The sequence below is a fragment of the Castor canadensis genome, chromosome 6 (genome assembly GCF_047511655.1).
Source record: "Castor canadensis chromosome 6, mCasCan1.hap1v2, whole genome shotgun sequence".
Classification (NCBI taxonomy): Eukaryota; Metazoa; Chordata; class Mammalia; order Rodentia; family Castoridae; genus Castor; species Castor canadensis.
The window spans coordinates 109,217,739-109,361,917 of NC_133391.1; the positions used below are offsets into that span (position 1 = coordinate 109,217,739).

The 144,179-nt window shown below is 35.1% G+C and overlaps 1 protein-coding gene across 3 annotated transcripts; it reads left to right on the forward strand.

Annotated features, from left to right (window-relative positions):
* Positions 1 to 30,556: 30,556 nt before the first annotated feature.
* On the forward strand, positions 30,557 to 100,529 carry Hapln1 (hyaluronan and proteoglycan link protein 1). 3 transcript variants are annotated; one of them, XM_020167075.2, is made up of 5 exons: positions 30,557 to 30,810; positions 70,663 to 70,788; positions 90,077 to 90,448; positions 94,704 to 95,006; positions 96,997 to 100,529. In XM_020167075.2, exons 2-5 carry the CDS (start codon positions 70,689 to 70,691, stop codon positions 97,284 to 97,286), a joined length of 1,065 nt encoding a protein of 354 aa, XP_020022664.1. In that variant the 5' UTR covers positions 30,557 to 30,810; positions 70,663 to 70,688; the 3' UTR covers positions 97,287 to 100,529. The 3 variants fall into 3 exon arrangements, with proteins under 3 accessions (XP_020022664.1, XP_073933248.1, XP_020022665.1); XM_074077147.1 differs by lacking the exon at positions 30,557 to 30,810 and adding an exon at positions 69,886 to 70,078; XM_020167076.2 differs by lacking the exon at positions 30,557 to 30,810 and having other exon boundaries at positions 70,493 to 70,788.
* The last annotated feature ends 43,650 nt before the right edge of the window (positions 100,530 to 144,179 follow it).

The following is a 144,179-nucleotide window of genomic DNA, read 5'->3' on the forward strand; positions in this document are numbered from 1 at the left end:
CTAAAAGTTCCAAGTTCATGCAAATAGCAAGTCAAAGGTCCAAAAGAGCTGAGGAGCTAGAGGGAAGAAAGTAGGAAGAACATAAATATAACAAACACAGGGAAGATGTTGATGGCCACTGAAGTCACCCTTTGTTTTAGTGTGAAAACTGAGAGACAACCTACAGAATGGGAGAAAATATTTGTAAACTGTACATGTAACAAAGGGTTAATGTCAAGATTATATAAAGAACTCCAGAACTTAGTAATGAATAAATAATTAATTAATCTGATGAAAAGTTGGGCAATAGACTAAATAGATGTTTCTCAAAAGAAGACATACAAATGGCCAACTTGTATGTGAGAAAATGTTCAACACAACTAGTCATCAGGAAATGCAAATCAATACCATGAGTGATTTAGAATCATTGCTATTAAAAAAATGAAAGAAACAAATGTTGATGAGGATGTGGAGAAAGAGAACATTTACACACTGTTAGTGGGACTGTAAACTATTTCAACTACCATGGATAATAGTATAGTGGTTCCTCAAAAAATTAGAAATAGGGCTGATGGAGTGGCAAGTGGTACATCACCTTCTTATCAAGCATGAGACCCTGAGTTCAAAGCCCAGTACCATTAAAAAAATTAGAAATAGAAATACTATATTATTTGGGGATCCAATCACTGGGTATATACCCAAAGAAAATCAAATAAATATGTCTAAAAGACACCTGTACTCCCACATTTACTGCAGCACTAGCTCACAATAGCCAAAAAATGGTTAACAATTTAAGTATCCATCACATGATGAATGGACAAAAGAAAATGTGGTACCCATATATGGTGGAATACCACTTACTCATAAAAAAGAACCAGTGAAACCCTGTCATTTGTAACATGAATGAACAGGAAATCATGAAGTGAAATAAGCCAGGCACAGAAAGACAAATAGCACATGATCTCACTCAGAGGCAGAATGTAAACAGTTGATCACATTGATACTAAGAGTAGAATGGTAAGAATGGTGATTACCTGGGGCTGTACAGAGCAACAGGAAAGGAGGAATGGGGAAAGTCTGATCAATGTGTACTAAGTTACAGTTAGATAAGAGAAATAAGTTGTGGTGTTTAATTTTATGGCAGGGTGACTATAGATAACAATAAAGTACTATATATTTCAAAAAAATTAGAAGAAAGGATTTTTCACCACAAAGAATTGCCAAATGGTTAGGGAGGTAGACATGTTTTCCTTGATTTGAATTTTACACAATGTGAACATGTATTTAAAGATGGCATAATAGCCCATAAATATGTAATGAAAATAAAGAAATTTAAAAATATGTATATATAAAAAGAAAGGGATGAAGAAAGGGAAGAGAGAAAGAGGGAGAAGGAAGGAAGGAAAAAAAGGAAGGGAGGAAGGGAGGAAGGAGAGAGAGAAAGAAAGAGAAAGAGAGAGAGATGAGGGATATTACTGGAGTGTTTTCTTTTTCTTGTATTGTCACCACCTTTGTCAGTTTAGGGCTCTGCGATTCTTACATTTAATTTACTTACCCTCATAAAGGCTCAATCCAAATAGTGTTACATTAGGATGTCAACAAATGAATTTGGAGGAGACACAGTTCAGTCCATACCAACATATAATTTAGATGTCTAACATTTTAAATCAATGTCACTACAATATCCCTTCTGTCAATTAACCTACACTGGTTTAGCTCAATTACTCAAAAGAAGAACAATTTACTGGCACCTTGAAAGATTAAATTCCTAATTCCTAACTTTCTCTTTTTCAGGTAAAACCAAATTAATCATAACTCTAACCCATTATTTTGCCTATATCTTAACAAAGTGTTTCTCAAGGGACTGTGAGATGGACACAGAAAGGAGCAGAAGCAAGGATAGCAGCTCAAAGATGGCTCCTGGTAATTAAATTGGAAATCTCATGGGAGGCTTCCAAAAATATCCATGTCTTTGTCAGACTATTCCCTCCAACTTTCCAGAAAGTTGCTTTTGGTTATCTGGGTACTATTTTTAAATTCTCCTAGATTTCTTCCAGAGCTTTCTTTTCTCTTCAAGAAATCACACAACAAATATTTTCCTGCCAGACCTATTGGCTGTCAGAGCATCAGCTTCCACTTCCCCATGAATATCAAGCACAGTTATTTAGAGATTTCTAGCTATTGAGCCAAAAACCTACTTATTCTCCAAGTCTCTGAAGCAAATTATTTTGCAAAAGAGAAAATGTTAAAAACATGGATCACATGGTATCTGATATAGTAATGCTATTAAAGTGTTAAAACACTTCTTAAAATATCTTTATTTTATCTGTGGTTATTGATAGTTCTCCACTTCTAATATAATCTTTCTTTGTTACTTTTCAAAGTCATTCATATTCATTTCTAGGAGAACAATTTGAATGAAAAGTCTATTGGCCATATAAACAGAATAAAATTATAATGATTCATGAAAAGCAACAAAAAATATGTCCATATGGACATATGGAAGTTGACTGAAGCTTGCAGGAGAAACTTGTACTGTTCAATATAATAAATTACAAAGTCAACTTTGATGAGATATTGAGGACAAATATAACAGCACATATATAAACTTAATGGAGCTGAATGATATTCGTTCTTAAGAACAATTTATTAAAGTTTGAGGAACTCTGATGGCTGGTTATTTAACTGTTGATAACTTGAAATTAACTGGTATAGAAGTATTTTCTACCTTAGAAATCAGAAAATTCCACAAATCAGCACATTTTTCTGAAGAAATCCTCTGGGTAGGCAAATTACAAAAAGTTACCAGCGTACATGCCAAAGCTACAGGGGTTGGACTTGATAGCACAGCCTGAACAACCATACTCAACAGACCAGTCATGGTGGGACTAGAACCAGGTTGAAATTGTTCGTCTTTGCAACTACTCGGACTGCTCTCTGTGTAGCTTTTATCTTTGAAGACTTGGTTTACGCATTACCTTACCTTACCAGACTGGGCCAGTGCTATTTCCCAAAACATCCTTGAATTCTTCTGTGCTAATACCAATGTAAAACTTTTACCTTTAAAAAAAGTCCTGCAAGTTCAAAGATAGAAATCAAATCACACAGACCTAGCATAATGTCTCCTACAGAGTAGGTATTTAACAAATATTTGTTTAGGTATGTATCCCTTGAAAACCCAAGACAGATGATGATAGTGTTTGCTTCTTTGTTAAACATTTCTAAAGAGAAGAAGAAAACTAATGGTGGAGAAACTTTAGTAGCATGCAGTCTAATCCACTTGACAGATTCAGTAAAGAGCCCCTTTTTAATTAGGCAAGTATAAACGTAGCATTTTGAATTATTAATGCACACTGCCTCTCATTTAGCCTAAGCATATGTTTAGGTAGATTCTTAAAAATAAACTCCTTCAACTTAACTCCATTTTATGAAGTTGTATGCTTTAGGATATTATTTGTAAGTATTATGAAAGATACTAACTAACTAGCTAACAGTGAGGTTTTTTACCATCTATATTTACAAAGTAAATGTAGAGTCTCTGACAATTTTTTTCTTAACTATAAAAAATGCCATCATTATAATTGGTGTGATGTTACTGCAATCACGATAACAATAATCTGCATATTAAGTGCTTAGGTTTGTAATTTAGAAGATAATACTCAATAAATGAAATATTTGAAAGAGTTATTTTCATTTATTGTTCCAAAAAGCTATGTGTTAAGAATTCCTAATAATAGCTTACTCTAAAAACTCAAGATCTACCAGAGTCTATAAAGCCAGGCATGTGTACAACCTAAGACTGTTCTGACATTTTCATAGCGTTTTCAGTTTTTGTAAGCAGTCATTTAAGTCAAAAGGTAATAAACCATAAAAGCTGTGCTGTGGTGGCAGTAGTTTCATAAAACTGCCTCAACAGTGAAATTAGTAATATATTGCACTGTTTGAGAACATGTCTTTTTCAGATGTTATCTAAATGCAACTTTCAAAACCCTAGGGAAAAAGACATTACATTTTAATTTTACAGGTGAACTACAGAAGCTTCGGGATACATTAATTGAAATTCCTGAGTACTTGTTTGTTCAACATGCTAGCCAGCGATTACCTAAACTTAATTTTTTAAACTTATTTTAGTTCCTCATAAGCTGAGGGAAGAAACAATGAGAAAATATCTAAAAGAATGATCAATAGAGTATTAGGAAAGATGAGAAGCATCATACTTGCCCAGTAATGGGTCAGAGTTTATATAAATTATGGCACAGCTACATAATGAACTATACTGTGCATTCAGACAAATGCTACAAAATATATTTATCATATTTTACAAAGGAATGTAGAGGTTTTATTGCTCAGTTTAAAAGGCCTATTTAAAAATACAAATATTATGAACCTTGAAGGATAAAAGCATAGTAATCTACCTAACAAAAATGGGGCAAATTTGGTAGTTAGTAAGTGGAAAAATCCGTGTGCATTAGCAGTATTTATTTACTGGGTACTGTCTAAAGTCAGTTTTCTGAATGTCATTATTAAAAAGAAACTTAATTTTTATTTTAGAAACTGTGGTAGAAAATTTTGCATGAATAAACTGCATAAAATTCCTTTTATTAATCCCTCCCTGAAATAATGCTTGTTTTTGTTCTCAAAAAAATGTTTTGTGGTTGCTGGGGACTGAATTCAGGTCCTCATGTTTATTAAAACAGCGCTCTAAGACTTGAGCATGTCCTGAATCCTTTTTGCTTTTTAGTTAGTTTACAGAATGCAGCCTCACAGCGACTTTGCCCACACTGACTTCAAACTCTGATTCTCCTGTCCCCCCTCCAAGTAAGTGGGATTACAAGCTTGTACCTGGTAACATGCCTACTCTGTACCCAAACTGCTTAAAATTGTGTTTTGTTCTGATGTTTTTAATTCAAACCAAAATAACGTTGTACTCATACCCTGATATATTAGCCTTGCTAAAGCAGCATAAAGCAATTCAGACCAAAAAATGTAAAAATTAAATAAATTGATTGCAATCAGATGAACAAACAGAGCTTCAAAGTGGGAATGAATGAAGAGGTTAATAAGGAAGAGGGACTTAAAGTCCTGAAAGGTGGACAGTCCGAATACAGAAAGTTTTGAAAACTATTTAATTAAGAGGTGGAGTTCTCAGAAATAGCTCTGATATTTTAGGGACAAAGTGTTTCTGCCTTCCACTAAAGTAAGAAATGCCATGATTCATGGATTGTGCTCTGGTTCAGGATAGAGGGGGAAAAAAATCTTCAGAATACCAATGAGAGAGCATAGAGAAAAAGGGAAAACAAATCTAGGAAATAAGCACATTAATACATGGAAACAAAACCCCATATCATTTCCAATTCAAGGATAAATGAATAAAACAGCTCTACTAAAGCTAAGCATTAATGCCAATCTGTAGGGAGGACTATAAATGGAAAGGTAAATTGAGGTTAGATTATAGAAAGCACTGAAAGCTAAGGAGAGTAGCAGACTTTAACAAGTATGAATAATCACTGCTGATTTCTAAGCTAGAGTTTAGAAAGATTTAAATGGTGTAAAATGAAATAGAAGTACAAAAGGAGTAGAAAAACAGTCAGTCTTAACAACCCACTACATTCCATGCACAGTGCTCAGTAATTTCTCACTTACTATTTACAACAAACCCTTGAAGTATATGTTATAATTTTCATTTTACAGATGAGAAAATTGGGCTTCATATATTTTAAGTAATATTCCTTCTCAAGGTGGAAAAAATGGAGAACATTAAGAAAGAGTTGAGAAGCCAGGACACTGGAAAGGTAGAGCAAAAACTTCCAAAAATCCAACCCTTCATAAAATCAATGGAGACACTGTCAAAAATGGTCAAAATCAACTTTTCCAGAACTCTGGAAATTAAGGAAAGTTTGCAAGAATTTGAGGAGTGTTATTAAAAATGCCTAAACTTTGGTAAAGAGAGCAAGCTATTTTGGTTATCTGGCATGACACATGCCCATTGCAACTTCCCCAAATGTACAGTAGCCATGAAAACCAGCAGCACTGTAACCATGGCAAATGTAAACCAGCAGCCTGGCAGGAACTGGGAGAAGCAGACTGGATTTAGAGTCCCATAAAAGTCCCATCTCTACAGAACTGTGGCTATTTTTCATGTCTACTAATTCCCTGGAAAATCTCCATTCACGAGGTTTGTCATTACTCAATTTGACTCAAGACTCCCTCAATAGGAAAATCTCTATCCACAGAGTTTTTGTAAAAATAATTAACCACAATTACTAACAGTTTAACTGCATGAAGTGAAAGTAGTCATTGGGGAAAAAAGCAGAGGCAGGCTAAGAAACTTAAAAGGGAATATCTGGGTAAATAGATATCTATCAGGGACTCTGAAGTCTTCTAAGATGTTCCTGGAGTTCTAGAAGGTTATGCAGGGATGGATGCATATGCAGGAATGGTACATAAATGTCCTTATCTCTCACCTCTGAATGACCTCTAGGCCCTCTACAAGGAGGAAATGAAGACTAATGCTGAATTGTAAACTACAGAAGATGCCCCAATACACAAAAGACTCCTCAGCAAACAGTAGAAACATATAGATTAAATGCAGTTAAGGAAATTCATATATATTAGCTGACTGTTCAGCCAACTTGGCAATGACTTCTATTTGTATATAACAGAGAATACAGGGCAAGTCCAAGAAAGATATTAAACAAACAAGTAAAAACAGCAAACAGCAGCAACAACAATCCTGGAGAGTGCAAGAGGTTCTGATTTGAATGATGCCAAATTATTTAAGTTTGCACTGTCCATTTTTCAACAAAAGTGACAAGAGATAGAAAAGAGTAAGAAAGTATGGTCCACACAGATGGAAAAAGCATTCAGCAGAAACTTCCATAACAAAGCATTGATGCTAAGCTTAACTAAATATAGGCCTTAAATTAGTTACTATAAACATGCATAAAATATAAATGATGTCATATTTAAATAATTTAGAGAAAAGTTGAGAACAAATGTTTCACCAAAATAGAAGGTATGAATAAAGAGCTAATTATTGAAAAAAAACCAAAGAGAAATTCTGGAATTGAAAAATACAATCACTGAAATAAATCTTTACTAGGAAAGCTCAACATTAGATTTGAATTTGAGGAAGGAAACAAATCAGTGATCTTGAGATTAAGTCAATTGAAATTATCTGGTCTGAGAAACAGAAAGCAAAATATTGAAGAAAAATGAGCAGAGTCTCAGAGATCTGTGAGACATCATCTAGCAGAACAACATATTCACAGTATGAGCCCAAAAAGAAAAAGGAGAAGAAAGAAGAAAGTTGAAAGCACAACTGCCAAAATTTTATGGCCGTATTTTACATTGTAAAACAATTTTGATGAGAAATGTTAATCAAAATACCCAAGAAGCATAACAAACTCTATTAGGATAAACTTAAAATGTCCACACATAATAGTCAAACTGCCACAGCCAAAGATAAGGGAACATTGAGAGCAGCAAGAGAGAAAATACTCATATGTATTTTTCAATTTCAGAATTTCTCTTTGGTTGTTTTCAACAATTAGCTCTTTATTCATACCTTCTATTTTGGTGAACCATTTATTCTCAGCCTTTCTTTAAATTATTTAAATATTGGACACCTAAAATAAACTTAACAACTAACTTCTCATTAGAAACCTAGTGATAAGAAAGAAGTGGGATGACATAGTCAAAGTGCTGAAGGAAAAAAACACCAAAATATACTTCAGCCAAGAGTGTCACATCCCATGAAAGTGACAGAGAAATTAATATATTTCTAGATTAAAAAAAACACAGAAAATTGTTACTAACACATGTAGCCTGTGAGAAATAATAAAAGGAAACTTCAGATTTCAATGAAAGTATATCAGATAGTAGTTTGAATTCACATAAAATATAAAAATATCCATAGGTAACTATATGCACATATGCAAATGTAAAGTTGTTTTTGGCACCCTCCTCCTTTGAGATTTGGGAGACGACTATATAAAATAATAGTAATAAAACTAAATTGATAAGCTTACAACATATAAATATGCCATTTGTTCTTTTGTTCTAAAATTTTTATTTATTTTATTTTTTGCTTGCCATGCTGGGGATGCATTTACAAAAGTTCTTACAATATAGCAAATATATCATACTTGTATTCACCGCCTCCATCATTCTCTATGATCCCCCACCTCAATTCCTGAAATCATTTCAAAAGGTCTGATTGTGTACATGTATGCAAATGAATAAATATGCAATGTGTATACCAACCATAGCAAAAATAATCAGAGCAGGAATAGAGCTGTATTGAAGAAACCTTTTTTATACTATTAAAATTAAGTTGGTATTAATCTAAACTACATAGTTTTAAGACGTTAATTTATAAATATCTTGGTAATTACCAAGAAAATAGCTAATGTTCTTTTTTTTCTCTTGCAAAATCATAGAACAGGAGGGCAGAACTGGGGGACCAGTGGGAGAAGGGAAGAGGTGGGGAAAGGGTGCGGAAGGGTGAATGTAGTGCAAATACTGTGTACATGTGTGTAGAAATGGAAAAATGAGGCTTATTGAAACTATTCTAGGAATTGGGGGAGAAGGGATAAAGGAGAATGGTGGAGAGGGTGCATTCAAGTATGATATATTTCATATATTGTAAGAACTTTTGAGAATGCCACAATGTAGCCCCCACACAACAATAAAAAGAGAAGAAAAAAAATTGAGAAACATCTTTAGCACATGTTCGTGTCATACCAAAACTCTATCAACATGTTCCATCTCAACAGGTTCTGCCCGAAGTGGAAGTGAGGGGGGTTGACACCAGTGGTGGGGGAGGTAATGGGGAAAGTGGTAGGAAGGTGCATATGGTGCAAATAACTTATACCCAAGTATGTAAAGGCAAAAATTATACCTGTTGAATCTGTTCCAGGAATTAAGGGGGGGGGGTGAAAGAGAGCAGTGGAGGGGGTGAATTTAAGTAAGATATATTTGATACACTGTGGGAACCTTAGTAAATGCTACAATGTACCCCCATGCAACACAACAACAATAATAGTTTTAAAAAATCTCTGTCAAATCAAAAACTCTACAAGTTTCAGGGTACGGCTTTACATTGTCATAATATAAATTATATTGTAAGACTTTAGATTTAATTTGATTGCTGATGATATAAACTAAATAATGCTCTTCTTGTCTTCTTTGGCTACACAATATTACCAAAGATACACATTTGCTGTTGTCAAAAAATATCATTTAATGTAGGCCATTAATCAACCAACAAAACTTTCAATTTGTAGAAACCTACTCAGCCTTCTAGGAAACTCCAGTCAAGACTCCTCAAACCTCAATCTTTTTTATTTATTTTTTATTATTCATTTATTCACATGTGCATACATTGTCAAACCTCAATCTTGAAACTGCCTTTTTCTGCATTTCTATATTTCAGGGACTTATGTTTGTATCACCATTACTTAGGTAATGCTTTTCCTGCATTTTATACTATCAACTATATGTTGCTATATTTCTTCATCATTTAAGTCACTTGAATGTTTTCTAGTGAAATCAGCTTATACATGGTTTCCTCTCAAGAATTGATGTAACAATAAGGCTATCTTTAAAATCTTAGGTTATGAGAGAATTCCAAGATGGCGGCTAGAGGTAGGAAGCAGAAAGCGAGCCTCCTATAGTGAAATCTTGGAAAGACGCTGGAGACACACTTTGCAGGCATAATCACCAAGAAAAGGCAAAACTTTGACCCCTCCACATCTCCAGCCGGTGCAGAGAATCTCCACTTCACGTTAAATGGAGAACCGAGGAGGGCCCCCGGGGCCGCCAGTGGCCGGCGCCCATACGGCTTGGGAAGACGCCGACCAGGTGAGCTTCGCGGTACCGCGGTACCCCACAGACAAGCCTGGGCCAGAGCAGCATAGCCCCCTGGACAGACTGACCTCCACCCGGGAAAAAAAGAGAAACTGAGTAATAAGCAATAAGAACAGTTAAGACACGCTGGAAAGAGGGTGAGGCACCCTGAGCGCTGAAGATTGGGGGAAGGGAATCCTTCCCGGCACTGTAAATAAACAAGCCAGGCGGGCCGGAGAGGCTCAAGACCTGTGAAAAGAAAATGCAAGAACTCACTGACTCCATCAAAAGACCAAACTTGAGAATCATGGGCATCGAAGAAGGAGAAGAGGTGCAAGCGAAGGGAATGCGTAATATATTCAACAAAATAATAATGGAAAATTTCCCAAATCTAGAGAAAGATATTCCCATACAAATGCAAGAGGCCTCCAGGACACCAAACAGACCAGATCAAAATAGAACTACTCCACGACATATCATCATTAAAACAACAAGTTCAGAAACTAAGCAAAGAATACTGAAGGCTGCAAGAGAGAAAAAACAAGTAACATACAAAGGTAAACCCATCAAAATCACAGCAGACTTCTCAACAGAAACATTAAAAGCAAGAAGAGCGTGGGGTGAGATCTTCCGGGCACTGAATGAAAATAACTTCAACCCGAGGATACTCTACCCAGCAAAGCTATCATTCAAAATAGATGGAGCAATAAAAGTCTTCCATGATAAGCAGAAACTAAAACAATATGTGACCACAAAGCCACCATTACAAAAGATTCTGCAAGGGATCCTGCACACAGAAAGTGACACCCAACTTAACCATGAAAAGGCAGGCAGCACCAAACCACAGGATAAGAAAAAGCAAGACAGTAGAGAGTAACATCAAGTTAGGTACACACAATCAAACCTTCAAACAACTAAGATAACTAAATGGCAGGAATCACCACATACCTATCAGTACTAACACTTAATGTTAATGGACTTAATTCAGCCATCAAAAGACACCGATTGACAAAATGGATTAAAAAAGAAGATCCAACAATTTGTTGCTTACAGGAGACTCATCTCACCGACAGAAATAAGCATATGCTTAGGATGAAAGGCTGGAAGAAGATTTACCAAGCCAATGGCCCCCAAAAACAAGCAGGAGTGGCAATACTTATCTCTGACAAAGTAGACTTCAAACCTACATTGATCAAACAAGATAAAGAAGGACATTCCATACTAATAAAAGGGGAAATAGACCAAAAGGAAATAATAATCATCAATCTGTATGCACCCAATGTCAACGCACCCAATTTCATCAAACATACCCTGAAAGACCTAAAAGCATATATAAACGCCAACACAGTGGTTGTGGGAGACTTTAACACCCCTTTAGACTTTATCTATTATCATCAATAGATAGGTCATCCAAACAAAAACTCAATGAAGAAATCCAAGATCTAAAATATACAATAGATCAAGTGGACCTAGTAGATGTCTACAGAACATTTCATCCAACCTCTACACAATATACATTCTTCTCAGCAGCCCATGGAACCTTCTCCAAAATAGATCATATCCTAGGGCACAAAGCAAGCCTCAGCAAATATAAGAAAATAGAAATAATACCATGCATACTATCTGACCACAATGCAATAAAAGTAGAACTCAACAACAAAAGTAAAGACAAAAAACATGCAAACAGCTGGAAACTAAATAACTCATTACTTAATGAAGAATGGATCATCGATGCAATAAAAGAGGAAATTAAAAAGTTCCTAGAAGTCAATGAAAATGAAAACACAACCTACCGGAACCTATGGGACACAGCTAAGGCAGTCTTGAGAGGAAAGTTTATAGCCATGAGTGCATATATTAAAAAGACTGAAAGATCCCAAATCAATGACCTAATGATACATCTCAAACTCCTAGAAAAACAAGAACAAGCAAATCCCAAAACAAATAGAAGGAGAGAAATAATAAAAATAAGAGCTGAAATCAACGAACTAGAAACCAAAAAAACCAAACAAAGAATTAATGAAACAAAAAGTTGGTTCTTTGAAAAAATAAACAAGATCGATAGACCCCTGGCAAACCTGACTAAAATGAGGAGAGAAAAAACCCAAATTAGTAGAATCAGGAATGCAAAAGGGGAGATAACAACAAACACCATGGAAGTCCAGGAAATCATCAGAGACTACTTTGAGAACCTATATTCAAATAAATTTGAAAATCTAAAAGAAATGGACAGATTTCTAGATACATATGATCATCCAAAACTGAACCAAGAGGAAATTAATCACCTGAATAGACCTATAACACAAAATGAAATTGAAGCAGCAATCAAGAGTCTCCCCAAAAAGAAAAGTCCAGGACCTGATGGATTCTCTGCTGAATTCTATCAGACCTTTAAAGAAGAACTGATACCAACCCTCCTTAAACTGTTCCATGAAATAGAAAGGGAAGGAAAACTGCCTAACACATTTTATGAAGCCAGTATTACACTTATCCCAAAACCAGGCAAAGACACCTCCAAAAAGGAGAACTATAGGCCAATCTCCTTAATGAACTTTGATGCAAAAATCCTCAACAAAATAATGGCAAATCGAATTCAGCAACACATCAAAAAGATTATTCACCATGACCAGGTAGGCTTCATCCCAGGGATGCAGGGGTGGTTCAACATACGAAAATCAATAAACATAATAAACCACATTAACAGAAGCAAAGACAAAAACCACTTGATCATCTCAATAGATGCAGAAAAAGCCTTTGATAAGATCCAACATCATTTCATGATAAAAGCTCTAAGAAAACTAGGAATAGAAGGAAAGTTCCTCAACATTATAAAAGCTATATATGACAAACCTACAGCCAGCATTATACTTAACAGAGAAAAATTAAAACCATTCCCTCTAAAATCAGGAACCAGACAAGGATGCCCACTATCTCCACTCTTATTCAACATAGTACTGGAATGCCTAGCCAGAGCAATTAGGCAAGAAGAAGGAATAAAAGGAATACAAATAGGTAAAGAAACTGTCAAAATATCCCTATTTGCAGACGACATGATCCTATACCTTAAAGACCCAAAAAACTCTACTCAGAAGCTTCTAGACATCATCAATAGCTATAGCAAGGTAGCAGGATATAAAATCAACATAGAAAAATCATTAGCATTTCTATACACTAACAATGAGAAAACTGAAAAAGAATGTATGAAAACAATTCCATTTACAATAGCCTCAAAAAAAATCAAATACCTAGGTGTAAACCTAACAAAAGATGTGAAAGACCTCTACAAGGAAAACTATAAACTTCTGAAGAAAGAGATTGAGGAAGACTATAGAAAGTGGAGAGATCTCCCATGCTCATGGATTGGTAGAATCAACATAGTAAAAATGTCGATACTCCCCAAAGTAATCTACATGTTTAATGCAATTCCCATCAAAATTCCAATGACATTCATTAAAGAGATTGAAAAATCTACTGTGAAATTTATATGGAAACACAAGAGGCCACGAATAGCCAAGGCAATACTCAGTCAAAAGAACAATGCAGGAGGTATCACAATACCTGATTTCAAACTATATTACAAAGCAATAACAATAAAAACAGCATGGTACTGGCACAAAAACAGACATGAAGACCAGTGGAACAGAATAGAGGATCCAGATATGAAGCCACACAACTATGAGCAACTTATCTTTGATAAAGGAGCTAAAAATATACGATGGAGAAATAGCAGCCTCTTCAACAAAAACTGCTGGGAAAACTGGTTAGCAGTCTGCAAAAAACTGAAACTAGATCCATGTATATCACCCTACACCAAGACTAACTCAAAATGGATCAAGGATCTTAATATCAGACCCCAAACTCTTAAGTTGATACAAGAAAGAGTAGGAAATACTCTGGAGTTAGTAGGTATAGGTAAGAAAATTCTCAATGAAACCCCAGCAGCACAGCAACTAAGAGATAGCATAGATAAATGGGACCTCATAAAACTAAAAAGCTTCTGTTCATCAAAAGAAATGGTCTCTAAACTGAAGAGAACACCCACAGAGTGGGAGAAAATATTTGCCAATTATACATCAGACAAAGGACTGATAACCAGAATATACAGGGAACTTAAAAAACTAAATTCTCCCAAAACTAATGAACCAATAAAGAAATGGGCATGTGAACTAAACAGAACTTTCTCAAAAGAAGAAATTCAAATGGCCAGAAAACACATGAAAAAATGCTCACCATCTCTAGCAATAAAGGAAATGCAAATTAAAACAACGCTAAGATTCCACCTCACCCCTGTTAGAATAGCCATCATCAGCAACACCACCAACAACAGGTGTTGGCGAGGATGTGGGGAAAAAGGAACCCTCTTACACTGTTGGTGGGAATGTAGACTAGTACAACCACTCTGGAAAAAAATTTGGAGGCTACTTAAAAAGCTGGACATCGATCTACCATTTGATCCAGCAATACCACTCTTGGGGATATACCCAAAAGACTGTTACTCCAGAGGCACCTGCACATCCATGTTTATTGCAGCACTATTCACAATAGCCAAGTTATGGAAACAGCCAAGATGCCCCAGCACTGACGAATGGATTAAGAAAATGTGGTATCTATACACAATGGAATTTTATGCAGCCATGAAGAAGAACGAAATGTTATCATTCGCTGGTAAATGGATGGAATTGGAGAACAGCATTCTGAGTGAGGTTAGCCTGGCCCAAAAGACCAAAAATCGTATGTTCTCCCTCATATGTGGACATCAGATCAAGGGCAAACACAACAAGGGGATTGGACTATGAGCACATGATAAAAGCGAGAGCACACAAGGAAGGGGTGAGGATAGGTAAGACACCTAAAAAACTAGCTAGCATTTGTTGCCCTTAATGCAGAGAAACTAAAGCAGATACCTTAAAGCAACTGAGGCCAATAGGAAAAGGGGACCAGGAACTAGAGAAAAGGTTAGATCAAAAAGAATTAACCTAGAAGGTAACACCCACGCACAGGAAATCAATGTGAGTCAATGCCCTGTATAGCTATCCTTATCTCAACCAGCAAAACCCCTTGTTCCTTCCTATTATTGCTTATACTCTCTCTACAACAAAATTAGAGATAAGGGCAAAATAGTTTCTGCTGGGTATTGAGGGGGGGAGCGGGAGGGGGTGGAGTGGGTGGTAAGGGAGGGGGTGGGGGCAGGGGGGAGAAATGAACCAAGCCTTGTATGCACATATGAATAATAAAAGAAAAATGAAAAAAAATAAATAAATAAAATAAAATCTTAGGTTATAAATTATGCACAGATTATAGATTATCATTACACATTCCAAACAGATTAATAAAAATTATTTAATTCTTTAATTAAATTATGAATTTTATGGCTTCAATTTTTATCATTCTAAGCTGTTTCTACTTAAACAAACCTCAAGTAGGCTTCCAAAAGAGTTTTAGGAAAACTGATTCAAAGAGAAGCATTGGAAATAAAGTAGTGGCCTGGAGGTGTGGCTCAAGCAGTAAAATGCCTGTCTAGCATGCATGAAGCCCTGAGCTGAAACTCCAGTACCATCAAAAACAAAAAGGTGTGAAGATCAAAGAATAAGTAGACAATTAATAGTTTAATCTAATCTGCACATCCTTAAACAATATTCTGTATGTTTTTACAAAACTACAAAATTACCCAATGTTAATATGTATTTTGAGGAAGTTACATTATATTGTTTATTCCTCAGAGTAAGGATGACATTAGCTAATACTAAGTCTGATACTATATTTGTCTAGGATACCTAAGGAAATATATAAGTAAACATATGAATAGTTTTATAGATGCAGCTGGTTACCCATAATGTAAAAAGCATTCAATATCTGTTATAGAAATTGCAATTATCAATCATGCTAATTAAGATTTCAATTATCCTTCTACATTATAATGTATGGAACTTTATATATGTAAACAACATTAAAAACATAACTGTTTACAAGTGAATTTACTGACATCTGAATAACATACCAAGTATGAAAATAAAAATTTTAATTTGGTTTCCTATTTTCTTGAGAGTTTTATATAATAACTATATCTAATATTTAATAAATCTGAACTATGCTAAGAAAACAGGATTTGTTAATACTGTCATTATTTGAAAGGTAAGAATAGAGCATGAAGGTCATTTACAAAGTTATTTAAATAATGAAAATATTCTGAAGACTCTTAGAAGAAACTGGAAATATTAGAGAGTTAACTTGACTGGACTTTGATGTGGGGACTGAAGCAACAACAGTAAAGAATGATTCCTAGACTTTCTGGTTAAGTGAACAGGTAGATGATGGAGATGCGTATTTAGGACTGATTGCTATACAGACAATAGATAAATAAGACCATAAGAAGCATGGGTAAAGAGAAAAGAGCAACTGGTCAAAGAATGAAACTTGAATAGCCTTACATTTATGGCAGAAGAGGAAAAACCTATAAAACAGACAAAAAAAGCAGTTGTGAGAAATTTATAAGAACAAGGAAAGAATATCAACACAAAATCTAAGCGGATAAATAATTTTTAAAAACACGCAAAAGGTATTAGGATAGGTAAGACACCCAAAAAACTAGATAGCATTTGTTGCCTTTAATGCAGAGAAGCTAAAGCAGATACTTTAAAGCGACTGAGGCCAATAGGAGAAGGGGACCAGGAACTAGAGAAAAGGTTAGTTTGAGAAGAATTAATTTAGAATGTAACACATATGTACAGGAAAGCAATGCAAGTCAACTCCCTGTATAGCTATCCTTATCTCAACTAGCAAAAACCCTTGGTCCTTCCTATTATTGCTTATACTCTCTCTTCAACAAAACTAGAGATAAGGGCAAAATAGTTTCTGCCTGGTAGTGAGGGGGTGGGGGGAGAGGGAGGAGGCAGGGGGTAAGGGAGGGGACAGGGGGAAATGGGGAGAAATGACCCAAACTTTGTATGCACATATGAATAAAATAAAATAAAATAAAAAACATGCAATGTGGGCAATGGTATAAGAAGCTACACATATGGAGTGAATTGTATCTGAACACTAAGATGTTCTTACGTCCTTAATATCCCAAAAGAGAACAAGAGCAAGAACAAGGCAGCAACCTGGTTGCAATAGTTGAAGGAGTTCAGACCAAAAAACAAAAATACAAGAAGGCAATTCAAAAGGTGGATATTTAATATGTCTGCCCAGTATAGCTTGTCTGTTACATAAATTATCTAGCATGTAGTACTTAAAGCTCTCCACAATTATAGTTCAAAGCATTTTTCTAATAACATAGTTAGCATTAGCTTCATGTAAGACATAAACTACTTATTATTCAAATCTCCAAATACATGTCAAGAATTTCTGGATCATCTTTAACTCCAAGAAGATTTCAGCCTGATCAAGTTTGGAGGGCTGCTTCCCTGAGAGGTAACAGCTGACAGTGATTGAACAGTTTATCAAAAAATTATTGGTTATGCTGTCTTAACCAATTAGTTCATTTAACCCTCAGAAAACCAAGCAATCAGGAACCATTATTGTCTATTTTATGGTAGATGAAATTTTAGTTAATAGAGTTTAGATTGCTTGCCTTTAGCTATAACTAGGGAGGGGAATTAACCAGATTTGAATATAGTCACAATCTGTACACTGTGGTTACTCATTCAAGATTGTTCTCTATTATGTACACCATTCATTCAGTTGGGAAATGTTTGATTAAGAAAACAAATTTGCGGTGATGGTCAAATGATACACTGTTTCAGTTATGCAAGAAAAATAACTTCAAAAGACTATAGAGCATGGTGCTATAACTCAGAATATTGTATTGTATACTTAAAATTTGCTAAGAGGGCATATTTCTCATAAAAAATCAGGAATTAACTCAAATTCTTAATGATTCAGGCATCTATCTTAATTCTCATTAGGGAAATAATTCAACTTTAGTACTTTCCTTTCTTCCTTCTTGACTTTGTCTTCTAACCACCCCCATCTCCTTTGCTTTCTGGCTTAATTGAATAGCAGACGGTGATTCCACAGGCCAAGGCACCTCTTCTGATGAGGTCTCATTGCTTTGATGGCCTTTTGGTTGCAAAGCAACTCTCCTTCTTACCCACATGTCTATCCCACACTTCAATGCTCATCAAATTTTGACTCTGTCATCCTATTCATTCCATAATCAAAAAATATAAACAATACTTTGAATGTCTTTGTACCATGGATTTTTCAATGTTTCAGGAATATTTTATTTTTCTTAAACTTTACATGTATATTATAAAAACTAATATTGCTTACATCTTACCTTCCTACTCTTCTTAGGGGAGTACTTTCTGATCCTTACCTGAATGCTTGCAAATCTTTGTAGAGAGTTTTAAACTTTTTATTTCTCAAAATTTCTCCAGGTAAATATCTCTGCATAGTCAACAAAATGAAAGCAAATTTTATGTTATTTACTGATCAAAAGGATATCTTTCATATAACCTCTAATTATAAGTACTTCCCCATAAAAGAGAGAGCATGTCATTTTGCTCCCTGTACCAGAATAAATAAGTTAAAATAAGCCCCCCAAAAGATACTTTTAACAAATAACAACTCCAGTGAGTGGAATTCCAAATACTGTGGCAGGCTGGTGGGAACTATTTTTGGACAGACACACCTCTTGCAGTTCCTCAAATAATACCACTGATGTTACCTCTCTTCCATTTATAAGTAGGATCATCTCAGCTCAAAGTAGTTCCATAATACCATTTCTTATTAATAGATCCAGGACAAGATTCCTGAGAAGGAATGTGCAAATTAGGGTAAGCAAACATAATCATCAATGCTATTCAAACATTCAATTCAGGACACCCTGCACATGAAACTCAATTTTAGTAATGAAGGTTTTGTTCTCTTAATTTTTATAATTTTTACTTTTAAAAGAAAACTTCATTTTAAAAAATTGCCTTATATTTTTCAAGAGTTTATTGCATGCCAAGCACCAAAGACAAAGCAGTGAATAAAATGAATTGAGTTCCTGAGCTAGGGTACTTTAATTTCTACCAAGAAAGACAGGTATCAAACAAGAATGTGCGATGAAGAAGGCCAGGATGCTTAGGAAGTAGATGACAGGGAAACTAACACTGTATTTCTGAAGACTAAAATAGTAGATATCATTTATTACCAAATATATGACAGTTTTCACAGTTTATCATTTGTCCTATGAAAAATCTACAAGAAAACGCATGGGAATAAGAAAAAGCTTAATTAAGGGGCTTTGTGGATTCTTGTTTATCTATAACTGCACTCTTAATTACTAAAATAAGCTAGAAATTGGTAGGTAGTAATCCTATATATTATAAACAGAATTATTTGATACAGTTTGAAATATAATTTTACAGAGATTTAAATTCACAGATAACGTAAGCAAGCTTTTTTAGTGTCTTGACTAATTGAGCGGGTAATTTTTTTAAAAGATATTCCTTAAGTACAAATAAAATCAGCAGTGATTACATCACCTTTTGCCTATGTACAGATAAACACTTCTTAAAAGAAGAAAACCGAACATTTTTTTCCTTAGGAAAACCAGGAAAAATTAATTTGACAAGGTAATTAGAATTCTAAAATGATTGCCTCATTTTAACTTTTCCAAACATAAAAGATTTGCTGGTATAAACCTTTCCTTGAAAGGATATGTGCTCTATTGAGCAGTGAAATGCAAAGACCTCCATAGAACTCAGTGGAGAATGACTTAAAGATATATAAAAACACATACAGGTATACATACACTCATTCCAAGTATTTACATTGTCTGCCATGCATGCAAAGATGAGTACTGCAAACAAGTTCACAATTGATCATGAATATTCTGATACAGGAGCACAAGCTAAATGACCTAAAGCATTAGGAAGAGATTATTTATTTGTCAATTGGCACCATCCAATCTATGATTTGAGGTAAAAATTCACTTTCATTTTGGAATAGAAGTAACAAGCACCTTAAGAGAAAAGGATAGCCATGAGTCTAGAATAATTTTTATTCTTCTATAATATCACCATACAGAAAGATTACAGGCCTTAAAATTAAGTATTTTATTATTTAAGAAGCTTCTTTTTTTTCTAAACCTTGGGGGGGGAGAAGATCTTTGGCAGTCAAAGCTTTGAAGAACCAGTGTGACAAAGTATGCTTCAAGATCAATTATTTTTTTAAAAAGGTGGTGAAGGAAAGAAGTCATTTTCATAGTTAACTTTTAATGTAAAATATGACATGTATATTTTACATTGAGATGAAAATAACATTATCAACCTCAAAATCACTTTAAATAATTCATGATTTTAATAGCAAACTAGGAAATAATACTATCGCGAATAAAAATTAAAAGACTAATTACTGAATATCAGTAGGAGTGAAGCAGTCTGCATGATAGTCCACTAATCAGAAACTAAGCTTTTCTCAATCATTAAGTTACAAAATGCTCTTCACATGTTGGATTATTTTGCCTTAAACCCTGTTTACTACCTCCCTCTCGTTTGCTGAGCTAGCTAGAAGCTAGCAAATTCATTAAAAAATATTTGAACTAAATAACATAAATTAGAAGTTCCCAATTTTGTCCTGAGTCCTGTTTTGATAAGTGGCTGGTACTATAAATGTGCATTTAAGGTGGGCTATCATGGAAGTCTCACTGCTACCTGCTTCCTTATTTAAAATCATTATCATTAGTGTATATTAATTTTATAACGGGATTTCACTGTGATATTTCCTCACATGCATATAACTTCTGTCTTCTTAAATTACCTGGCAGCATTAAAAGTGAAAACTCAATAAAGCAATGTATGCAATCTGTTTTAGTAACATCTTTATTGGTATACAAGGGGTTTTGTTGTGACATTTCCACATATACATGTATTGTAAAACGAATTGGTTCATCTCCTCCATTATTCTCCCTCCTAGCCCATTCCCCTTCTTATGGTGATTTTAACAGTTTCAATGTTCAATATTCATACTAGTATAGAAAGTACATCAATCATATTCACTATCTTTACTTTCTTCCTCTACCTCCCCCTCCCACTTGTGCTCTCTTCTTAACATGAATGGTTTTATATTCGTGTCCTTCATTGTTTAGGTGTCTGCTTGTTGTTCACTGGGAATTTTGCCTTGGTATTTTACCTATAAATATATTCTGCTTAAGTTAGTCTAACTCCCCTCCACTCCTTTTCCTAACCCTTTCCCCTTATCCTGTGTTGGTCAACAGTTTTCATTTTGTTTGTTGTGTCTTATGCCTACATAGACATGGTACATTCATTTTTATTCACTTTCTATCATTCTTTCCTTCTTCCCTTAGTTTCCTCCAACAGTCCTACTTGTGGAAACATGTTCTGTATATATTTATATGTATACATGATAATGCTTGTATTTGTATTGGATCTACCAAATATGAGAGAAAAACATGAGCTTTGTCTCTGAACCTGGCTAATTTCACTTAAGATGATGTTCTCCAGTTCCACCCATTTACCTGAGAATGACAAAATTTTATTCTTCTTTATGGCTGAATAAAATTCCATTGTATATAAATACCACATTTTCTTAATCTCATTCTATTGGTTGTAGGGTATCTGGGCTGTTTCCATGGTTTGGCTATTGTTGATAATGCTGCAATAAGCATGCTTTCATTGTAACCTGACTTATATTCCTTTAGCTATATGCCCAGGAGAGGTACTGCTAGATCATATGGTAGTTCTATTTGTAGTTTTTGAGGAATCTTCATACTGCTTTCCATAATGGCTATACTAATTTGCATTCCCATGTTCCTGACATCTTCACCAACATTTCCTGTTGTTTGTGATCTCCATTATAACAGGAGTGAGGTGGAATCTTTATGTGTTTTGATTTGTATTTCTTTTATGGTCAGGGATGTTAAGCATTTCTTCAGGTGTTTTTTTGGCCATTTGTACTTCTTCCTTTGAAAAACCTCTGTTCAGTCATTTGCCCTTTTCTTCACTGGGTCATTGATTCTTTGAGAGTTTAGTTTTTTGAGCTCCCTGTAAATTCTGATTATTAATCCCTTGTCAGATATACATCTGGCAAAGATTTTCTTCCATTCTGTAGGCTGCTTCTTCAGTCTACTGACCATTTCCTTTGCTGTGCAGAAGCTTTTTAGTCTCATATAGTCCCATTTGTCAATACTTTCTCTTAATTGCTGTGCTGTTGAAGTCCTAATTAAGAAGTTATTGCCTATGCCCATAAATTCTAGTGTATTCCCTACTCTTCCCTGCAATAGTTTCAGGCCTAATAATAAGATCTTTGGTCCATTTTGAATTGATACTTGTACAGGGTAAAAGACAGAAATCCAGTTTCAGTCTTCCACATGCAGAAATCCAGTTTTCTCAGCAACATTTGTTGAAGAGGGTCCTTTCTCCATCATCTGTTTTGGACAACTTTGTCAGAAACAAGGTGGCTGTAACCTACATGAATTTATGTCTGGGGCTTCTACTCTGTTCCATTGGTCTTCATGTCTGTTTTCATTCCAGTACCATGCTGTTTTTATTTCTGTGGCTCCATAGTAGAGTTTGAAGTCAGGTATTGTGATACCTCCAGCATTGCTCTTTATGGTCAGTGTTGCTTCAGCTATTTGTGGTTTTTTGTGCTTTCATATGAAGTTTAGCATTGAATTTTCAGCCTCTGTGAGGAATGTCATTAGAATTTTGATGGGGATTGCACAGAATATATCCATTGCTTTTGGTAGTAATTCTGCTGATCCATGATTATGGGAGATCTTTCCTACTCCTAATGTCTTCTTCAATTTCTTTCTTCAGTGGCAAGCTGAGACTTTAAGAGATTTACCAATTGATGGAAAAGGCTTCTGTACATTATTTTAACAACCATAGTCAATAATAAATACTCAAATTATACTTAGCTAGTAGTCAGAAGTTCAAGAAGTGATAAAACCACAATACCATTGTTTCAAGTTTATTCTTTGCTCTACAAGTATTAAGCTATTATTTTATGGGTCTAGATATACAAGCACAGTGACTATGAAGTTTGAATAAAAAATTCCACTCCTCAGAGAATTATTTAAGAAAGATTCATGCATCATAATGTTGGTAATCAAAAATATTTTAGAGTTTTCAGAGTCCAGTGAATTACTATTCAATCAACTTGTTCCAAAAGTAGTTTCTACTGCTTCAAAACAACTTAATTGAAAGAGGAAAGAATTCCATTATCAGACCAAGTATAGTAAAGCAGTGTAGAGTTTAACATCTAGGGCAAAAAATTAAATACACAGCTCAGGTTTTCTGAACTCAGCTCTCTAGGAATGCTTGTCAAAAAAAAGTTTTTGATAAAGAACAATGACAGAATGGAATAACATTATGGGCATCTGGAAGTAGACTCTCAAGAAGAGGCGGTACATCGGTGAAGGCAACCAAGATGCTTTTCTAAAGAGAAGGGTTTTTTTTTTTATTCATTTATTCACTAAACAGAGAGTTTTAAAGAGGAACAAAATATTCAAAATGAAAATGGAGAGACATGTGGAACATAAAATGTTATCAAGTTGAGTCCTAAGTGTTTCTATGTCTTTGTAGAAGACAAACCTGAAGAATCCAACCCAATAATCACTCTCTAGTTGCTTCCTGCTAATACGCATGCTCTAGTTTTCACATGATTCGATTCAACAAACTTTACTCTTATAAGTATAAGACACTTTGAGGTGGGGTGGGAGGCAGTATTGAAATATTTAAGGATGGATTAGACATGAAAAACAATGTGCTTATTGAGAAAGACAGATATACACCTAATAATGAATTAAACTATTCTAGATTCCATAACAAAGATATGAAGTGATGAATACAGAAGAAAAACTAGTTCTGTAAGAAATAAATCAACATACCTGCATTCTAAGTATTTCAAGATGCAGAAATGGGAGGCTGGGACAATTTGCAGACATAGGAGTATACCGGAGGGACTTTGACACAATCCTTTAACCTCATTAGATGAAGTCTTCATCTACTTATCTGAAAAGTAAAGCATTTAGTTGGAGCATTAATTTTAATTCTAAAAAATTATTCATCTAAGTAGTTTTGGAAAAGAGATAAAGAGAGGGTAGAGTGTGGACATTAATGGGGAAAATGTCATAGAGATCCCCAGATTCTGGAATTACTAACAATTGCAATTATTCCCATGCATGGGTCACTCTGACTCTGTATCATTTCAGTATATTTTCATGTTCCAAAATTACTTGTCATTAGCTTAAAAGAAATACAACAGTAAGCATTTATTTGCACAGTGAGCATTCTAGCTGACTTTCAGTCAGTATTACCGAGAAATTACTGCATTCTCTGCAGTGAGGCTAGCAGTATTTAGGCACAAAAGGAGAAATGCTTCCTCTTTTCTTTTCTTCATTTTCTGATAGTCTTCCTTCCACATTAGCCTTTGTTGCCTTAATTTAGCCACATGATGGAGCAACTAGATTGTGGTTAAGGAAGAATCACAGATTTCTGATTTACAACAGAATCAATTATCTGGGCTAGTCTGTGAAAGGAAGTATTCAAGATAAATTCATGTAAGGCTACTTCCACATGCATTGTTCAAAAGCTCCTTCCAAAATTCTTTTATGACATTAGTGCATAAAATAAACTAAAGTAAGTTTTCTGTTCTGGCCTTAATGCAAAAATTCAAAAATGTATGCATATATGACATAGATGTGTATATATCAATATGGATAGGTACCTTAGCCTTTCTTTCAAAAACTAACAAGTTCTTGCCTAAAACTTGGATTTAAGAAGAAAATTAATTCATATTTATGGAAACATTTGGAAAAATTAGACTGTACACATCAAGTTTTGCATAGACATGTAAAATTTCAAAAACTACCAGATGTTTATTTCAACTAACCTAAATCAAAATTTAGTAAGAGCAAATGTCATTCTCACTATTTATGTTAATATTCTTCTCCAGTCTTCTGGTAGATGGTTCCTAAACTTGGCACTTATTAACTTTTCCCTTTTGAAATTTGTTGTATGGGCTTCTGATGCAGTGTATTACTCTTTCTATCTCTTTGACAACTCTAAAATATTTTCCTTCTCTTGCAAATAATCAGAGCTTGACGATTCAAGTTTTCTTGAGTCCTCTTGCCCTATGCCAACCTTGATGCATTGGCTAATTCACTATATTACCTTAAGAAAGACTAGATGTAAATCATTCCAACTCAATTAGAATTGATAACCTTTCCTTTGAAGGTTACAAGAAAAAAGAGCTGGAAGAAAATACAATGAGGACTATATTTACTTACAATTATGACTGGTTTAAATTGAAGAGAACCATTTAAAGCAAGTTTAAAAATCAAATTCAAGTAGCTGATGTTGTAATTCTAAGATAATAATGGTATTTTGTCATTAACCTCATCCTAGTTTCTTAAGAGCAAAACATTTTTTCTTCATTGATTATCATTTATACTCTCACTCATCAGTCAAGCATGGAAGAAAAACATGTATTATGCTTCTTTTAATTACATGAGATCAGTAATGAAGATAAAATTATTAATCAACCTTTGATGATTGATTACTTATGCCATTGGCTATTAGATGCATAACATTCTGAAGCAGTTTGTTCAATCACTAGCTTTTCTCATTTATATTTATTTTCTATTCCAAATACACAGAATTTCATCTTTATCCTCTATAATAGCAATAAACTTTTTTTAGGGATGAGCCTGGATTCGAAGTAAGGGCTTCAGACTTGCAAAGCAGGCACTCTACTGCTTGAACCACACCTCCAGTCCACTTTGCTCTGGTTATTTTGGAGAGGGAGTTCTCAGGACCTATTTGTCCAGAGTGTCCCCACACTGCAACCCTCCTGATTTCAGCCTCCTAAGTAGCTAGGATTACAGACGTGATCCAGCAGTGCCTGGTTCATAAACATTTTTTATTAAGCTTCTAATAGCAAAACTGTGTACCGTGCAGAAACAGAACATGCAGGTATTAGAACCATCCTCAGAAAGCTAGGGTATACCTGATAAAAGAACTAAATACATGGAAAGACATAAAAATACAAGACAGTTTAAAAGTAACAAGTGGGTGTTCTTGGCTATAATATGAAGTGTGTGGGAGGAAGAAAATTCTTAACATAAGGACAAAATCAACATGAGAAAGAGATTGAATTGATTCTGGGACTCATCACAAGATGAGTAGAATCTAAGTAATAAAGAAATGTATGTCAATTGATTAGAAAAAATGAAAGAAGAGCCTGAGTATTCTGGATAGAAGAAACACACTGAGAGAACAGATGAAAAGATGATGAATGGCCCTGTGAAATCAAAACCAATCCAACCAATGAACATGGACATATTTAGGTCCTTACTTTTCAGAAACTGAGGATATTTATCACTCTGTATGATGTTCATTTGGATGCACTGGCTTCTGGAAGAGCTCTGCTCTTAACATTTGAACAATTTATTGCCTAATTATTTAGTTTGCCCTTTTGAAGAGGCTGTCTGCAGGATACTTTCTAAGAGTGAGCACAAAAAGTAGGCCCTTGGAAAGTCATCTCCCCCATTGCATTAAAAGCAAAATAACCTTTTATTGAATGCTTTGTGACCATTTAGAATATTGAATTTGTATTTTAATCATTGAGTTCAACAGGAATATCGCCAGTGGGAAAGACTTAATTACAAACCATGTCTTTCTCATAGTTATGCCTGCAATCCCAAGAGGTGTTTTAATGAAGTTCTGAGCTCTCAAACAGGAAAGGTCAAATGGCTTTCCTCCCCTGGTACCTCGGAGTGCACATAGCTGCACCTTTATCTCAGCAGATGTTCAACCAGGTATAATATCTGCCTGAGGCAAAAATTCCAGGAAACAAGAGTTCACAAGGAAGCAATTCCCTGGAATTCAGTGAATAATACAGCAACCTGTTTAGGAGTTTGAAGAGGGGATGAATTTAGATAATCTCCACTTGAATATAAATGTGTATTTAATTAGGATTGTACTATGCTAGGACGAATATCATTCTGCTTGAGAATTTACTATTAAAGATTTGCTATTAAAGATTGATAGTATTTTGGGTTGATTTTTCTTAAATGTTGGAAAATGTTCCTGCTATGTTTATACTAGGCACATATTCAAGTTTGAACGAGATGAAAAGCAGTTGAAATTGCCTTTTGTGATAGGTTAAAAAAAAGCTAACTATTCTACTTTATCTGGTTCAATCTAATTACTTAAATTGTCATACACTAAGCAAATGTATCAAAAAAGTTCATTTTATGACACCATTTTGACCTAAGTTTTATTCTTAAAAACAATTTCTGTAGCTAGGTGTGGTGGTGCACACTTGCAATCCCAATATTTAGAAATCTGAGCTAGGAAGATCTTGAGTTTGAGGCCAGCCTAAGCTACACACATGGGGAGACCCTGTCTCAAAAACAAAAGAAAACAATAACAACAAAACCCTTTTGTATTATATCTAACAAGATCTTTTCAAATGTGGTATTCATATATATATATATGTATATATACATATATATATATGTGTGTGTGTGTGTGTGTGTGTGTGTATGTATGTTTAGCTCTAAATTTGTGTCTGCTTTTCTAGAACTGGCACTGGTTTTCAATATTAATTTTTAGGACTTTGCATCTCTACTGTTGGCTAGGTAATTTCAGGTAGACTTTGACATGAATTCTAAGCACATAAATCATTTTAAGTTAATATAAAAGAAAATCTTTGGCTGTTTATGAAACTTAAAAGAGGTAGCTTCCCTGCCTTCTCCAAATTAAAAAAACTAAGCAAATAAAACAAAACAAAGCTCAACATGTAATTGAAAGTGTGAGTTTCCACACAAATTACCAAGGTTAATAATTAGAAGGAAATTTCCAATACCGAAATTTTTTGAAGTAGTTTACCTTGAAAAGATATTTGTATCTTCTAATTTTTCATAGTTTATACCTTCTAAAAATATTGTATTAATATTTTTATAGACCTAATAATTATAGGGGGTTTCATTGTGATTTTCCATACATGCATATAATGTACTTGGATCATAATCACCTCCTCTATTACTTTCTAAGTCATGAAAATAGATCTGTATTTATTTATTTCCTTACTTGCTTTTATTTTTAACCGTGGTTTATTATAATGCCTTTGCCTTAATGCAAAATTCTAATGACCAATCAAAAGTAATGTACATGTATATAAAATTATTTGGCTGCACATTAACTGAACACAAAATCTTTTTTAAAGACACATCTAATTCCAATGTTAATTTTATATAATTAGAAAATCATTTGGGCCCCCAGATGAATAGAAATGCATATGTCAATCAAACTAAGACAAAATAACACTTAAACACACACACTCTAGGCAGGATAAATATTTGTGATTAAAAAGACTGAAAATTTTTTAGGAAAAACTAGTAACTAGGCAACTGGGAACAGGAGATTGGAAATAGAATGAGGAAAGTGTTGATAGGAAGACTCTTCAGCAGAGGTAAGAAGCTGTCCTTATTTCTGGTAGCCTATCTCAATTGTTGGGGTTATACTTAAAATTGAAAAGGAAAAAAACAAAAAACTAGTGTAACTCACTATGGTGTAACTAATTTGCTAAACAGATTGTCTCCTCTGGTTTATAATTTCTGAAGAGAGTGTATTAAATTGTCTTAATGCCCTGCAGGAATAGGTGTATACAGTTGGCCACAAAATGTGGACCCAGAACCATCCATAAGCCAGCTGATCTGATTTGCTGCCCAGACAACCGCTGGCAATTAGTTTTTTAAGCTGAGGAACAAGATCAGTATTTAAACTGTCCTTATACAATTCCATAGCACAACATCACCAACATCACCACATATATGGTGCTTTAAGATAAAAATTGTAGTGTATTTGTTTTTAAGTCTAATTTTGTTATGTTCTTTAAAATACAAACCACCCTGAACATTTTCAAGAAATAGAACAAAACCCCTTGCATAGTTGAAAAGCAGAGGTCTATCTTATTTTGGTTGGCAGTTAATGTGCGGATCTATGTAACAGCTGTCTCACTAGTCACCAAATTAACGACATAAAATTGCAAATCCTTTAGTCTATTCCCTGTGTGGAGAAACAGAATAAAATGAAGAGAAGTGCTGTGCCCAGGTTTTGGAATAAATACCTAGAAAGGTGTTTGAACTGCCTGTTGGAAGATTAATTTTAAATTATTTCACTTCAAATATAACTGTCATCATTTAATGAGCGTTGAGGGTTGTTTGGTTGGGTTTTGACCAACCCGTCTCCTCCAAAAAAAAAGAAGTCTTTCCAAGAGGCACGATCTTATTTACCAAAAACCCAATGGCGAGGGGAAGCCTGGAGCCAAGAAACGGTTAGAAACATCAGAGAAAGGCGGGAAGAGGGCTTCCTCCTCCCAGCCCTTTTTCCATCCCTCTCCTGAGTCCAGGAGGCAGCAGTGACCGCTGCAGATTTGTTTGGCTTTATCTCTAAGACAATAGCGCCGCTCTCTGCCACCTGCAGGACTCAAATCGCGAGCGCGTGCCACCAGTAAGTGCCCAGGAGTCACCACCTGTCCCGTGGGTGCCCCTGCCCCACCGATGTCCCAGGTCACCCCTCTCCCTCTGTCTCACTAGCTCATCTGTCAAGGAATCGTTAGTTCCCTGTCCCTTTACCCAGCGGGCGTCCCACCCCAGTGCCAGCGGTGGTCACAGGGAGTCGAATTCCCGCCTGCGCTCTCTGTTCCGCCCCGGGCCGGCGGGCTGGAGCCTGGAGCAGCGCAGTAAGCAACGTCCCTCCACGCCCCCGCGAATCCCGCCACCTTCCCAGCAGTGGGGACCCTCGAGATTGTGTGCTAGTCTTGGGTCCCCAAGTCAGACTCGCTCCCTCCTCCTGTCTGCTTCAACAACCCTTTGCTTCCTGCGGTGTTTGCTTTTTTTCCTCCTTTTCCTAAGCGCCATCAAAGGTGGCTCTGTTATTGAAATATGAAGCCATTTCCTCTCCAAAACCCTTGGTTACTCAAGGCGGGAATCAATGGACCTATATACTCTCCTCTCGAGTTATAAATAAATGTCTGTTTGTTCAGAAGGTGTTTTCCCGCGTGTCCCAGCATCTTCCTCAGTGATTATTTTAGTGTGTGCATGTGTGTGTCCGTGTGCGAAAGAGAGCGCCTTGTGCCCATCTGGTTTCAATCCTCAATGTGGATCCACAGCCCAACCCCACCCAGCCAGTCTTCCCCTTGCATTCCTCGCTCTATAAATAAATCCAGGTTCTTTAGGCACTGTCATTCAGGGTTACAATAGCAGTTGTTTGTTAATGGAGATTTAATCCAATATAGATACTGAGTACAGTAAACAAGAAAACATGCTCCTGTCGATTTGGCTTAAAGATTAGGAAACATCCAAGTTTAGAATTTTTAGGTGGTGTTGTCCTAATTGTCTGTTAAGGAAGGAAGTCTCTCTTTTTATTTTTATTTTTATTTTTTTTAAAGCGGAGACCTTTAAAAAAAAAAGTGAAAATTGTGCTAAAATGTGTGCCTCACAGGTCAATGCCCCATCCCCCCTGGACAGAAGCAGTAGACAGGGAGCCAGAGATGTGGGGTTTTGCTGCTTTTCCTGCACCCCAGGGCGGGATTGTCGGTGATCTGAGCAGAGGGGAAAGTCATCTAAGAGGCTGCTCTTTTACAAGGTCTGGGCACAGAGCTGCCCCTCCCTCCCTAAAGTTTGCATGAAGTGCACGTTAGGCTGTAATTAGGGAATATGGGAGGAGAACTTTCCTGGTGACGCTTTGCTTTTCTTTTGCTTTTGGTGAGAAAGTACCTCCTTCTTCCCAGGATCAGGACCTCTGCCATCCAGCACCACAAGGAGACATTCTGCGCGCGCAGTTACACACACACACACACACACACACACACACACACACACACGCACACACACACGCGCACACGCACACTAGCCCAGAGACAAACTTAAGGTGAGGAGAAAGAGCCCTAGCTTCACTTGATCTCCAGCTTCCAACTTAAGTGGAACTTGAGAGGATCTGAACTTCTGGATTTCAGGACAAGGTAAAACTTCCATAATATTTTTTTCCTCTTTCAGCCATACATACCTTAGTGCCTTTAAGATTTCAGAAAACAATACACATATTATGTATGTACATATTTTCAAAAATTATTCTTTTCTTCAGGTTTCATTGAACATAACATCTCAACTTTTAAAGGTTCATATTGTCAGATAAAATATCATTACAGTAAACAGGCTCAGTCTAGAAGTGAGGAAAGAATTAACTCTTAGTTTTTCTAGCTTTTGCTAGTTCTATAAATCTGGTAGGCTCAGGGTTCCAATTGGTGACCTACCTTTCCATCTGTATTTCAACAAGCATTTTTATAGCACCTGAGATGAGAAAGGGATAGTATAAGCTGAAGGAAGAGTTGTGGAATAGCAATGTTCATGCTAGATTTATGAGTTTTGTCCTAGGGAATATGTAGTTACGTGAAAAAGAAAGTTACTTTAGGCATAGGTAACCCTACTTAGAGTTACAGTCTTTGAAATGTTACCAGTCTTTAGTCTACGCTTCTCCAGCCAATTTAAAATTAAGACCAGAGAGTTATAATGTATTTCATACATAGAATGATGTTGATGAATAATTTTAATGTGTTAAAAATTTTAAGCCATAGTTGTTAAGATTACTTTTAAAAGTTACTTAAAGGAGTTATTTATGTATTGAAACTATTCACCACTGAAAGCAAACCAGAAATTTTGGGATTAGATTAAGTTGTTTTCCTCCATTGACCATGACTGCTATGTGCAAAATATGATGGTCTGTTATTTTGAAAATAAGTTGTTTTATTTTCATTTATCACTGGAAAAATACACAAAGTGGCCAGTACATTTGGGAATTTTTAGGGTGGAAAGTGTTCCTGTACATGTTCCAGTGTGATGTCATAAAATCAAACATACTTGGCTGGCTTCTTGAAGCTAACGGTTTTTAAGAAATAAAGTCTGTGAATTAATTCCTAAGTGAATGTAATATTTATTTGTTGCAAGTGTAGTTTCTGGTAACCATTTCTATTTGATTATTTCAGGGTCTTAAATTTGCAGTAACTTTATACACATTTCAGTGACTTCAGTATTTTAATGATATCATAAAGTGGGAATATATCATCCCAGTTCTCTCTGGATAACTTCTAATGTTATATTTCTTAATCCTTACATCAGTTCTTAATTTCAGCCCCATTAATTTGTTTGAATGAAATAATTTTTCTTTTTAGTCAATAAAATAGAATGTACCTCAAAGGACTATTGAGCATTTAAACTTTTTCCTTTTCTCACATTATATATCTATTCTTAAATTTTTAATTGTTTCTGCTAAGTGAATGAATTTATATATATATATATATATATCCATATATATTATTTTTGGTGACCTCACCAGTAAATTGGAAATATCTTACAAATAGGAAAAACTATAAAAGATGTAATTTTCCTAGGGCTAATTAAATGAGCAAGAGAAAACCAACAACTTCAAGAGACCACTGGTCCACAGTAGGAATTCACCCAGAGGCCAGTATCCCAAATAGGAGTGCCCAGGGGGCCCGGGCCTTCTATGAGAAACAAGAAAAGGAGAACATCATGTTCTTATAAAGTGAGCCATTTATTTTCAATGAGGTCCTGTCTCTCAGAGGAATGACTGACACTATAATTTAAAAGTACTGAAGAAACTTTCATAGAGAAGAATCAATTCATTATATCCTCAGTGGTTTCACTTCATTTTCCTTCCTCTGGGAGCAAGTAACACATCCAGGATAAATACATTTAGAATATGCAGCAAGTTACTTTATGAGTGGATGGTCTACTAAACAGTCCTGCCTTTTAGTATCTTGGGTGTGAAATAGTACTATTTTCTAAGCAGTTGAAGAAGTCTTTTGTGAATCATAAGATAGCACAGCACTTCATCTTTGTAAAGATGAACAAGAGAAAGTTACAATTCAGAAAGTTACTCACTTCAGAAAATACTACTTTTCACTTCCTTTTGCCCCATACATATTTTATCTTTCAGATTGCATTTTAAAGATTAATAATATCCCACCAATTAAAATTTCTACAAAATTCAAGATAAATTTGAAAACAACTTTTATACAATAGTCTCTGTCACTTCTAATCAATTTTCCCATATTTATTATTTATAGCATTATTACTTAGTCTATATCATTTGTATGTGCTTAACCTGTCGTTTAAAGCTTACAGAATGATGTTGGAGTAAGGAGAGAGAAATGGAGACCTGAATGTACTTGGGATTTTAATCAATAGTGTTTAAGGAGGATTAGAGGAAACAGCTGGTTAAACAAATATTAGGCGTAGAGAGGATGGGGTGGTATAAATTAATAATGCATCTCTTTATTTACACTATGAATGGGAGGGTCTGTGATGGTTAAATGTGTAAAGTATGGTCCCTGTTCGCCACCTAGTGGATGAGTCAAGGAAGACTTTAAAAATTCTGAGACTTATTTGGTTGACATTTTTGAATATTAACTAAAAGTGAGACTTGGGGTAGGTGCTAAAAGCAGCAAATAAAGTAAGTGACTATTATCTAATTTAAAAAGTCAAGCCCTCACTGACAGTTTATTAAATTCCCATTGATTGCATTTGAAATCAATTTACTCTTTATTGGTTAATTTACCATCAACTTTCTGACTCCTTCAGAAAGTTATTCTTTATTCTTCTAATAAAGAATTTGGTTTTTATAGAGGTGTTGTGATGTAGCACAAGGAAAGGTGGGGAGAGGCTGACTATCTTGAAGTGCTCTTTCACAAATGCAAATATATTTCTGAAAAGTTTTTGCTACTGAGTGAATTTAATTGGGTAAATGAATAACTACTAGCTTAAAAGGTTAGCACACAGATACTAGTGCATAATATTGAACATTTTAAATATTTTCATTAAATTGAAAAGGCCTCTTTTAGGTATTTAGGGGTATCTTATAAATATTGCTCTTAAACACTAATAATGAGCATGCAGAAACAACTTCTTCTATACATTTTGTTCATATGCAGTTTTAACACAGGGACCTAACTTTCATGAAATTAACATCAGAGAAAAATCCTAGACAAGAACAATTATATGCAAAACCACTGCTTGAAAGAAGCATTAAGATATCATAGAAGGTTAATTAATCTCTGTGTTGCACTGTTTTGAAACACTTTTCTGTAGGAGATACATGAATTACTACTTCAGTTGGTTTCTTGCAAGATATATTACTCAATGGCAGCAGTGTTCAGCAGATCAGCATTAATCGAGACAAGTTATGAAATTTAGATTAAAAGATAAAATGCCTCAGTAGGGGAAAATGATGAATTTGTTATTTGCTGAGCACTTGAGGTGTAATATACAAATTGAATTAGGCCTGCTGTCATAGAATAAAAAGAGGAGCTTTGTTTTTCTTTGTTTGTTTGGTTTGTTTTGGCACCAAGACCTACACAGTGAAAGAATGACAACTGCTCATTGAGTCCTTTTCCATGAATGCCACAGAATTATAACGTGTTATCAGAGGTGATGACTGGAGTCAACACCATTACTCATGTAAAATAGAACATGTATCTTAATCCTTACTTCCAATAGGCCATTATCCACCAGAAAAAAAAAAAAAACTCTGTTCAAATCTCATCATCCTTGTGATTTAGAATGAAAGAACTACTGAGAGATTGCCTGCCCTGAAAGTAGAAGTCTAGTCTTGGATTGGAAAGTTGGGTTATAAGAAATTTTAATAATTTCAGATGGCATAATGATACTACATGTGAACAAACTATACAGGAGAACCAGCCAAGTTCTCTGAAATGGTCTGATGTAGCTGGGGTCTTGGTTATTTTACTGCATGGCTTTACTCCCTTACAGCGACATGGAAAGAGACTGGGAGAATTAAGATTCTTGGCTATGTTTCTCAAAGAAAGCCAGAATTTGTGTTAATACCAAATATTGCTGGACTATTTTGTGCTTCTATTCATTGTTTTGTAGTTTAATGGGATGATTCCTGAGATGATAAAACAAAAACCTACAGCATAAAAATAACTTAGAACAAGGGTTGATTCTATCTTGTCAGGATAACAGAAAGTTCTCTCTATAAAACCTAAAAATCAAATGCAAATATGAAATTATTGTTACATCCAATTAAATTAAATAATTTAATTTTCACAAAGTTTTATGGACAATATCTTGGTTCATTCTTCATCCATACTATTAATTTCTCTTATATTGACTATTATTTTGAATTTGGGGGAATCGCTTTATTTGAGCATTCATTTGTTCATTCAACTGAAATTTATCAAGCACTGGCTGTTTGCCAGGCATTCTGCTAGTATTATAAATTGGGTCTTGCTCCTCATTTTATACCATGAAAATCCATTCTAAAATAATTAGAAAGACAAAATTGATGATAATGAACTAAAATAGTTCAAAACCCCGAAGTCTACTTACACTTTGGGTAACTGAAACAATCAAAAAGTTCTAGCCTCATAGTTGTAGCATTAAGATAATTTTGACCATACATCTTTAAAAATCATTTCCCTTTATTTACCATCTCCTAGCTAAGGGGATACTAGCTTTGTTTCTTGATTTTGTGGGCACAGATAGGCCTAGGAAGTCAGCTCTGATACTGCAGAACTTCTGAATAGTTAGGGTTCCAATAACATGTCTGCTTAGATGAACCGGAAAAGCAAAAATGCATTTGTACATAGTCATTATCCACTGGTTTGCAACTAAAATTCAGATTGAGCAAGAATGATTTAGTGGTTACCATTTGCACCCTGCAGGCTCCATGCTAGGCATTACATAGTAATTAGCTCAAGGGGTTCACAAGCTAGTAGAGGAGACAGATGGGCACACATCATGAATCACTAGTAAAATTTGCCAAGTAGGTGAAATTTGCCTCCTTCTTCTCCTGGGTCTCTTTCCTTTGCACTTATCCAAACTTTCCAGTCCCCTTTAACTCATAAACTGAGACTTCTGCTCTCCACCCTGCACCCCCAGAGGATCAGATACTTCTCTGGTTTATTGGTTTCTTGATTACACCTAAGTGTGAATGAGTTTTACTCAAGCATTTACATTTCAAGCCTTTTATCTCTTAAAGTAAATGTTTTGTTTTCTGTAAAAAGAATTTAAAACATCTGGAGGCCTTCTCATCCTTACACCAAAGGGTGTAATTAAGGCTAATTTTGTCCTCCATGGTCTTCAATCTCTCAGTTATCCCCACTCCTTATGTGAGGATAGAAGGATTCCCTCAAGGCATGTTTCTAGGAACTCAAAGTACCACCAGTCCTTTTAACCACTGACTCCATTAAGTTGAGCCTGATCAACCTGCCCTTCTACCTCCCCCAGTAATTTAGCCAGACCAATCTCTTTTACCCTGGGGGCATCCAAAGTGTTTCCTGCTGAGTGTTCCTTTTCATTTTGTCATAATCTACACTCGGTATCTTCTCATTTCTTCATTTCAGAGCTTCTATTGTGGCCCCTAACAGGTAGAACATTCACAACTGGCTGTGTGCTACTGTTTTGGACTCCTATGCGACCTCAAATATCCAGGTTTACTAGGAGGAAGGATTGAGAATGCATATATTTGGTCCAAGAACTCCTCAAAGTCATGGATCTGGAATAAGACAAGGATATAGATAGGAGAAGCACAGGAACTAGTTATCAAGTTGAAAATTTAGCTCAAAGACAACATCTTTTAAAGTGTGCAGGTACTTAAGTACAATTGGTTTTAGAGAAATGGTTTTGACGTTCATGATGATTATAGATTTTGTAAAACTTACTTTGCAGAATAAAGAAATGAAAACTGCAAATCTGTTTTTGCTTTGTAAAAGTGGCACTAATCAGACTCATTTGTTTAAACTCTATCTCATTTTATGTTTAATTAAAATGTGGCAAAATAACAATCATGTTTTATTAAATGTTTCAAATTATTTTTATTATACTTTTTTAAATATCCTATTACATTATGTCCCCCTTGTTTTGTGCCCCCATAAGATATGATTCTAATCTTTACACTAAGGATATGCTCACCACTTTTTAAGTTGCTAAGACCAGTGATCCTGATTTGGAGAGATGGTTTCCTTTCCTTTCTTTCCTGTAGCGTAAAAGAGAGGAATCATTAATCTGTCTTATTCACCTAGCTGGAACTTATGAATTCCTGATATTCAACAGGTAATCTATAAATGCTTGCGTGGGGCTTTGGGGTTTTTGGCCTTCTATCCCCATCCCTTTACCTTGTTCATCTGATTACCTCTCAACCCCAGGCCATTCCCTGGCTCTGACTTTGTTTCCTTATCATCCTTCCTATCCATCAATGTTGTTAATTTCATAAACTCTTCTCAGATTTAATGATAGTCATTCTAGTATTAAATTAAAATATAAATAAAATTAATTGATAATTTCAAAGTCTCTAAATTTTAGAGAAGCAATGGACTGGTTATGTAGCTCAGTGTCATAACCCTTTGCTTAGCATCCTTGAGGTCTTGGGTTCTAACCCTATCACTGCAAAAAAAAAAAAAACTCAGCAAAAGGAAGAAAAAATCAATACTGGAGGCAGAGTGCTATTCACAATGGCCAAATTATAGAAACAGCCAAGATGCCCCACTCCTGACAAATGGATTTACTCAGCCATGAAGGAGAATGAAATCTTATTATTTGCAGGTAAATAGATGGAACTGGAGAACATCATTCTGAGCGAGGTTAGCCAGGTTCAGAAGGCCAAAAATCATGTGTTCTCCCTCATATGCAGATTATAGACCTAAAACAAATGCAGTAATATTACTCTTGGGTCACACGCTAAGGGGAGAACACATACAGGAGGAATAGGGAAAGAAGGAAACCCAAAACTTGAAAGTGTTCGATGTGCCCACTGCAGAGGAGCTAACACAGCAAAACGACAGAGGTCATTATAGGAAGGTAACTGGGAAGTAGTGAAGAGGTCAGGTAGAGATGAATCAATTTAGATTGTGATACACATGTGCATGGAAGCAATGCTAGGGATCTCTCTGTATAGTTATCCTTATCTCAACCAGTAAAAATGCTACATCTTTCTTATTATTGCTTATGTCTACTCTTCAACAAAATTGGAGAAAAATGCAGAACAGTTTTTCCCTGGAAGTGAGGGAGGTGGGGGGAAGAGAGAGAGGGCAGGGGGGAGGGGGGAGAAGTGACCCAAACAATGTATGCACATATGAATAAATGAATAAAGAAAAAAAAAGACTGGAGGCAGAACAAGTTCAGACCATTTGAGACAGTGTGGAAACTATCTAGTGAGAATGCACTGATTGGCTGGGGGAGAAAGTCTAGGGCAGTGTGACTGTTTCAAGGGAAGGTGATCACACAAGGAGGGATGATATTGATTAAGACTGGGAATAAAGAAAGAATAAAAGTTCCTGGGAGAAAATGGCACATCTAATTGAGAAAGTACTCATTTAACAGCTAATAATCCATCTGAGGTAAATGACCATATCTTAAACACAAGCACATGGGAGTCGCCAAGGATGAAAATAGAGATTTGTAATTTCAATTGAAAGATTAATTGGAAATATTCTAGGACAGGAGGAAATCTTGCCAGTGAACAAAAATGGGGGAAAATAGTTGACCAAAACATGAAACTTAGGGAAAAAACAGTAAGAATGAGTTTTGCCATTATTTTAACTTCTGTTTTATCAGCTATAAATGTCCACTAACTTGGATAATAGCAATATTTTGTTAATCCTTACATCTTTCAGTCCTAGTCAGTCTCTGCATAAAAAAGATACCAGACATGTTTGTTGAATTAAGTGAAATTAAAATGGCATTTCCCAGCCTTGATGCTCTAATGACAGATTTTCATAATGATAACCTCTAGCAAGACCCCACAATGTCTGGATTGTAGTTATTTATTCAATTTTGTCCAATACTGAGTTAACTTTAAGTATATGTTGCTGCATGTTGTTGTTTAAAAATCAGTAATCAATGTGTGGTGTAGATGGTAATTCACTAGAGTATTTACATATAAATGACTTGCCCACAGAATGCAGACTAGTTTAAATCCATTTACCATTCTTTTCCTAGTTCCTTGATCCTCAGGACTTCTAAACCTTAGGTCATATTTGGAGTTCATAATCCTGGCTTCTCTGGTCTTCTCAGCAAATTTCATTTTCCTCTGGGTCTTTCACCTCCCAATAGGATGGCTAGGTAAAATACAAGGAATAATTTAAAAACTTTGATATAAATATGTCCCCATATTGCATGGGGATATACATATACTAAACAAAAAGTTCTTGTTTATCTGAGGTTCAAACTTAACTTTGTTTTTTTTTTATTGATTAAATCTGTCAAACCAACCTCCTATGGTTTATATACTCTCTCTACAAGAATGAATATAGAATATTTAAACCAGCAAAAACCACCATAAGACAGGGACTAAGGTAGAAAGAAGAAACACAGAGATGAACCAAGTCAAGCTATAATACATATAAACATGGAAGTTGCACAAGAAAACTTCCTGTGTAGCCATCTTAAACAACCAGAAATGTCACTTTCTTTCTTCTTCTTTCCTGAAACAAAATCAAAACAGGAAAGCAGAACAGGTCCTGCCTGGGGGGTTGTTACCGGTGGGAACAGGGAGGAGGTGGAGAAATGGTGAAGGAGGGTGAATACGGTGCAAATACTGTGTACCCATGTATGTAGATGGGAAAATGATATCTGCTGAAACTATTCCTGGAATGGAGGCTGGGTGAGATGAAGGAGAATGGTGGAAGGGGTGAGTTCAAGTATGACATATCTGATACATTTTAAGAACGTGTTCTTATTTATCTGAGGTTCAAACTTAACTTTAAATGACACAATGTATCACCACCCAGCACAACAATAAAAAAGGAAAAAAATAAACAAAACTAGACTATGCCAAACAAGAATTTCTCCATGAGACTTACAAACACTTTTCTTCTAAACACCAATGAATGAAGTTATTAAATTTATTTATTAGGTTATTTATTCTAGTGATGCTTGGGATTGAACCCAGAATCTTGTACATGCTAAGTGGGCTTTCCACCACTAAGCTTCATCCCCAGCCCAGCTAAATTTATTTATACCAATGAGATAAATATATTTTAAAAGGTTGCCAGGATTGGAAGCACAAGTCTATTCCCGGCACTCGGAAATCTCATGCAGGAAGATCGCAAGCCTGAACAACATAGTAAGGCCCCCATCTCAAAAAAAAAAAAAAAAAGAGAGAAAAAAAAGGGAGGAAAAGAGGAAAAAGAAAGATGATGAAAATAAAATTATCTAAGTAAAATATGCAGTTTTATGAAACATTTATAACTATGATCTTATGTACCTTATATATTAATATCAAAGGAATGCCATAACTTTGTACAAGTCGTCATGCTTTCGATTTTTCAATTCAGCAATAATTACTGAGTAAAAATAATTATTTTAAAGAGAAAGAGTCCACACTCATAAAAATGAAATAATATACTACTGGTGTAAACTCTCAAATGTTCTGACTAGAGTATCTGAAGGGGCTTTTCCTTGCTAATCCTTATATTGTAGTTTTGCTGCCACCTTGTGACTAATGGAGGTATTACCCCATATAACTAACCATTAAAAACAAGATTGATCATTTGAAAATATTAAAATTATCAATCATAAATTAATATTTTTTATTTTGTCTCAAAATACCATATATTTAGTACCAATAAAATATTGTCAAGTATAAAATATAAATATTTTCTGAGTGTATGTGTCTGCAAATAATTATATCATTTTTTAGATAATCACTAAATTATGCTATTCAATACTGTATGAATTTATGTTTAGTGGAGAATTTGGTTGTATCTGCATATATATTCAGCATGAAGTTGCCATAAGCTTTGTAAATTTGGCACTTCCAAAATTTAACTCATTACTTTCCTTTGACCAAATATGATTCATATCATCTCTATCCTAAGAGGAAACCCTGTGAGTGAAAGGGGGTGCCTTCCTAATTATCCAGCAAAAAAAGTTACAAAAAAAAAACTCCCCCAAGAAAACTGTTCACTTATATATAAGTTTAAAACTATCATAATCTTAATCATCTAAAAACTAGAAAATTTGGAGTTCTCAACTATTAGCTCATGGTACTAATCTGAAGTTCCATTCCTACTTATTTGTTCCCTTCATCTTTAAGTCTTTCTCCATTGTTCCTCGTGCTCACTAACATTTCCAGTGTCTTTGTCCTATTTTCTGTAAAGGGATGTACCAGACAAAATTCATTTTCATGATGAATCTATCGGTTGAATTCTTCCATATTATTCCAATATACTGGGAACTGTTAAGAAAAAAATCATAACATCCTACAGAATAAGACATTTATACAAATTCATAGAATCAGCTGAATCTCATGTTATGAGGCAGATCTAACATATTCCTTTAAGGTTTATTGCCCTTCAAACTCCCATTACCAGATACCCAAGCCTCCCTGACTTGTACTGAAAATGGAACCCTCTCATTGCCCTAACACCAAAATGAGCCTTGAGACTGCACCCCCACACATTCTCTCCCTTTTTCCTTCTGTGACAATAATCTTCTAATATCTTTTTCCTCTTATGAGTCTAAGAAACATTGATCTCTAAGTCTTGGATTCCATTTCTTCCAGTTTTCTCAGAGAGTTTTCTGTTAATTAGGCTTTTATTTTCTTACATCTTCAATCTCTCCCACTTTGGTTATTTCCTCTTATTGGCATTTAATCATGCTTAAATATTTTGTCCTAAAACTTTCTCTAATCATATATGTATATATATGTACATATATATATGTTATCAATCTTATTCCTTTCCACCACAACCAAATATATTAGTCACTTTCTTTTGCTATAACAAATACTGGAGGCTGGATACCTTATTTAGTTCACAGTTCTAGAGTACAGTGAAAACTTCTGTTCAGCACTGGGGGGGACTTCATGATGGACTGCATGACAATGGCAGAAGAGTATGCAGAAGACATAACATGTTGAGACAGGAAGCCAGACAAAGATTTGGGGACAAACTTGCTGCTCTTTTATAACAACTTGGTTTCATGAGAGCCAATTCTATAATACCAGTATTAATCTCTCTTAGTAGCGAAGCATCAATCACCTAATCATTTTCCTCTAGACCCACTTCTTAAAGGCTCTGCTACCTCCCAACATTACAACATTGGAGATCAAATTTCCAACACATGAATTCTTTAGGAATATACTCAAACCGTAAGTAAACAATAGCACCACAGTTCATCAATCACCTAGATTCACCCCCTACCTCTTCATCCCCATCCACTCCTCAACTCACCTACTGCAATTTCATCCTTAACTACCCCACCAAAATATCAATGTTTTCTTAGTGGCATTTGGTACTGATGATGATGTTTCTTCCATAATAAGCTCTACCTTGGGCTTTGTGACAATGCGTTCTTCTAGAATTCAGCTTCTAAGGAGAAGCCTACCTGCTTCTTGGCTGTCTGTATTCTTAGTGTCTGAAACACTTTGCCCTCACTCTATATAATCCCCTGTGCACTTTCACTGATTCCCATGCATGAGATTACTCTCACCTATGTGGTGATGATTCCCAGAGTTTTATATCTATCTAGACTTTCCTCCTGGTTGTCTAGCCATCTCCACTTGTAACAGTCACAACATCTCAAACTACACAAGTCCCAAATGAACTATTTCCTTTCTCCTGAATTTGAAACTCCCCCCAATTTTATTTCTTTTAATAACTCTACTAAGTTCTCAAATTCAGAAACATGGGAGTCATCCTGTGGAACTATTCCATAAACAGGTCTTCAATATCCACACCCTTTTCTACTACCATTATATAAATTCTACCCCTCATCTCATTCTTCTTAGGTTGAATTCTTCAAACCTTACCCACTGGATATTGTGTCTCCTTTTTCCTTTCTAATTTGCCCTCTCACACTAAAAATAGAGCAGTCTTTCTAACAGGAAAATATGAAATATTTTCCCCCACTTGAATCTCTTTGATGCCTTTCCATTGTTATGAAAATTAGGTCTAAATTATTTAATACAGTTAAATATTTGGTTCTCAGTCTTCTGACTCTAGGTTACCTATCCAGCCTCTTCTAAAGTCAGCCACCATAACCACTAAGAGCTGACATAGCAGCTAAATGACCTAAAATGTTAAGATAATAAAACAATATTTTATTGAGGATTTTTGCAACTAAATTCATTAAAGAAATTGACCTATAATTTCTTGTCCAGTTTTGGGATGAGTGGTCACATATCAGAAAATGAGGGTAGAAGAAGGAAGTTAAGATGATAAATATAGTTGATGTACTTCCTATACAAGAATGAATATAGAATTTTTAAACATATTGAAATCATCATAAGAAGGGGACTAGGATAGAAAGAGGAAAAATAGAAGGAGGAACCAATTCAGGTTAAGGAAAGTTCCTGTATAGCTTTCTTAAACAAATAAAAATATCAGTATTTTCTTTTTTTTTACAAAAACGGAGACCAGGAGAGCAGAACAGATCCTGTCTGGGGTTGGTCCCAGTGGGAGGAGGGAGGATGTGGGGAGAGAGTATCAGAGGGTGAATTGGTGTAAATATTGTGTTCATGTGTATGTAAATGGAAAAATGAGATGTGTTGAAACTATTCCAAGAATAGGGGAGTGGGGATAAATGAGAATGATGGAGGGGGTGAAGGCACCTATGATATAAGAACTTTTGTAAATGTCACAATGTACCCTAGTATGACCATAAAAAAAAGTGTAAAGGGAGAGAAATGACAATGATGAAACAAAATATAGATCAGTAGAAGTTATTAATTATCAGACATAGGTCTTATGTGACTAATATGTTTAAGAAATTAAGTACTAAGATACAGAATTTTAACCAAAAAAACCCTGCAAACAGCAAAAATAAAAAAAGATTCTAGTGAAAATTCTAGAACTAAAAGCAATGTTGTAACCAAAATTAAGAGCTCAATATATGAGATGAATGAAGCTTGGACTCATTGAAGAGATGAGTAGTAAGTCTGAAAAAAATAGCTAGATTGAAACCTGAGACAAAAATGATGACAAATACTTATGATGTGGGGTGTTAAAGAATATGCAGGATGTAGGTGCTAGCATATTGACATTTCAGAAAGAAAAACAGTAAATAGGCCAGAGGAAACCTTTTAGAAATAATGGTTTATGACTGCCCAAAAACTCAGCCTCAAGAACTATAATGCCCAAACAAGAAAAACACCAAACAACAACAAAAAACCCTATACTCAGGTATGGCATATTAAAACTGCTCACAAAAACAAAGAAAGCATAATAAAAACATCCAAAAACAAAAGACTTAGTCCAAAAGTAGCAAAATTAGCTAGTTGGAAATTTTGCTGTTCTTTCTACTTTAGGAAATGCCAGCAGCCAGTGTGTTGGCTTATATCCTGGGTAGCTTTTACCTGCTCAGCCTGCTTTCTCTGACAAAGCAAAGTCTCTAAGCCTAGAGGGACATCAGAGAACTTTGCTCCCTGAAGGCACTTGACTGACACAAGTTTTAGTGATGACTCAGTTCCCTCAACTTGTTTGCCTTTCTTATATAGTCCACTGCCATTCAAGCAAAATTCTAGAAGCAGCTTAAGATATTCATATTCACTTTCATCTAATGTTTAGTTTTATATTTTCATTGCTGGGCTGCCTGGGTGTTTGTTGTGGCATTTCAAGAGTTCTTACAATATATCAAATATATGCTACTTGAATTCACCTCTTCCACCATTCTCATTTATCCCCTGTCTCCCATTCTTGGAACAGTTCAACAGGTCTCATTTTTCCATTTACTTACATGTGTACATAATATTTGCACCATATTCACCCTCCACCGTTTCTCCATGTCTTCCTCCCTCCCACTGGGACCAATCCCCCAGACAGGACCTGTTTTGCCCTCCTGTTCTCTGATTTTGAAAAAAAATGATATTTTTGTTTTCTTTTAAGGTAGCCTCAAGTATGTTTTCTATATTATAAAAATATATAATTTATAATAAATGTTAGAATTATATGATAAATATAATATATTGGATATTTAACAGTGTTGTACCTATTTGGTTAAGTCACTGAAAGGCAGGTCTTGGTGACAAAAATAAAAATTTATCAAAAAGATTTCAGTAACTAAACTCTTTCAAAATAACTGTCTTCTGCTTCCAGACATTCGCAGAGTTCTTCTGTGATTCTGTCCACAATGCCTTCTCTCCAACCAGGATCCCTTACTGCTTTATCCCCCCTACCTGAACCTGGGCTTATGCTCGGATGACTCAGAGCACTTCCTCCAAGCAACCTTGCACTGCATTGCTTACTGGGATTAGTTGTATGTTTCTCAGGACTCTCTTAACTATGCTTCACATGGCACTATAATTAATTATTGAAATGTCTTTCTTCACTAATTTGTAGTAGCCTTGTTATGTTGGTAGATTGTTTTATCCATCCTTGTGGCCTTCAAGCGTTCTAGCTGAAGAGTCAGATTTGATATCATAGAATTCAAAGGACCTAATCTGTTCCAGCATCCCACCTTCTATAGGAATCCCTGTGTAATGAAATGAACAGATTTTTGTTGATCTTCATCAACCGTAGTGGCATAGGGCAATGACTTGTGAGGAAATTCCTCTTGACTTTGTGAACAACTGGCTTCCTTAATTACATCCATTAGTTCTAGTTCTATTATGTGATGTTGCATGGAATATGTCTGTTATCTTCTTCATATTTGTGCAATGTATTTCTAAATGCAAAATGTTATATTGTTATATAAAATTTTGTGTTTTGGTGCACATTGTTCCAAATAAGTCAGGTCATTTAATTTCTTCTGGCTGCCAAGCCACATTCCAATTACTATTATTATTAATTTGATGCCTATGAGTGCAATCTCTAAAATTAAAAGAATTCTCATTATATTCACATCAGTTGAAAGCAAACTTCTTGACTGAAGATTTATAGAAATGAATAAAATAATTTCCTTGTCACTAAAAAGGTCTCCTTTTATTAAACAAATAAGTAGTGCCCCAAAGAAATGGAAAATAAATGTCAATGCATACTTTAAATCTTTTGTTTTGAAAACAAGAGGCATTGATCATTTGTAGTCTTTTATTGCATCTTCATTAAATTACATATTGTTCTGTTTCAAATTAATCATTAGAGAACAGAGTAAGAGGAACATTGTAGTATTATTCAATATCTTCATTCTTATACTGATAGGTCACACCAAAAATTGAAACTCAAGTTTTCTTGGTAGTGCAGTAAGTGCTCAAATGTGAACCAAAGTAATTTGAAGAGTTTAAGATTTCTACATTAAGGGAAAATACCAATTTATTGTAATCAGCATAAATCAAATGTGATCTTAATTTATATGAGTATGCATTGCTGGCAAATATACATTTCCACCTCTCTACATCACTTTTCACCTATACTAGGAAGACAGTATCTTGCTGAGGATGAGAGATGAATAATATTTTACTCTGGCATAATTAATATTGTAGGTTATTCCAATGGAAGTGGCTATTGGCCAGGACCAGTAACAACCACTTCAAACTTACAAGTACAGCAAAGATCCTTGAGGGATGAGACATCTACAATACATGGAATGCCAGACTTTTCATGTTTTTAGAGTCTTGATTTCTATGCAGTCTAGTAATAGATGAATGTACTTTTAAATAACATTCATTTCAGCCTATCAGGAGGTGTTCCAGTACTCTGGAATGTTAGTGTAGAACTGTAGTTTGAATTATGTTATTATTGTTATGTATTATCATTATTATCAATTATTATTTTGGAGCAGGATTGATTTAATATTAAATACATCAGAAATTCGTTCTTTATTTATGCATTTCATTTATGTAACAAAATGTTCTCGGGAATCATAGATCTGAATTTTTGGAGTATGGCTGAACAAGATAGGAAACATGTTTGGATGGTGAAAATATTTCTCATTATATACAGATAAAAAATATCTAAGTTTGCAGCATGTTGACTTTCAAGTATAGATCTCGATATAATTGCATTATAGGTAACACATATGAGCCTTTGATTAAAGAAGATTGCCCAGAAGAACAGCAGCTCTTTACTGATACTATAGGATTTCTGCTAGAAGTAAAACAAAGGCAGCCGGGGCCTTGTTCATTTTCAGTCTAAACTCTATGTCTTATTAAAAACAAACAGAAAAGTGTCATTCAGAGCAAGTAGTCCCTATGCAGATTGCTCTAATAATAGTACAGTCACTATAGAAGTTTAATGAAAGATTTGGTAATATTGTATGAAAATAATTGCCTTTAATAGTTTATTGGTGTCAAAATACACTGCATTAAAAATTTTCATTCATTTAGCTACTTCAAGGTTTTCAATACTTCTTTATATGTTCTTTGAATGACAATATACTTTTTAACAACTCAGAATTTTTTATCACTTGTCAATAATTTACACACAAAAGTGAATTTTATTTTTTCTATTATACTACATAGTAATTGAAAACATTTAATACATGTTTTTTAAAATTTGAAATATCACAAATTTAATGATACTAACAATCCATTTCCACTTAATCAAAGGATGCTTCTCTTTAAATAGAACTGAAAATAAGATACTATGTTAGAAAAACTTAAGAAAACCTCTTCCTTCAATGCTGCTGAAGTTCAAATTTATTTCATTTGTTTTAGGACAATCAAGTCAGGTATACCTGGATTAAAATCCCAATTAAGATTTTTTTGCTATTTATCATCTCCGAACATTGTAAAAATTACTTAAAGCCTGAATTTCATTATCTATGGTGAAATGGAATTCTCTATAGTATTTGCTTCATAGTATCTATAGTTCTGAGAATTCACTAAGATAACATATGCAAAGCATTATAGAAATTAATGAAAAAATGCTAGCTATTTATGTTATTTTATTAAGCTATTATTAAGGACAACTACAGCTGGATATTTGAATAATAATAATGGCAGAAAAATCGATGAAGAAAATGCAGAAAGATTAATTACATGAGAGTTCAAAATATCTATGGATAAAAAGCTATAAATCAAAACAGAGGGAAAACTTGCAACATATATTGCAGACAATGAAGTAGTATCCTTGATAAGAAAAGAGTTCTTAAAAACCAATACCAGAGTGCTAGAGTGCTTGCCTAGCAAGCATGAGATCCTGAGTTCAAACTCCAGTACTGAAAAAAATAAAATAGCAGATTTTTACAAGAATTCCAAAGATATTCAACGTGGAAAGTATACTCTTTTAACAAATGATATTGAAATAATTAGATAGCCACATACGAAATAATGTTGGACCCTACATCATACAATACATAAAAATTATTTCAAAATAGATCAAAGACCTAAACCTAAGTGTTAAAACAATTTTTAAAGAACTTTAGAGGAAAGCATAAATGTAAATATTCATGACCTTGAATTAGTCAATGGTTTACTGAATACAGAATCAAGTGCACAAAACAAAACAAATGATACATTAGACTTCATTCCCACTTCAAGTAATGATATTAAGAAAAGGAAAAGACACATCACATATTGAGAGAAAATATTTGTCAAGTCACTTATCTCATAAAATATGGCATCCATAATATATATTCACATATAAAGAATTCCTAACAATTAATTAAAAAGATAATTTGCCCAATCCAAAACTAACAAAAGATCTAAGCAGACTTCTCCCAAGCAATATACAAATGGCCAATTAATAATTCCGAAGATTCTCAATATCACAAGTCATTAGGGAAATGCAAACCAACCCAAATGACATACCAACACATTCTGATCAAGATGGTTACATTGTTGCTCACAATTGACTTAGTCATTAAAGGTAAAATGACTATCAAATGATGAACTGTTAAACAAAATGTGATTATATATATATATATCAATATTTTTCATCCACAGAAAGAATAAACTACTGATATATGATATAAGATGACCCTTGAAAATAGTATGCAAAATGGAAAAAATCAGGCATAAAAGTAAAAGTACCACATATTATATGATCAATTTTTATAAAATCTCCAGAAAAAGCAAATCCATAGAGACAGAAAGTAAATGTAGTGGTTGCAGGGGATGAGGGAGGAGGGAATAAGGAAAGACTCCTCTTGGGTATAGGTTTTATTCAGGAATGATGAAAATATTTTGAAATTACATAGTGACGATGGTTGTACAATGTTGTAACTATACTAAAATCCCTGAATGATATGCTGAAATTGTGAGTTTCATGGTATGCAAGTTACATTAACTTTTTAATATTTAAAAAATCAATAACAATTAGTAGACAAAAATTAAAATATGACAATGAACTTAAAGGTCTCACAACTACAGTCAAATTTTTATGTCATTTTTAGCTATAGAAAAAATAATACAAACATTAGCCTACCAATTTTTCTTCTATCAAATTTATATATTCAAATAAAATTATGCATGTCAAAAAAGAGCATTTGCTCTATTCAATTTATTGTTCAAAGTACAAATTGCTGTAAAAAGCCAGTTAGTCATATATGTGAGGTTTTTTTAATTATGCATCTGATCTATTTTTCTATCTCAATGAAATACCATATTGTCTTAATTACTGTAAATTTATAATATGCCTTTCAGGTTCACAACTCCTCCAACTTTGTTGTTCCTTTTTCTAAATTAAGATAATTAACACCTTAAGACAAAATGATTGTCTTGGCTATTCCAGGTAATTTTGATTTCCATGTGAAATTTAAATCACTTGTCCATTTCTACAAAAATGTGTGCACATATTTTGATTGGAATTCATTGAATCTGTAGATTGATTTGGAAATAATTGATCTTTTCCTAATTGAGTGTTCTGTTCCATGAACACACCATATCTTGTAATTTATTTAAATCTCATTTAATTTATTTGAAAAAATGTTTTATAATTTTCGAGTGCAAGTTTTGCATATCTTTTGGCTCATCACTGCCTAAGTATTTTGATGCTATGAAAAATAATAGTCTTTGAATTTCAGCTTTGCATTATTCATTGCTAATATGTAAAAACGGAAGTGATATTCGCACTTGGATCACGTATCTATCAACCTTGTTAAACTCAGTTGTGCTTTGTAGTAGCTTTTTGTAGATTCCATGTGATTTTTCTATGTAGATAATCATTTGGTCTGTGTATAAAGTTTTAATTCTTCCTTTCCCATTTGAATGCCTCTACTTTTTCTTTTTACCTTAATTCGCTCTCTGGAAACTTCCAGGGCAATGTTTAAAATGAGTGGTAAAAGTATTGTTTCTGATTTTAGCAAACATGGAGGTGTGCTGTGGATTTTCTGTCAATGCCTTTTACCACATTGAGAAACTTCTTTTGTATTCTTTGTTGAGAGTTTTTATGAGGAATAGATGTTAGATTTTGTCAAATGCTTTTCCTCTATCTACTAAGATGATTTTATGTTTATTTATATGTCTTTACATCTGTAGCTATGTCCTTTTCTTTCTACCTGTCATCTCTCTATTGTATCTGTCCTTTAATTCAGTGAATCACACTGATTTTTCTAATATTAATCTTGGATTTCTGGGATAAACAACATTTTGTCTAATTCATTTTCTGTGTTATTGGATAACTTTACTAAAGCTTGTTAAGAATTTTTGTATTTTCATTTATGATAGAGAATTGATCTTTGGTTTGCTTCCTTCTTATGATTTTCTCTGGTTTGGGTGTTAAATAATGTTGGCCTCCTATAACCTTCCTGTATTTTCTGAGAGTTTGAGCAGTTATTTCATCTTTAAATGTTTGGTGTTATTCACTGGTGAAGCTCTCTGAGTCTTGCATTGTCTTTTTTATTTATTTGGTTTTTTTTCATTTTTCTTTTATTATTCATATGTGCATACAAGGCTTGGTTCATTTCTCCCCCCTGCCCCCACCCCCTCCCTTACCACCCACTCCGCCCCCTCCCTCTCCCCCCCCAATACCCAGCAGAAACTATTTTGCCCTTATTTCTAATTTTGTTGTAGAGAGAATATAAGCAATAATAGGAAGGAACAAGGGTTTTTGTGAAAATGTTAGTTTTTAAGTATGAATTCAATTTCCTTAATAGTGCAGCTCATTCAGGCTATCTTATTTTTTCTTGTTAGAGTTTTATCATTATAGAATTTGAATATTACATTTAATTCATTGAATTTGTGAGATATATTTTCATAATATTCTCTCATAATCTTTTTACATGTATAGAACCAGTGTACCTATGACCTGTTTAATGCATAATAATAATAGTTATTTTTTATCTTTGTTGGATAAGCCTGGAGAGAGGTTTATTGATTTTATTGACTTTTTCCCAGAACCATCATTTGGTTTAATTGATTTTTTTTTAATTTTATTATTCATATGTGCATACAAGGCTTGGGTCATTTCTCCCCCATGCCTCCACCCCCTCCTTTACCACCCACACCGCCCCCTCCCTCTCCCCCCTACCCCTCAATACCCAATTTATATCATTTTCTTCAGTCTACTTACATTGGGTTCCATATGCTCACTTTTTTCTACTGTCTTAAAATAGAATTTGAAGTCATTGGTTTGACATTTTTCTTATATAAGTATGTAAAACTATACTTTTTTTAACTAAATGCTGCTTCCCTGCATTCTAGGATTCTTGTTGCGCTATGTTATTGTTTTCATTTAGTTCAAAATAATTTTAATTACCTTTTTTATTTCTTCTTCAATCTTTGAGTTATTCAGAATTTTGTAGTTTAGTTTCCAAATACATAAAGATATTCCAAATAGATTTTGATATTTGTTTTTAATTCTATAGTCACAGAATTCATTTTGCATGACCCAGATCCATCTGCATTTATAGAAAAGTGTTTTATGGCCCATAATATAGTTTATCTTGGTAAATGGCTGATATGTACTCAAAAAGAATATATATTCTGCTACTGTTAAGTAGATTGTTCTATACATATCAATTAGATGAAGTTGATTTATACTATATTTACAACTTCTGTATACTTACTGATTTCTCTGTCTACTTATTCTGTCAACTATTGATGAGGGATTTTAATCTTTCCTTGTAATTCTATTAGCTCTAATTCATGTAACTTGAATTCCACTATTAGGAACATATATTGTCAATTCTATAATGTTCTCCTGATTATTTGATTCCTTTATCACTATGAAATTACCCCCCCTTTTCCCCTGCTGATTTTTTATTCTGAAACCTGCACTTTTTGGTTTTAATATAATCTCTAGCTTCCTTTTGATTAATGTTAATGTCATATATATTTTTCCAACATTTACCTGTCATATATATTTCTACCATTTTATGTTTTTACTTATCAGAATGCTTTTATTTTATTTCCCTTTGAGATAGGTTTTTTTTATTCTTGTATTGGGTGTACATTGTGATACTTTCAAAAGTTGTCACAACATATCAAAAATATACTATTTGAATTTACCTCCTCCATCATTCTCCTTTATCTCCCTGCCACCTCATTCTTGGAAGAGTTTCAACAGGTCTCATTTTTCCTTTTACATACATGTGTACATAAATTTTCCACCATATTCACCCTCCTATAACCTTTCTTTATTTCCTCCCCTACTGCCATTGGCACCAACCTCCTAGACAGGATGTGTTTTGCCTTGAATATCTCTTCAGAAACATATAGTTTTCTCACAGTCTCTGCCTTGTAATTGGAGTTCTTGATCAATTTACATTTAACATAACTGTTGACTAGTCTACCATCTTGTTAATTCTTTATTTGCTTCTTCTGCTCTTTTTTACTTATTCCTCATCTTTTTTCTATCTCCTTTTGGAACAATTGAGTATTTTTAAATATTCCAGTCTTTCTCCTTTATTGACTTATCACCTGTGATTCTTTATTCGACAAATTACTTGTTTTAGGGTTTATGATACACATCTTAACTTATCAGTCTTCTTTCAGTTGATATAATATTACTTTCTGGGAATTAGAACTTTACAATGTTATAGTTTTGTGACCCCTGAATTTGGCCTTTGTGCAAATGTTGTTATGCAATTTACTTTTAATCTATTACATACCCCATCATATGCTTATATCATTTTGCCTTAAGATGTTAATTATCTTAATTTACATTATAAGGAAAACGTTTTAATCCATATAGTTAATACTTTTGCCTTCCTCATTATATACATAGATCCAGATTACCACATAATACCATTTTCCTTCTGTAAGAACTTTTGGAACCATCATTGTACTGCTGGTGATTGATTGATTATTTTATTTTTTGTATGTTTGACAACATTTTCAGTTTGTCTTTGTTTTTGTTGAATATTTTTTCAAGATAAAGAATTTTAGGTTGACAATTACTTTAGTTCAGTGATTTAAAGATTATACCCCACTATCATCTTGCTGGCTTTGTCTCAGATAAGAAATCTGTCCTCAACTTTGTTACTCCTTTATAAATAATGTGTCTTCTTTTCTTCTTTCAGACTTTTTCTTCGATGTTGGTTTTGAGTATTTTGGTAATTATGGACCTTCATTTGATTTTCTTCATATTTCTAGTAATTGGGATTTGTTGAGCTTTTTGTATCTATGGATTTATAGTCTGTCAAATTTGAAAAGTTTTTCACTCATTATTTCTTCAAAACTTCTTCTCCCTTCTCCCATTTCTCCTTTAAATATGAAATTGGAGTTCCCAGTTACATGCTTATTTGGTCACTTAAGTTTTCCTTCAGTTGAGTTATGCTCTTTTTCCTTGTTATTTACCAGTCCTTTTCTCTCTATGTTTCATGTGAGGTATTTTCAATTGCAAAGCCTTTAAGTTCACATCTTTTATTCTGACTTGTCTAACCTGCCATTAATCTCATTTAGTAAATTTTTTTGCCTCAGATATTGTCATTTCCATCCCTAAATATTTAATGTAGGTCTATTGTGTCTTCCTTGCTTCTATTGAACACATTCAATAATCCTCTATGTTCTTGAACCTTTGTAATATAGATATAATTATCCCTTAATGCTCTTATCTACTATGTCTGTCATCTGAATCTTTTCTGGGTCAGTCCACAGATTAATTTTACCCTTTTTTAAATTTTTCTACTTGTTTGCATTCCTAGTAGCTTTGTGTTGTTTGCCATAAAATTTGAATTTGCCTCATTTAGTGCTAGCTTCTCTTTCTCTACAAATATTACCATAGTTTATAAGTATGATTAAGGTACTGAAAAGCATTTTCATTGTTCATAGCCATTTTTGAAAGTGATGTTAGGTGGTTCTTAATTTACATTTAGTTTTTTGCCTAATTTCCATAAACTTGAGGGCTTTAAATTTTTTTCTCCATTTCCTTTTTAATAACTTCTTCCTCTCTTACTCCATTTTGATCAGAGGCAGAAGCCATGGATAATTTTTTTTTCATAATTTTGTACTTCCATATTTTATACTTCTCTAAAGTAGTACACACATACATATAAAACTTGTGATAGTAAGCCGGATGCCAGTGGCTCACATCTAGCTGGTTGGAAGACTGAGGTTGGGAGGATGGCAGTTCAAGGCCAACCTGGGCAAATACTTCATGAAACCCCCATCTCCAAAATAACCAAACCAAAATGGATAGGATGTGTGGTTCAAGCAGTAAAGTGCCTGTTTTGTGAGTATCTCCTTTGCATAAAGTCCTGAGTTCAAACCCCAGTCCAGCAAAAACAACAAAAAACCTGTGATGATAAAACATGTTAAGATTTTAATAAAACAAAATTATATTATTTAGAACTATATTTGATAATTAACCATATTAACATGCTTGAATAAATACTTATAAAAATGTTTGTCAACTTCATTGCCAAAATCCAAATTGTATCAGACTTTTTTCTATTAAGGACAAAAATCAGAAGTACATAATGTCATAATTTATGAGATAAAAATGGAAAGGCTTTTTTCAAAAAGAAAGATGTATGACTTTTTAAATATATAAAACTCATATTACTAAGTCCTAATGTGGTACAATGAAACTATAAAAATAGCACTGACCTGACTCTAAATATAAGTTACCTGAAATCTTACATGTTCTAGAACCCAATGTATTCATCAAAGGATTTTCTTAATAAAATCTTTGGGTCCCTAATTACAGATGTTTCTCCCATTACCAAACAACTGATGAGAATTCCATGGCTTAAATGTTCCACTTTGAATAACATCTACTTTTCCCAAACTGAGAAATCCATCATACTACTGAAAGCCTGTTTCTACATCTGTAACTGCCTTTTGTGATCTCCTTGGGTGGCTTATTTATTTCCTGGAGTTTTCAAAGCTCAGATAATGAAGCAATCTTTCTTAAAAAAAAAAAAAAGGTATCAGAAATTCTTCACTAATTTTTTTGCTATGTTTGTTTTAGGGGCAAAAAAGGGGGTATTTTCAAAATTCAAGGTTGTCCCATATTTATATCTAGCACAAGTTGATATGATAGAGTTCTGATGCCAGGAATGTGTCCCAGGCAGCCTTCCTACTTAAGTAAGCTGAAGATTAATTCTTCAATTAGTTGAAAATTCTGGGTGGTCGTTAAAAACATAGCTCTTTGAAGAAAGAGAAGGAATTAATAATACTGTAAGTGTAAAATAACATTAGTTCTCTAGTTTTGAAGCTAAGAAAGAATGATTACCAATTTAGTGGGTTTTGTTTTTCTTATACAATGTAGAATGTCTTATAGATATAGAACATACCTGATAGAGTAGAATTTCTTATCTTTTAAGAGGAAAACTTCTTTATAAATACAATGAAAAAAAATAACACATGAATATTTGGGTTTAAAATTAGTGAAGATTAATTAATTAGGTGTATATGTACATGTGCAAGCAATTGCATACGTGTGTGTGTATGTGTGTGTGTATTAATGCACTAACTTCATATTACCACAGCAAAATGAAATTTCTGGAGTTGTGTAGTAAATTTTTTAAAAACTCTCCATTGAGTAATTGGCCATTACTTAGCCTACTTTGCACATTTCATTTCACTTTCAAGTGTGAAATCACCCCTATGTGCTCTCTTGATGTTATCACCCCATTATAACTTGCCTTAGGCAAAGTATTAAAGGAGTTGAAGTTGGTTTCGTAGATATTCTGTTACCTTCTAGAGACTCCTTTTTCCCTTTTATGTGTCTATATGGTGAAAATAATGTATTTCATTTCTAAGGACTTTTATTATCACCCTGAAAAATGTCCACTTAGCAGCTTTCCACTCCAGGGAAGCATAGGACAAGCTGGAAATGTAGTAATCTTTGCTACTCGAATGTCTGTAACTGTGGTTTTCATTACTACACAGGTTCTATGTATATAACAGTTTGACAATGGAAACTGTCACCATCTGGGTGTTCCAAATGTTCAATTTTGGTTTTGGCTAAGTCTACTGACCTTAACCATCCCCACACCACTCTTGTAAGTAAGAAGAACAGTCAGATTAATTTTATCTGGAGAAAAAAAAATTTCATACAAACAAGGACCTAATAATTGGAGTTGGTTGGCAAATGGACTGAGCAAATTTAAATAAGGTAGACTATGCATCTATTGTAGCCTTTGTAAATTCTCCAGACAGCTCATTCTAAATGACACTTGGCTGTGCAAATACAATGTCTGTACTAAAACTTGTACTTAAGCTTGAACACAGAGCATTGAATTTAAGTTCCCCATCGTGCTGTTCAGCTTTATTAGATATGGGCCAAGTGGGCTGTGGATGACAAATGAATATTGCATGGCCTTCAGCTCAGTTTTCTTTGTTTGCTGCTTTATTGAAGGGATTATTAGTAGCTACCTGTCACCAGATAAGTAAGGGGTGTCAGAAGAAGTCTGTCTTCTACTGTCCACCATTGCCCTGAGTGCACTATTTTCTAGTGGTACAATCTCCTCAGTTAAAATCTCCCATTTAAATAGCTTTCCTCAAATGCTCATTCTGAAGAAAAGAAAGACTCAAAACTGCATTTGGCAAGTCTTAGCCAGGAAACTATCCAAAATTGTGGATACCCACAAAAGAGGTCAACATCCATTTGCTTTTCATGTGCATTTAATTATTGGAGAGAACTTGATTGGGCAATTATGCTAGTATTTTGAAGCAACTTCATTTTACAATTGAGAATGGGGTCTCCTAAAGTGGGGACTGTGCCAGTGAATTCATGCCAGATCCATTGTGGGTATTGAAAAGTTTAACTGGTAAAGAGAACTAAGTAGAGAATGGCAGACACTATGTCCTACAGAGGGAGAAATGTAGCTTGGTGCTTCATAGGAAGCAGCCAGGGTGGATGGTGTGGCTCTATGGTCACTGGGAAGACCAAATATTAGAGAAAATATTTTTCTCATTGCCCAAAATGTTCACTGTAGAAGATAAAACTTTAAATCAAAGTTAATATTAAAGAAGCAAGAGATTGTCAGAAGACTAAGGATGGAAAAACTGTTGGGTTTAATGAAAGAGGGTTAGACACTTGTGTCAGTACAGCAGGTCTGAGGAGTGAGTCTGGAAATGCAGAGGTGTGAGTAGTTAGAATCTCCCAGACACCAGAGTTCTCAAAAGAGAAAGTAGGAAGAGATTGCACAGAAAGAAAGGAATAAGTAGATATAAAAGCATATTTACTTCATTCCACTTGGCCCATTTTCTGACATGAAGTTTCTTGCCTATCCTATGATTGTATCTTTAAAAAAAAAAAGTGAAAACAGTCTTTTGATCTTTCAGTAGAACAGCAATACTGTGAATGTTCTACAAAATATATATCTAAGATTTAAATATTCTAACAAAAACTGAAAGCAAAAATATGAAAGAATCAATCTTCATAATTTCTATTTCTTTCCATTATAGGTTAAGGAATAGAACATATCACAACATTAAACATTGATACATAGAACTTGCAAAATAATGAGAGCATTTTATAGGCATACATGCTGAACATACAAGCAATAACAATACAATGGGAACATTGCTCTGATTAAGGAAATTGCACTTTAGTTGGCAAAGTTGAGTGTCTAATCATATAATGCAATCTACTGGGATTTAAAGAGTTCATTCCTGGTTTGGATTTCATAATGGTGAGTGATATTTTGGTTCTTGGATTGCATTTTATGTGCTTCCTCCTAAAATATTGAATGAATGCTTTGATGGCAATGAGGAGCTATTTTTTTTGTTGTTTTATTCATGTAGCTGAACACAAATTTATGCTGTTGTTAAGAGGCTTATTTTGAAACGACTTTCCTCCACTATCACTAGAAAATGCAAATTGTGGTCAAGAGGTTTCCAACTGAGTGCCATGTTATTCATCTCTATGAGAGGACTAGCAGATGCAACCTTAGGCAATTCGCTGCATACAGAGAGAATATTTAACATTGTGTGCAGCTTTTCAAAACTGATTTTGAATAAACCAGCAATGAAGCTAATGATTCAGCTGAGATAAGGTTTGTCTTTTTCTGTGGGTGATTTTCATTTTAACCACCAGGTGCTCTTTTTTTTGTTGGACACATTTCATAATTTTTAAGTTCATTTCCTTTTGTTTTCCATTCTTAAATTCCTATTACCTTCAGGTTCAAACAATCAACTTCACCTATTAACTTCTTCTTGTTTGTTTGTTTCTTTTTAGCAACAACATTTTTAAAGAATGAAATTTTTCCCTTGAAATTCAGGAATGAAAAAAACAACACACCCTTCCAGATGTGGAGGAAATAAACCTTATCCAGCTCTTGAACTTCCAGAAATTGAAATGATCTTCTTTTGTTTTCTGTCATTCTGCACCCACCTGCTTTACTGTCTACTCCCACATCTTGGCCCAGTGCTGTACATTCAGAGAGCTGTCCTAAACACTCTGGCTCCAAAATGGTGGACAGGAGCTTGCTTGCATTGAATTTGGTGTATGACATTAGCACAATGAACAGATAGCTTGCTTGTCTCCAAATTAGTTCATTGCTAGAATTTAATATTTGAAACCCAATGACATTAAGCCTTCATACTTTATGGTTTCTATTAATATTACCAACTCAGAAAAGACTTAAGATATGTAGACTTCACTGTCTTTGTATATAGACTTCACTGTCTTTGTCTCTCAGGTGAGCAAAGGGAGATTTCCATACCTGATAGAAAAGGACAAGGAGAGTCCAGAAAGTCTCATAAGACAGGTTTACATATCACAGACTAATTATCCTCACTTCTACCTTTTCATCACTAGCAATAGCTGTTTCTTTGTTTTATTTATCATAATTTTTTCTTAAGACCAGTCAGACAATTATGCAAAGAATAGATTCAAGGGCACAATCTATTAAGGAAATTTTCAATTATCAGATAGGAAGAAATTAGATAGGTAATTTGGTCTCAAGTCTTGTTCATTTTCCTTTCATGTTATTTTTTTCTTTTTGACCACATTTTTTCCATCCCTAAATTTTGTTTTGACTCAGTCATTGGTTCTAGTACAATTTCAAACAATCTCTGGTGTACCAGGGTAGAGAAATATAATGAGGGGTTGACAAAATGCCAGTACTACTTACACAAAGCCTTTGATGGATCAAACTGTGTATATTTTCCATTAGCGTGAGAATATTCTGTCAACCTCATGGATTGGGGATTAGTAAAGGAGAGAAGAGGTGGATGAGGTGGACCGTCAGCGCAAGAACCAATGTCAATGCTTTACAAACACTTTATATTCTCCACAAACAGGCTTGAAGGACTTGTGTGGAAACACTTGCAGAAAAGTATAGCTAAGCTAAGCTCTTGGCCTTTTCTGTCATAGTAAATTATTCTCTTTAAATGCGCAACAAACTTTGTACATGGCACATTGAGTCATCCACAAGCCACAGAGTCATGTCAGTCAACACAAATAATGGAGTCACCAAGTTATTCTAGTAATTGCCTTAGTTAACTTCAATGAGCTATATTTCAAGCTCCTATCTATCTGTGCTTAGAACCATCACAATGTCATTTATTCCTTCACTGAGTACTCACTGAAAATTTACGAGATGCCAAGAGGATAAAAACTAAAAAAAAAAAAAAAAAGTCTTTGTCCTCAAGGAATTTACATTCTTTAAATATTAGCATTGAGTCAAACAATCTTACGTGCTTCATTAATACAGTAAGTCTGCCCTATTTGTGGATTTATTCCATGTAGTTTTAACTAAATTCAGCCAAAAAAATGAATAAATCAAAAGATATTTCCAAATCAAAAATGTTAAATTCTGGTGTGCACATTACGCAGCTCTGTTGATCAGCCCTCAGTCCGTCACTCATTATTGTCAGCTGTGTTTAAATCCCTGGATGACCTACTGAGTGTTTCCCTGCCCTTAATTTTGTGAAAATATGCCTCTCAAAAAGAAAAGAGTCCCCAAACACAAGGTAAAAGTTAATAGTCTTAATTTTAGTGATAACGTGAATATTTTAGACTTGTGGAAAGGCAACATGTCTTTGGCGGAAGTTGGCCAACATTATGGGAAAACAAACCAAGCACCTGCAGTCCAGCACTGACCTCTATTCATATTCATGGTTTCTTTTCAATAGTGGGCTCCTTGGGATCACACAACCACAGACACCAAGGGTCTACTATAGTTTGAAAACTGTATTTTGCTCTACGTGTTTATGAAATATGGTTTTGATTAATAAGTAAGTTGTGTGTTCATTTCTGTGCTTACATTTATATGGTATGTCTAGCATTTAGAGGTGTATACCATATGGTTATGCAGGTTGTGTACTGTTCAACATTAGCCTGTGCTATCCAGCCTACAGTGTGTTGTGCAAAGCCAGGTATAGCCCCTCAGGGCACACTGTGCTCCTGCAGCTCCTGTTGTGTGACAGAGGACATAGTGGTGAACACAGTTTCTACCACATGGAAACTTGCATTGTAGAGTTATGGTGCAGGTATTGAGTTGCACCTTTAAAATATCCCTAGGACCATGTTAAAATATGAAAATGTTTTCATTTTTTGATGTGTTCCTTCATTATATTGATCATTGAATTTATAACAGTAGCCGTATTAATCTGGCCTTACTGAAGAGTAAGAATCTAATAACTAAAGGTCAACCCTTAGTTTAGATTTTGAAAGCTTCACATTTCACTTCAGTAAAAAAGTTTGAAATCTTTTAAAACTGTGGCATACATGCCTCTTTCTTAGTAAACAGAGCCTACATGACATAATTAAGAATATCCCTCCTTTAACTGTGCTTAAACACAGTTATGCTTTTACAGTTTTCTTACTTAAAGATTAAGTAAGTAACCTGCAGTGGTAGTGGCACTTTGTTTAGAATATCTGTTTGCAACAGGAAAAGTGAAAATTAGCATAGAGTACAAGGTCTTCTTGTACCTGCCCCCACCTGCCTGTCCCTGCTTCTGCTTGTTGATCCTGTCCCTAACTGCCTGTCCCACCCCATGTCTAGCCAGTCCATTAAGACCAGACCCTCTACATTCACCCTGAACTACATGCAATCATACTAGCACACCAAGCTCTCTCACAGATCATGTCCTTTGCATGTGACTTTCTCATAGGCAGTAATATCTCCTCCCCTTCTCTACCATCTTCTCAAACTTCAGGTCCAGCTGAGCAATCACTTTCATGAAATCATTCCTATCCCCTGCCAGGCTGTGTAAGGTATCTGCCAAGACTGCTGCTTTGCACAGCTCTGGGGGAGGGGGGTTGATGGAGTGGGGAACATTCCATTGCATGCTGGAGGGTCCCCCTCTTTCTCCAGCAGTATGCCATGTGTGCCTCCATGCACCTGTTCTGTTACCATACAGATTTGCTATGTTGATCCACAGACTATCTTAATGGTAACTATTCTGAGGCCTGAAGCTGACCATATTTCCACATGTCTGACATAAAGAGGTTGCTCAATAATTATTTGAATAGTGGCTTCATATGTCATTACGCATAGTTCAGGAGCCCCTGATACATGTAATGCTGTGATTCTCCTCCCTGGGTGTCCCCAAATTGTTTACTTAGCCTACATGGTGGACTTTTTCTCTATTTTAATGTCTACCCCTCAAGTCATGTCTCCCATTTCCAGTAGCTGGACTGCTGGCTCCTATGTATCCACTAGTACTAAGGAACACTACTCTTTTTCTTCCCTGTCCCTGCTTTCCCCCACCCCTCCTTTTCATCCTCTTCCTCCTTCAATTCCTCCTTGTCCTATTACTCCTCTTCCTTTGCTTCCTCTTCCACTCCCTCTTCCTCGTTCTTTCTAGTCTACTTATTTTTCAGCAGTATTTGCTTTGCTTTTAAACAATTGCTTACTAAGAGCACTTTTAAAATCAATGTCTGATGCAGCCATTTGCACATTTCCCATGCCATTTATATCGTTAGTATTCTCTCAGTCTGTGCAATACCATATGCACTAAAAATTATTTGCAGGTGTGCAATTATGACTACCATCTGAGAGTGATGGCTGACAGCTATATAAGAGTTGCACAATTTTACCAGTCCCCTTGCTTTCTAGTACTGCATTCTCAGGATTACATTTTATCATTTTGTCATTGAGATATAAATGTATCTGTATACTTGCAAATATTTATAAGGCACGAATATATTCAAAAGTCATTACTACACAATCCTCAACTGTTGTTTGTCTATCATAGATAAGAATCTTGGTCTTTTGTGTAATTGTTCATGGAATGACCATTACTTCCTATGAAAATTACAGAAAAAATATGGGCAGGTTTTTTTCCTTTTCACTTCGTTCATACCCACCCAGGTACCCTGTCACCTGAACATGACCTTCATTAGCATAACTTGAGAGTCTCCATAATATTTCACAGAACTGTGGTCAAATTTGAAATGGAAAAATAACTTTGGGAACTTTGTATTGGTGATTCTAATGATGGAAATTTAGAGCCAGGTTGACTGGGATGGTCTTTGGAAGGAGTTGGGCTGATAATTTTGTCATATTTATAATAGTGGAAAACCATGGAGAGTTCTTCTTGGGAAAATACTGCCCATATTTTTATGTACCACATTTATAAGTTTATTTAGCTCTGAGATGATAACAAGTCACTGTTGTTTATAAAAGTTGCAATCATAGAGTTATTTACAGTTTACAGTAGTCAGCTCTAATTGAGTATGCTTCAATGACTAAGGTGGGTTAAATGATATTGGCTTTCAGATGAGCAGGTGCCTCAATTAAAGAAGTTGTAAGTATTATTTCATTTTTAAAATTTAAAAATACTTTGAAAGATCACTAGAATTCAAAACTAAATTCAGTATCTTGTATCACAAAAGGCTTACCTGTCATTATTTACCAAGATAATCAGAGAAAATTTTTTTGGCTTTTTGCTATAGAGACATGGCCTTTTGGTTTTGTTACTCATAGACCAATGAACTAAATTCCAATGAGATCATGACATAATATGTAGACCGATAGAAAATCTGCTTTAGGTTTTTTGAAGATATCTTTTTCTTACTGTTGTGATGGGTGGGGGGTACATTGTGGCATTTACAAAAGTTCTTACAATGTTTCAAATATATGTGACAACCAAAAGGTGGTGATTACAAGTCTTTGGGAGAAAGAAGTCTCTGCTGCTGAGGACCATCACTTTAATAGATTTATGTTCTGTCATGGCGGTACAATAAGTTCCTCAGTAAATCATAAAACTAGTTTTGTGTAGTCCAAAATCAGGATTGACATATTCTTTTAAGTCTTTATGCATCTTCTCCAAATCTGGTCCCTGTTTAAAATAAATGGAAGTTACCTTGTTCATGTTGGGTGTCAACTAGGTCTGAATTTTGAAAGGGATACAGTGGTGAGTTTAGTCTTGGATTTTGCATTACTTAGAAAGTGTATTACTGCCACACCTGCAATGGCACCAAAGCTGGCTTGCAGATGATTTGCAGTTGTATTTTTAATGTAATGTTTAAGTGACAGCTGTTGAGATTTTGAGCTTTTAAAGAGATGTTGAAATTGTAAATGAAATCAAGTCTTAAAATATTGTTTTGCTAGCTCAGTTAGAAACACTTTCCAAAGTAATTTAGTTCAGTGATGTTATGATCAATTTTCTATCCATATAAAGTGGAGTTCTCTAAAAACCCATTATAGAAGTTTTTGTTCCAAGTTATAAAACCTGTAACTAAGAAGTTTATATTCATTTAGCTGTGTGCATGTGTGCTAGATTCTGCATTCATTTTTATAACCCACATTTAAAAAGTCATAAAACTTCTCTACTTTATTCTTATTTGCATTATAATATGAAAAGGAGAGCTATTTTCCATATTTAAAAGTGAGGAAAAAGAGTAACTTAGAAAGAAAGTTGGTTAATTTTATTTGCTTTACTTGTCTTTAGATTTTTATTTGATAGTTAGGAGCAATGAGAAAAGAACCTAAGCTGTTAATAATTTCTTTGATGTTTCTGGGGGAAAAAAAGCCCTATTTCCTCTACATTGTTGGTTGTGTGTACAAGGAACTGAACCAAGAGCATTGCACTTGCTAGGCAGGCACTCTATCACTTAAGTTGTATCCCCTGTCCTTTTGCTTCTAAGTTTGTGTTTCAGACAGGGCCTCACATTAACATGGGCTGGGCCACCCTCAAACTGTGATCTTCCTACCTTTGCCACCCTAGTAGCTGGGACTATAGATGTGTCACACCACACCCAGCTTGTTTTTGAGATGGGATCTCACTAACTTTTTCCCAGGCTGACCTGTAACCATAATCCTCCTGTCTCTGTCTCCAAGTAGCTGGGATCACAGTTGTGTGCTCCCACACCTAACTTTTGTTTTCTGAGGGAATTACCATTTTAGTCAAAATTACCTTTAGCTTTTGTTCTTATTCTTATAATTTGATCCTTATTCTAATACCAATACACCATGGTAATAGCATGGTATTTACTATATTAAACTTTAAACTTCAAAGAAATTATGAGTTTCCTGAAAAGTGGAAAAACTGCTATTCTATATTGTGAGACATTTGATAGTCTTAAGAATTGTTCATAAGTTTTGATTGTTTTCTTTATATATAATATGAAAATATGAAGTTTTCTTCTGTGTTCTATGAAGGATGCATAGAATCACAATATAATACTCATATTGGTTGTTGTGTGGTTTAAAATGTCATGTGGGAAAATCAGGGTTATATGGCAACAAAATTAGAGTAAATCCCCTAAAATAACAGAGGGAAAAATAAGAAATTTATTTCATTTTAATATCATTATCATAAAAGTGTATTACTTAACATAAGTTTACTGACTTCCTCTGCTAACAACTATTGGGTTGAGAAACAGACTTTTAATAATGGAAGAATGTCCCTGAAAACCTAGAAATCTCAGATAACTGAAAAAATTGTAGGAGGCAGTGAGAACAAATGCAGATAGCACAGAGGCAGAGCTCACAAGTAGATAGCTCGGAGGTGGAGCAGAATTACTGTAGCAATTTCTACTTCTATTGAGTTCTTTAAGATCATATTTTATTCATCTGTCATGCCATTTTTTCTCCAACAGATTATGAATTATCCACTACAATTAAACAAACAATATTGGACTATATTAAGAGTCTTGGTGACTGCTCATGTAAATACATACAAAAAAATATCTTAAGAATGAATGGATGTTTTTGTGTGCACATGCTATCCCACCCTGTGATGTAATGCATAGTGGTATGCAAAAGTCATTAAGAATACATAATGACAATAAAGTCCATTTTTACTTTAGTTCCAACTTCCAGTGGATCCTTGGTATCTGGAAGCATTTGGTTCCAAGGAGATTATCATAGAGGAAAAAACCATGAATGCTCCAGATGCATAGGGTTCAGTGCTGTGCTGTGGATGTTTGATTTCTTTTTCCCATATTCTAAAGATATGCCACCTTGAAACAAATGTAAAATTTTGCATTTAGCACTTAAATTAAGCACATTATGTGCCCTTTTCATCTTGGAAGATTATCATAACTTTTACCTTGATTTTTGGGAGGCATATTTTCACAAATCTCAGCGGGCCACACAACTTGAACACAATTTACAGTAACTCGGGATTAACTAAGAGCCTCTCCATACCAACTGAACTATGTGATGTATGCACAGGAATTTTAAATTTTTGCTTTGAAAATTTTTTGAATTTTTAATTAATTCATTTTTGTGCCTGGTCAAAACTGTGTGTATGTAGTACATCTTCAAATAAGACAAGCATGCTGTGTATTCTTTCCTTTCTGTCATATGATAGGATTTGGGAAACTGTTTGCCCATTCCTGTTACCTTTTTAAAAATATTCCCAGTTGAAAAGGTCAGACTACAAAATATAGTTTATTCTTCCTACCCCCTTCATAGCCAGTAAATAAGTCAAATAGATACAAAATAGATACAATGATATGTTGTATCTGTAAATTCCATCTCTAACCTCAAGGTTAGAAAATAAATTGGGTTACAGAATAAATTCCAGCTGAAGATATTACATGCAAATAAACCTTGAACAACATGTTCAAGACTTTCACGAATCACTTTAGAAAGATTTTAGGGTTTAACATACTTTATAACTTGGGTGTCAAAATCATGCTGTATTTTATCATTCGTTTATTCATTCAGCAATTCAGTTACTTAAAAACAAGAAATATAGTCCCTGTACCTATTAGTGAATGTATGTTCTGCTTTCCCCACATACCCTAGATATTTAATAAAAAGCTTTAGATTTGAGCCCTGTAAATGCCAAATACAATTTTCCTCTTATTAAAGTATGTTCTTATATTTGTTTTTAAAAAATCAATAAGCATAAAATAAACCACTGCAGAATCCATTCAAAAAGCTGGGGTTTTTTGTTTTGTTTTGTTTTTTGAGAAGTCTGACCCCTAGTTCTGGAATTATCCAAAACATCTTCAGACAGGCCAATAAGCAAAGGCACTTTGATTATGTGAAGGGTTGCTGAGTGTGCCCAAACTCTGTCAATATTTTCTAAGAGAGAGCTAGAAAAGAGTCAGCCAAAAGCAGTAATTGAATTGAATTGTTACTTAAACAAGCATTATTGATATCACCCCTTTAAAATTCTGTAAATTCATTTGCTGAGGACAGTCCAAAAATGCAGTGTAAGAAGAATGAATTGCCTGATATCCCCACTAAGAAAAACTATTAAATAATAATAATAACTAATGTAAGACTTTGACATTTTGACATCAACTATTTTAATTGACCAATAAATAACCTGACCCTGAGGCAGTTGAATGACTTTTTCCATCATCACACAACTAGACAGTGGCTGCCCAAGTAATGGAAATAAATTTTACCTTTGTTCTTTGCACTCATACATAACCACAACTTGCATATTACTGTTTCCATCATATAACCATAAAACATTCTCCATTTTACTCTGTGTCTTGATTTGGATGACAGATAATACTATGACCTTATCAACTAGCAAAAATCAATAAACATAATAAAATGCAGGGAAAAGAGAAGGAAAAAGTAGGAAAGCCTGGGTAAAATTTGAGATGATGAATGGAGAAATAGAAGCATAAAAATAAAACAAAAGAAAAGATAGAAAGATGGAAATTTGGGGGGAAAATATGATAGAAATAAGCTGATTTCAAAATATGGGAAGGAAAATAAAGAGAAATGATTCATAAATTCAAAACGATATTTTTGAGAGTCATGAAAATGTGAGACTCAAACTCCCATATTTGATTTGCATGACTCACTAATAGTTCCCAATTTTTAAATTTGGAAGAGAAACCACAAATAAATTGTGGAAATATCCATGCCTATCCATAAGTGATAGGCAATAAAGTAGGCATTTTAAAATGGCTTTTTCTAAACCTAAGCTATTCCAAGTAAGTGGCTAAGGTATACTTGCATCTTCATTATCAAAATTGCAGACAATGAAAAGCGCAATAAATATTAAATTGAAATGTGTGTCCTTATATGGCTCAAATGTATTACATCATAGTAGCAATGACTGATAGGCTGCAGAAAGAGATCATTGATGTGTGGGCTGCAGGTGAAGTGGAAGTGCTAATTCAGAGGCTGGTAATAGTAACTGGTCCCACAAATTTCCTAAATTGTGTTCATATGAAGAACACACTTAAGTGGGTTATTTTGTCATTACAAAATACAAATAGAAAAGACTCAGATTCACTCACATGGCCACCTATCTGACTTGTCCTTGTCTGCTGGGGACCAGCACATGGACCCCTGCCATAGTGCATGCCCTTAAGGATATTGGTCTGGTGTGCAACACCTTCTTGCAGTTTTCTCAGACACCTGAAGACTGTGTTCCCAAAGTTTGATTTGAAGTCTGAAGTTTGGTTTCATGTCCGTTGGTAGGATAGTTGCTGTGCTGCTAGGGTGGCAAAAATAATTTCCACTTTCTCCTCCCTGGAATGCACTAACACCAGTGTAAGGCATGCAGAAATGTTCAATTTATATATGCTTCTGTTTTATTCAGAAATCACTACAGATGTGTAATATCATCAGCCCTTTCAAAGATGGTGTGTGTATCTGTGCTTATGTATATGTGAGTGATTGCTGGCATGCACGTGAACCCCCAGGGTTATGCTACCAGGTTGTACCACCAATGAGTCCAGGCACAACGATAAAAAAGAGTGTCATTTAACTGCCTTCTCATATGTAAGTCTTGAACAAAAAAGTTTATATTCACATATAATAGAAGTCAATGTTTTAAGGTTAGAGTAGTTTTGAATTAAAAAGACAACAAATAACACATTAAGCATCTGTACTAGAAAAATATGTGCAACTCAAAGTAGGTGTTGCCTTTGCTTAAAGATAAATTCAAATGTTGTGAAGCATTAGATGAGTGACCTTCAGCGTGATAACTGTACCAGAAAAATGGAAACACTTGTCTTGTGATATTGTTATAAGGATGGCATGAGCTACTGTATACAAAGTGCCTAGCATAAGACTTGGCAAAGAGTAGACATCCAAGTAAAAGAAACTGCTGTTATTATCATTATCGTTACATACGCACATGTTCTCAAAATGTTTGAATTTCAGAATTTGGCTATTGGGCATTTAATACTTTACCTCAGTAGAACGTATGTTAGTGGCATAAGTCTGAGGCATGGAATCAATGGGATCTATAAATGTGTGTGTAAAAATGAATAAAAATGAAGGTAACTACAGTGGTAAGATGCACAACTCTAACCACGTGTGGTTATAATTCCCCACAAATAAAACTGTAGATGACTATACTAAAATGAAAAATAATCTAACACATTCTTTGCCTTTGATCACCTTTACTCCTTCCCTAGAATGTCCCCTTTTTTAATTGTTGAAATTGTGTGGGTTTTTAGCACTCTCTTTTTTACAATGTACCTTCTCTGATTGCTGGACAAACAGAGTACACCATGCAACTGGTGCTGTTTGACTGCTGTTTCATGTTTATGTATACAATTAACTCAATTATATTATGAATTTCAAAAGATTGGCTTTATTAAGGTTGTTCACCCAAAGCACATTCTAAGCTAAAAATAGGTAATATTTGTTAACTGTAATCTTATGGACAAAAGTCAACAGCTACAGAAATTATCATTTTACAAACAACCTTAGAGGAATAAGCAAGTGAACTTCTGAAAATATGATTAGTAAGTTGGGTAGAATTTTGAGATGACACACTTTGTTTTCTGAATAAATAGTTAAATTGTGTGATTTGCTTATCCTGTACCTTCTTCCTGTGACATGATGAAGAAAAGGAATTGCAGCACACATGAAAGACTAAGCCATATGCATCACAGCAATGCAGATACTCAAAGGGGAAAATGCAGAGAGGTGATTTTTAGTCCCAGAGGAAACCTGGGAAGCACAGTAAGGACATTAGTCCCTGGAGTACAGCTCACCTTCAAGGACCTCCAGGAACAGATAGAAACCTTAATAAGTATTCCAGGGAGTCAGGCTTTCCTGGGAAAAAGCAAATTAGTGTGAGAAGCCAGTACTGTGCAATTTCAATTTTAAAAATAGCTGGTATTGTTAAACCTTCCATATGCATGAGAAAAAAAGAAAGTCCTTTGTAATATTTGCCTTGGCTTCCCCACATTATAATAGAAAAACTACACTGAAATTCTTGCCTGGCAAATATTGTGAAGATTATAAGGTTGGTTTTGCTTAGAATCACTTTTTGGTCTTTTCAATGACAAAGTTTTTGGGGAAAGGGATTCTGTCCCCCCCCCCTCCTTTTTAATCAAAGTCAGTCTTTGGATAAAGGACAGGCAAGTAATGGTTCTGCCTTTTTTACTTAGGAGCAGAGCTGTGCCTCCCTGGCTATTTCAGCTCTTCATTTGCCTAATTGCACTGCCAGCCTGTCAGGGACTTTCCTGCAGCATGGCTCTGCTGACTGCAGGGACCCTACCTGGCACTCTTAAGTTGGTGCGTCAGCATTTTAGGTTGGAATGAATGAAAAATCAATCAGGATGACTGCAGTGGCAGCATGCATAATTCTAACCTAGTTTGTCCATAATTTTCAACTATTCACCATAGAGCCAAGCAATGTTTAAGATGGTAAGTAAATCTGTAACAAACTACTTCTGCTTAATTGGGCATTTATTTTTTTGCCCTCTTTTCTATTTAGAACAAGTAAGACTAACCTTCTTAGGAAGCCATATGTAAAATGAATGATAAAGTCACCTTTCATGCAATATTCTTTATTTCCTGTGGTTTAAGATTCAGTTCCTAATTAGAACAGGTGATAAATATTCATGTATAGATATATCAAATTGTTATCATAATTTGTACGTGAACTCAGAGAGTTAAATTTTTTAAGGGTGTATGTATGTCCTTAGCACATCTCTTTGCAACTTAATATAACTTTTTGTCAAAAGTACAGTGTTTTAAATTTCTAGATTTACTATTCTGCAAAGATAGAGTTAAACACTATTTGGACTCTGACTGCCTAAGGGGAACTAAAATTCTTCAAAGCTGCCATCTTCAGCTCTCAAAAACAGCTACAGTAACTTTCTGAACAGATTGGGTTAAATATTTTTACAGACCCATTCTATGATGATAAGGCGGTAATAAGTTGTGCAGTGCAACACTCCAAAGGGTTCCAAATCTCACGAGCCTCTTTATATGTGGTGTTTTCACAGTGAAGAAGGTTCTTTGAGCCATAAAGATGAAGAGTCTACTTCTTCTGGTGCTGATTTCAGTCTGCTGGGCTGATCATAATTCGGACAACTATACTCTGGATCATGACAGAGTCATTCACATTCAAGGTAAGAAGACTCAGGTTCTCCTATGAAAGGCAAATTAATTTCAAGTTACTTACAGTTGAGATGCTAGGTTAGTGGTCTCTAATTTTAATTTTGCTGCATTGATTTTTTTTTCTTTCCCTATCTGCTAATTAGTGAACATGCTCCCTAGCTTTTGAAATGCTATTGCATTACAAGAGAGTCAAGACTTGGAGGCAATTAAAGTTGAACAGTTTAAGAATGTCCAACTGCAGTGAGTTGATGCAATCAACAGCTAGAGTTTTTAGTGCAGTTGTTATCTTCAAGCAGAATGTAAGGCATGGAGTTCATTTAAGTGCAAGGGGAGGGAAGAAATAGAAAGTAAAACTTAACATGGAAGGTCATTCTGTTATAATAAATGTTTAATCACTAAGAGAAACAATGTAAATAGAGTGAAAATCAAATAAGCTTCAGCCCAGGAAAAAGTAGCTCACCCTATTATAATTTCCTTCAGTAAAGCTTCAGTTCCCATAGACCCAATACCCTGGTCCTGCTCAGCTTGATCCTTAGCCTGAGAGCTGTAGCAAGATTTGAGGCTGCAAGCTGCAGTACAATGCAGCTCTTTCCTCAGTCCCAGCTTCTGAGGAACATCCTACATTAAGAAAGCTAAGAGACTTAGGTAATAAGAAAAGACAGTTCTAGGAGCTATAGCTTTTCCCTGCCCTTCTATGCTGAATAATTAAAATAAGAATTGCAGAATTTAGCAGTTTAAACATATGATGATGCTAATTTTAGATAAACTTACTTTGGAGACCAGAGGCATTATCAGTTTGCTAAGACACGGACATAAAATATCAAGTTATACCTTCAAGGTCAAAAGTGTTGTCTCAGAAAATTGCACTCACTATTGAAAAGTGTGACTTGTGAAGGTCAAATGATAGTTTAAATCTGGCTGGAAATATTTTCTTGTATGTATTTTGACTGCCAAAGAGAATTTGGAACTTGTCTATGTCTAGCTATTTTAGAGACATCTCTTTTATCTCTGTTTGCTTCCAACAGCTTTATTTGTTCACTGTTGAACCACGAAAAGAAATTACATAATCATAAATATTACTCTACAAGCTGCTGACTCAACTGTTTCCTTAATGTATATAGTACAACCAAAGCTATTTCCCAAAGACTGCAATATATTTATACATCCAGATTACTGATGAGGAATAACATCCTCTTAACTTTTGTTCCTGATTCGATTTGGCTACAATTATAATACCTAATCACTAATAGCAATTTTAAATCCAATTTAAAATAAACTTTGTATAACTGTGGCTTAAAGTTTTTAGGAGCTACCCAAGTTATTACAAACTATGTGCAAACCATTTCGTCTACATGCTACCAATGCATAGAAGTAGTAAACTTTTAAAATGTTATTAGCATTTTAAATTTTTTAATGTACTACTGTTTTAATTACTCCTAAACATCTGATTAAAGTTATTCCCTATACAACAGATTAAAGTTATTTCATCAAGGAACACTTCTGTTGGCTCAGTCGTGTCATTCCCATATATTCTGTTGCAAAGGCATTTCTGACCCAAGGTATTAAAATTATTCAGATGATTTGCATACGTTGTCCATTTTTTCAAATACCTTGATAGTCTACTTCATTTTAATTGTAAATTCATATTCTTAGAAAGTGTAAGCTTGTCTGGAAGAATTGCTTGACTGGAAGAAGCTTTCAAGTGATAGAACTACCTTAAGTTTATATTTGATTGTAGAAATTATTACTGAAATGTGGCTTGGGTCATGGGATTATGAGGTTGTATCTATAAATCAAGATTAATTCTAAAATTACTCCAAATAACTATCCCCATTACTTTTTCCCAATATTTTTTCCTTTGTTATAGCACTCAAATTGAATTTTCAAATTCCATGGTCTAATTTCAGAGAAACCACTTGCAAGTGGTCTACCATAATTTTGGTTGTCTTTAATAATGCAAAATTAAACTATATAGCACAGCAAAGAATCAATAAAGCAAATAGTCTTCATTACTTTCTTGAAGTATTAGATTATATTTTCTCATATTTAAAAGGCTTATTTATCAAGTAGAGACCATAAGGAATTTAAGGGAGCTGAAATCTCACAAAATTCTATAAGAATTTAGTTTAATATGATGAGTAAATTAGCCATTGAATCTCAGATTCCTGAATTTTCTGATAAACATACTAATAAGTGATATGAACTCTCACAGGTAGAAAATTGTTTATCATTAATATTACTAAATGACACCTTTTCTGTCTCTCAGTTTTCACTAAAAAAAAAAAAATTCTACTTGTGTCTCAAAATTCCTGACACAAGAAATAGTGCCCATAATCCTCAAATTCTCCTTGGGTGCCTTGATAGAGATGCTCAGTGTTTTAATAATGCATTCATGAGTTTCATGCATCAGAGTTATCTACTTATGTTTCTGAAGGCTTCCTCACATCTTTATAATTGGAGGTTTTATAGAGCTATAAGCATAGAGTGTTTAATCTGACTTTGAAGGGAAGGAGAGAAGAAAGAGGAGAAGAGGGAGAGAGACACATTGAGAGAGGGAGGGAGGGAGAAAGAGAGGGAGGAAGGAAGGATGACAGAAGGAAGGAAGGAAGGAGGAAGGGAGAAAGAAAAGAAAGAGAGAGGGAGGGAGGGAGGGAGGAAGGAAGGAAGGAAGGAAGGAAGGAAGGAAGGAAGGAAGGAAGGAAGGAAGGAAGGAAGGAAGGAAGGAAGAATATAGTTGTCCAGAACTGAAAATTCCAAGTGTAGACCTTTAGAAAGTGTTTCTAGTAAAAGGCGGCATTTTTTCTGAAATGAAAAAGAAAATTCTCCCAGCTTCTCAGAAAGGACACAGCATTAGATAAAATTTCACATGTACAACTTTATTCTCTTAATTTTTATTGAATTAATGTGGTTTTGCAAGAAACAAACTTCACTTGTCAACAGAGTACATGAAAAATTGTGAGTCAAGATATTACCCTGTATATTTATATTGTCTTTCATATAGAGGATGGTAAAGTTCTCAAATCCTTCTCTAGGAAGAGGGGTTCCTGTTAGTACTCTCTATAGTGCTCTCAAGTGTATTATATTCTACATGCCATGATGCACCTAGTCAACCTCTAATATCTTTGGAACTTCAGACATTAGGAAGAGTTGTATGTGGAGTACCAAATCACATGAAAGAATGCTATCTGAAATATTTAGATGAGGTCACAAAACTCTTTGTGTAGCCTTCGAATTGCTAGTAGAATTTCATAAATGATTAATATATTTTTTTAAAAAACTTGAAGAAGACATTTACAGATAGTAGAGAAATTGACCTTTGCCATGGGCAAAATAGTTAACGTTCTGCTGAACACATAACTGCTTGATGTTATCAAAGTCACAGGGTCAGTATCTGGTGTTCAAGCACAGGTCTTCTGATGACAAGCTCAAGGGTCTTTTCCCTATTGTCACTTTCTAGGTTAGGCCTTGGAGAATTCACTTATACTCCTCAAGTATCAGGTACCTCACACATAAAATTGAGCCTAATCTCTGTTTATCCTATTGTTTTATAAGAATTAAATAAAAATATATGAAAAATGCTTACCACACTGTGCCTGGCACATGGTAAGCTTCCCATATATGATAATTGTTATCATTATGTTTATTACTTCCTCTTCATCATGGAAAACTGGTTTTTAAATAGACTAGTGGAAAAGGTGTTTGTGCCTTTCAAAATACATTTGTTCACAGATCCACATCATTACTTCAGTTCTACCAAAGTAAACATTTTACAAGTTGCCTTCTTTGTCCTTCTTGAATTCACAATTTTAAATTTTCCCAATATTAAACTTTATGTGATCACTTCTGCTTTCCTTATAGAAACTGCAGCTTTTCAACTTTAGGTGGTATTTTCCCCTAACATACTTATTATGTGAACCAAGATAAGCCAGTTTTTTAGAAAGAATAACTCAGATATTAAAACTATTTCCATAAGTTTCATAAGTCAAAATATTATAAATAAGTAAAAATTAATAAAGTAATACTGTAAAATTATCAACTTTCTAAAAAGATAAAATATTTTTAATGTTTTTATTAGATATTATAATTGTACAGGGAATTTCTTTGTGACATTTCCATGCATGCATCAATGTACCCTGGTTTGGTTCATCCTCTCCATTATTCTCCCTCTTAAAGTGACTTCAACAGGTTTCAATGTTCCGTAGTCACACATGTGTAGAAAATCAACAATTGTTAGAAGTTCACCTCTGTGGTGAACCTTCCTACTCAGCGTTGGCAGTTTCTGTTTCCTCTGTGTCCCAAATGCTGCCTCTGCCTAGTTTACTGTATGTTACTTTTTGGCAACATGCCTCCCTCCTTCATCAGACAGCTTTTCAACTATGTAATGTTTTGACTCTAGGTATTGCCTGGCACATAGTAGGTGCTTAAAATTATTTTTGTTGACCAAATGAGGAACAAATGAATAAGAATTATGAGACACTTTCAAATTGCCACTATCATAATGAGGATTTCTCAAATGGCGTGACATCCATTAGCACCACAAGACACAATGAACATTAAATTAATTAGATGATCACTTTCATACTGTATTGTTGGCATAAGCCAAATTACAGTTCACAGAAGTTAAGACATAACAGGACTTTAGTGTAGATCACCTTGGTCAATCTCCCATTGGACAAATGAGGAAGTCAAAACCCAGAGCTTTGGCATTGTGTGTCTTAGGTTCCATGGCTGGTGAGGGCCCATTTCTCTTGGCTGATTCCCTCCTTTTCTTCAAATTTGCACCCATTTGTTATCTTTTAATGAGGTCTCCCTGGGTATTGTACTGTGCACCTTGTTAGCCCCCAGTCTCTCTCCTCCCTTATTTTACTTTTTCTCTGTAGCACTAGCTAAATACTTAACTTATTTTTAGGTAATTGTCCATTATCTATGAAGGACATATAGTAGTTCCATAAGGGCAGGAATCTTGGTCTGATATATTCAGTCACTAAAACCAGTATCTGTCACATAGATGATCAGTATGTGTTAATTTTCCTAATCAAGATCTAGTTCAATTTCAGGGAAATGTTTTCAAATGTGAAATGAGAAGCAGCAAATGAGTAAGAGGACTGCGAGTTTGAGTAGCAAACTCAGTTTGGTTGTATGTGTGATTCTCACACTGAATGCAGCATTTTATAATCTGTGAGAGTCCACCAAGGCAGAGTGCAATTCTCCTAATGTAGGTTTGCAGCTTTGAAGAGTATTGGGTTTACATTTGGTCACTGCAATGCTATCCTGTTCCTTACATAATATCTGCAGAGTTGGAATTCAGTGGTGCAGAACAGATCAAAATGAATGAGGAGAGTTTAGTAATGTATTATCACAAACTAATAACAGAGCCAAAGTCTAATGGGAGAACTAAATAAGTGTTATTTGAGCTTAATTTTTTCTCTCCCATCTAAAATTATTTAGAAATGCCTGAGTCTGTTACAAACAGTTAAATCAATATACTGTGCCCTCTTGAGGCACACAAAATATGTTATTTGTAGCCATATGCAGAATCCACAAATGCTATGGTAAGTATCCACAGTGTTCCCCAAATTATATTTATATACTATATATATATATACTGATAATAATTGTATGTGAAAATAATAAAAATGATAATTCGATAACATCAGAAAATTTTATTGTGGGTTTATAAAAATTTGCAGCATTGTCCACATTACATAGCTAATTCTAAAATCTCTTAGCAGTTTACTGTAGGGCATGAGGTAAAAAATAACTACTATATTAAGCAGTCTTGTCTTATGCTCAAACTAAGAACATAACTATATTAATACAGTAAACACACTCAAAAAGAATGAAATGTTTTTATAAGTGTACACATACATACAGAAATATACTCTTACATGGTACATGTACATAGATACTCAAACCAGCTCATTTATTCAACAAATATGCTGAATACATACTATGTACTGGCACTGGGATACAAAGATGAGCAAAATTCATGGATTCTTGCTTCATCAAGCTTATAGTCTACTGAGAGAGTCGGACATTACTATGAATATGGAACTATTGACTATGACATACAGACAATATTCAGACATTACAGTGACTACAGGACTACTGATTGTATCAGAAATACATATTGTCATATCAACCTTACTTCTGTAAGCATGTATTATTGTTGGTACATATCTAGTTGTCTTTGCATTTATGCATACTTTTGAAAAGATCTATTCATTCAAGAATTTGTCAAACATTGGCCGCCTTTGTCCACAAACACTGGTCATACTATGTACAAGGACAAACCATCTCTTCAGCAAGCTCATTGACAGTACTATCAGGGCAGCAAATGTGACAAGAAAGAATAAAATAAGGATTAAATAAAGGTAGAAATATAGAGAGAAGAGGGATTAATCACAGACAAAAAGATTTTATTGTTTGTAATCCTGTATCCATATTCATTAAATTTTCTAACAGTAGGTTAACCTGAAAATGCATTTTGAGAATATACCTACACTTAGTTATTGAATAACCTACAATGCTGAATCCTATGCTACTCTACAAACTATCTACAAAAGTGATATAGCTTTATATTTCCAGGTATAAAGATCTATATTTAATCATCTGCTCAAGTGACAACAAACTTACACAACACCTATAGCATCTTATGTTCCCTCATGGATGCTGAAATTGGCAAACTTTGCAAGAACCAATGATTATTGGAAATGCTCCTAAATTCCCAGAAAAGAAAACATTAAATAGTGAAGCCTTTCCCTTGATTGCAACTCTGCAAGAACCAATGTTTACTCAGCTTATGCAATGACCTGTAACTTAATGACTTTGCGTTAAAATCATTCAGCATACTCTTTCTATATCTTACCAAATATCAAAGAAGATTTGGATTTCTTTATTGGTTCAACTCTTTATTTTAAATGTAAAGTGGAAAATTACCATTTGATAGACACATTAAGAATGCAAATATCTACCAAAATCCTAAGAAATTAAAACATTCAACCAACAAATTACCAAGCTAATAGCATCTAGGGGAAAATGGCATCATTGTTATAGGAAAATTATCATTTCAAAATGAAGACATTTAAAAAGTAAATCTAATACTTTTATAAAATTACTTTAAAATATTTTGCATATTTGTAATTACCACACTATAGTAACAATAGACATATGTGACCTCAGAAATGATTACTAGGTAGTCAGTACAAACAGTAATCATTTTAATCCTGGTTTAATTAAACATATTGGTCACTTGACTTCCTTGTTTAATCAATGATTAAACATCAACAAATTTGCCTTTATATGTGCAAGGATCATACTGTGAAATTTTTTAACAAAATAAGTTAAACAATTCTCCCTAGTTTATACAAACACTGTCTATTCAAATGTGACACAGATATTATGGATAAAAAACCATGGAAAGGCCAGAATTCGCCATATAAAACCAACAAGTAAGAATCCTTTTACTATAATAAAATGTATAGATTAGATGAAGGGGTAGAAAAGAAAATCTTAAAATGTTTCTAAAGAGCATGCAAAAGCTTTAAGTAAAGACACTACTGAAAACATATCTTTGAAGTCAGGAGACTTTCACTTCTACAGATTGTGTTTGTAATGGTGCTTGTGTTTTTCCATTATATCCTTGCCTGGACTTATTCCTGGAAAGCAGTGGAACTTATATTTGTCTATTTGACTCTGAGTTACTGAATGATAAAAGAATAATAGATGAAGGGAAAGATATGTAAATTAAAAATATATGTGTTTCTTTCTAAAATATAATATATTATATGACTATTTTCTTGTTCTATGAATTTATTTGTCAAGATAGTTTCATAATTATCTATGATTAATAATGTTGTTAGCAAAAGATAATATAATGAATGCTTTCATAAAAGTTGTTTTTCCTGTTTTACTTTGTTCAGCTTCAAAAGGTAAATTTTTAGTTTTCTCCCTCCAATATTATGTGAATTATGAACACTTTTTACTTTCTTCTGAAAAGCATTATAAATTATGCTGACAGGTTTTAAATATTCAAGAATGTGCATATGATTAGTTTTGTGTCCCTTGTTTACTTTGTCTTTTATCACATCCATTATCAAAGGGTCTTAACTAGCTTAAAATACTGAAAAGCTAATTAGATGATTAATGCTTCATCTAGATTTTTCTGTGTAAGTAGAATGTCTTACTTTAAAAGATGCATGAAGTATCAATATTTTTTACTGACTGCACAACATATTCAAATCTAGCCTTCTTGAACTTCAGCCTCTTTTCTTATAACTAATTATTTGGCCCACTTAGAAAACTGAGTAAATAAATAAATACAAACAAATGAACACATAAATAATACATATAAAAGCAATTTTTAAGGGAAAAATGTTTCAAGACAGAGAACACAGGGGCATGGGTGAACTCCATTAGGGGACAGTCAGTAAAAATGAACCTGAGACATGAATAGTGAGCCAGAGGTGATCACCCAAGAAACAAGAGCCAGAGCTTCCACCCAGGGAAAATGCAGAATTCTAATTTGTTGGAATAGTGTTTCAAACTGGAATGAAACCTGGTAATGGAGATTATGTGGTTTAAGATGATAGTAGAAGAATAGGCAGGAGCAAATAGAGTACAGAGTTCATATTTTATTCCAAACACATTTGAAAATGGTTAAAAGGTTTGAGCAAGGAGGTAACATAATTTTCATTTATGAAAGATCCATCTGAGTAGTGCATTATGATGGACCAAAATTAAATGTGAAGTGACCCTTTAGTAGGGTTTTGGGGTAGTTTAGATGAGAAATTGTGATGGCATAACTCAGGGTGGTAGCAATGAGATGGATGGAAATGAACCAAATTATTTTTAATGGATGTAGGTATGGAAGCTCTTATGGACTAATAGGTTGTATGTTTGCTACTAAGGAAAAAGTACAATGCTGGAGAGTTTGGAGTTGTCAGCAAACAAGTGATGTTTATAGGCTAGATGACACAGGTCCCCAGTGAGGTTGAGATGAGATCACCTGTGGGAAGAAAATATACAATTAGAGGGAAAGAAATGCCCCTGTCTGAGTTTTGGAGATTTTTCCTACCAATATGTGGGGTATAGGAAGACACAGAAGTTACATATTCATTCTTCAAAGTCTAAATCCTGATTTCTAATATGTGATAAGTTGTTCCTTATATTACTTTTTAATCTAAAATAATTTGAAAGATTTATAGGTATCCAGATTTTGCACAAAAATTTATATTTCTGGCCTTTGTTCAAAATCCAAAGAACTGTTATTTTTCAACCTGTATCTCCACGGGACAAGATTGATAGAGCAAGCTGCCCCTTTAGGATGGGGCACGTGCTCCCAGGAGTGAGTATAGTTGCTTTCACTCTATGTTATAGTGTCTGAAGGGCTCCTGTAGTGTATGAAACCAACAGTGCTCCTGTAAATTACAAATTACTTGACCTTACACTTTACCACAGAGTGGAAGTGGTCTGAATGCAAACAATTGGATTTGAACTTTACCCCTTCACCACATAATGGGACATTTTCAATAATTAGGGAGTATGTGGATAATTACAGCCTAATAAAGAAGAATAACTCATGCTAATGTTTCCATTTCAATTTCTCTATAATCTTTGACACAAGCCTCTCTTATAGTTAAATTACAGAAATGTATGTTTAACCTAAGAATATCATTCAACATATTATAGAAATGTTTCAATTTTATTTTCTTTTGTGTTCCTTAATCTCTCTATAACTATGATAACCTGATTTGATTTTTTTCTCAGTCTAAGATAATTGGGATCAATGCTAGTTCTTTATTAATCATTGATAGCATGGATAAATTTAAATTCTGAGGGTTATTTGTCAACACTAAGTTGACAAAAAACACAAAAAAAATCATCTCTTATTCTGGAATCAGTTGTATGAGACTTAATGACAGAATAGTAATACATTAACATAAGCATTAAGAATCAATCCCTCTGTATGATGCACAAAGGAAAGTGCATTACCTAGTCTTCCCATTGAGCCCTCACCACACACTGTAGAAAGATGGTTATCCTCACTGAAGTTGAGAGAAGCTAAGCAGTCTTCCCCATGTGTACAGTGGATGGGAAAGCTGGGATTCAAACAAGCAGTGTGAATTCCTGTGTTGCAATCCCACACATGAACCAGATAGCCTCCATCTAAGTTTTTTTTGGTAGTCTTTGAGTGGAGGAATGGGTAAACGTGACTCACATTTTATTCCATTCAATTTATATAATTATGTTCCAGAAGAAACAAATCACTGTGAAAAGAACTTTGATCTTGAGCCTTAATGGAAGCTTTCCCCCATGCTACAGTGATTTAACAGGATTAAGAAGAGCAACACGGGGGCAGCAACTATAAACACACATTCTACCCAAATACAGACTGTCTGAGATTCCTATGGAAATTAAGTAAGGGGCAAACAGAAATATTTGCAGAGAGAGAGAGAAATTTTAAAAGGTTTCTAAGGTAGTGGTTCTGAAATGTACTATGCTTGTCCCATTGAGAACATCAGGAGTTGATGAGATGTGAATTTCTAGGAACCAACGCTTTCTAAGTAACTGTCTTCTTACACAGCACAGTAAAGAAGACAAAGTAGAAAGAAAACTGTTTTGCATACCTGGTCCACTTTGGACATTCTGCAAATGTTTGTGAGTAAGGGTGACTGACCATTAACTGGACATTCACTGGAGGCCAGGACCTAGGCTAAATTCTCCATGTCTATTACCTTGTTTAACCCTCACAAGAACCCTGAGAAGAAGATGTCTTAACTCTATTTTACAGAAGAGGAAACTGAAGGACAAAAAGTTTAGGTGGATGCAATGAAAGAGGTATTGGCCATAGGAAGGGAAGAAACACATAAAGAACTCTGTCTGCAAAACAGAACTGAACTCCTTCCTCACACTTTACTTCTTCCTGGTATAAAAAGATTAAGGGAATGAAAAAGAGACAGATTATTTTTTAGAATATTAACAGAGTTTCAGGTGTAATCTGAGTTGTGAGTTATGTTTGGTTGGTTGGTTTTGGGCAGTACTGGAGTTTGAACTCAGGACCTTGAGCTTCCTAGGGAAACACTCTACTACCTGAATCATACTCCATCATTTGCTATAAGCTTGTTTTTCAGATAGCGTCTTCCACTTTTGTCTGGGCTGCCCTCAAACTGTGACCCTCCTCTCTCTGCCTCCTCAGTGGTTGAGACTACATGTGTACCACCACATACAAATTGATTTTTAGGTAGGTCCTCACTGACTTTGCCCATCCTTCCGAGTTGGGATGTTTTTACATGTATTCAATTGACCACCTAGAGCTCTTTTTCTCCTCTTTATGCCCATTTCAAGCAGGGAGACTCATTTTTATCAGCTTTATGCATGCCAAAGTTTTGTCTAAGATATTCTTTGAAGGGAAAAAGTTCCACTGACCCTGAAAAAAAAACATTTTTTGGAAACATTGGCGTAAATACATCTTTAGCCTCTAAAATAGTGATAGCATGGATTCTACTTTTTACTATGAAGCTTGGCTATGACAATAACATTCATAATCAGCATTGCCCAAAACAATACTATATTTTGGTATTGAGCAGTTTCACGTCACAGAATCAATTTAGCCAGAAGGCAAGGGAGGAAGATGAATTTGCTCCATAGCACATTACATCAGATAATGCAGGTCTCAACAGGAAGAACACATGCCATTTGAGAAGATTGTGAAAAAACAATTCTAGGAAATTTGATAGATGGACAAGAAAGGTAGAACATAGACTATACAGTGGTTAGAGAAAATGGAGCTCCTACCCCTGGGGTGGGGAGGGAGTGGAGTAAAACGGAAGGAGCAGGATCTTTTCTTTTTTTTTTTATTGTTGTGCTGGGTGTGGATACATTGCAGTATTTACAAATGTTCTTACAATGTATCAAATATATCATACTTGAATTCACTCCCTCCACTTGGCTCCCTCATCCCCCCCTCCCCTGATTCCTGGAACAATTTCAACAGATACCATTTTTGGATTTACATACATGTGTATACATTGCTTGCACCTCCCCTCGACAAGGGTACCAACCCCCCTCCTCTCTCAAGGCAGAACCTGTTCTGCCCTCCTGTTCTCCAATTTTGTAGAAGAAAAACATAAAAGACAAAATGAGAAACATGACGTTTTGCTACTTTGAGGTAAAGAGAGATACATAGGGAGTTTCCTTGTGATATTTCCATGCATATGTGTATTACAGCTCCAATTGATTCGCCTCTTCCAGTCCTCTTCACTCCTCCCTAGTCCCCTTACCATGGTAGCCCTGGCCAGTTTAAAATGTCTATATTCATTCCTGTACAGTGAGCACATCAACTTCAAGTTTTTGGTTTCCTTCCTTTGCCCTAGCCCTCCCTTGCAGACTCCCCTTAGTGTGACCTGTGTTCCATAAAATTGCTGCACGTGTTAGATCTATAATCTGCACATGAGGGAGAACATGTGGCTCAAAAGCCTTCTGAGCTTGGCTGACTTCACTTAAGATGATATTCTCCAATTCCATCCATTTACCTGCAAATGACAAAATTTCATTTTTCTTTGTGACAGAGTAAAATTTCATTGTGTATAAATACATTTTCTTAATCCATTCATCAGTAGTGGGCATCTTGGCTGTTTCCATAGCTTAGCTATTGTGAATAGCGTTGCAATAAACATGGGTGTGCAGGTGCCTTTGTTGTAAGGTGACTCATATTCCTTGGGATACATCCCTAGGAGTAGTATTGTTGGATAATATAGTAGATCTATTTTTAGCTTTTTTAGTAGCTTCCATACTGTTTTCCATAGTGGTTGTACTTGTTTACATTCCCACCAGCAGTCTATAAGGGTTTCTTTTTCCCTGCATCCTTGCCAACATTTGTTATTGTTAATGTTGTTGATGGCAGCTATTCTAACAGGAGTGAGGTGGAATTGTAGTGTGATTTGCATTTCCTTTATGGCCAGCGATGATGAGCATTTTTTTCATGTTTTTTTTAGCCACTTGGATTTCTTCCTTGGAAAACCTTCTGTTCAGTTTAGTTGCTTATTTATTGGGTCATTGATGTGGGGAGAGATTAGTTTTTTGAGCTCCTTGTATATTCTGATTATCAGTGTCTTCTCTGATAAATAGCTAATAAAGATTTTTCTCCCATTCTGTGTGTGCCCTCTTCAATTTAGAGACCATTTCTTTTGTTGTGCAGAAGCTATTTAATTTCATGTAATCCAATTTGTCAATCCTTTCTCTTAGTTGCTGAGCTGCTTGAGTTCTACCGGGGAAGTCCTTGCCTATTTCTATTGCTTCCAGTGTATTCCTGGTTTTTCCTGAGCTAGTTTCAAGGTTTCAGGTCTAATATTAAGGTTCTTAATCCATTTTGAGTTGCTACTTGTACAGGGTAACAAACATGGATCTAGTTTCAGCTTTCCACAGGCATATATCCAGTTTTCCCAGCAACATTTGTTGAAGAGGCTGTCTTTTAGGAGCAGGATCTTGTAGCCTGTGAGATCAAAAGTTAGGGTCCCAGGTCACTTTGCATCAAAGAGCAATCTTCATGTACCCTCTTTTCAACACTAAGATTTTCCTTTATAATTCAATATGAGACAACAATCTGTGTCTCTGGCAACAGAATCCTGAAGGAATGGAGAAGATGAGATAAAATTTTCATGTTTTAGACATTTAAAAATATTTTTACTAGCAGAGTAATAAGTCTTCTGCAAAAAAATGTTATCATTTAATTTCAGCAATATACCACAGTCATTGCTGCCAGCATGGTTGCCAACCCTCTAAGCAAGGATTTTTGTTTGCTTATTTGTTAATTCTCACAATTTTTGGACCTATTTTCATTCTATTTTTATTTCATTTGCATATAATGCATTCATCTGACCTGATTCAAATTTTTTAAAAAATTTTGAAGTGTGCACAGTGAAAATCTCTCACACATTCTTCTATCCGGACTTCATCCTTACCTACCTACAGGATACTGAGGTTATTGGTTTCTTGTGAATCTTTTCAGGTATAGTTTAAGTAGAACCACATAAAAACATTAATTTCGACAAATGATAATTAACATACATATTGTTATGAATCTGAAGATCAAAGTTTAAACTCCAAATGAAGGCAAAGTTAAGCCAGGGACAAATTCAAAGTTTTCAAACTCAAAATGTGTAAGTGAAGGCACAGAGCAAGAATGACATCATTTGTCTGCTATCCCTTTCATGTATGTTCCTCTAGAAAAGAGATTCAAAATCCTTTGCACCCAAGAATTAGCTGGGGAAGAAAGCTAAAGTTTGTCTCTAACAAACTAAAAATAACTGGCCCTCTGAAAAGACTGGATAGGAGTGGGGGAGACAGCAAGGATGAGGAGGAAGGCATCTGCAAAAGTTTCCCATGCAAGCCAATTTCACATATTAGAATTGTGACCAGTCTGGGCACTTCTGACTCCTGGTAGGCAGTGTCCAGAATAATCAGACTCTAGTCTGAATGAAAGAATTATAAAGTGTTAAAGGTTAAAAAGAAAGGCACTCTAATTTCTGTCTAAATTATGCATCCTACTCAAATGTAATGTGTAAGGTACAATGAGAGACAAAATGTCTAAATTAATCTATTTTACACAAATTTTGTTTCTTTAACATGCATAACTATTTTTATGAAGTGCACCATTACACGATGTAAAGCAGCTCAGGCATCCATGTCTTCTACCCCATCTTCAAACAGACTCTATGCAGCACCAGTGTGCTTCAGTCACAGTCATTTTTTAAAGGCCAGGCACTGTGTTGATACCATAAAAACAAAGTAAACAGGACAGAATGATTATTTTCAACAGGCTATGGTAAGGGACACAAATCTATCCTGGCTGCTCATCCTCCCGCAAGTTTTGGCTACCCCAGGGAAAATAATAGCTTTCAAAGTGTTTGACTTACACATCTTAACCTACCAACGTGATAACAAATGTTACAAAAATAAGGAAGTATTTTTGAAAGCTTGCACATTTTTTTCTTAAGTGACTTGTCATGGAGCTGTCAATTGAATTAATGCTTATGAATTTGAAATGTCAGAGAGAAATTAGCTTTCTACTTGAAGTAATAAAATAGTTGTGGAAAGTAATAGTGGTGATGATTGTATAATAAGATAATGTAATTAATGGCACTGAATTGCACACTTAAACATGGTTGAGTGGTAAATTATGTGTAAATTATATATACTTATAAATTATATATGTACATACATATATATATATTATCACAACAAAAAGATTGATGGTGACAAATGCCCCATCCCCTTGGAGAGATGTATTTTTTGATTCCCTTATTTAGCTATCTTAAATAAATCCCCCATTTTTTGAGAAGAGGTATCTGTTTATTTGAAATTGATCTAGGAAATACAAAAGTCCAGAGCTTCCTTAAGAAAGTAACAAAAACCAAGATGGATTACACAGTCCATAATTATTTCAAATAGACAAACCTTGATCCACAACACCTCCTTTTCTCATCATCTGGATTTCTTTGTTCATGAAGCATCTCCAAAAATTCACTTCCACTGGGACTAAGTATAACAGGTAGTGTTCCAATACCATATTTCTAATACTTGTCTGCAACTGTTTTTGTCCTGTTCTTTAAAGGATTTCATCTAAACTACATAGTATATGTAAGGATCAGTTGTTTGGTCACGCTGCTGCCTTCATTATTTGATGAGATCAAATTATGTCCCCTGTATTTCACAGCATAATTTGGAAAATCATAACAAGGTCCCAGTGGTTCAGTGAGTCCCCAACAGGGATCTCACCAGGCCCTGCTATTTCCCCTGGAGATAGTTCTGGCCTCTGAAGGGCATCAAATCTTTCAAGTCCTTGTCATTGACACTCACTAATAAAATGGGTCATCTTACACTTACAGATTGCACTTCACAAAAATTAATTCCCCCACTGGGCATCTTTAAATTCCCTAACTAATCCTATATTTTGAATAAGCAACTTCATTTAAGGACACAATCACCAAGTTCTTCAGTAGCGTACTTAAATATCTATGTGCACCTTTTCTCTTTCAAAGACATAAGGAAAACAAACATGTATGTTGCTTAGTTTTGTTGATTCTTTCATTTTTTAAGAAAAATAACAAATCTTATCTTGATCAAAATTCATTTTCATTGCTATGCCACTGCCCTATAGATCAAACAGTTTTGACTTAAGCAAGAATTTCAAACTGATCCAGGTTTTAAAACCCAATGATCACACCCATGAATTACTCTTCTAGACAACATTGTGCAACTTGTCATTAGTGCCTTTGGCTCCCTTTTATACTTATCTTTGTTGTTTCCCTTTCCCCTCTCTAGCTTAGTGTGTTTGCTGACTGATTCCTGAGATGACAACCTGTGACACAGAGCCTGATGACAATATTAAGCTCAAGGTTCTCATGAACATTGTAGATTTGTCAAAAACAAATTGTGGTAGGTCTAGCAGCTAAACCCAGAGAGCTTCTGATTCACTTGCCAGTGCCAGTTCTTCCACATCTTCCTGTTCTAAAATAGCCCACTCTTTCTAACAGTGCTCAGCACTGAATAATCTATAGTATAGCTCTTCTGAAAATAAGCAAATCAAAAACATTACCAAGGCCATGTTGGGCCTTTAGGTTAAGGAACATCAATGGCCTCAGTTACTGCATGTGTACACATCATTCCTGGGGTTCTTTGAATTTTAACCTGGAACTTCTGGCATCTATTATTTCAACTTATACCTGAAGAAATAAGAATGTTAGAATTTTGTACATCCTGTCAAGCTTGTTAAAAATGTTATTTTGTGCTAAGCCAGTGGATTTTGGGTGCCTGCTCAATGTTCAATATTATACTACATAAGTCATCCTCTATTAATGCTGGAGTGGAAATAATAAAAACCAGAAGCTTATACTTCTAAAATACTACAAAACAATTTACAGCTAACCACAGAAAAAAATTAGAAGTCTCAGTCCTTTATACAAGAGTTTTGATCTTTGCTCTTGCTCTGTAATTTATAAAACATTCAGACCTTGTCTAGAATAGCTTATGATTATACTGAACCACACACATTTCCAAGTCTCCTATGTAATGCAAGTAGCATTTGATGTATTTATTTTTCACCCTACATAGTTCAAAACTTAATAAGTGGGTGAAACTATGGAAGGTTAACCTATGGAAAAATTATTCTCAGTATTGGGCAGTATCATATTTGAGACATACTGAGTAAAAAATTTTGCAGTGGGAACAATTAACAGTTAGTTTACACTTACTGTAGTCAGCATTGTTCTAAATGGCTCATGTGTATTAGATTTTCTATATATGGTAGTTGTATTGCCCCTAACTTACCTATGAGGAAATCAGGGTTTAGAGGTTGTACAACTTGCCAAAGACTTAAGAGTTAGTAAATTAAGGAGGTAAGGTTAGAATAAGGTCTACATCACACAAGAGCTTTTGTTCCTAATTACTATAATATCCTTTATCTCAGTGCACTTAGACATTAGTTATGATTTTTAACTAAACAACTTGAAAGAAGCATTGTAGCTACAATCTTGTAACTATGTACCATATCTCAACTAATATCCCAGAATGACAAGGCCCACCTCCCAGGTGTACCCCCAAGACACTGAGTAGCAAATGTCTCCTATAGTCCTCAGGCATTAGTGTACAAGCCTAGTCTTCATGCTCCCAGAAGGAAGAGCAGAGATGTTTAATTAGAAGTTGGACTTAGCCACTGGGGAGATATTGTGGGAAGAACTGTATGTAAGGTAGAGTTGGGGATAGATTCATTTATTTTCTCTTGACATTCTTTTGTCCTATATAAGAAGATAAACATTGGAATATAAAGAAAATGTTTAATGAACTGAATTTGTGATTATTTTAACTAAATACTAAATGAAGTCACTATTGTCTCATTTCATTCTCTATTAACAATGGGAGCATTGATGGCTTTGTTAAACTTTTCAGTTTTTGAGGACTGGGGCTCACATATAAGTGAAATGATATGCTCATTTTAACATATCAATTCTGATTGCAATATCATAAAAATAGAAATGCAGTGTCTGATTTTTTAGATCCAGAAGGCTTTGTTTGTATGTCATTAAACTACAAAGTTTGAGATCTGTCTCAAGTCAAATGGTTAGTCTTCCTAGTTATTTGTACATCTTAAATGATTCATGGGCAAGCATTATTCAATACCTATGTGCCTAAAGCTACAAGGCTAGAAAGCTTTTGTAGTTGTGAAAGCTATGTACAGACAAGAGGTGCATATGTCCAATAATTCTTATACTGTTTTCTCATTTTCAAATCTTGCACATCCTCAAGAGACTTTGTCAAGGTCAAAAGCACAATGTGCTAACCAGGGAAAACCCCAGAGAAAGCCAAGATCTGAAAATAACAGCTGGCTTTCTAAAAAACGACAGCCCTGCTGACTTGGCAGACTTGGAATATTGAGGTGCTCTTTGAAAAGCAATAATAACCTTGCAGGATGGAGACAGGAAAACAAAAGGTCAAGAAAAAGAAAGGTGAAAGTAATAACTGTAAAACAAGACATAGCTAAAAATAAAAAGGAGGAGAGTAGAAGAATATCCAAAGAAAATAAAGATGCAAATAATTATGTGGCTAATAAGAGTATAACTTTGGATGTACTTTTAATATTCAAATTTTAAAGAATATTCTCCAAATTTTTTCTAGAGTTTATCAACAGCATTTATTAAAATACCTTTCTATGTGAAAATGAAATATATACATGCTGCTTGAAATGCCCCCAAAGTGGCATATCACAGGGGTTTATTTGAATAGAAACCATAATGCAAGACTGTTCTGAGTTTCTTGGCCAGAACAATGAGAGTGAATCATGCTATGTATACTTTTCCTGTAAATTTAATTGACTTATTCTATTAGAAAACCCGTTTGGGATTACCTTACTTTGAAATATTTTTGTTAATATTGATGAAATGATCATGGAACTGTGTCACTTTTCTTGACCTTTTTTCTACTTATTTAAGTGAACAAAAATGGAACCACAAAAATAGACTTTTTTGTGAAATTATCAAATTTCAGATGACTATAGAGTCTTGAATGCAATATTCCTTTTTGATTATAATGTATCATTTTCCTTTTTAATGCTTTAAAAGGTATGACTACTTTATAGATACCTTCTAGGTATTTCTATATGGTTCAAAAGAAAGTGCATAGAGAATATAATAAGTAACCAAAATTATTGTCAGATACTCTGTATATATAGCATATTTCATTACTCAAAATGTCTAAAAGAGCATTAATGATTTGTTTCTCTTTTTTTTTTCTTTTTAATTGTAGCAGAAAATGGCCCCCGTCTACTTGTGGAAGCAGAACAAGCCAAGGTGTTCTCACACAGAGGTGGCAATGTCACACTGCCATGTAAATTTTATCGAGACCCTACAGCATTTGGCTCAGGAATCCACAAAATCCGAATTAAGTGGACCAAGCTAACGTCAGATTACCTCAAGGAAGTGGATGTTTTTGTTTCCATGGGCTATCACAAAAAAACCTATGGAAGTTACCAGGGTAGAGTGTTTCTGAAAGGAGACAATGACAATGATGCTTCTCTGGTGATAACAGACCTCACCCTGGAGGATTATGGGAGATACAAGTGTGAGGTGATTGAAGGGTTAGAAGATGATACTGCTGTGGTAGCATTAGACCTTCAAGGTAGGTATCTATGAAGCATGTTAAACTTAGAAGTAGTAATTAATCCCTACTCATTCTTTCAGGAGGAGTAACGTGTAGTGGTTACCATAGCAATAATGTGAGAAACCCAAAGTCTATGCCCAGTGTGTTTTTCTATTCTTTTGTATTTCACACTCTGCCTGTGATTTCAGCTTTTATATTTGAAATGTACAATGGTTATGTGCAAAATTGAAGCTATTTGCAACTAGGGGAAACGTGTAGTGGAACTGAATTAATAATTTTAGAAATTGCCTTATGCTATTCAAAATTTAAATCCTATTATATAGTTATTGAGAAATGCAGGTTGGATTCTTTTTTATTATCCTTCTAAAATTATCTCTTAAGGATAAAATTATCCTTCTAAAATAATGGCAAGTTTCACAAAGGACATCTGCATTAAAATACATGTAACTGTGTTCTGTAAAATGACTGCAAAAACTTAATTAAAAAAAAAAACATGACCCCTGAATTTATTTAAATATTTCTTGCAAAAAAGTAATTCTTTTAATGGCTCAGAGACATTGAATACCAAATGGTAAAGGCATTTTAAGGGAGAATTTTATTTATTGAATATTTAATACATTTATTAGGTAAAAAATCTAACATGTATATAAAGCTATCCACATGTACAAAGCCACCTTTGCTTCTTCCATTCCTATGACAAATTTGTGGCTTCTGGAAAAAATACCTGTTTGTGTCACTGACATGCCACTGAAGACTTGCTTTTCTGAATCTCATAGAATTCCATCAAGCATGCATAGATTTATTACATAAAAAATGAACACAGTGTTATAAAGTATATTTTTGTGGAGCTTCCTGGTCTTTTTTTGTTGTAGTTCTTGGATCCTGATTACATGCTACCTAGTGCTGGTTGGTTTTTACTGATTCACATTCATATTAATCCATGCACTTTGGCATTATCCAAGATGGAAGAAGTAATTGACTTAGAAATATTGATAACTGATTTTGTTTATCAAAGAATCAGTGATAAGCTAATAAGTGATAAGCACAAGGTATGTCTTTTGCTATATGTCAGTCATGGCTTTCAGACTTTTATGCAGTTTGGTGCGCCTTGACTATATATATCCCAGAATATGTGAAAATTCTCCTCAGGTTATTGATCAAGTTTCTTCAAATTTTATTCTTATGGATTTTATTTTATTCTTGTGACTATCTTTATAGTTCTTTGTAATTTTATTTTAAAATACAAATCCTTATCTTATGTAGTACAGACCCTGGATATGGTAAAGCCTTGTGATTACTACCACATTGCTAGAAATAGCCTGCAACTAGAAAAAGCATTATACAAATAGAACAAGGATAATGTTAGAAGAATTTCTGTAGCTTGAGCTACAAGTATTCACTTTGACAATCAATACATGTAAAAATAATGATATTAACAACAAGAGATTTGTACTTCTAATCTTCCATTGTACTAATTTTCTGATGGTGAAAATGGGACCAAATATATAAACATAGTCTAGAACCTTCAGAAACAGAAGCAATTTCAGATATGTGCATGGCAGTGATAGGCACAGTGAGAAGCACTGGGAAATTATTTATGCTTCACATTCTCTACCTGTTTATTACTAAAAACATTTACACTATGAGGTTATAAAACAACTTGTTTTATATACGAAGATATGAAATCCTTTCAAATGTTTAATAATTGTTGTCTGCCAACAAATAAGATGAATTTGCTATGTGGTTATAAATTGTAAAGAGACTGTCCCCAACATAATGGCGTTACTAATCTCTTCATGTCACTTGCTATTGTTGTTTTCTACATGACATAGAAAAAGGGACTTATTAATCCCCTTTGTAGTGATACACACCAGTCCTTCAAGGAAAAAAAGAAGACTTTTTGATTATATTTTGAGGATAAATATATAAATATAAGGGATAAAGGAGTCAGAAATAATCATAAGCCTTTGTTTTCTATCCATAAAAGCGTAACTTTTCTTATTTTTGTAACACTGCATGAAAGCTACCACTTGGTCCACAATTCAGCTGAAGGAATTGCAAGGTTTTTCACAGAGCCAAGGATTTTGCAGTTGGATATTGAACTCTTAACTAGCTGGGATTAAAATAAGTACATAAATAAAATACTAACATGCACATAGTTCCAGAAGTGCCCCTTCTTGAGAAACATCTGGTTATTGAACTATGCACACTAAATGTGTCAACTATAGTGAAACTTTTAAAACTCTGGCTGAGTAAGACATAGAAGTTGACCTTGGTTAGCTTGGAATGTACTTTTTCCAGCATCATCAAACATTACTTAAAATTTGCTAAGTAAATCTTTTGAGTTGATGCAATAGTGAGTTGATTATTTATTTCTATGATTTAAGATTTTTAAATTTTTAACATAAATAACTTAGGAAATGTCCTTATGAAATCATGTTAATTTTGAGTGCCATTTAAATAAAAATATAATATATGGTACTTGAAACTAAATAAATGATATTACAGTAATACATGGTATCATGTATTAGTCAAGACAAAGTTACAGAAGAAAGTTCTCCTAAGGCCTGTGAGAATCTACTGCAATAAGGTATAGTGATCTGAAACCTGGAAGATTTTGCAGGTGACTTTAAATTTAAAAATCCTTTATTTTCCACTGCTATGGTCATAAGCCATTTGGAAAGAAAAGGCAACCTAGATAGTTTTTTATTTTTTTAGTTTGAGAAACTATGAGATTTTCTGTCACTTGAACTCCAGCTGACAAGGGACTCTCTACTGGATAAATTGAATATATTGCTTTTCATTGCCATTCCTGGAGTTGCTAAGGAAAGAGGACAAATGTCACATGGGGACAGGCTGCTTTATAGTAGTAGTTCCTTCCCAGCACTGGCTGGATTGCTTGCTGGGAGCCTGGGCCGAGCTCTTCTTAGACAGAACCTTCTCCAGGCTCTTCCTTCCCTCACCACAGCAGGAGTCAGTGGCAACCCAGAAGAGTCTTTTCCTTCTTCCTTTGGCTCTGATTCAACTTACAGATCCCTCAGCCAAGAACCTGAGAAGGCAGAATGAGATCAGGAAGGCTTCTTGGATCTCTGACTCGAGTGGTCATGCCAGCTGGACTGCCCTAGAAGGACAAACGTGTCCTACAGTGGCTTTCAGTGGATGAGACTTGATTTAAGGCTATTGAGACTTCTTTTTGTAGAAACTTCCAGGGCAATTTATAAAACAAAATAGGCTCTACAGTGTCAAAGCACATATGACACCATTCATCAAATTAGTGTGCCAGTGGGACAAGTCTTTGCACTCCACATGCTAAAATACTAGTTCTTTTAGAAAATATTCAAAGATATAATCACTCTATGTTAATTACCTTTTGTTAACTCTGGGGAAGATACTTGGGCACATGCATTTCTTAATGTCCAGTAAAGAATATTCATTGATCTCTTAATCTAATAATACTTATCCTTTAAGAAACTGTGTAGAAGGTTATGAGACAGCTCAATCACCTCTTATAGTCTGAGCAAAATAAATACTTTTGAAAAGTCATTGCATCTTCCCAGGCAGTCAAATACCAAGTTACACTGTCTACACTTGCTCGTGGATTTTGTTTGCTAAAATATAAAAATTAATTCTTCAGTATTAGCTAATCAGTTAACAGATATCTATTCTGTACCTACCTTTTATTGTCTATTTGTACTGAAAATATCTAACCTTAGTTTTAGTATAACAATATATAAATGTGGAAGTAAAATATTTTTGAGTAAAAGCCCTTATTTTTAATTATATAGAAAAGCAGTAAGATTAAAGATGACATTAAAAGGTGAGACAGATAAGAGTTGTGATGCTTTTCATAGGTGTGTGCCTTGCTTACAGACCTGTCTAATTAATATGAAATAAGACTACTCATTTAAGTTTTTGTTAGGTATGCAAATTCACTTTAGAGCTTCCTCAAATAAGAAGACCCCCCAAGTAACAGTTACTTATCTGAAAGCTTTTAAGAGCACATGTAAAAGGAGGTACAGCTATATCTATAGCTCTATATAATTATATCTATATCTATATATGTATGGGACAAATCATTCAAGTTGTTAAACTAAATAGCTAATTGTGAGATGCTCAGGGTTGAAAGCTATTTGAGGCAGAAATGAGAAGTCATTGTAAGTTGACCAAAACTATCTCATCTGATGATTTCATTATTTTTTCCATTAGTCAAGTAGATTAGCTAAGCATTGATTCTTTCTCCCACTAATAAGCCCTTGTTTTCTCTTTTGGATAGGTGTGGTATTCCCTTACTTTCCACGACTTGGGCGCTACAATCTCAATTTTCATGAGGCACAGCAGGTTTGTCTGGACCAGGATGCTGTGATCGCCTCCTTTGACCAGCTCTATGATGCCTGGCGGAGTGGGCTGGACTGGTGCAATGCAGGCTGGCTCAGCGATGGGTCTGTACAGTACCCCATAACAAAGCCACGAGAGCCCTGTGGTGGACAGAACACAGTGCCTGGCGTCAGGAACTACGGGTTTTGGGATAAAGATAAAAGCAGATATGATGTTTTCTGTTTTACATCCAACTTCAATGGTAAGATGTTAACTGTACTACTTTCTTTCTTACACCAGAAACCAAGCTACACTTGGCTTTTAGTCCTATCCAGTTTAATTATTTTTCTTTTTGAACTCGGGGCTTCACACTTGCTAAGTAGGTGCTCTACCACTTGAGCTGTGCCTCAAACCCTGTCTTATCTACTTTAAAAGACAAAAAAGAAAAAAGTAAGAAAAGAAAAGAAAGTATTGCTCTAGTTTGATATAAATATCCACAGAATGTCATAGTGATAAATATCCACAGAAGTCAAACAAAAAGTGCATATTTCTGGTACTTTAAGGTTTTAGGGCATCCAATTTTTATTATGAAATAGAACTATCACATGGTATTGGTTCTCTTTCTTATTGCCATAAGTGATATTGCTACTCTTTGCCCTCAATGAAATATGGCTCTCTCAATTGAAGGAAGGGTGCATCTGTATCATGCATGCCCGCCCTCTCTCAATTACAGTATGACAATCAGAAAAATTCAGGATAAAGGGAGTAATGAGCAAGAAAAATAAAGTAGAGCTAACGTTGGAAGTGAAAACCAAAGAAAGGTTGCATCCACACTGATGACTGACTTATTACAGTAGCCAGATTCTGACTCAAAAAATAAAAGAACAAAAAATAATTTTAAGATGGTGACTGCAAAGCATGCAGACCACTAAACTAAGTGTGAGGCTTGACCAACTGTCCAGGTAGCCCATGAAGAAAATCCTGGACCCAATCACTTTATATGTCAAGTACACAATTTGGGGAAAATAGAAAAGAATTGGGATTTAACAAAATTTATAAAAAGACAGAGAGTAACTATTTTTCTTTATGCTGGCCATATGATCTGTGTTGCAGCTACTCTATGTAGCTCTGTATGCTGTAACACAATAGCAGCCCTACACAATATTCAGCAGATGGATGTGGCTGTGTTCCAGTAAAACTTCATTTACAGCAGTGGATAGCAGGACAGATTTGACTCATGTACTATGGTTTGCTGACCTCTGGTTTGAATGATAGAAATAGCACCGTAGTTAATGTTCCAATACCTTTTCCAAATCACATCATCTCATCAGAGAACTGCCAAGTATTAATTTATACTTCAGTAAATGTGATGTGGGGACAGCACATTATGATATGTACTCAGATAAAAGGATATAATTATATCCTACCTGAAACTAAGACGACTGAGAAAATCTCCAGTCTGTGCATCACTTCAGTCAGTTGAGGTCATATTTTATAAATTGTATGCATATTTAATGCTAATTAATCTCAGTAATTAACACTAGGCAATAAATGGTTGAGACTTATCTTTCTTGTGGAATCACAAAATGGTAAGGTATCAAGATGGCTCTAAAGATGGAAGTTGAGAAAAATCAACAAATTCACCTTTGATAGTGAGTGATCACAGACTGGGTTTACATTCTGAGTATGTGTTATTTGTGGCAAGTGACTTCCTGTATTTTATGCATTTTCATACTGTAGTCTTTGAATGAGAATAATGTCTTATTGATACCTATAATGAAAAGAACTTGAGGGCTTTTGATTTTTTTTAAATGGACTTTTATGTCAAGGATGGTTTTTGATCCTTTCACATTCAAATTTGCCTCTCCAGAAACTTGTGCTGGGGTTCAGTCTCACTACAGCTAGAATTTAAATAGCCCTTGCTTTTAACATGGAATTCCGCCTTCTATAGTGCCACAGAAGGGCTCTTGTGTCACTAATTAGCTAACAGAAACTGCACCTGCCATCTCCCTTTTCTTTTTAAAGTTATAAAAGGGCATGTCTAAACACATATTAAGGGGCAATGGAAAAATGAATTTAATGTAGAGTGACCTAGGAGTATTACAATTAATTGACAATCCTATGTTCCCAAAAATTTCAGACATTCCTCTGCTTTTTCCTTCATTGAGAATCACTCTCGATGTTTGGCTCCTTCCATCTCTGCGTGACTCAGTAACAGACTGCCCATTGACTCTGTCTCCTTCTCTCCACAGGCCGTTTTTACTATCTGATCCACCCCACCAAGCTGACCTATGATGAAGCCGTGCAAGCTTGTCTCAATGATGGTGCTCAGATTGCGAAAGTGGGCCAAATATTTGCAGCCTGGAAACTTCTAGGATATGACCGCTGCGATGCGGGCTGGTTGGCTGATGGCAGCGTCCGCTATCCTATCTCTAGGCCAAGAAGGCGTTGCAGTCCTACTGAGGCTGCAGTGCGCTTTGTGGGTTTCCCAGATAAAAAACATAAGCTGTATGGTGTCTACTGCTTCAGAGCATACAACTGAGAGTGCCCCTAGAGAGCGTCAGTTTTAGAGTTCTTAAGAACATGTGAAAGGTTTTTTTTCAATATGAACTCATGCAAGTTACCAAAACTGTGATAACCCTTTTTTACTTACTGTAAAGAGTCATTTTCATAAAGACCAATTCATTAATTTGTTTTTGTAAAACTGTCAGTCAATGTGTATTATAAATTAATATAATTTTAAAAGAAGTTCTACATAAGAAGGCTTTAAAGCCAAACTGTTTAAACTACATCTTTCCAACAAAGTATCCTTTCATGAACAGGCATGCAATAGCTTGAAAACTGCTAGGATTATGTTAAGGAAAGCAAAGCTACTCAGAGCAGCAGCTTCCACAAGCACAAATTTTACACATTTCTACAATTTTGAAATACAGTACAATAAACAAATTAAAGCAACAGATTTGAAATACAGGCTTCTTTCCATGAACTGAGATTCTAACAGGTTACACAAAACTCAGTTTCACAAGGGAACAATCTACATTTTTCTAAACGTTAGTATTTCAAGTCTCCAGTAGACAAAATACTTTACTCTTTAAAATCCTGCCTTTTCAACAAAAAAAAATCATATGAACTCAAATGTTTAGAAATAAGCACGGTTAAAATTCCTAATAACCCCATTTATATGAAGTATGAGACTTAAATAAGCAGATGATATTTAACCAATGAGAGACTTGTACTTTCTTCCACTTAACATTATATATGTCTGAGGAGAATTGTTTTATCTTTTGAGTAGCTTTACTGTGTTATATTTAAAGGGCCCTTTGCTAAGCAGCATTTAGCACCTACTCAGGGCAGTTATATAGACAAACTGCTGGACAGAAAAATTGTAAAATTTAGCAGCTTGATTTTATGTTAGCCTCTGATATGTTATTATCCTATAAAAAAACTTTAAACTATTTAATATTCCTTTCTTATTTACATTACATGGAAAAATAAAATCATAAAAGGAACGAATAACTGTACACTTGTATAACCAAAAAACAAAGACTCAAATTTCAAAATTCTTATTCCTATTTGAATATACACTAGAAAACCCAAATGGTACCTGTATTTGGGGGGGGGAGTAAAAAACATAGTTCTAAACTGTCTCCCAAATAGAAATGTGGTCAATGTCAATTTCCTTGCTGGTGATCATTACACATAAATGAAATTCTGATGCTATCATCAAAGAGTTTACACTAAAATCTTCTGGGCTTTAAATGAGAAGTCCATCTTCAGAAAAACAACCTTCATATTAGCAGCTCCAATCTTAAATAAATCTTTGTTTTCCAATATTTTTATGACGCTTGAGACCCCCACAGGGACCAATATTTGTATTCAAATTACATTTCATGGTTTCCCATTGTTTCACAATGAGTTCTAAAAAATGGGATTTAGTACAATAATCCAAGTATGACCTAGTTGGTATGCTTTCATGACTGTCTTTATGTAGATTTTTCTCCCATGAACATGAGTAAATAAATCTGTTTCCTGAACTGATTGTGATTGCATTTAAAGCTCTTTAATAATTCTAATACATTTACCCTACAAATATAGAGTTATATGTGTAACAGGTATAGAACAATTGGAAGTCCATGGAACTACAATTACATTAGTATGTTACCTAGAAAAAATATTGTAAATAAAAGTAGATCCATTCTTTTATCAAAAGCATACATGGAAAATTTCAGATGCTTTAATATTAAAAGATGACAATGTATGCATGCACATTTTTAAGTTAGGCTGGTTATGCAAATTATACAAAACTATAAATCCAAAGAGACTGTGAGGTTTAACTCAAACACTGCTGGTATAAATAGAAATCACATTTCTAAGTTAAAGATACCTGAGTGGTCTTAAGATAAGATAAATATACTATTTAAAGAGGGGACTTTCTCTAAAATAGCAAATTTAACACCTCAGATATGGGGGTTAGCTCATTGGAGGAAAACTATACTTAAATAATTGTTACTTATATTACAAGAATTTTTTCAGAAATGTAAATGGGAAAAAGTTCCATTGAAGCAGGTATATAATTTACAGTTACTGTCATAGAACTCTATCTTTATAATGTTAAGCATAGTAGCATTTCTTAACTTTTAAATACTTAGTATAGGAATTGGTGCTGATCAAATTCTCTGGAGTGACTGTTAGCTGATTCAAATCTATACCAATTGCACACCATTTTTCCATTCTTGAAAAAAATCTTAACAGAATGAACACTGCTAAGCAGAATTTTTAACTTCTGTTTTCATCCAAAGGACCGGAATCCTCATGTCCTTTGGACTCCTAACTGAAGAAGGGGTCTTTTTAATGTATATTTTCCTACTCCATTCTTCATTGCCCAAAATATCTCACAAAGAATGTCCAAAAAAAGAAGGTATGCTAGTAAAATTCTTAAAAGAAAATTATATAACACTGACTAATATAGAAATTGTTTTTTCAACTTTGATTCCCAGAAAGGAATGAGAGGAGTGAGAAGGAAGGCTGGGATGTATAATGTTGTTTTCATCATTTTGTCTATAATTAACTCTGTGGCCCATATGAGGAACAAAAGCATATCTACAAATCTGTATGAGATACATACCTACATTTGAAACTCCAAACAAAATGAAACAATTCACATAAAATACAATATAAGAATGAAAACAAGTTGCCACATTAATACTGGAAACATCTTTCAATGACTGCTGCCACATATCTTATCACAGTAATTTTTAGCCAAACATAATATTTGTAAATTTAAACTTTCTCTCATAGAAAGGGGGCTGGTACCTGTTCAAGTGTTATTTTACACAATAATATAGTTGCTTATTATTTTGGCAATTAATAAACTCAGAGAAGATTCCAATTTGGTTGCTGGCAGCCATACTGGATTTCTTTATTTCAGTACTTCAAAGAATATGGTGGTCTCATGGAGTAGTTGACTAAAAAGGAATCAATTATCAGTTTTTAGCATGGAATATATTACAAAAGATCAATGGACAACTGACATAGTTTGGTTGAGAAGTTAACTGTATCATAGCTCACTACTGCCAGAATAGCAATGGTATACAACAAAGGAATGAATATTACAAAAAGTTATTAAGACACCTGATTAAAAGAAATCAGTATTTAAAGGTATTTAATACCTACTAGCTACACATTTGAGAAGAACCAATCTGTATTACAAAAAAAATGTTTTCATTTTCTGTAAGACACAATGAACTGGCAAACAAACATTAAAAGTCAATTTTGTGTTACTGCAGTATCTTTTGATTATTCTGAGTTGTAGAAATCAGGTTCTTTCTTTGTGTCAAACTCTGTAAATGCATTGCTTCAAGAAAAAAGACATTTAATCTTTTCTCATTCTGACTTATTTGAGTTCAAATTGTAAACACATAGCTATTTTGATTTCCTAGAATTTTGCAAAAAATTAAATCAGCAATAGTACTATCTTATAATCTGTTGGGTTCCCCTTTTTATAAAGTCAAAGTATGATTTATTTTGCTCACCAGGTCATCAGTCTCAGAAATCTCTTGTGCTGAGTAAATTAATATAGTTGAGATACTTTTGACATCAATTATGAGTATTGAATTAAAAGAAAGATTTTTATGTTTATAATCAAGTCCTTTTTTCCAGCTCTTTACACTCTAATATCAAAGAACATATTTCCAGTATTTCTATCTGAAAAATAGATTCTGAATTTTCCTAATATATAGAAGTGTATTCTGTATACCAGGATGCAATGATTTGTTGCTAGTGCAATGGCTTGAATGAAAACATATTTAACTAAGTTCAAGTCACTGACATTTAAACAAGAAAATGTATGTCAAAAATTTCCCATACTCATTTGGAATATATTGAAGAGACTTGGAGAAGAAAAATTCCAGGGATATTAAATCATCTTCATTTAGTGTGTAAGTTCTTACAAAGGTGAAGGACATCATCTTTATTTTGCCAGCATGTTAATGTATTATTACCATCTGCTCACATACAAAATCTTTGTGGTGACAATATTGAAGGGTCTTATGGAGTTCCATAATGCTTAATAAATACACGTTAAACTGTTGAAATGTAATGTCCTTAGTTCACTACCAAGAAGCAATTCTTAAAAGTAAGACTAGTTTTGAGTAGAATGGAAACTGTGTTTAGTGGCCAGATGTGTAAAGAGAGCAATAAAAAGGAAAGGATTATTGTTGAGCATGCAGGAGAAACTGATGCATGGACTGGTGGAGTGGCACAAGTGGTAGAGTACCTGCCTAGCAAGTATGAGGCCCTGAGTTCAAACCCCAGTACTGAAAGAAAGAAAATGATGCAACCTTTGCTTCTGAGTAGGTAGCATGCTGTAGAACATAACAACAGACTATATGCTCCAATATTCAAGAGAAAATTCACTGCACTACAGACATTTTCCCTTCCACCAAGACACCAAGTCAAAGTTATTCTTATCCAGTTTTATTCATTTGTTTTTGTATTTCTTTCAAGCCAGTAAAGTTGTATCCATAGTCATTCATCATGTAAAACAAGTTGTGCCACCCCAGGATGTGATTCCATGTCTTTTGTGGAATCAAGCAGTTTTCCTTCTCAGTTTATCTCTATTCCTTTCCTGTCCACTGAGGTGGTCTACCACTTCTCATGCTTCAACTAATAAAATTTGGCTTTTCAACTTACTTGGTATCTGACTACAGTCTGAGCTTTGTTAAGTCAGCATCTGCCTAAGGAGGACAGAGAACTGAAATTCTCATTTATCTAATAATGAACCAATTGACACTAAGAACAAATGTAGGATTCTTGGATCATAATGGAGTTCGAAGAATATAATATCCCAATGATTTTTCTAAGGATGGAGTCTAATCACTAGCTTCTCATCCTCTTTAAAATATCTGATTTCTTTTTTTCTTTTAGACTTATTTTTTTTCCTCTATTTGATTTTGATCAATGAAATGGGTGCTTGCCAAAAACCCACATATCTGTAGGAAGCAAAGAAAGATAAAAAGCAAGTGAGTTTGAGGTTTTCGAGACTATGAAAGGCTTAAATTGAAAATGCTGTGAATCTTGCATGTGAATCTAAAAACAGAACTGAAGAACCACTCCTTTATTTTGCTGATAAACACATTTGTGTGTAATGATTGCTGGGAGCCAAGTGAAAGATAAATAATGTCCTTTGTGATTCTTCCTGTGATCGAGTTCTGCCAAATTGAACATCCTTACTCAATAAAAGATGCTTGCTCCTGTGATCAGAGCCAAATTTCAAGTGGCTGAGAAGCAAATTCTGCTCTTTAAATAAAAAGAATGTTTTTAAAAGCCATTCTTTGAGTTAATGCACATGAAAATTAAGAAATCTGTTAAACTAACATCAGAATGCTTTCACCTGCAGAGCATTGAAAGTCACTGAAACCTGAGTCCATCTCCCAAGATTAAGATCAGGGGAAAAACCTGAACATCAGGATCTTGAACTTACTCCCATTACCATGACAACCTGTACCCCTGTTGACTCTAATGGGAAACCAGGGTTGAGAGTCTTAACAAATTTGAGGGTAGGGAAAAAAATCATTCCACTGATATATGATTAGGTTTATACTTATAGCTCACAATCTAAAGTTCTTCTTTAAAATTGTGTAGTTGCTTTGGATTTATCTGAGCATTTAATAGTCTTCAAACATAAATAGAATTCCTTTGTTTGCTCTTCCTCCTCTAGAGATTAATACCCATTATAGCAAATATGTGTCAAATAAGCTATTTACCTGGCTGGCCTGTTATTGTCCCTCACTTTTTCTATTAAAACTTATTTTAAACCATGTACATATTATCCTAATATCAAACTCTCCCATTTCAACTATTGAAATTTAAAGACTATGACAACAATTGTGTTAAATAGTTGGGGTACGAAAATTTGAACTCTACATTGAAGTGTGGAGTTCTGACTTTTGAGATCTCATGTATATCTCAGAAAAGAAAGATGTGAACACTCTGAGCTTTACATTATGACTATAGGATCTCAGACTTAAAAAAGAAAAAAATAAACACAATGCTGACAAAGTAGAGGAAATGACTGAACACTTCTTGGCATTGGTTTCTCCATCTAAAAGTAGAAATATTAATATTAATGATATCATTAGTGCCTGTCTTATAGGGCTATGAAATTTGAATGAGTTAATGTATTGTAGTAATGGCTAACACAATGCACTACTTTGTGGTATTTTATATACACAATATTTTAATGCATATAAATTCTAAGCATAAAATACATAGTTCAATGGAGTATATATCTTACTCTTTAAGATGAAGAAATGACGACCCAGGGAAGTTAAGTCACTTGCCCAAGGTCACATAGCTTGTGATCAGTAGCAAAGTAAACATTTAAATCAAGTATAAGGTTCCAAGGAGCCACCTTCTTAACCTCTACAGCATAATAAACAGCATATAAAAACAAAACTTGAAAACCAGGCCTCGGTATTCTCATCTAGACAAAGGCAATCACAGTACTACCATTTTATAAGTTTTTCATTTCTAATGAATATTGAAGATATAAAGTTCATTATTATTCATCATTACCTTGAAATGTGCTTATTGCTCATTTTGTTACCATTTAAATTTTTAATACGTACTCATTAAAATTTCATCTGCATATATCTTTGGTTGATTAACTAAACTAAAAAGTTTCAAAAAGTATAACCTATTTAATAATATTTTAATAATCCTATACTTTCACTTCAAAGGCTAGTATAGTCTGCAAATTAATTTTCTTATCAAAAATTAATAACATAGTTGTAGTAAAAATATTAAAATATTTCCTTTTTTAAACAAAAAAGGAAAGTGAAAATCACTTGCAATATCCATATATTCAAGAAAAAAGAGCCTATTAAATTTTGTATCTATTTACAGTTATATATTTGAATATGTCAGAGTGTTTAATAAGAATTAGATCATCATGATAGATTTTAAACACTTGATAAATTAATTCTAAAAATATAAATTGGATAAACATTAAGAAAACTATAAATGATGTTCCTAACTGACCTGTAGTTATAGCGTAACTATTTGAGTCTCCTACAACTCACCCAAATACAAATGAGAGATATGAACAATGTAATTTAGTAATGAACTACATTGAAATACTGAATTGTCCCACTAAGAGGGATAGTCTAAGAACTCTTTCAGCCACATTCTAGAATCCTTAATTCTGTGACTTTCCCAGAAAGTACAGAACACAGACAAAGGTCTTGGCACTGGCCCTGGGGATGGAGCTTTGCCCCTTCCTACCCTAGTTTTAGACTATACTGGGGAGAGACAAGCGGAGAGATAAGTAAAGATCTCAGAGGTGTCCTACCAGAGTACTTCCTGACCAAAAAAAGAATAAAGTTCTATTTTATATTTTTTCCACAGGGAAGAACAATTCTAAACACTAAGAAAAGATATATTGAATTATATGATCATATTTTTAAAAGATAAATATTAATTAGGGCCACTAATAATATAAAAAAAGTTTCACCAAAAAGAGGTAGAAACTGCTGAAGTATAACCAATTCACTGAGAACGATCTCCACTTAAAGAGTAAAGAAAAAGTTTAGGCATTAGGGGCTTGAAGCCTTGGTGGGAGAGCACTGCTCTGAATGTACACTAGAAATTTGGGAACACATAGTTGGGTATGTATCTTAACAGTGCCTGGAGCTACCTGCCTATTCCAGAGGGATGTCATGGAGGAAAACTGTCTCTGTGACCACTGCTGGTTGTCAGAAGTACCCTCATCTTATTGGCTAAGCATTACTTTGCAAGTCTGTTCCTATATATAATTTACATAAATTCCCTCCAACTTTGCTTGGAAATTATGCAAGGATTAACAAAACACTGGAATTATAATTAAAGATTACTCCCTTAAATAGTTAAAGTGATATAAACATTAAATGACTTTTTATGGAAGACTTAAAAACTCAGAAAATTCTAAGTGTGCGGTATTGATTTGAGGTCATGCAAGTTATTTCTTCCTAATGAAAATAATTAAAATGTGTGCTGTCTTTAAGATGTCAACCCATTAAGTGATATGCTTGGAGGAAAATGCATTAATATATTCATGTTATTATCCTTTTCTCTCTGCTTCTAAAGTTGTCTAAAGATGTGTTATTCTATAATTATTTACTTAGCAAATGAATGTAGCATAATATTAATACATTCTCTTTAGAGCCTAACAATTTTTAGAAAATTGGGAAACATATTCCAGATTTATTCTATATACCCTTCGCTCTTACATCATTCTTGATTCCAGTTTTGCTACTATAAAGCCACCTTGATAGTGATGAGTTCCTAAATAATCTTCAATGTTTCTCAAGAAGTGCATTGAGCTAGAGCAGATCCCTGATGCCTATAATCCTAGCTACTCAAGAGCCAGAGATCAGGAAGGTCATGGCTTGAGGCCAGCCTAGGCAAATGGTTCCTGAGACCCTATCTAGAAAATATTCAACACAAAACAGGGCTGATGGAGTAGCTCAAGTAGGCACTAGCAAGTGTAAGGTCTTGAGTTTAAATCCCAGTACCAAAATAATAAAAAGAAGAAGGACCATGAACATTTTGGATACAATGATTTTTTTTACTGTATGGGACTCTCTGCTTTAAAAACACTTAACATACCTCATTCCTCCAGCTGATCATTACCAGTAATTTCTCCCTTCCAATTATTATAACAACTCAAAGCTTATCCCACATTTCCCCTACATTCTTAAGAAAGACAATAATACTTCTTTAAAAACAAGTACCTGAGCTTCCTCTTATAAGGTGGATGATCATAAAGAAGGGAATTAAAGAAGATTTTATGCTCCTGAGTAGATTTTTGTTGTGTCTATTGAGTTGGTCACAATCAAATTCCTGTCTTAATGTCCCCCAAGATCTGGATGCAGGTGCTCTACTCTAAATCATTCAAGGTGTATATTCTCCACAAAGCACCTGGATATTTTAGCCAGACCTAATCTCTTTCTTAGCTCCAGTACCTTTATGGGTGCTAGAGATTAGGAGAAAAGCTGATTTGTCTTGGTACTTACTGAATTGGTTACAATTGGTTGCTGATTAAATAAGTTAGTACATGCAAGTGTTTCTTTTTTTTTTTTGTAGGTAGATAAGATTTATTTTTTTTTCTTTTATTATTCATATGTGCATACAAGGCTTGGTTCATTTCTCCCCCCTGCCCCCATCCCCTCTCTTACCACCCACTCTGCCCCCTCCCTTTCCCCCCCACCCCCTCAATACCCAGCAGAAACTATTTTGCCCTTATTTCTAATTTTGTTGTAGAGAGAGTATAAGCAATAATAGGAAGGAACAAGGGTTTTTGCTGGTTGAGATAAGGATAGCTATACAGAGCATTGACTCACATTGATTTCCTGTGCATGTGTGTTACCTTCTAGGTTAATTCTTTTTGATCTAACCTTTTCTCTAGTTGCTGGTCCCCTTTTCCTATTGGCCTCAGTTGCTTTTAAGGTATCTGCTTTAGTTTCTCTGCGTTGAGGGCAACAAATGCTAGCTAATATTTTTAGGTGTCTTACCTATCCTCACCCCTTTTATCATGTGCTCATAGTCCAATCCCCTTGTTGTGTTTGCCCTTGATCTAATGTCCACATATGAGGGAGAACATATGATTTTTGGTCTTTTGGGCCAGGCTAACCTCACTCAGAATGATGTTCTCCAATTCCATCCATTTACCAGCGAATGATAACATTTCATTCCTCTTCATGGCTGCATAAAATTCTATTGTGTATAGATATCACATTTTCTTGATCCATTCATCAGTGGTGGGGCATCTTGGCTGTTTCCATAACTTGGCTATTGTGAATAGTGCCACAATAAACATGGGTGTGCAGTTGCCTCTGGAGTAACCTGTGTCACAGTCTTTTGGGTATATCCCCAAGAGTGGTATCATGCAAGTGTTTCTAAGAGTGCCTGTCACATACTAACTTTTTAATGGATGTTATGTCATTATTGGTCAAAAATTGGTATCATCACCATAACCTTCATATTCATGATTTTCTTTGTAGTCATAGTATAACAGATAGCAATTTTGTGCACAGCTCAAGTCTAGAAACATATGATTACCATTTAGTATACTATATAATATGCTATGCAGAAAGGAAGTTATTTTCTCTTCAATAATAATCAAAATAAGATTTAAAAGGCTCTTGTCAAATAGTCAAAATTTGAGCCATAATAATACACATATTTCTACTAGGCAAAATTATTCTGTCCCTAACATCTTTAAAAACAAAGGCTACCAAAATTATTCTTCACCAGCACACATTTTACAAACATTTATTAAGTTGTAAAACTAAATACAATGCATTTATGTCACATGTGTTCCTTTGGAAATTTTCTGCATTGAAGTTTCTTTTTTTCAAGTTTCTACTGTTAATTATCAGTGTATATTAATTGTACAAATTAAGGGGTTCCATTATGACATTTCTATTCCTGAATATTATATGCTTTCATCATATTCATCTCTATTACTCTTTCTTATCTCTCCCTTTTTCCCTTCCATATCTCCTTTTACTTTTATGTCCTGTCCCCTCCCCTATATTCCCTATAAGGGAATATAAGAGAGAAAACAAGATACTTGTCTATGAGGGACTGCCTTATTTCACTTAACATGATCTCTAGTTCTATCCTTTTTCTTGTAAATGGCATAATTTCATTTTTCTCTATGGCTGAATAAATCTTCATTGTGTATTTATACCACAATTTCTTTACCCATTCATCATTGATGGGCACCTAGGCCAATTTTTTAACATGGTTATTGTGGATAGTGCCACAATAAACATGGATATGCAGATATCTCTAAAGTATGCTAACTTTGATTCTTTTGAGAATTTACCCAGAAATTGTATGACTAGATCATATGGAAGTTACATTTTTTTTTTAGCCCTATACTGATTTCCATTGTGGCTGGGTGAATTTGCATTACCTGCATATGATTTTCTTTTCCCTCAACTTCACCAATATTTCTTGAGGTTTTTTTTTTTTTTAATTTCTTGGTGATAGTCATTCTGACTGGAATAAGATGTAATCTTGATAAAGTTTTGCTTTGCATTTTCCTGATGGCTAAAGATGTTGAATGCTTTTTCATATTTTTATTGGCCCTGTGTACTTTGATGTATGAAAAGTATCTCTCCAGTTCAATTGCACATTTCTTTTTTTTAATTTTTGTTTTATTCATATGTGCATACAATGTTTGGGTCATTTCTCCCCCCAGTCCCCGCTCCCTCCCTTACCCCCCCTTACCCCTCTCTACCTGGCAGAAACTATTCTGCCCTTATCTCTAATTTTGTTGAAGAAAGAGTATAAGCAATAATAGGAAGGACCAAGGGGTTTTGCTAGTTGAGATAAGGATAGCTATACAAGGAGTTGGCATGCATTGATTTCCTGTACATGTGTGTTACCTTCTAAGTTAATTCTTCTCGAACTAACCTATTCTCTAGTTCCTGGTCCCCTTCTCCTATTGGCCTCAGTTGCTTTAAAGTATCTGCTTTAGTTTCTCTGCTTTGAGGGCAACAAATGCTATCTAGTTTTTTGGGTGTCTCACCTATCCTCATACCTTCCTTGTGTGCTCTTGCTTTATCATGTGATCAAAGTCCAATCCCCTTGTTGTGTTTGCCCTTGATCTAATGTCCGCATATGAGGGAGAACATACGATTTTTGGTCCTTTGGGCCAGGCTAACCTCACTCAGAATGATGTTCTCCAATTCCATCCATTTACCAGCGAATGATAACATTTCGTTCTTCTTCATGGCTGCATAAAATTCCATTGTATATAAATACCACATTTTCTTAATCCATTCGTCAGTGGTGGGGCATCTTGGCTGTTTCCATAACTTAGCTATTGCGAATAGTCAATTGCACATTTCTTGAGTGGATTCTTTAATATTTTTTAGTTCTTTATTCTAGATACTAAGCCCTCATAGGATGAATGTCTGGAAAAGACTTTTTCTCATTCTGTATACCGTGCTTTCACTCTTGGGCTTTTCTTTGTTGGGATTCTTTTAAATTATTGTTTCAGTCTTGTTGCTTGTTACTGATGCATTTAAGGTGTTTATATATTCTTAGTTGGATTTTAGTAGGTAGGTCATATATGTCTAGAAATTTATATATTTCTTCTAGATTTTCCAATTTATTCAAGAATAGGTTCTCAAAAATATTTCTTAATGATCCTCTAGATTTTAGTTGTATCTTTTGTAATATCAACTTTTGTCTCTAATTTTATTAATTTCTCACTCTTCTCTCTCTTTTGGTCAGATTAGCTAAGAGTTTGTTAATCTTACATATTTGTTCAAAGAACCAACTCTTTGTTTCATATATCCTTTGTTTTGTTCTTTTAGTTTCCATTTCACTACTTTTGGCTCTGATTTTTATTATTTTGTTCTACTAATTTTGGTATTGAGGTAGATCACAGGTTATTTATTTGAGATCTCTCTGACTTTTTAATGTAGGTCATAAACTTCCCTCTTAAAATTGCTTTCACTACATCCCACAGATTCTGATATGGTAAATTTTAATTGTCATTTAATTCTAGGAATTTTTTAATTTTCCCCTGATTACATTGATGGCCCATTGATCAAAGTTTTTGTTCAATCTTTCTGTATTTGTATATATTTTTTGACTGTTGAAATTCTAGTTTTCTCCCATTTGGTCACATAAAAATGCAAGAAGATATTTAGATTTTCATGTATTTGGCAAGATTTGATTTCTTAACATGCTTGTTAGCATGTATTAGTTGTATGGAGGTAAATCATGGTATTTACATATGTGCTACAGTATATCATAATCATTTTCACCCCCTCCATCATTCTCCCTTATCCTCCTCTCCCTCTTCTTAGAAAAATTTCAATGTTTTGTTTTCATTTAAGTATACAAAGTACATGGACCATATTTGCCCTCCTTCATTCTCTCTGTTTACTCTCCTGCCTCCCAGTGATACCCACCACTGGGTAAAAGGACCTGTTTTACCTTCCTATAATTCTTTTTTTTTTACATGTATATTGGTTGTTAAATGGAGTTTTGCTATGGTATTTCACACATGTATATATTGTATATTAATCAGATTAACACTTTTCTATTGTCCTGCCTTCCTTTTATTCAATACCTTTCAATACATTTTGTTATGTTCTCTTTATACACAGATGCAATGTATTACAATATTATTCACGATCGTTCTCTTTTCCTCTCCTGACTCCCCATAGCCCTTCAGACAGACTCACTATTACAATCTACTACAATCAAGTTCTCTCTCTCTCTCTCTCTCTCTCTCTCTCTCTCTCTCTCTCTCTCTCCCTGTTCCCCCTACATATATGTATATAGATAGAGAGATGATAGATAGATAGATAGATAGATAGATAGATAGATGTGATGTGATCATTAGTGGTATTGTTTTCTTGGTTACTTGCTCAGACTGCTCATTGTTGATAGAAAAGAAAGATTCAACCATCTGTTGTATACAAGAAATATACCTCACAACCTCACAACCAAGGACATACACAAACTGAAAGTGAAAGGTTGGAAAAAGATACACCAGGCATGCAGAAATCAAAAGCAAGCAGAAGTAACTATTCTCAGACAAAGCAGATTTTAAGAAAAAAATCAGAAGAGATAAAGTAGGTCACTATATACTAATGAAGGGAATGATCCAGCAAAAAGGTATAACAATTTTAAATATATATGCACCAAACATTGGTGCCCCAAGTTCATAAAACAAACACTTCTAGGCATAAAGGAACAGATAGATCCACATGTAATAGTAGTGAGAGATCTCAGTACCCCATTCTTAACAATAGACATAACATCCAAACAAAAATTTTAAAAGATTCCCTAGAACAAAGTAATGCCATGAACAAAATAGGCTAAACAGACATTTATGGAGTATTCTATCCTAGCAGGACATTATACAATTTTTCCTCAACAACCCATAGAACTTCATCCAAAATAGATCACCTCCTAAGTCATAAAGCAAATCTCAACAAATACAAAAAGAATTGAAATAATCCCCTGAATCCTGCAGAACATAATGGAATAAAATTAGAAATCAATGCAAGGTATACTCCAAAAACCATTCAAACTTCAAACTCACAGACATTGAATAATACATTCTTGAAGGATCAGTGGTTCATTGAGGAAATTAGGAAAGAAATTAAGAGATTCCTAGATCAAATGAAAATGAGAGCACAACTTATCAAAACTTTTGTGGGACACACAAAAGCCATCTCTTTTTTTTGCAATTAATATGTTTATCTTCACAGACATATTGATTTTTGTACTCTATAATAGAGACAAGGCTTACCCCTTCCTCATTGAGTTAAAAAGTAAATCCATCTATTGCCAAAGTAAACTTATAAATCATTAGAAATTAACAAGAAAACTACAAATCAAACTATAGATCAAAACTACAGAAATGGTGCTGTCAAGTCAGAAACAAAGCTTTCAAAACCTTAACTATTAGAAGGAAAAGATGTGTAAGAATTAATTAAATAGTAAGCTAAAGAAAATACATAAAATAGGTTAGAGGCATGGCTTAAGTGGCAGAGTGCCTGAAAGGCACCATGAGTACCCACATCAGAAAATTAGACAGATCATAAATAAACATCCTAGTGCTGTACCTCAAACTCTTAGAAAAACAAGACAAACCAATCCCAAAAGTAGTAAATGGAAATTAGGGCAGAAATTAATGAAATGAACAACAGAAGAACATTCCAATAAATCAATGAAACAAAAAGTTGGTTCTTTGAAAAGATAAACAAGATGATTGACAAGCCTTTAGCCAAACTAGTTGAAAGAAGACAGGGAAAGTCTCAAATTATTAAAATCAGAGATGAAAAGGGGGATATTTTAACAGACACCAATGGAATTCAGAAGATCATAAGGGAATATTTTGAAATCCTACACTCCAGCAAACTGGAAAATCAAGGAGAAATAGATTAATTTCTCTGCACATGTGACCCACCAAAATTGAACCAAGAAGACATAAAGAACTTAAAGATATCAATAAATAGTTATGAAATTGACACAGTTATAAAATCTCCCAACAAACAAAAGCCTAGGCCAGGATTGATTCATTGATAAATTCTAACAGATCTTTAAAGAACTAATACCAATGAGCCTCAAACTATTTCAAAAAATACAAAGGGAAGAAATTCTACCAAACTCATTCTACTAACCCAGTATTACCCTAATACTAAAACCAGATAAAGACACTTCAAAAGAAGAAAGTTATAGGCTAATATCCCTGTTCAACATAGAGCAAAAATCCTCAATAAAATACTTGTAAACCAAATCTGACAACACATACACCATGATCAAGTAGATTTCATTTTAGGGAGGCAAGGATGGTATAACATGTGCAAATCAATACATATAACACAACACATAAACAGAATCAAGGAATAAAGCCACATCATCACTCAATGTATGCAAAAAAATGCCTTTGATAAAATTTGATGTCCTTTCTTAATCAAACCTCTGAAGAAACTAGGAATAGAAGGAACATACCTCAATATTATAAAGGTTACATACAACAAACATTATCAACTTCATATAAATGGGAAAAAAATGAAACCACTTTCTCTAAAATCAGAATCAAGACAAGGGTGTCATCCACTCTCTCCACTCTTACTCTATCTAGTATAGAAATTCCTAGCCAAAGCAATATGACAGGAGAATGAAACAAAAGGGATTCAATATCAAAGGAAGAAGTCAAATTATCGCTTTTCCAGATGATATGATCTTATACCTAAAAAATGCTAAAAACTCCACCAAAAATAATCTTAGATCTTATAAACACATTCAGCAATGTAGCAGGATACAAATCAATAGGCAAGCCTTGCCTTATTGCCTAAATATGATCTAATTTAGAGGGTGCTCCATGGGCTGCTGAGAATATGTATTCTGAAACTGTTGGAAGGAAAATTCTATAAATGTTTTTTAATTCCACTTGATCTAGACTGTCATTTAACTATGATATTTCTTTTTCCCTTGTGGGGGGTGGGGTCTGGATGAGTTATTCACTATCTTGTATTGGGATCTCTCAGTGCCTTTATATCCAGTAGTGTTTGCTTTATGGTATAGGATGTGTGACCTTCTGTGCTTATATGTTTATAATTGTTATGTCCTCTCAATGGATTATTTGCTTTATCATTATGAAGTGATCTTCTTTGTCTTTATTGACTAATTTTGAAGTTTCTTTTGTTAGATATTCTTTGAGTTGCTTTGGAGTGCCTTTTCTCACCCTTTATTTTCAAATTGTTTGTCTTTGCCAATGAGGGCATTTGTTATTAACAGCCTAATGTTGGGTCTTGTTTGTTTTTTTTTTAATCCAACCTGTCAGTCTGTTTCTTCTAATTGGAGAATTGAGGCCATTAACAGTCAGTGTTATTATTGAATGGTATGTCATTTTGTTATTTTCATAATTTGCTAATCCTAATTTGCTTATCTACTCTTCTAGGGAGAATCATTCTTCTCTATATTCTCATAGTTGAGTTTATTTTCTTCTTCTGTGTATGTAGGAATCCTATAAGTATCTTGCAAAGTGCTGACTCAGTACTCATGAATTCCTGTAGTTTTCATTCATCACAAAAGGTCTATAGTTCTCCTTCCACTATTAATAATATTTTTTCTGTATATAGTAATCTAACTTCCAGGTTTTAAAGTACACAATTCCATGTCCTCATGACTTTTAGAGTTTCTGATGAGAAATCTTCAGTTATTCTGATGGAGTTGTCTTTGTATGTGACATGGTGCTTTTGCAGCTTTCAATATTCTTTCGTTTCCTTTACATTTGGTTTTTTAATTATGATATGACTTGAGAAGACTCTTTTCTGGTTTTACCAGATTGGTCTTCTAATAGTCTCCTGTGCCTGAATATTCATCTTTTTCCCAAGATATAAGAAATTTTCTGTTATTATTTTGTTGAATGTTTTTCAAGCCTTCAGCCTATACTTGTTTTTCTATGCCTGTGATTCCTAAGTTTAAAGTGTTTTAATGGTGCCCAGAGGTCTTATATGTACTGTTCATATATTCTCAGTTCATCTGTCTTGTCTTCAAGCCCTGATATTATGTCATCAACTCAGATCCAACTGAGGCTTTTATTTGACTTATTGAGCTTTCACTTTCAGTATTTCAGATTGATTCTTTTTCAGGATTTCTGTATCTTTATTAAATTCATCTTTCATATCATGCATTGTCTTCCTTATTTCATTTGGTTGTTTATTTGGATTCATTCTAGTGTTTATTCATGTCCTCATTGATTTAGTTGATCATTCTTCATTGATCATTTCATAATCATTCTTTTGAATTCTTTTTCTGGAATTTCATTCACTTTACTATCAATAGATAATAAATTAAAAATAGATTGTTAACTTTTTGAGAGGTTATGTTGCCTTGTTTTCTTCATATTTCTGCATTGAGGTGTGTAAGGAGTCAAGTCATTGGCTAAAGGTATTGATCTCCTGTATTCTTTCAGTTGAAGCATTCACAACATTCAGGTGGGACTAGATTATGGCAGAGTATAGTACAGTTTTTCACTGCAGTAGCAACTGTAACAGATAGACAAATCCACTATGGAAAGATAATGATAAACAATTAAAACTATTCATCACCAAAATAGCAGAGAAAGAAAAGAACCAAAAATAATACTTCATGAACTAAGAATATATTATTCAAGGATAGAAATGCAAAGAATTTAGGAAAAACAACACTAGGGAATATTATCTGAAAAAGAGAAAAAAAATAGAAGAGGGAAAAACAAGTTGAAGTGGAGAACAAGAAAGAATAGATAAGAAATAGGGAAGATCCAGGTAAATATACATCAAGGAAGAAAAAAGAAAACAACCAAAAATAATGAAAAAAAGAATCATAGAAGAGGAAAATGACAAAAAAGAAGAAATAAGAAAAAAACAGACCCAATTAAAGACAAGAATTTAAAATTAGGGGAAGGATAAAAGAGAGAGAGGAATAAGAGAGAATTAAAAACCTGGTGGTGCTCACATCTACAATCCCAGTACTTGGGGTGCTGAAGCAGGGAAACAATAAGCCCCAGGCCAGCCTGACCCCTATGGTGCCAGCCTGTCTCATAAAAGAAAAAAGAACAGGACAAAACAGACCAGAGATATCAGATAGTAAATAAACAAATAATATAAGGGAAATAAAAAAAAAGACAAAAGAAATTGTATTTTTAAATAATTAAAACTTTATATGTAGATATTTAAACCAATCAACCTGATTTAAAACGCCTCTATAGAAAAGCTAACAATCAACAAAATGGGAAAGGAAAAAAAGAGGAGAGGAAAAGATAAAAATAATTTTCAAGTACAAAGAAAGAACAGGTTTCCAGTCCTCTAAGGATCTCAACTACATGGGCAGCAGCATAAAAATCTCTGTCTCTGCTAACAAGCTTTTCTCTCACTTGATGAGAGCAGAGTCTATGTGTTATTTGGGTTCCTCTTTTTTTCCTTCATGATGTTCACCTAGCAGAGCCAATAATTACTCTTTATCATCATCCTGCTTCTTGTGACTGGATGGAACAGACAGCAAGCTTTCTGCCTCATGCACTAGTCTCTGGTTTCTTCTAATGTTTGGTTGTGGGGTGGGAAGCCCTATATGGATACAGTGAATTGTGTTGAAATGAATGCTTGCCTGCCTCACCCTCCAGGTCGCTAATTTTTCACAACTTAGCTCCCACACAAAATCACTTGCAACCACTCCTTCCCCTTCCCAGAGCTGTGAACGCTAGTTTTTCTAATTGACCATCCAGATGAGAAACAACTTCTTCCCCGTGACTTCAAACAGTTTTCCACTGCAATATGCTCTTTGTGTCTCCGACTCAAAAGTCCTTCCCCTGTAGGTAGAACAACTCTCCAAGCCAATGTTTAGTGGATAAGCACTTGACTTTTGCTATGGGTTCCCAGAGACAGACAATGCAGGAAAATTTGACACTACAGACATAAATAGGGTTCTTTCAAAATGCATTTGTCCCACTGCAGTACAAACAGATGCTTGGAAAAAGAACTTTCTCAGTGCCAATAAGCTATGTACCCAATGAGACCACAAATCTGCTCAGAATTGAGACATTAATAGCCTTTTCTGGAACGCTCATTCTTTTCTTCATTCTCTGCCCCCTCCCTCTATCACATGACTTCTTGTTCATTCATTCCAGTTCCAGTCACTGAAGCACTCTCCTCCTCCTTCTCCTCCTCTTCCTCCTCCTCCTCCTCTTCCTCCCCTTCCTCCTCCTCCTTCTTCTTCTTTTTTCTCTCTCCTATTCCCCAACTTTTTGAATGTTTGCTGAGGCCCTTACTTTTTGTTTATTTTGCCTTTGTCCCTTCCCTTATACCTGTGCATCCTCTGGGTTCTGGGCTCTCCTTCTGTTCTGCTATCCAAATTCTTCTACTTTAAAAAATATAGTTCTGTCTGTTTGCTACTGAAACATCAGGGCCTTTGTGCTGCCACCCACCTCAAAAGGTATCTGCTTTCCAACTGTTCCAGGTCTAATCCCCAGAGATGCTAACAATTAGTGGGTGCACTGGTCTGCCATCTTCTGTCCCCTGAGGTTTCTTAAAATATAAAACCAGTGACATTTGAACCAAAAATATTTTCTTCCTGGCTTAGCAAATCTTCCCATAGTAAATGAAACTTTTTCTCATTGATCTAAAATCTTCTCTCTTGGATTTAAAATAGAGTCAATATCTGCTCACTGTTAAATACTTGCTTCAAAAGTTTGAGATAACTTTCAATGGTAGTCCTGTCAACACATCATGGGGCCTACGTTGGTATAGACTGCTGTCCTTTAGTGAAAACAATTTTTGTAATTAATAGGGATAAGAGTATTCTTATTAATGATTTTAACAGATCTAAATTTGGTGTTTGACAGAGTATTATAAACTGAAAGTCAGCTATGTTCTGACCCAGGACTCAGCCACTTGTATTCTGGCACATGACGTAGGAACACTGCAAATCTCTTGATTTCAAATACTGTACACTATCCTCTACTTTTTGAACAGTTGTGGCAACATGTCCTCTCATGTACCACTCACTGAAGATCCTCAATGAAACTGCAGCTTGATACCTGGAAAGATGCTTTTGATAGGATAATGAAAATAATTCCACCAATGAAAATAAGCCATGTTACATTGTAGGCACCAAACTTGTCTATACAATAACTTCACTTCCTTTACATAAGAACTTGACTGATTATATTTCCTATAGGAAAAGACACTCCTGACTGATATTGTTTTGGTTTTGTCTGTATTTCCGGTTAATCTCAGAGCAGAAGACGTTTCAGATTTATTTAAAATCTACAAGCATGACTTAATAAAAGAAATTTTATTCAATTACTAACAGGTATTTGCATCCTTTTAGTTTTCTCTATGGAAAAGAAGATATCATGAAACATAAGGCTCAGAACAGGTCTATTCACTAGTCCTTGCGAAGTATCTGTGGGTTATACTTACCACATTTTATGTCCCAATTTAAAAGTCGTTCAAGTTCAAACTCCTTTCTATTGCAAATACATTCAGGATCCCTGGGAAGTTTGCAGCTGAACCAGATGGCTCACAGATATGTGGAGTTCCACCTAATCTAGCTTTTTTATTTGAAAAAAATTGAGTCTCTCTTCTTCATGCAGCCTTCAATGGATAGCAAGTTGTACAAAGAGACAATGTTACTGAAACCTTTTCATGTGTTTTTGAGTGATTTAGTAGGAATTAATCCTGTTAAATACGGGAAGAAATTAGTCATAAGATAAATGTCCAAGTTTGCCAATGATCTCTAACATGCCAAATAAATGGTTAATTGGAAATGCATATAATTCGTCCCAGGGCAACTTGTGAAAGCCCACAATTTTTAAAAGCTGATCTGCTTCCAGGTTTAACTGAAATGTTTTCTGATTGGTCAAGTCATAAGCTATTATATATTTCAGCAGTTCTCAAACTATTTTCTGCCACTTCATATACAATAAACCATATAGAGGCTTATGCTGTGGCACAATAATATTTTGAAATATCAGTTTTTGTCTTTCCTCCCAAATATAGAATTTGTTCACTTAGGCCTGAGGGTTTATCTCTCCTCCAAGAGCTCAAGAGAAGACACAGATCATCCACTGCAGAGTGTGAAAAAGATATATATGACACACAACACCTGAGCAGCTCTGTCGTCAAAAGGGAAGTTGAAATGCATGCTTCCAAGAAGGGGTGCGCTGCTCCCCAGAACTAGAAAAGATACACTAAGTGAGAAGAAAGAGATCAGGAGACTCATATGGGCAGAAGAGTAGATGTGAAAACTTCAAGTAGACTCCTTCAATGCCAGGGAGAGATTTAACATTAAGTCAATGCAGAGCCAATACCCTATAAGGACCACCAATTACTAGTGCTCAGCCCCTGCTTAGCCACACACCCACCATGGTTTATACCCAAAGACTCTACCCAGCCCTTTATCTGACCTAACCAGAACAGAGAAGACTTATGTATCTTTTAGAAGATAGAAAGCCCCTTTTCTGAATAACCAAGGACTACACAGAACCAGATGTGTGAGAAAGAACATGGCCTTTCTTTTATTCTCTTTCTTGGTGTACATGTTTAGTTAAAAACAAACAAATAATAAAAACATACTACCATACACTAATAAAGAAGACTCCAAATACTACAGGTACAGTTACTGACTCAAAATGGTATCCACTCCGTAATTTGTAGAATACAGCACAACTTTTGAGTTGGTTTTCCTTTACAAATCCAATCAAATCCAATTCAACTTAATAAGCATTTATCGAGTTCCTATATATGCCAAATGCTAATGATACTGCAATGGCTATGATGCCATGAGCATAACATCACTGCTGAAACCTGCAACTCTCTCTCAATATACATGAGAGTTAGTGACCAGAAATTATATCACTGCTTTAAAAACCCTAATGCATCCAAATGGTCCTTGTGAACAGAAACTGTCAAAGAATCAAAAACTGATGTCTACCATACTTTCACCTTTTGACTCTCTTCCATTATGCCTAAATTATAATGCAAAACTTCATGGCAAGGAAGTCTTACATTTAAAAAAAAAAAAACTTCTTTATCTTCTGTTATAGAGGAAGGCAACCCATGTGAATATTAAAATCAATGTCAAGTGACAACTTATGATAAGATAAGCAGTCATACCTTTTGATTACTTAATAATCATTTATACTCTTGTCTCTACATAAACTTCTAAATAATAAACAGCATTAACAACATCCTGTCACACACACGCGCGTGCTCTCACACACACACACACACACACACACACACACACACACACACACAAACCTGCATTCATTATCTTTTGTCTCCTCACAATTCTCCTCCATCCTATTGGTCAAAATAAACTACAGAAGAAACTAGCTCCCCCATACTTCCAGGTTGTGCTGGCTAGCTCCCCAGGCAACCACTGGGTAGTCAGATCTCATGCACCCAAGCATGTTGCTTCCTCATAGTTCAGATATGGTAAGAAAAGCAAGTTCCTCTTTGGCCCTCATCTAAAGAGGGTGAAAAAGCAGGCTGGCATTAAAGTGGTTACCAGAGTGTTCCATGGAGCAAGCAGGAGATGAAAAGTGAGAAAGTACATAGATTGGATTCTGCCCAAGTACCTACCCAATGAAAGTACGTTCCTTTCCCCTCCACAGTGTAACCATGTTTCTGGCAAGTTCCAAATCAGAGGTCTTTACTACTGACCAATTTACATCAGTAGTGATATAGGTCAAACTAGGATTGATGGGAAAAGTCCATATTGTAGAGCCCATGCATGACATTCCTTCATGCTGCCATCACCTCTTTGTTTAGTGCCATCAGGTGCTGGAATGGGTCATCTTACCCACCTCATTATCAAGTGCCTCCTTTGCAGTGAGTGTACTTCTGTGAAATTTTTATAGAATATTTCTAAGTCCATTTATATACCTATTCCCCACATAATCAAGATGGGTCCCTGAACCTTAAGACTTATTTATAGCCAAATGTACATAAAGTAGTATGTCATATGTCTTGCTATTCAACCTTCCAGCTCAAATCAATAGCAAATAGATATGGAGGTTGAATTTTTGCCCACAGGAAGAATTTCACTTCCCATCTCTGACTGAGGACTTCTCTAGAATGGGACCATAATGCTATTGCAGTTCACTTCTTCCTTGTTTTGTCAAGTCATCTACCAAACAGACTAACAAGTTGTTCAGAAATGCCAATTGAGTCAAGGGTAGCAATGCAAGAGAAATGGGTTTGCTGGGTGACTGAGACATCAACTTATAATAACCTCATGCTTTCAGGACCTATCCAAGCCAAACCTTCTACTTGCCCCTTTCATTTGATGATTCTTTGATACAACTTCATGGTTTGCTGACTCAAATATCCAGTTTCATGAAGAGCATCTCAAGCTACATAGATACTTCATATCTATTAGTCACATGTTTGTTCTTTACCAGGACACTCAAAGTTTATAGATTTATTTTTCCTCATTAAATGAATCACAGTAATGCAGCCCAATGTTTGGTATGTTGCTTCTATCCATTGTGTCATTTTGGTAGTAATAAGGCTCTAAAGTATAAGAACACATGTTCCATTTTGGAAAGACTACCTTTCCATGCCCCAGGTTGCTGGAATATCTTGAAACTTCATTACTATGGCAACTTCTGAACCTTTGTATGATTATTTTTTAAACTTTGCCCTGCATATTTCTAACTAAGGGGACTAGGATGTCCTTTATACTACAGCCCATCTAAGTATGAGTAACAGGGATAGAGGCATCATTCAAGCACTAGAGCACCTGCCTAGCAGATGCAAAGTCCTGACTTCAATCCCCAGTAAAAAAAAAGTCTATGAAGTCTCTGTGTTAAAAAGTTGATCAATGTCCCTGTGGACTAAAATATGACATAGATCCAGACCATTTATTTTTAATTTTTATTGATGTACTAAAGCTACACTGTGACATTTACAAAGGTTTTTACTATATATCATAACTGAGTTCACCCCCTCCATCATTCTCCTTTATCCTCCCCTTCCCCCATTCCTTGAATGTTTCAACAGGTCTCATTTTTCCATTTCATGCATAAGTACATAATAATTCCTCTATATTCACCCTCCTACATGCTTTCCTTACATTCTTCCCCCTCCTACAGGTGCCAACCCCCAGACAGGACCTGTTTTATCTTCTTGTTCTCTGTTCTTGAAAAAGACATTTTTGTTTATTTAAGGTAGTTAGTTTAATGTAGCCTTCATTAAAGCAGTGAAACTATATATTCTTTGATAAATGAAGGCAGACTGCTTATGTAATCTCAAATTAAAAGAAGATTTTTGGTAGGAGGGGGTGCTAGCTTGATAAATGCTTATCAGGTACAGAGTTCTATTGATATATTCCAGTGAAGAAAGTACATTTGGAACACCAGCTGCATCTGTAGTCTCCTATACTTCAAATATTGCACCACTACTCAACAAAAATCATCTGTGAATTTCACAAGCTACCCAGGGAGTTAGTTAAATGGTAATATGGTAAGAATTACCATAGTTGAATGGTAATATGGTAAGAATTACCATATCTTTATCTTTCATATCTAGAGCTTCCTTGGTGTGCCTCAGTTGATGTTTTTGCCCCTGCATAGACCTATGAAACATGCCCATTTCAATTCTCTGGTCTTGTGCTTTTGCGCCATTTGCCTCAGCAATTTTGATACTTCTCTACTTCAAACCATTACTATCTCCAACTTCTAAGTGCTATTTTCAGAGAGTATTAGTACTATCTCCAAGATCCTTGGAGAACACTCTCCCATGATGCAAGATTTAACACCAGGAGCTGCCTCATCAGCCAAGAGAGGACGTGCTGCTGCCTCCAGCAAAAAAAGCCATGTGGGACTGGGCTTGGGAAGCCCAGCATCATCCAAAGTGTTAGAAATGTGCTTACAAATCTTCACAATTTTCCTGCTCATCCACAAAAGGATCCAGAGAAGTTACAAATTCAACTTCTCTAACCACCACCAACTCCCAGGTTTTATTTTAGTTAAGCCATTCCTGCAATTATCAAAGATTAAAAAAAAAAAACTATTTTACGATAACCCTAGTCCTCTGACCATGCCTTGAGCCAAAAATTTAAAATTCTAGCTTAACTTTTTTTCTTTGCAGCCCTTCAGAGTACTCAGAAGCAGCTAGCCCTGTATTATCATTCCTGTTATGCAGAGTTCTGTGCCATTACTGCAAGAGCATCCACAGAGCATGTCTGTCCCATCCCTGTTGGCCAGAAACACAGCATCCAAATGAGGAGTTTTTGTGACCTACTTAGAGTTAATTTACCTTCTAATTCCTTTGTAAGTCAAATGACTGGTTTTCCAAATTCTGAAGCACATTAGCCATGACAATAAAATACTTTGTCTTTAATATCTTCAAACAAAAATCTAAAACTGTTCAATTATACAAATAACTTCATAGAATAACTACCTAAAATAAGTTTTAAAATTTTTCCCATAAACATTGAAAAGGCATTTTTTTACATGTACATAAAGTGTTGCAAGCAAGGGTACCTCCTGAAATTACAAAGTAAATTCTAAATCTTTAGTGTTAACTAATAACTCATGGTAATCTGAAACTGCTACTGAGTAAAGTGCGGAAGAAATGGGATTATAACTTAGTAATAATAGATGCAAAGCAAACATGTTCAAGCAATTCAAAAATATCTTTTAAAAAAGAAATAATTTAAAACCCTGATGGATACCAAAATGTATTTATTTAACTGAATTTTAAAATGTAAGCATTTGAATAATTTTATGTATTAGATTCATACTATCTTTATGCAAGAAGCATTTAGTCATTGAGTGCCACACTCCAACTGTGTTACTGATGTTGACTGTGTCTTTGTCTTTAGGAAAAATCATTTCTAAACATACTGCTAGAGTTCTTCTAGAATACTGGGCAATAGTTCTGCTTATACTAAACTTTGTTAGGGGAAATAATAACATTTTAAATACATAATAGACTGTAATTTTATGTGACTAGGTTTATCTACAACTTAAAAATAGCTGTATTTCTAGACAAGTAATCTCCAGATGAAAGCATAATATAATGATTTCATATTTAAATAAGCTAAATGTTTGTACAGAAATTGATAATTGGTAAAGTTTATGGATGAAACATTTTTGGCTGGCAAAGTACATGTAAGAGATATGTAAAGCCTTAAAAATCAAAGTAGAATACCAGCATCCACAGAGATGGTCTTCACAAGATGCAGCACTGAACTCATAAATTGCTTTCTAAATAACAGCAGTCATAATTTGGTGCATAAAAATGGTAGAATAATAACCACCATGTAAAACTGCCTTTTAAATAGTCTAGACAGGATTTCAAATGCATTATCACATATATGCTCCAATTCACATTTTAACAACAGAAAATTGTACTTTGAGGGATAAAGAACATATAGGAGAACATGGGCACTTATTTTCATTCTTTTATTATATGCATATGGTTATGATATCAAAAGGAACTGCTGTCTTAGCAACCACACAAAGTCTTGGGGTACACAGTAGATTGCACTGGCTGCCTTTGTGAGCTATAAGGAGATCCAACAAATTGTAAGGCTAAGGAATGCCTATCCTGAAGCACCTTTGGCATTCGCACTGTTCAATCACACCCTGCTTCTCCACTTTTGGCTTTCTTCTCCCCAAATCCCTGATAATTCCTTATGTATAACTACTGTACCATATCTTTTGTTGACTGATGTAAGATCTCATCTTTCACTCCAAGATATTTCTCATTTATTTTTGTTTTGTTTTTATTTATTTAGTTTTTGTTTGTTTGTTTGTTTTGAGACAGGGTCTCCATAGATAGTCCAGGCTGACCTTGAACTTACAATGGTCCTACCTCAGTTTTCCTAGCTGGGGTTATTGATACATACTACCAGTGGTTAAAATTATTTCTCTAACCCACTATCCAAGCAAAACCTTATAACCTGTATATAGATTTATCTAACTCTATTCAAATCCTCGACACTTACACTTTTCTTTTTTATTCATATGTGCATACAAGACTTGGTTCATTTCTCCCCCCTGCCCCCACCCCCTCCCTTACCACCCACTCCGCCCCCTCCCTCTCCCCCCCCAAAACCCAGCAGAAACTATTTTGCCCTTATTTCTAATTTTGTTGTAGAGAGAGTATAAGCAATAATAGGAAGGAACAAGGGTTTTTGCTGGTTGAGATAAGGATAGCTATACAGGGCATTGACTCACATTGATTTCCTGTGCGTGGGTGTTACCTTCTAGGTTAATTCTTTTTGATCTAACCTTTTCTCTAGTACCTGTTCCCCTTTTCCTATTGGCCTCAGTTGCTTTTAAGGTATCTGCTTTAGTTTCTCTGCGTTAAGGGCAACAAATGCTAGCTAGTTTTTTAGGTGTCTTACCTATCCTCACCCCTTCCTTGTGTGCTCTCGCTTTTATCATGTGCTCATAGTCCAATCCCCTTGTTGTGTTTGCCCTTGATCTAATGTCCACATATGAGGGAGAACATACAAATTTTGGTCTTTTGGGCCAGGCTAACCTCACTCAGAATGATGTTCTCCAATTCCATCCATTTACCAGCGAATGATAACATTTCGTTCTTCTTCATGGCTGCATAAAATTCCATTGTGTATAGATACCACATTTTCTTAATCCATTCGTCAGTGCTGGGGCATCTTGGCTGTTTCCATAACTTGGCTATTGTGAATAGTGCCGCAATAAACATGGATGTGCAGGTGCCTCTGGAGTAACAGTCTTTTGGGTATATCCCCAAGAGTGGTATTGCTGGATCAAATGGTAGATCGATGTCCAGCTTTTTAAGTAGCCTCCAAATTTTTTTCCAGAGTGGTTGTACTAGTCTACATTCCCACCAACAGTGTAAGAGGGTTCCTTTTTCCCCGCATCCTCGCCAACACCTGATGTTGGTGGTGTTGCTGATGATGGCTATTCTAACAGGGGTGAGGTGGAATCTTAGCGTGGTTTTAATTTGCATTTCCTTTATTGCTAGAGATGGTGAACATTTTTTCATGTGTTTTTTGGCCATTTGAATTTCTTCTTTTGAGAAAGTTCTGTTTAGTTCACTTGCCCATTTCTTTATTGGTTCATTAGTTTTGGGAGAATTTAGTTTTTTAAGTACCCTGTATATTCTGGTTATCAGTCCTTTGTCTGATGTGTAGCTGGCAAATATTTTCTCCCACTCTGTGGGTGTTCTCTTCAGTTTAGAGACCATTTCTTTTGATGAACAGAAGCTTTTTAGTTTTATGAGATCCCATTTATCTATGCTATCTCTTTGTTGCTGTGCTGCTGGGGTTTCATTGAGAAAGTTCTTTCCTATACCTACTAACTCCAGAGTATTTCCTACTCTTTCTTGTATCAACTTAAGAGTTTGGGGTCTGATATTAAGATCCTTGATCCATTTTGAGTTAATCTTGGTATAGGGTGATATACATGGATCTAGTTTCAGTTTTTTGCAGACTGCTAACCAGTTTTCCCAGCAGTTTTTGTTGAAGAGGCTGCTATTTCTCCATCGTATATTTTTAGCTCCTTTGTCAAAGATAAGTTGGTTATAGTTGTATGGCTTCATATCTGGGTCCTCTATTCTGTTCCACTGGTCTTCATGTCTGTTTTTGTGCCAGTACCATGCTGTTTTTATTGTTATTGCTTTGTAATATAGTTTGAAGTCAGATATTGTGTTCCCTCCTACATTGTTCTTTTGACTGAGTATTGCCTTGGCTATTCGTGGCCTCTTGTGTTTCCATATAAATTTAACAGTAGATTTTTCAATCTCTTTAATGAATGTCATTGGAATTTTGATGGGAATTGCATGAAACATGTAGATTACTTTTGGGAGTATCAACATTTTTACTATGTTGATTCTACCAATCCATGAGCATGGGAGATCTCTCCACTTTCTTCCTCAATTTCTTTCTTCAGAAGTGTATAGTTTTCCTTGTAGAGGTCTTTCACATCTTTTGTTAGGTTTACACCTAGGTATTTGATTTTTTTTGAGGCTATTGTAAATGGAATTGTTTTCATACATTCTTTTTCAGTTTGCTCATTGTTAGTGTATAGAAATGCTAATAATTTTTCTATGTTGATTTTATATCCTACTACCTTGCTATAGCTATTGATGATGTCTAGAAGCTTCTGAGTAGAGTTTTTTGGGTCTTTAAGGTATAGGATCATGTCGTCTGCAAATAGGGATATTTTGACAGTTTCTTTACCTATTTGTATTCCTTTTATTCCTTCTTCTTGCCTAATTGCTCTGGCTAGGAATTCCAGTACTATGTTGAATAGGAGTGGAGATAGTGGGCATCCTTGTCTTGTTCCTGATTTTAGAGGGAATGGTTTTAGTTTTTCTCCGTTAAGTATAATGCTGGCTGTAGGTTTGTCATATATAGCTTTTATAATGTTGAGGAACTTTCCTTCTATTCCTAGTTTTCTTAGAGCTTTTATCATGAAATGATGTTGGATCTTATCAAAGGCTTTTTCTGCATCTATTGAGATGATCAAGTGGTTTTTGTCTTTGCTTCTGCTAATGTGGTTTATTATGTTTATTGATTTTCGTATGTTGAACCACCCCTGCATCCCTGGGATGAAGCCTACTTGGTCGTGGTGAATAATCTTTTTGATGTGTTGCTGAATTCGGTTTGCCATTATTTTGTTGAGGATTTTTGCATCAATGTTCATTAGGGAGATTGGCCTATAGTTCTCCTTTTTGGAGGTGTCTTTACCTGGTTTTGGAATAAGTGTAATACTGCCTTCATAAAATGTGTTTGGCAGTTTTCCTTCCCTTTCTATTTCATGGAACAGTTTAAGGAGGGTTGGTATCAGCTCTTCTTTAAAGGTCTGATAGATGCCCCAGCACTGACGAATGGATTAAGAAAATGTGGTATCTATACACAATGGAATTTTATGCAGCCATGAAGAAGAACGAAATGTTATCATTCGCTGGTAAATGGATGGAATTGGAGAACATCATTCTGAGTGAGGTTAGCATGGCTCAAAAGACCAAAAATCGTATGTTCTCCCTCATATGTGTACATTAGATCAAGGGCAAACACAACAAGGGGATTAGACTATGAGCACATGATAAAAGCGAGAGCACACAAGGAAGGGGTGAGGATAGGTAAGACACCTAAAAAACTAGCTAGCATTTGTTGCCCTTAATGCAGAGAAACTAAAGCAGATACCTTAAAGCAACTGAGGCCAATAGGAAAAGGAGACCAGGAACTAGAGAAAAGGTTAGATTAAAAAGAATTAACCTAGAAGGTAACACCCACGCACAGGAAATCAATGTGAGTCAATGCCCTGTATAGCTATCCTTATCTCAACCAGCAAAACCCCTTGTCCCTTCCTATTATTGCTTATACTCTCTCTACAACAAAATTAGAGATAAGGGCAAAATAGTTTCTGCTGGGTATTGAGGGGGGGAGTGGGAGGGGGTGGAGTGGGTGGTAAGGGAGGGGGTGGGGTCTGGGGGGAGAAATAAACCAAGCCTTGTATGCACATATGAATAATAAAAGAAAAATGAAAAAAAAAAAAAAAAAAAAAAGGTCTGATAGAATTCAGCAGAGAATCCATCAGGTCCTGGACTTTTCTTTTTGGGGAGACTCTTGATTGCTGCTTCAATTTCATTTTGTGTTATAGGTCTATTCAGGTGATTAATTTCCTCTTGGTTCAGTTTTGGATGATCATATGTATCTAGAAATCTGTCCATTTCTTTTATATTTTCAAATTTATTTGAATATAGGTTCTCAAAGTAGTCTCTGATGATTTCCTGGACTTCCATGGTGTTTGTTGTTATCTCCCCTTTTGCATTCCTAATTCTACTAATTTGGGTTTTTTCTCTCCTCATTTTAGTCAGGTTTGCCAGGGGTCTATCGATCTTGTTAATTTTTTCAAAGAACCAACTTTTTGTTTCATTAATTCTTTGTATGGTTTTTTTGTTTTCTATTTCACTGATTTCAGCTCTTATTTTTATTATTTCTCTCCTTCTATTTGTTTTGGGATTTGCTTGTTCTTGTTTTTCTAGGAGTTTGAGATGTATCATTAGGTCATTGATTTGGGATCTTTCAATCTTTTTAATATATGCACTCATGGCTATAAACTTTCCTCTCAAGACTGCCTTAGCTGTGTCCCATAGGTTCTGGTAGGTTTACACTTACACTTTAAAGGCATGCCTGTTCCTCACAGAAATTGATTCAGAGAAAGGTTCTACCCAGGTTTTCTTGTGTAGCAATCTTGAATTCTGTATAAGCTGCTTTTCCTTTTCTGTTTGTCACACTGACCAGCACCAAATGTATCCCATCTTTGTGTCAGGGTTAATATACCAGATACAGAGAAATATCTTTCAGCCATTTTTAACATGGTTCAGTTTTTCTAGAAATCTATATCCAGCATGTCCAGAGCTCTACAAAAGCCAGACTCTATAGGGCTCAACCTCTACTAATTCCTATCTGCAAAATGCAAATCCCCTGGGAATTCCTAAAAGGACTCCAGAAGGATTTTTCTTTCTATGACTTTGGTGATGTCAATTTCCACAGACTATTGTAGGTGAGGTAGGAGGAAAGCAACTTCCCCCCAACTCCAAGCCTTGTATGGTGGTACATGCCTCTAATCCCAGCAACTCAGGCAGAGGTAGTAGGATCAAGGGACAGTTGGCAAAAGCCCAAACTGAAAGCAAAAAGTCTGGGGACTTGGATCAAGTGGTAGAGCAGTTGCCTGGCAAGTGAGAGGCAGTAAGTTCAGTCCTCAGAAACCAGCTCCCCCCACCAAAAAAAAAAAAAAAAAAAAGAAACCTAAAACAAACAAAATAAAAAAACACCTCCTTCTATGTCTGATAAATTCTATATTCTGTGATATCCTATATAACTTCCACCTGTGCATGCTAAAACGAAATCATCAAGGGTAATAACAGAAGAAACAAGGATTGTGTCAAGATAACTAGTGGATGTTATTTGGTGGAGAAAAAACAAATAAGCAAACAAGTAAAACACCAGCCTATAATTTATTTTATCTTCATCATGGAAAAGTACTTACTTGGGTAAAATCCATTTGCAGAGCAAAATCTTTCCATGGTTACTCTGCTCATTAAATTTAATTTGATTTTATTATCTTATTACGTCCGTTAAATACTTTAGTTCTGTAAACTAAGACAATGACTCAATATGGCCCTCTTAACAGTGATAATAGCCAATTTTATCTTGTTCCATTAGCCAGTTATCAGATATTTACAACAGTATCCTTGGGCTTTGAATATATATATATATGATTAAAACTCATTTACTGACTTTGTTTGACAACTAAACTGCTTCTAAGAAGCCCTAGTCAAGGAACACAAATGTCTGGTTCTTTCACAAGAGATATAACATACAAACAGTTTCAAAATGTTTAGTTTCACATTCTTTGGCCTATATATTCTACAGTTGGTATTGTGTTTATCAGTAGAAGTATTACATAACCTTGCTTGCTAAGACACTAAAAAGATATGCTCAGGAAAAGGAGAGAAACTACCAGGTTTTTTTTTTATGTTACCAGGTTACGTAAGAGTTACCTTTTCAAAAACAGCCATTTTGCATTTGACTTTTATCAAGAAATAGCAGAGTTTCATTTGGAACATAATTGTATGACACCCTATACCATGCTGTTCACAATCCCCAGTAATCTTCTTGATAAACTAAACAAAAAGAGTCCAGTTGAAATAAGCAAACTAGGAAGCGTTTAAGTGTCAATTTTCTTGATACCTTTTATAATTCTCACAAATTGCATTTTTTAAAATTTTTATTGTTTTATTATTCATATGTGCATACAATGCTTGGGTCATTTCTCCCCCCTACCCCCACCCCCTCCCTTACCACCCACTCCACTCCCTCCCTCTCCCCCCAACCCCCTCGGATACCCAGCAGAAACTATTTTGCCCTTATCTCTAATTTTGTTAAAGAGATATTATAAGCAATAATAAGAAGGAACAAGGGTTTTTGCTAGTTGAGATAAGGATAGCTATACAGGGAGTTGACTCACATTAATTTCCTGTGCATGTGTGTTACCTTCTTGGTTAATTCTTTTTGATCTCACCTTTTCTCTAGTTCCTGGTCCCCTTCTCCTATTGGCCTCAGTTGCTTCTAAGGTATCTGCTTTAGTTTCTCTGCTTTGAGGGCAACAAATGCTAGCTAATTTTTTAGGTGTCTTACCTATCCTCACCCCTCCCTTGTGTGCTCTCGCTTTTATCATGTGCTCAAAGTCCAATCCCCTTGTTGTGTTTGCCCTTGATCTAATGTCCACATATGAGGGAGAAAATACGATTGTTGGTCTTTTGGGCCAGGCTAACCTCACTCAGAATGATGTTCTCCAATTCCATCCATTTACCAGCGAATGATAACATTTTGTTATCATGGCTGCATAAAATTCCATTGTATATGGATACCACATTTTCTTAATCCATTTGTCAGTAGTGGGGCATCTTGGCTGTTCCCATAACTTGGCTATTGTGAATAGTACTGCAATAAACATGGGTGTGCAGGTGCCTCTGGAGTAACCTGTGTCACATTCTTTTGGGTATATCCCCAAGAGTGGTATTGCTGGATCAAATGGTAGATCAATGTTTAGCTTTTTAAGTAGCCTCCAAATTTTTTTCCAGAGTGGTTGTACTAGTTTATATTCCCACCAACAGTGTAAGAGGAGTCCTTTTTCCCCGAATCCTCACCAACACCTGTTGGTGGTGGTGTTGCTAATGATGGCTAAATTGCATTATTTATATAGTAAAGGTGACTTATTTCATCTCTGTCAGATTCAAGGCCTTTCTCATGACAAGAGAACTGGCCTCCTTCCATCTCCAATTTACACTTGGACTTGCATTTCTAAAGTCTCCAAATGATCTCTTTCTCATGCTCTGCCTTTGAATCTCCTACAACCTAGGAATTTACTGGCAACTGAGTAGACTTGTACCCAAAGTTCATTTTCTCTGCACAGACACATATGCAAAGGAACACACACATGCTTCTATGCATGTACACATGACTTGATCTGAAACTCCAAGTTATTCAACTGGAATCATTGACCTGACCCATTTCCTACCATACCTTCTTTCACATCAAGTGCCCAAACTATTATTCCCATTTTTGCAAAGAATGTTCTTTCCCTATGAAACCCTACCATGCCTTCAAGGTATATTTGAATATCACCTCTTACAACAGGTTTATCCAAATTTCCCAGATTTGAAACCCTTTCCCCTTCTTTCCCATGGCTCTCATGATTAACTTTTTATTGTTGTCATTATTGTTGCTGTTGAAAATACCAGCCTTTCGATTTATGATAAACTCCTGAAAATCACCATGAATCTTCACAGTTTGAAACATCAGTTAAATTTAAATGACTATTATACTGGCCCTTAACTGGAAGACAATACTTTTAGACAGTCAGGGAAAAAGAATCAATATTTCCATATAATTATTAGTTACAAAAATAATTTAAGGGCAATGAGAGAAATAGGAATAAAACAAATAAAAGGAATTAAAGGGTTCAGATAAACCACTGAAGTCCTACAAAACATAACTAACTCTGCCAGGGGTGAGGGGTTGTTAGGGTGAACAAAAGGAAGCCATGTTAAAATTAGACTCCCTCCCCCTTAAAGGTGACACTGGAAACTCTCCACCCAGCCCAAGAAACTCCCAAACTGGTCTAGAAGGAATGACCTGCCCTTAAGACATTATCTCTGGAGGGTTAGAGGGCCCTTAAGGATCATCCAGCCCAGTAATATTCCTGGGACTTCTCCACCCACCTCCTTTCTCTACCCCCAGTCTGTAAGAGACTGGGGGCTCCCACTCCCTTGCTGGGGACCCCTCAGCAGAACCTCTTTACCATAATGAACCCTGTCATGGCGTTTAAGCCTATCCATTCTGCATCTCTTTTCAGTCTATCGGGGAAAGCTTTGAGATTTTTTTGTTAATAAATACAATTCTATTCCCAGAAAATATGTTTGGTTGTGCATATGAAAACACACACACACGTGTGTGTACACACCATCTTTAACATGGTGTTAAAGGGTTTTCTCCTTGAACTTTATCCATGGGTTTTAGGTATAAAACATTTGTGCCGGTATCCTCATGAGGCAGGGAAAATTTGGGACTCAGAAATATTTTACATCTTAGATTAACAATGCTTTGGCTCAGGACCCACTGTTCCTTGCTGGGAACCACCCATCCCCTCCCCACTCACTGATTACTGGATGGGAATCACCTGGTTCTCCCCCTCTCATAGGCTATCCTAGGTTTTAAAAGCACCTGAAAAGCAGAAACACGTGCTCTCTCTGGCAGACTCCACCTGTGCCCACCATGCTCCCCTTTGTATTTTCCTTTCCTAACTTTTATTAAACTCCATTTACATTCATGTGTCCTGCTATGGAGTCTTCCCCACTGGACACGAAGAATTTGGAAGTCTTCTGATCACAAAGTGCACTAGCACCATTAACACTCAGACCAAAGATGAAGAACATTGGTCTTTTGAAAGTAGTGTGAAAGGGTAGAACCTGAAAAAGAACAAGCAAAAAGCCAGCTTATGAGAAAGTGAGAGGAAGCCATGAGCAAGACAATATAGTATCCCCTTAGTCCCTCTGGCTAAAAAGCTATTGCCCCAGTGTTTTATTTGTTTAAATTTTACTTCACATTCTATATTCTTTAATTCTATATTTATTGAATTAAAACTGTTAGGACAGTATGGTTTGTTATTATTTCTTTATGAAGCAAAAAGATTCACCACTGAGAGAAAGAGTTGTGATCCAGGAATAAGATGTTTTCAGGAAAAAAGCCTAAGTTGTAAGTTAGAGAAGGAGCACAGAGAGAAGAAAGGAGAGCTGTTATGCTCCTTTTCATAACTTGAATTCAAATTTGGAGAAGTTTTGAAATCTTTAAATTTTTTTTAAAAGAAGGATTGAGTAGAAGCAAGCAAACAAGATGGAATATGGAAGTAAAAAAGACAAAAAGCAATCAAATGAAGTGCTGAAAATGTGAAATTATACAAAAAAGCTAACATAAGAAACTACTATTAGGGACAATATGACAGGTTTGCAGTGAGAAATAAAAATATGCTGTGTCGGTCGATGACAGGAACCACTGCAAAGACTAGACTGCTTTCATTGCCATGACTATAATTCTACAAAACCTAGGGTTCCCCCTTGGTCCTGTCTAGTTTGCCAGGATGCACAATATTTTCTGGGGGCTTTCTAGGATTCATCTTGATTTTCACTATTTAGTGACTAAACAGTAATGGGACATTATTGTTTACTTGGCCCTCTTACTGTACCAAATACTAAGCAGCAAGCTTTAGAAACAATGATTTCACTTCATCCTCACAACCATTTCACAAGACAGGGGCTATTTACCCTACCTTACAGATGGAAAACTAAACATTAAGAAAAGTGCTTACTTTCTGAAGTTCGAATAATGAAAATGAAAAGCAAAGATAAGACTGTTTGTTAATCGAATTGAACTCAAATACTGCAAAAGTAAAAAGGTCTTTATTTGAGGTGTTAGGAATTGAAATATGGGAATCACATTCAAATGGCTATGAATCAGTGTTCCAAAGAAGGTAGGAAATGCGGGAGCTTATACTGAACAAACAGTGCTGATTTGTTATAAAACAGTAAAATTTCTTTCACGGGGAAATGTCTGTTGGATTTGAGAACAGGTGCTGTGTGATAGGAGCTACGTGAGCAATAGAATATAAAGAAAAGAAGGTATTAGTAAAACATTATAAAATGCATCCAATAACTTCTTGACATGCATCTTGGGCACAATGTAATTATCTGTGTAGATAACGGTAACCATAAGGTAACAAAAGTCACATTCCAAGCAGCAGCTGAAACTGTCCCTTCATAGTATCTTATTGCCATTTTGAAAAGTTCTTTCAATGTTTCTTTCATAGCATAGATAAATGGGACCTCATAAAACTAAAAAGCTTCTGTCCTTCAAAAGAAATGGTCTCTAAACTGAAGAGAACACCCACAGAGTGGGAGAAAATATTTGCCAACTATACATCAGACAAAGGACTGATAACCAGAATATACAGGGTACTTAAAAAACTAAATTCTCCCAAAACTAATGAACCAATAAAGAAATGGGCAAGTGAACTAAACAGAACTTTCTCAAAAGAAGAAATTCAAATGGCCAAAAAACACATGAAAAAATGCTCACCATCTCTAGCAATAAAGGAAATGCAAATTAAAACCACGCTAAGATTCCACCTCACCCCTGTTAGAATAGCCATCATCAGCAACACCACCAACATCAGGTGTTGGCGAGGATGCGGGGAAAAAGGAACCCTCTTACACTGTTGGTGGGAATGTAGACTAGTACAACCACTCTGGAAAAAAATTTGGAGGCTACTTAAAAAGCTAGACATTGATCTACCATTTGATCCAGCAATACCACTCTTGGGGATATACCCAAAAGACTGTTACTCCAGAGGCACCTGCACACCCATGTTTATTGTGGCACTATTCACAATAGCCAAGTTATGGAAACAGCCAAGATGCCCCAGCACTGACGAATGGATTAAGAAAATGTGGTATCTATACACAATGGAATTTTATGCAGCCATGAAGAAGAACGAAATGTTATCATTCGCTGGTAAATGGATGGAATTGGAGAACATCATTCTGAGTGAGGTTAGCCTGGCCCAAAAGACCAAAATTTGTATGTTCTCCCTCATATGTGGACATTAGATCAAGGGCAAACACAACAAGGGGATTGGACTATGAGCACATGATAAAAGCGAGAGCACACAAGGAAGGGGTGAGGATAGGTAAGACACCTAAAAAACTAGCTAGCATTTGTTGCCCTTAACGCAGAGAAACTAAAGCAGATACCTTAAAAGCAACTGAGGCCAATAGGAAAAGGGGAACAGGTACTAGAGAAAAGGTTAGATCAAAAAGAATTAACCTAGAAGGTAACACCCACGCACAGGAAATCAATGTGAGTCAATGCCCTGTATAGCTATCCTTATCTCAACCAGCAAAAACCCTTGTTCCTTCCTATTATTGCTTATACCCTCTCTACAACAAAATTAGAAATAAGGGCAAAATAGTTTCTGCTGGGTTTTGGGGGGGGAGAGGGAGGGGGCGGAGTGGGTGGTAAGGGAGGGGGTGGGGGCAGGGGGGAGAAATGAACCAAGTCTTGTATGCACATATGAATAAAAAAGAAAAGTGTAAGTGTCGAGGATTTGAATAGAGTTAGATAAATCTATATACAGGTTATAAGGTTTTGCTTGGATAGTGGGTTAGAGAAATAATTTTAACCACTGGTAGTATGTATCAATAACCCCAGCTAGGAAAACTGAGGTAGGACCATTGTAAGTTCAAGGTCAGCCTGGACTATCTATGGAGACCCTGTCTCAAAACAAACAAACAAACAAAAACTAAATAAATAAAAACAAAACAAAAATAAATGAGAAATATCTTGGAGTGAAAGATGAGATCTTACATCAGTCAACAAAAGATATGGTACAGTAGTTATACATAAGGAATTATCAGGGATTTGGGGAGAAGAAAGCCAAAAGTGGAGAAGCAGGGTGTGATTGAACAGTGCGAATGCCAAAGGTGCTTCAGGATAGGCATTCCTTAGCCTTACAATTTGTTGGATCTCCTTATAGCTCACAAAGGCAGCCAGTGCAATCTACTGTGTACCCCAAGACTTTGTGTGGTTGCTAAGACAGCAGTTCCTTTTGATATCATAACCATATGCATATAATAAAAGAATGAAAATAAGTGCCCATGTTCTCCTATATGTTCTTTATCCCTCAAAGTACAATTTTCTGTTGTTAAAATGTGAATTGGAGCATATATGTGATAATGCATTTGAAATCCTGTCTAGACTATTTAAAAGGCAGTTTTACATGGTGGTTATTATTCTACCATTTTTATGCACCAAATTATGACTGCTGTTATTTAGAAAGCAATTTATGAGTTCAGTGCTGCATCTTGTGAAGACCATCTCTGTGGATGCTGGTATTCTACTTTGATTTTTAAGGCTTTACATATCCCTTACATGTACTTTGCCAGCCAAAAATGTTTCATCCATAAACTTTACCAATTATCAATTTCTGTACAAACATTTAGCTTATTTAAATATGAAATCATTATATTATGCTTTCATCTGGAGATTACTTGTCTAGAAATACAGCTATTTTTAAGTTGTAGATAAACCTAGTCACATAAAATTACAGTCTATTATGTATTTAAAATGTTATTATTTCCCCTAACAAAGTTTAGTATAAGCAGAACTATTGCCCAGTATTCTAGAAGAACTCTAGCAGTATGTTTAGAAATGATTTTTCCTAAAGACAAAGACACAGTCAACATCAGTAACACAGTTGGAGTGTGGCACTCAATGACTAAATGCTTCTTGCATAAAGATAGTATGAATCTAATACATAAAATTATTCAAATGCTTACATTTTAAAATTCAGTTAAATAAATACATTTTGGTATCCATCAGGGTTTTAAATTATTTCTTTTTTAAAAGATATTTTTGAATTGCTTGAACATGTTTGCTTTGCATCTATTATTACTAAGTTATAATCCCATTTCTTCCGCACTTTACTCAGTAGCAGTTTCAGATTACCATGAGTTATTAGTTAACACTAAAGATTTAGAATTTACTTTGTAATTTCAGGAGGTACCCTTGCTTGCAACACTTTATGTACATGTAAAAAAATGCCTTTTCAATGTTTATGGGAAAAATTTTAAAACTTATTTTAGGTAGTTATTCTATGAAGTTATTTGTATAATTGAACAGTTTTAGATTTTTGTTTGAAGATATTAAAGACAAAGTATTTTATTGTCATGGCTAATGTGCTTCAGAATTTGGAAAACCAGTCATTTGACTTACAAAGGAATTAGAAGGTAAATTAACTCTAAGTAGGTCACAAAAACTCCTCATTTGGATGCTGTGTTTCTGGCCAACAGGGATGGGACAGACATGCTCTGTGGATGCTCTTGCAGTAATGGCACAGAACTCTGCATAACAGGAATGATAATACAGGGCTAGCTGCTTCTGAGTACTCTGAAGGGCTGCAAAGAAAAAAAGTTAAGCTAGAATTTTAAATTTTTGGCTCAAGGCATGGTCAGAGGACTAGGGTTATCGTAAAATAGTTTTTTTTTTTTAATCTTTGATAATTGCAGGAATGGCTTAACTAAAATAAAACCTGGGAGTTGGTGGTGGTTAGAGAAGTTGAATTTGTAACTTCTCTGGATCCTTTTGTGGATGAGCAGGAAAATTGTGAAGATTTGTAAGCACATTTCTAACACTTTGGATGATGCTGGGCTTCCCAAGCCCAGTCCCACATGGCTTTTTTTGCTGGAGGCAGCAGCACGTCCTCTCTTGGCTGATGAGGCAGCTCCTGGTGTTAAATCTTGCATCATGGGAGAGTGTTCTCCAAGGATCTTGGAGATAGTACTAATACTCTCTGAAAATAGCACTTAGAAGTTGGAGATAGTAATGGTTTGAAGTAGAGAAGTATCAAAATTGCTGAGGCAAATGGCGCAAAAGCACAAGACCAGAGAATTGAAATGGGCATGTTTCATAGGTCTATGCAGGGGCAAAAACATCAACTGAGGCACACCAAGGAAGCTCTAGATATGAAAGATAAAGATATGGTAATTCTTACCATATTACCATTCAACTATGGTAATTCTTACCATATTACCATTTAACTAACTCCCTGGGTAGCTTGTGAAATTCACAGATGATTTTTGTTGAGTAGTGGTGCAATATTTGAAGTATAGGAGACTACAGATGCAGCTGGTGTTCCAAATGTACTTTCTTCACTGGAATATATCAATAGAACTCTGTACCTGATAAGCATTTATCAAGCTAGCACCCCCTCCTACCAAAAATCTTCTTTTAATTTGAGATTACATAAGCAGTCTGCCTTCATTTATCAAAGAATATATAGTTTCACTGCTTTAATGAAGGCTACATTAAACTAACTACCTTAAATAAACAAAAATGTCTTTTTCAAGAACAGAGAACAAGAAGATAAAACAGGTCCTGTCTGGGGGTTGGCACCAGTAGGAGGGGGAAGAATGTAAGGAAAGCATGTAGGAGGGTGAATATAGAGGAATTATTATGTACTTATGCATGAAATGGAAAAATGAGACCTGTTGAAACATTCAAGGAATGGGGGAAGGGGAGGATAAAGGAGAATGATGGAGGGGGTGAACTCAGTTATGATATATAGTAAAAACCTTTGTAAATGTCACAGTGTAGCTTTAGTACATCAATAAAAATTAAAAATAAATGGTCTGGATCTATGTCATATTTTAGTCCACAGGGACATTGATCAACTTTTTAACACAGAGACTTCATAGACTTTTTTTTTACTGGGGATTGAAGTCAGGACTTTGCATCTGCTAGGCAGGTGCTCTAGTGCTTGAATGATGCCTCTATCCCTGTTACTCATACTTAGATGGGCTGTAGTATAAAGGACATCCTAGTCCCCTTAGTTAGAAATATGCAGGGCAAAGTTTAAAAAATAATCATACAAAGGTTCAGAAGTTGCCATAGTAATGAAGTTTCAAGATATTCCAGCAACCTGGGGCATGGAAAGGTAGTCTTTCCAAAATGGAACATGTGTTCTTATACTTTAGAGCCTTATTACTACCAAAATGACACAATGGATAGAAGCAACATACCAAACATTGGGCTGCATTACTGTGATTCATTTAATGAGGAAAAATAAATCTATAAACTTTGAGTGTCCTGGTAAAGAACAAACATGTGACTAATAGATATGAAGTATCTATGTAGCTTGAGATGCTCTTCATGAAACTGGATATTTGAGTCAGCAAACCATGAAGTTGTATCAAAGAATCATCAAATGAAAGGGGCAAGTAGAAGGTTTGGCTTGGATAGGTCCTGAAAGCATGAGGTTATTATAAGTTGATGTCTCAGTCACCCAGCAAACCCATTTCTCTTGCATTGCTACCCTTGACTCAATTGGCATTTCTGAACAACTTGTTAGTCTGTTTGGTAGATGACTTGACAAAACAAGGAAGAAGTGAACTGCAATAGCATTATGGTCCCATTCTAGAGAAGTCCTCAGTCAGAGATGGGAAGTGAAATTCTTCCTGTGGGCAAAAATTCAACCTCCATATCTATTTGCTATTGATTTGAGCTGGAAGGTTGAATAGCAAGACATATGACATACTACTTTATGTACATTTGGCTATAAATAAGTCTTAAGGTTCAGGGACCCATCTTGATTATGTGGGGAATAGGTATATAAATGGACTTAGAAATATTCTATAAAAATTTCACAGAAGTACACTCACTGCAAAGGAGGCACTTGATAATGAGGTGGGTAAGATGACCCATTCCAGCACCTGATGGCACTAAACAAAGAGGTGATGGCAGCATGAAGGAATGTCATGCATGGGCTCTACAATATGGACTTTTCCCATCAATCCTAGTTTGACCTATATCACTACTGATGTAAATTGGTCAGTAGTAAAGACCTCTGATTTGGAACTTGCCAGAAACATGGTTACACTGTGGAGGGGAAAGGAACGTACTTTCATTGGGTAGGTACTTGGGCAGAATCCAATCTATGTACTTTCTCACTTTTCATCTCCTGCTTGCTCCATGGAACACTCTGGTAACCACTTTAATGCCAGCCTGCTTTTTCACCCTCTTTAGATGAGGGCCAAAGAGGAACTTGCTTTTCTTACCATATCTGAACTATGAGGAAGCAACATGCTTGGGTGCATGAGATCTGACTACCCAGTGGTTGCCTGGGGAGCTAGCCAGCACAACCTGGAAGTATGGGGGAGCTAGTTTCTTCTGTAGTTTATTTTGACCAATAGGATGGAGGAGAATTGTGAGGAGACAAAAGATAATGAATGCAGGTTTGTGTGTGTGTGTGTGTGAGAGCGCACGAGTGTGTGTGACAGGATGTTGTTAATGCTGTTTATTATTTAGAAGTTTATGTAGAGACAAGAGTATAAATGATTATTAAGTAATCAAAAGGTATGACTGCTATCTTATCATAAGTTGTCACTTGACATTGATTTTAATATTCACATGGGTTGCCTTCCTCTATAACAGAAGATAAAGAAGTTTTTTTTTTTTTTAAATGTAAGACTTCCTTGCCATGAAGTTTTGCGTTATAATTTAGGCATAATGGAAGAGAGTCAAAAGGTGAAAGTATGGTAGACATCAGTTTTTGATTCTTTGACAGTTTCTGTTCACAAGGACCATTTGGATGCATTAGGGTTTTTAAAGCAGTGATATAATTTCTGGTCACTAACTCTCATGTATATTGAGAGAGAGTTGCAGGTTTCAGCAGTGATGTTATGCTCATGGCATCATAGCCATTGCAGTATCATTAGCATTTGGCATATATAGGAACTCGATAAATGCTTATTAAGTTGAATTGGATTTGATTGGATTTGTAAAGGAAAACCAACTCAAAAGTTGTGCTGTATTCTACAAATTACGGAGTGGATACCATTTTGAGTCAGTAACTGTACCTGTAGTATTTGGAGTCTTCTTTATTAGTGTATGGTAGTATGTTTTTATTATTTGTTTGTTTTTAACTAAACATGTACACCAAGAAAGAGAATAAAAGAAAGGCCATGTTCTTTCTCACACATCTGGTTCTGTGTAGTCCTTGGTTATTCAGAAAAGGGGCTTTCTATCTTCTAAAAGATACATAAGTCTTCTCTGTTCTGGTTAGGTCAGATAAAGGGCTGGGTAGAGTCTTTGGGTATAAACCATGGTGGGTGTGTGGCTAAGCAGGGGCTGAGCACTAGTAATTGGTGGTCCTTATAGGGTATTGGCTCTGCATTGACTTAATGTTAAATCTCTCCCTGGCATTGAAGGAGTCTACTTGAAGTTTTCACATCTACTCTTCTGCCCATATGAGTCTCCTGATCTCTTTCTTCTCACTTAGTGTATCTTTTCTAGTTCTGGGGAGCAGCGCACCCCTTCTTGGAAGCATGCATTTCAACTTCCCTTTTGACGACAGAGCTGCTCAGGTGTTGTGTGTCATATATATCTTTTTCACACTCTGCAGTGGATGATCTGTGTCTTCTCTTGAGCTCTTGGAGGAGAGATAAACCCTCAGGCCTAAGTGAACAAATTCTATATTTGGGAGGAAAGACAAAAACTGATATTTCAAAATATTATTGTGCCACAGCATAAGCCTCTATATGGTTTATTGTATATGAAGTGGCAGAAAATAGTTTGAGAACTGCTGAAATATATAATAGCTTATGACTTGACCAATCAGAAAACATTTCAGTTAAACCTGGAAGCAGATCAGCTTTTAAAAATTGTGGGCTTTCACAAGTTGCCCTGGGACGAATTATATGCATTTCCAATTAACCATTTATTTGGCATGTTAGAGATCATTGGCAAACTTGGACATTTATCTTATGACTAATTTCTTCCCGTATTTAACAGGATTAATTCCTACTAAATCACTCAAAAACACATGAAAAGGTTTCAGTAACATTGTCTCTTTGTACAACTTGCTATCCATTGAAGGCTGCATGAAGAAGAGAGACTCAATTTTTTTCAAATAAAAAAGCTAGATTAGGTGGAACTCCACATATCTGTGAGCCATCTGGTTCAGCTGCAAACTTCCCAGGGATCCTGAATGTATTTGCAATAGAAAGGAGTTTGAACTTGAACGACTTTTAAATTGGGTCATAAAATGTGGTAAGTATAACCCACAGATACTTCGCAAGGACTAGTGAATAGACCTGTTCTGAGCCTTATGTTTCATGATATCTTCTTTTCCATAGAGAAAACTAAAAGGATGCAAATACCTGTTAATAATTGAATAAAATTTCTTTTATTAAGTCATGCTTGTAGATTTTAAATAAATCTGAAACGTCTTCTGCTCTGAGATTAACCGGAAATACAGACAAAACCAAAACAATATCAGTCAGGAGTGTCTTTTCCTATAGGAAATATGATCAGTCAAGTTCTTATGTAAAGGAAGTGAAGTTATTGTATAGACAAGTTTGGTGCCTACAATGTAACATGGCTTATTTTCATTGGTGGAATTATTTTCATTATCCTATCAAAAGCATCTTTCCAGGTATCAAGCTGCAGTTTCATTGAGGATCTTCAGTGAGTGGTACATGAGAGGACATGTTGCCACAACTGTTCAAAAAGTAGAGGATAGTGTACAGTATTTGAAATCAAGAGATTTGCAGTGTTCCTACGTCATGTGCCAGAATACAAGTGGCTGAGTCCTGGGTCAGAACATAGCTGACTTTCAGTTTATAATACTCTGTCAAACACCAAATTTAGATCTGTTAAAATCATTAATAAGAATACTCGTATCCCTATTAATTACAAAAATTGTTTTCACTAAAGGACAGCAGTCTATACCAACGTAGGCCCCATGATGTGTTGACAGGACTACCATTGAAAGTTATCTCAAACTTTTGAAGCAAGTATTTAACAGTGAGCAGATATTGTCTCTATTTTAAATCCAAGAGAGAAGATTTTAGATCAATGAGAAAAAGTTTCATTTACTATGGGAAGATTTGCTAAGCCAGGAAGAAAATATTTTTGGTTCAAATGTCACTGGTCTTATATTTTAAGAAACCTTAGGGGACAGAAGATGGCAGACCAGTGCACCCACTAATTGTTAGCATCTCTGGGGATTAGACCTGGAACAGTTGGAAAGCAGATACCTTTTGAGGTGGGTGGCAGCACAAAGGCCCTGATGTTTCAGTAGCAAACAGACAGAACTATATTTTTTAAAGTAGAAGAATTTGGATAGCAGAACAGAAGGAGAGCCCAGAACCCAGAGGATGCACAGGTATAAGGGAAGGGACAAAGGCAAAATAAACAAAAAGTAAGGGCCTCAGCAAACATTCAAAAAGTTGGGGAATAGGAGAGAGAAAAAAGAAGAAGAAGGAGGAGGAGGAAGGGGAGGAAGAGGAGGAGGAGGAGGAAGAGGAGGAGAAGGAGGAGGAGAGTGCTTCAGTGACTGGAACTGGAATGAATGAACAAGAAGCCATGTGATAGAGGGAGGGGGCAGAGAATGAAGAAAAGAATGAGCGTTCCAGAAAAGGCTATTAATGTCTCAATTCTGAGCAGATTTGTGGTCTCATTGGGTACATAGCTTATTGGCACTGAGAAAGTTCTTTTTCCAAGCATCTGTTTGTACTGCAGTGGGACAAATGCATTTTGAAAGGACCCTATTTATGTCTGTAGTGTCAAATTTTCCTGCATTGTCTGTCTCTGGGAACCCATAGCAAAAGTCAAGTGCTTATCCACTAAACATTGGCTTGGAGAGTTGTTCTACCTACAGGGGAAGGACTTTTGAGTCGGAGACACAAAGAGCATATTGCAGTGGAAAACTGTTTGAAGTCACGGGGAAGAAGTTGTTTCTCATCTGGATGGTCAATTAGAAAAACTAGCGTTCACAGCTCTGGGAAGGGGAAGGAGTGGTTGCAAGTGATTTTGTGTGGGAGCTAAGTTGTGAAAAATCAGCGACCTGGAGGGTGAGGCAGGCAAGCATTCATTTCAACACAATTCACTGTATCCATATAGGGCTTCCCACCCCACAATCAAACATTAGAAGACACCAGAGACTAGTGCATGAGGCAGAAAGCTTGCTGTCTGTTCCATCCAGTCACAAGAAGCAGGATGATGATAAAGAGTAATTATTGGCTCTGCTAGGTGAACATCATGAAGGAAAAAAAGAGGAACCCAAATAACACATAGACTCTGCTCTCATCAAGTGAGAGAAAAGCTTGTTAGCAGAGACAGAGATTTTTATGCTGCTGCCCATGTAGTTGAGATCCTTAGAGGACTGGAAACCTGTTCTTTCTTTGTACTTGAAAATTATTTTTATCTTTTCCTCTCCTCTTTTTTTCCTTTTCCATTTTGT

Coding starts and splice junctions, on each gene's coding strand:
- Hapln1 (XM_020167075.2), top strand. CDS start 70,689: ATGAAGAGTCTACTTCTTCTGGTGCTGATTTCAGTCTGCTGGGCTGAT. Junction 70,789..90,076: donor CAGAGTCATTCACATTCAAG/GTAAGAAGACTC, acceptor TTTTAATTGTAG/CAGAAAATGGCCCCCGTCTA. Junction 90,449..94,703: donor GGTAGCATTAGACCTTCAAG/GTAGGTATCTAT, acceptor TCTTTTGGATAG/GTGTGGTATTCCCTTACTTT.